The sequence below is a fragment of the Oncorhynchus gorbuscha genome, linkage group LG03 (assembly GCF_021184085.1).
Source record: "Oncorhynchus gorbuscha isolate QuinsamMale2020 ecotype Even-year linkage group LG03, OgorEven_v1.0, whole genome shotgun sequence".
NCBI classification, from domain to species: domain Eukaryota; kingdom Metazoa; phylum Chordata; class Actinopteri; order Salmoniformes; family Salmonidae; genus Oncorhynchus; species Oncorhynchus gorbuscha.
Window position 1 is genome coordinate 40,348,622 of NC_060175.1, and position 144,179 is coordinate 40,492,800.

At 41.5% G+C, this 144,179-nt stretch overlaps 8 protein-coding genes and 1 pseudogene across 11 annotated transcripts; 4 read left to right on the plus strand and 5 right to left on the minus strand.

Annotated features, from left to right (window-relative positions):
- Positions 1–2,991: 2,991 nt before the first annotated feature.
- Positions 2,992–5,087, minus strand: LOC124020187 (mRNA turnover protein 4 homolog). Its single transcript, XM_046335524.1, has 8 exons — positions 4,991–5,087; positions 4,682–4,740; positions 4,457–4,560; positions 4,257–4,338; positions 4,068–4,135; positions 3,770–3,921; positions 3,448–3,524; positions 2,992–3,348 (listed from the first exon to the last, which is right to left on the minus strand). The coding sequence occupies exons 1-8, from the start codon at positions 5,016–5,018 to the stop codon at positions 3,196–3,198; spliced, it is 723 nt and encodes a 240-aa protein (XP_046191480.1). The 5' UTR covers positions 5,019–5,087; the 3' UTR covers positions 2,992–3,195.
- Positions 5,088–11,567: 6,480 nt separating this feature from the next.
- On the plus strand, positions 11,568–80,818 carry LOC124020198 (intermediate filament family orphan 2-like). 2 transcript variants are annotated; one of them, XM_046335531.1, is made up of 8 exons: positions 11,568–12,522; positions 60,020–60,080; positions 72,458–72,553; positions 74,861–75,031; positions 75,417–75,565; positions 76,196–76,394; positions 76,687–76,785; positions 77,337–80,818. In XM_046335531.1, the coding sequence occupies exons 1-8, from the start codon at positions 12,020–12,022 to the stop codon at positions 77,568–77,570; spliced, it is 1,512 nt and encodes a 503-aa protein (XP_046191487.1). In that variant the 5' UTR covers positions 11,568–12,019; the 3' UTR covers positions 77,571–80,818. The 2 variants fall into 2 exon arrangements, with proteins under 2 accessions (XP_046191487.1, XP_046191494.1); XM_046335538.1 differs by having other exon boundaries at positions 76,226–76,394.
- A 4,044-nt stretch (positions 80,819–84,862) lies between these two features.
- On the plus strand, positions 84,863–94,096 carry LOC124031374 (delta-1-pyrroline-5-carboxylate dehydrogenase, mitochondrial-like). The gene is made up of 15 exons (XM_046342521.1): positions 84,863–85,203; positions 87,036–87,129; positions 87,271–87,363; positions 87,882–87,929; positions 88,029–88,184; positions 88,417–88,566; positions 88,719–88,793; positions 88,925–89,118; positions 89,245–89,318; positions 90,525–90,721; positions 90,916–90,963; positions 91,100–91,252; positions 92,798–92,919; positions 93,084–93,202; positions 93,394–94,096. Exons 1-15 carry the CDS (start codon positions 85,163–85,165, stop codon positions 93,504–93,506), a joined length of 1,677 nt encoding a protein of 558 aa, XP_046198477.1. The 5' UTR covers positions 84,863–85,162; the 3' UTR covers positions 93,507–94,096.
- Positions 94,097–98,625: 4,529 nt separating this feature from the next.
- LOC124020215 (transcription factor HES-5-like) lies at positions 98,626–99,692 on the minus strand. The gene is made up of 2 exons (XM_046335551.1): positions 99,572–99,692; positions 98,626–99,462 (listed from the first exon to the last, which is right to left on the minus strand). The coding sequence occupies exons 1-2, from the start codon at positions 99,623–99,625 to the stop codon at positions 99,031–99,033; spliced, it is 486 nt and encodes a 161-aa protein (XP_046191507.1). The 5' UTR covers positions 99,626–99,692; the 3' UTR covers positions 98,626–99,030.
- Positions 99,693–103,322: 3,630 nt separating this feature from the next.
- On the plus strand, positions 103,323–104,901 carry LOC124020216 (transcription factor HES-5-like). 2 transcript variants are annotated; one of them, XM_046335577.1, is made up of 3 exons: positions 103,323–103,482; positions 103,735–103,822; positions 103,934–104,901. In XM_046335577.1, exons 2-3 carry the CDS (start codon positions 103,760–103,762, stop codon positions 104,333–104,335), a joined length of 465 nt encoding a protein of 154 aa, XP_046191533.1. In that variant the 5' UTR covers positions 103,323–103,482; positions 103,735–103,759; the 3' UTR covers positions 104,336–104,901. The 2 variants fall into 2 exon arrangements, with proteins under 2 accessions (XP_046191533.1, XP_046191523.1); XM_046335567.1 differs by having other exon boundaries at positions 103,323–103,822; positions 103,934–104,900.
- Positions 104,902–108,322: 3,421 nt separating this feature from the next.
- Positions 108,323–109,771, minus strand: LOC124020224 (transcription factor HES-5-like). Its single transcript, XM_046335588.1, has 2 exons — positions 109,602–109,771; positions 108,323–109,490 (listed from the first exon to the last, which is right to left on the minus strand). The coding sequence occupies exons 1-2, from the start codon at positions 109,662–109,664 to the stop codon at positions 109,089–109,091; spliced, it is 465 nt and encodes a 154-aa protein (XP_046191544.1). The 5' UTR covers positions 109,665–109,771; the 3' UTR covers positions 108,323–109,088.
- Positions 109,772–110,743: 972 nt separating this feature from the next.
- LOC124020228 (transcription factor HES-5-like) lies at positions 110,744–112,400 on the plus strand. Of its 2 annotated transcripts, none has more exons than XM_046335599.1 (2): positions 110,744–111,387; positions 111,511–112,400. In XM_046335599.1, the coding sequence occupies exons 1-2, from the start codon at positions 111,322–111,324 to the stop codon at positions 111,922–111,924; spliced, it is 480 nt and encodes a 159-aa protein (XP_046191555.1). In that variant the 5' UTR covers positions 110,744–111,321; the 3' UTR covers positions 111,925–112,400. The 2 variants fall into 2 exon arrangements, with proteins under 2 accessions (XP_046191555.1, XP_046191552.1); XM_046335596.1 differs by having other exon boundaries at positions 110,744–110,904.
- Positions 112,401–119,117: 6,717 nt separating this feature from the next.
- LOC124020247 lies at positions 119,118–119,728 on the minus strand (annotated as a pseudogene).
- Positions 119,729–135,874: 16,146 nt separating this feature from the next.
- On the minus strand, positions 135,875–137,175 carry LOC124020261 (transcription factor HES-5-like). The gene is made up of 2 exons (XM_046335612.1): positions 137,051–137,175; positions 135,875–136,930 (listed from the first exon to the last, which is right to left on the minus strand). The coding sequence occupies exons 1-2, from the start codon at positions 137,111–137,113 to the stop codon at positions 136,493–136,495; spliced, it is 501 nt and encodes a 166-aa protein (XP_046191568.1). The 5' UTR covers positions 137,114–137,175; the 3' UTR covers positions 135,875–136,492.
- Between the last annotated feature and the right edge of the window lie 7,004 nt (positions 137,176–144,179).

Genomic DNA, 144,179 nt, shown 5'->3' on the forward strand with positions numbered 1-144,179 from the left:
ACCATTATTCCGACCAGCGAAATAAAGTTCTGAACCAGTTCAACCCCCCCCCACCAAAAAATATGAACGGTTTATATGGTTGCTTTCGGTTCCTTTCGAAACCTCTGAAATATATTTTTTTACATTTAGCTCAACATGACAATTCTTCAACAATCAGTGTGCATAGAGCAGCTTGCTATGGAGTGAGCAAGCTATAGTAGGTTATCTGCATTGGACAGACAAATGTAGGGTGTTAAATGTGACTGCACTTTTGCAGGTGTGCAAATGGATGGATAGAGAGAGAAAGGGTGGGGGAGGAGGCTTGACTTGAAGCACTGGGCATCTTCTTATGACATACATTACCTGAATTAGGCCCACATAATTATACCTACGGAGGAGCGGCTTCTATGAAGGAACTTTGAACTTAATTTTGGACCAGAGCTAGCTAGAAAGCAAGCTTGTGTGTGACGTGCTGCACAAGAATATTTAAAAAATATTTTAAAATGTACAAATCCAATGTGAAACGTGATAACTATAGTATCCAAAACTAGCATAGAAAATGTAATCCATTCTTCTATAATTAAAAATCTCTCCCTAATTTCTGAATCGCGCTTGTAACGTCTGTGATACTGTGATACAGTAGCCTATGCTTCAGAGTGGAGGGGCAGGCATCCTACACATGTGCACACACTGGCAAAGATTTTCAGCTGGCAGGTTGACAGTGGAATACATTTCTGAGTGACAGGGGAGGGGGGGGGCTTTGCATAGGCACTTTGTTGTGTTTTTTTTGTGAGACTGGAAAAAAATGTCCATAATGTAATGAATATTATTAACCCATTCCCATGCTTTTAAAATAACAGCTCTACTCCTGAACAGTATAGATCCCTTCTGTTCCCGGCTCTGAATCTGTTCCTTGATAAAAGTTGTTTTCCGTTCTGTTCCTTGAGCCGGTTCTAAAACCTGCTTCTGATATCTGAGTAAGAAAAAAATTGTGGTGACCATACCAACCATTAAAATATGGCAATATTTTGCTAATGCAGGGATATGACTACTGAACATCTAATCAAATGGCTACCCAGACTACTTGCATTGCCGCCGCCACCCCCCCTCTTCTTTTACACTGCTTCTACTCTATCTATGCATAAGTCACTTTAATAACTCTACACACATGTATATTACCTTGACTAACGGGTGCCCCAGCACATTGACTCCGTACCGGTACCCCCTGTATATAGCCTCGCTATTGTTATTTTACAGCTGCTCTTTAATTACTTGTTACTTTATTTCAATTTTTTTTAAACTACATTGTTGGTTAGGGGCTTGTAAGTAAGCACTTCACTCTTAAGATCTACAACTGTTGTATTCTGCGCATTTGACAAATAACGTTTGATAATGCTCTTTGGGCATGGTCTTTATTTCTATGTTGGTTTTCAGGGGAAATACAAGGAGCTTGGCTTACCAAACTATATAGCATCAGAAGTTGCTGAAATCGCTACTATCTGCAAACTTCCCACTGTTTATCAGGTAACACACACTGAAAGCCTGCATCTGTCACTCACCACATTGCCTTCATTCAAATTACAGAACAATGTTATGTTTTTAAACTATTACAATAGATTAAACAGTAATAATAGGATAAACATTGTTATTCACAATGAAAACATTATTTGACGAGATTACCTTTACTCTAGATACAATAAATCATTACCTTTGGATGATTCATGTGTTCCATCTCAGGTACTGGAAAATGTCACTTCCAGGATAGTGAGCTTGTTCAGAAGACCCTGGAGACAGTGTATGGCTCAGACAAGCAGACTATGACATATGCTGCTTTACACTGGATGTACCACCACTCCCATCTCAATGTAACAAGCCACATGCAACAAGAACAGGGACAACCCACTATCAGCTAGTCACTTTGATTTTAAAGCTACAATATGTACCTTTTTGGGCAAACCAACCAAATTCACATAGAAATGTAGGCTATAGATCTGTCAGTCCCATTGAAAGCAAGTCTAAGTAGTAAATCTGTTTCATGCGCACCATTTCTATGCTTCCCGTTAAGTTGAGTTTTTGCGTGTTTTACTTTCGGTTTTGTACACCAGCTTCAAACAGCTGAAAATACAATATGTTTGGTTACGGAAGATATATTACACAGCCGTTTAGATGGTAAAATGATTCTCTACACAATGACTGCTTATTTTGTCACAAACTGAAATTAGGTGAACTATTAGAATTTCAGCAAACAGGAAATGGAAGGATTTTTACATATTCCACCTTTATATGAAAGAAAATTAAATCAATTTAACAATAGGTTGAACATGACAATTGCCACTCAATGTCAGCAGTACCAGCTACAATTACCACCATACATTTTTAGTTAGTTAGACGTATGTAGTGAAAATGGTTGGGTCCTCTTGCACCTGGGTTTTGTCGCCACTGTTCCAGAGGGATTTGGGATACAGTGTCATCATTGGAATGCCCTGCATCGAGCAGCTGCAGCAGAACCCATTTGCCTCGGAGGGCCCTCTAGATGAGCGGGTGGTGGAGGCCTTCCAACAGGTCTGGGACCTGGTAGCCCCATTTACCTCTGCTAGAGGTTTCAAAAACCCATGGTCATCTGATTGACTATATCGACATTATCCACAAACCATATAACAATTGGCTAATTGTACAGTGAGATTTTTCGTTATCAGATTGATGCGAGTATTCATTAAAACAAACTACGAAAGGCACAGATTACTTTGATCTTGTATATTCTAATGGTGAGCAATTCATGTAAATTCAATGAATTAGGGAAAAACATTTTCTGGAGGCTGTGTCTAATCAACTGGAGAACAATGGGAGTATTTTATCGTCACTGATCTGCCATGGCCGGTGCGTTTGTAAGGATCAAAATGTGGCTAACAATTTTACATAGCTGGCAATTTTAAAGCTATACTATGCATAAACAATTCCAACTAAACATTGTTTTTTTGTGGGATGTTTTATAAGACACAACCAAGCAAACTATTTTAGTTTGTACTGTTGTATTTGAGTGGACGACAAAAGATGTATAAAGCACAAAATGTATGTTCACAAGATTCAATGGGTAACATACCAGAAATCTAGCATTTCATAGGCAAAAGGAAACACTTGAAGGTTGAGACATTAAAACATACAGGTCACACAGTATTAAAATCCTAAGGTCTGAGAAGTCCATTAGTCTATCCAGATTCATTTCCCACCCCCTTCTTCCTCCTCTGTGTCATTATCCTGCATGGCCTCTTCCTCTTCTTCCTCAGCCAGCTTCTCAAAGTCGTTCGTTTCAGAGTTCCACATGCACTTGATCTGCACTCTGAATTCTGCCATCTCAATCCCAAAGAGTTTCTATATGGGAAAAATAATGGAACCATCTAGCAACTGTGGACTTGCAGAATGTCTCATAGGCCAATCAGGTGTAGACTGGGGGAAAGGTTTAGAACTCACCAGAATACGGGCCTGTTCAGGGGTTAGTGTGTCTCCCTCTTTGCACACGTAATGGTCTTTCAGTAGTGTCACCACTCCTACAACAAAACAATGGGGTATAAGCCAACAATTGCAACATTTACTCTTTCCCCTTTGGAAGTAATCCTACGTAAACTTGACTAGTTATCGATGAGCTTCGGTTGTTAGATACGAGTTTGAAGTCTGTAGCAGAAGCAGAAAAAGTTCATTTAAATTAAACAAAGTGGGTCACTCGAGAGGTTACAGCCATCCTTTCATTGCAGACTTATGAAAGGTTTCTCTGAACATCAGAGACAGGTCTCACCTTTCTTGAGTGCTGTGGGGAGTCCCAACTGTCTCAGCTGTGGCTCCATGGAGTGAGGGAACTGTTCCAGGGGTCCTTCATCAAGTGTTATGGCCATCCCTGCCCTGTTTCCCGCTCGTGCAAAATCCATCTCTTTGAACTGGCTGAAATACCTGAAAAACATTTATCAAGAGAAAAACAGCTTATATGAAACTACCATTGAGGGCAAGGAATCAGTCGAAGCACCAGATGAAAAAAATAAAACTACATTTAATGACGGTACATCTTTAATGGAAATGCAAGACATAGGTTTACTTACTCTTGTACCTCTTCCTTGGTTTTATTTGTGAATAACACACCCACTTCTCCCCTCAGAAACCGGCTGACCTACAAAATAAGCAGAGACCAACATTAATTCAACTCCTTGAAATGTGTCTTTGTGCAAGCCAAATGTACAAGACCTTAACTCACGAGTCTACATAACTTCATCACAACAAATATAGCATACCTTGTGCAAATTGTCTTTGTACTCGCTTGTTGGTCCTTTACCTATAGCGATCATCATGACTTTGTTTTTGCCAAAAAAGAATCTGAAGAAGAAAAACATCTCATTGTCAAACCAGCTGCACCTACCTATACGCATAACACATCATGGGTAATGAGTAATGAGAACCAGGCTGCTTAGACCTGTGTTGTGTGTGTTCTTACCGACTGTGTTTCCAGGCTGTCCTGATGTCTTTCAGTTTGTTGTTCCTCATGTTTGCCACAGAGAAGATGAACAGATGCTTGTAAATGTCCACACATTTCCGCAACTATAAAGACATGGACATACAGATACAGACCATTAGTCAAGCGTTTATTAGCTGGGTACCGATGTCAGACAGAAAACAACTTAGCTAGGAAGGATTGATGGGTATCAGTATACGTAGTTACCTCTTCTATTAAGTTCTGTTTAGTTTCCAGTCCCTTCTTGGCTGTTTTTGTTAGTGAAACTGAAGAGGTGAAAAACACAAAACAATCAGGTTGGATGCATACAGGACAACAAAGTATGTTCAGCATTAGCCATCTTAATAAACATAATTAGCTAGTTAGCTAACGTTAGCTTCGTAGCTAGCTGGCTCGTCTTTCACCTCTTGATGCAAGACATACCCTGGAAATGATATATTCGTGAACTATTACACGAAGCAATACACTAGACTATATATACGCTTAATCTAATGGACGAATGACATAAAAACATACCTTTCTTGTCTCTCTTTGACTTCGGCATGGTCCTCACGTTGTGTAGACCTATGGAGGAAAAGGACCCCACGTGTTTCTGTCTGTTGAATATAGCGGTCCAAAATATGCCTACAAAAAAAATGAATTGTTGCGTTTCCCGAGCTTATTTTCTGCTACATAATTGACTTGAAATAAAATATTGACTTTGATAATATAAATACATGATTTAATCATCTGGATTAACAATGCAAAATAAATGTGCTTTATGGACATGGTCTCTTTTTCCCCAGTAGATGGAACCCTGCAAACATGAGAGGGCGCACCTCATAATAAGTGCTATAACAAGCACACAGAAATCATGATAAAGCCATTAAAAGTTATTATGGTGTGACAGAAATGATGATTTATTTTTATTCTGTTGTTTTCTATTGAATATAAATATTGTACCTCTTTTGCTCCATAAAGCACATAATGCGCTGCAATGACAAAAAAATATTGACAGGTTGGAGAGGCCAGCAGTCTCACTTGAATGAGGTGTCTGTGGTGTGCACTTGCAAGTAAAGGGTGTTTTTCACACTAAAATATGATTCAATGTAGACTAATTAATTAATGCTTTAAACAGACATGGATACAGTGGCTGTTGCCTGCTGTGTTTATTTTTTTATTTTTTTATTTCACCTTTATTTAACCAGGTAGGCTAGTTGAGAACAAGTTCTCATTTGCAACTGCGCCCTGGCCAAGATAAAGCATAGCAGTGTGAACAGACAACACAGAGTTACACATGGAGTAAACAATTAACAAGTCAATAACACAGTAGAAAAAAAGAGAGTCTATATACATTGTATGCAAAAGACATGAGGAGGTAGGCGAATAATTACAATTTTGCATATTAACACTGAAGTGATAAATGATCAGATGGTCATGTACAGGTAGAGATATTGGTGTGCAAAAGAGCAGAAAATTAAATAAATATAAACAGTATGGGGATGAGGTAGGTAAAATTGGGTGGGCTATTTACCGATAGACTATGTACAGCTGCAGCGATCGGTTAGCTGCTCAGATAGCAGATGTTTGAAGTTGGTGAGGGAGATAAAAGTCTCCAACTTCAACGATTTTTGCAATTCGTTCCAGTCACAGGCAGCAGAGAACTGGAACGAAAGGCGGCCAAATGAGGAGTTGGCTTTAGGGATCATCAGTGAGATACACCTGCTGAAGCGCGTGCTATGGGTAGGTGTTGCCATCGTGACCACTGAACTGAGATAAGGCGGAGCTTTACCTAGCATGGACTTGTAGATGACCTGGAGCCAGTGGGTCTGGCGACGAATATGTAGCGAGGGCCAGCCGACTAGAGCATACAGGTCGCAGTGGTGGGTGGTATAAGGTGCTTTAGTAACAAAGCGGATGGCACTGTGATAAACTGCATCCAGTTTGCTTAGTAGAGTATTGGAAGCTATTTTGTAGATGACATCGCCGAAGTCAAGGATCGGTAGGATAGTCAGTTTTACTAGGGTAAGTTTGGTGGCGTGAGTGAATAGAAAGCCGATTCTAGATTTGATTTTATGTTGGAGATGTTTGATATGAGTCTGGAAGGAGAGTTTACAGTCTAGCCAGACACCTAGGTACTTATAGATGTCCAAATATTCTAGGTTGGAACCATCCAGGGTGGTGATGCTAGTCGGGCGTGCGGGTGCAGGCAGCGAACGGTTGAAAAGCATTTGGTTTTACTAGCGTTTAAGAGCAGTTGGAGGCCACGGAAGGAGTGTTGTATGGCATTGAAGCTCGTTTGGAGGTTAGATAGCACAGTGTCCAAGGACGGGCCGGAAGTATACAGAATGGTGTTGTCTGCGTAGAGGTGGATCAGGGAATCGCCCGCAGCAAGAGCGACATCATTGATATATACAGAGAAAAGAGTCGGCCCGAGAATTGAACCCTGTGGCACCCCCATAGAGACTGCCAGAGAACCGGACAGCATGCCCTCCGATTTGACACACTGAACTCTGTCTGCAAAGTAGTTGGTGAACCAGGCAAGGCAGTCACTAGAAAAACCGAGGCTACTGAGTCTGCCGATAAGAATATGGTGATTGACAGAGTCGAAAGGCTTGGCAAGGTCGATGAAGACGGCTGCACAGTACTGTCTTTTATCAATGGTGGTTATGATATCATTTAGTACCTTGAGCGTGGCTGAGGTGCACCCGTGACCGGCTCGGAAACCAGATTGCACAGCAGAGAAGGTACGGTGGGATTCGAGATGGTCAGTGACCTGTTTGTTGACTTGGCTTTCGAAGACCTTAGATAGGCAGGGCAGGATGGATATAGGTCTGTAACAGTTTGGGTCCAGGGTGTCTCCCCCTTTGAAGAGGGGAATGACTGTGGCAGCTTTCCAAACCTTGGGGATCTCAGACGATATGAAAGAGAGGTTGAACAGGCTGGTAATAGGGGTTGCGATAATGGCGGCGGATAGTTTCAGAAATAGAGGGTCCAGATTGTCAAGCCCAGCTGATTTGTACGGGTCCAGGTTTTGCAGCTCTTTCAGAACATCTGCTATCTAGATTTGGGTAAAGGAGAACCTGGAGAGGCTTGGGCGAGTAGCTGCGGGAGGGGGGGGGGGAAGCTGTTGGCCGAGGTTGGAGTAGCCAGGAGGAAGGGATGGCCAGCCGTTGAGAAAAGCTTGTTGAAGTTTTCGATAATCATGGATTTATCATGGATTTAACATACTATTTATCTTATGCTCTGCACAGAGCCATGTATTCTGTCAAGGGAGCAACCTTGCAGCGAGATATAGGGATCTGGTTTGAGGCGTTGCATGGATCAACAGACACAACAGCTGCAGTAGTGCATTTATTGAGCATTATTCAGCAGGGAGTGGGGTGGGTGCTTGACTTGTCAAATCTGGGTCACAGTGGTATGTTACATCATATCAGCCATTTCCCATTCTCATTCCATCTCTCTTTCCTTCCCATCCGCTAGGCTATGTAAGTGATCATGTGGTGATGAAGTTGAGAATTACTGTGGTGATTTATACAAGGCTTAAAATGATGAATCTCCATCACCCATAGTTGTATCTGTGAACCTGAAGTGAGAAATGCAGTGGCAAGAGGTGAAATCCCAGATAGACAAGCTATTAGGCCTATCTGGCTCCTACACACACAAGCACCTAGTGATGGTGTACCAAACATAAACAAATGAAATGGAGCTGTGAGTGTGCATGTGTTATTTATATTCTTTGTAGACATCACTGATTCTCTTTAGCTTGTATGACTGAATATTTTCACCATATTTTCTCAATGATGCGACTGGATATAAATGTTCAAATTGAATCTAAAATCTCTGATGAAGTGTTGTCAAGTCTCCATCAACTCAGCTGATCCCAATGTATCGAATGAATTCAGTGCCAACAAAAATTGTATTTGAATCCCATCATTTTGAATTTATATTCAGATATTGAATTTGAATGTGTAATGCTCAAATTGAATCATTCATTTCATAAATTGAACTTGTATTTCATGATTTCAAACTGAATTGGATGAATTCAAATACAATTTATTTTGGCACTGACTTTTTTTGTGGGGGGACACTGAAATCACTCCATACCGATAACGGACACTACGTCAAAGCTAAAACAAAGATTTGATTGGTTAAAATGAGATCAGGTCATATTTGCAGGACTATTTGAAGCAGAAGGAAAATATAGTTTTGAATAGAGTACAGCTTATGTCAGAATTTACTTTTCGTAGCAGGCTAGGAGAACTTACGCAGCAAGTTATGAGAATTAGGTTGAGGTTAGGAAAAGAGTAAGGGTTAGCTAAAATGCCAAAATGTTCTACTTTTGACGTCAATTTGACATAAGCTGTATTCTAACCAGACATGATCGGAAAATATTTCAACAAAGCACATTTGAAATGTTCAGCTGAAGATGAAACAACTGGATGAAGAACATGAAGGAGCATTGGAAGTTTATTTTCAACAGGTTCAAAACACTTTCGCTAACAGTTAGCTTCAGCTAGCTAACGTTTTCATTTCTACTGCGTGCTGTTGTCTCTTGTCTGTTTACTTTATTGCGACCTTTATTGCGAACTGGTGGTTTCTGTTTTTTCCAGATGTGATGGTGTGAGGCACTCTACCGCAAATGATGAAACTAGGAAAGTTATTGATATATATAGTACTCTGCCCCCCCCCCCCTCTGTGTTGGCATTTCAGAGTCTCTCTTATCACTGGTATGCTGAAGGCACTCACTTTTTCTGCCTATCCCCTGACATATTATCTCTGTGTTTCTGGAAGATGTCTCCGCTTCAAAATCAAATTTTATTAGTCACATGCGCCGAATACAACAGGTGTAGGTAGACCTTACAGTGAAATGCTTACTTAGGAGTCCCTAACCAAACAATGCACTTTAATCAAATCTGGATAAGAGTAATTAAAGAGCAGCAGTAAAATAGAACCTTTTGAGGATCTGAGGACCCATGCCAAATCTTTTCAGTCTCCTGAGGGGGAATAGGTTTTGTTGTGCCCTCTTCACAACTGTCTTGGTATGTTTGGACCATGTTAGTTTGTTGGTGATGTGGACACCAAGAAACTTAAAGCTCTCAACCTGCTCCACTGCAGCCCCGTTGATGAGAAGGGGGCAATGCTCGGTCCTCTTATTCCTGTAGTCAGGATCAGGCCTACCACTGTTGTGTCGTCGGCAAACTTAATGATGGTGTTGGAGTCGTGCCTGGCCGTGCAGTCATGAGTGAACAGGGAGTACAGGAGGGGTCTGAGCATGCACCCCTGAGGGGCCCCTGTGTTGAGGATCAGTGTGGTGGATGTGTTATTACACACGCTTGGATGTTGGTCCACACCCTCAGGTTCAAACTCTACAAGACAGCACTGCTATTCATTCCTTGGGAGACCTGCCAGCTCCAAGACCTCTCCATCACTGTTGACAACTGCGTTGTGTCAACCTCCCGACTGTGAAGAACGTCAGACTGAGGTAGGCCGTCTTGGTGGATGTGCAATGAGGAGCCAGACAAGTATGCTAAGATGCAATCTGCTATTAACACAGGACAGGAGACAATATAGAGGACATGACAAGATGGAAATATCTCTCCTGTGTGTGCTGTTGCCTTGAGGAGGCATGGACAGAAGGTGGTAAAGCAGAAATAGTTTGTGGTTGTTTTAGTGTGGTAGTTGTGGTTGTGCTTTAGTAATCCACCGGGTGCGCTGTTGTGTTTGTTTATTTTCATTGTTGAAGTGTAACTGTTGAAAACTTTTGAAGTGTTAACACAGCCTCAGTTTGTGAAGATGAGATTTGATTTGATTTATTAGGATCCCCATTGGAAGATGCCAATGGCGACAGCTAGTCTTACTGGGGTCCGACACAATGAAAGACATTACAGACAAAAACAACTTTACCAATGACATTAACATGTATCGTGTGTGTGCATCTATCAGTTACATATACACTACTGGTCAAAAGTTTTAGAACACCTACTCATTCAAGAGTTTTTCTTTATTTTCTTCAACGACAAACTACTTCCCTTTACCACCTTCTACATTGTAGAATAATAGTGAAGACAACAAAACTATGAAATTACACATAAACAAAAAAAGTGCTAAACAAAAAAAAAAAAAATTATATTTGAAATTCTTCAAATAGCCACCCTTTGCCTTGATGACAGCTTTACACACTCTTGGCATTCTCTCAACCAGCTTCAGCTGGAATGCTTTTCTAACAGTCTTGAAGGAGCTCCCACAATGCTGACCACTTGTTGGCTGCTTTTCCTTCACTCTGCGGTCCTACTCATCCCACACTCATCCCATCTCAATTTGGTTGAGGTCAGGGGATTGTGGAGGCCAGGTCATCTGATGCAGCACTCCATCATTCTCATTCTGGGTCAAATAGCCCTTACACAGCCTGGAGGTGTGTTGGGTCATTGTCCTGTTGACAAACAAATGATAGTCCCACTAAACCCAAACCAGATGGGATGGCGTACCGCTGCAGAGAATGCTATGGTAGCCAACATTGAATTGATGTCTGTGTCCAGTGGGATCTATCACACATCTTTTTTTAGGACAACATTATACAGGCAGGTAGCTTAGTGTTTAGAGCATTGGGACAGTAATGAAAGGTTGCTAGATCGAATCCCTGCCTGGAGCTGACAAGGTAAAATTCTGTCATCCTTCCCCTGAGGCAGTTTAAATCACTGTTCCTTGGCTGTCATTGTAAATAAAAATGTGTTCTTAACTGACTTGCCAAGTAAAAAATAAATAATACTAATGATATTTTATTGCTTAATTTTAAACTTTAAAGATGTGTTTTCTGCACAGGGTGACTGGGAGCTCTGAAGCCCAAAGCACAGAATTATGAGAGAAAATACAGTTCCTAAAATTGATATATTAGCCCGCGAATTAGACAAGCCTACCTTGAAATAACAAATTGTGTCCACTTAAGGACATTATTTGAAAGGCCTATGCATTTTGGGAGTACTGTGTGTGCGCGCGTGCTTGTGTTTTTGCACGTGAGGGTACGTGACAGAGAATGGGAGGGTTGATGCATACAGTGCCCAGTTTAGCAGTTTGCTTGAATGACCCAGCGGCGCCACAAAGAGGCAGGGGTAGGGCTGTAGACTAGTCTGTCATCACACCGCGGTACCAGAGTCCGGAGAAAGAAACGCGAATAGGAGCAAAGACAGTGAGTGTGTCTAGAGAGAATGGGAAAGGGAGAAACTGAGCGCATAGGCCTACAGCATCAGCAGCATCTGAAAAAGCAGAGGCAAACGCACGGTGTGTCATATTCCTGCGTATAACAGAGGAGGATGGAGACTTTCCCGTTGCGCCAGAGATCTGGACTGATAAGATTATATGTTTGTGGATAGCCTACCAATAGGAAAAAGGTGTTTTCTGGAGGTTTGAGGACAGCGAAGGTCCATCACCTTCAACTGCCCCGTCAATCTAATTTCAAGGAGCCACATCGTAAGAAACTACCTAGAGAACTGGCATTTTGGAGGATATGATCGGTTTTATTGTTCAATTCATGCAGCAAAACAAAAAACAAAAGGTTTTATCATTTGTATGTTTACCAGTATGATGAACTCTTTTTTTGATTCTTCGTCTGCTGCTATGATTGATACAATTCCTGTCAGCGGTATGTCCACTGCTGGGACGGGCGCTGTAACCAGTGCGCTTCGAAATGACTTGGGGTCCAATATTCATGTCCTGAAGACTCTGAACCTGCGGTTTCGCTGTTTTCTTGCCAAAGTTCACGAATTAGAGCGGAGAAACAAATTATTAGAGAACCAACTGCAGCAAGCCTTGGATCAACAACGATACCAAGTATACACTCGTGAAGTAGCTGTCCAAACCGACTCTTCTGAATCCCGACTACCTGGTACCATTTGGAGTTTCACGCACGTGAGAAGACACGGAGAGCGCTATGAGACTCTCCAGGGCCCTGGTGTATCCTGGAATCATCCGGACGGTGTTGGGGTCCAAATCGATACCATCACCCCAGAAATACGAGCTCTGTATAATGTGTTGGCTAAAGTCAAACGAGAGAGAGATGAATACAAGAGAAAGTAAGTAGCCTACCAACAAACTACTGCACTCTGACAGTGACATCAGTGCGCATTTTGAATTGCAGCAGTTATAGGCCTGACGGATGATTTTTTTATTCAGGTAGGAATGAATGAAATACGCCATGGGTAGAGAAACTGCAACTCTCAATACCTCCCATTTGCCTATATTTTTTTAAAGAGGCAGTCAGCAGTTGAAACAATAACAAAGCTTTCTTATAGCCCCTGTTTCTGTCAAATGCAGAGGGATGGGGCTGGAGAAATGTAACCAAATTCATAGACAGAGCTATGGATGCAAGGACTGAACATACATTATATACGAACAATAGAGGCTATAAAGTGTTTAACATTGACTTTGTTTAGAAACATTGGAGTAAAACAAGCTGATATTTTGGGTTCTGATGGAGTACAACATTTGAACTGAGCTCAAATCAAATGTTATTTGTCAGATATACATGGTTAGCAGATGTTAATGTGAGTGCAGAGAAATGCTTGTGCTTCTAGTTCCGACCATGCAGTAATATCTAACAAGTAATCTAACCTAACAATTTCACAACAACTACCTTATACACACAAGTGTAAAGGAATGAATAAGAATATATACATACAAATATATGAATGAGCGATGGCCCAAACGGCTTAGGCAAGATGCAGTAGATGGTATAGAGTACAGTACATACATATGAGATGAGTCATGTAGGGTATTGAAACATTATATGAAGTGGCATTGTTTAAAGTGGCTAGTGATTTATTACATCAATTTTTTCATTATTAAAGTGGCTAGAGATGAGTCAGTATGTTGGCAGCAGCCACTCAATGTTAGTGGTGGCTGTTTAACAGTTTGATGGCCTTGAGATAGAAGCTGTTTTTCAGTCTCTCGGTCCCCGCCTATACTGACATCGCTGTCGGGATGATAGCTGGGTGAACAGACAGTGGCTCGGGTGGTTGTTGTCCTTGATGAACTTTTTGGCCTTCCTGTGACATCGGGTGGTGTAGGTGTCCTTGAGGGCAGGTAGTTTGCCCCCGGTGATGCGTTGTGCAGACCTCACTACCCTCTGGAGAGCCTTGCGGTTGTGGGCGGAGCAGTTGCCGTACCAGGTGGTGATACAGCCCGACAGGATGCTCTCACTTGTGCATCTGTAATGGTTTGTGAGTGTTTTTGGTGACAAGCCAAATTTCTTCAGCCTCCTGAGGTTGAAGAGGCGCTGTTGCACCTTCTTCACCATGCTGTCTGTGTGGGTGGACCATTTCAGTTTGTCCATGATGTGTACACCGAGGAACTTAAAAAACTTTCCAACTTCACTACTCTTCCGTCGATGTGGATAGGGGACTGCTCCCTCAAGTCCACGATCATCTCCTTTGTTTTGTTGACATTGAGTGTGAGGTTATTTTCCTGACACCACACTCCGAGGGCCCTCACCTCCTCCCTGTAGGCCGTCTCGTTGTTGTTGGTAATCAAGCCTACCACTGTAGTGTCGTCTGCAAACTTGATGATTGAGTTGGAGGCGTGCATGGCCACGCAGTCATGGGTGAACAGGGAGTACAGGAGAGGGCTCAGAACGCACCCTTGTGGGGCCCCAGTGTTGAGGATCAGCGGGGTGGAGATGTTGTTACCTACCCTCACCACCTGGGGGCGGCCCGTCAGGAAGTCCAGGACCCAGTTGCACAGGGCGGGGTCGAGACCCAGGGTCTCGAGCTTAATGACGAGTTTGGAGGGTACTATGGTGTTAAATGCTGAGCTGTAGTCGATGAACAGCATTCTTACATAGGTATTCCTCTTGTCCAGATGGGTTAGGGCAGTGTGCAGTGGGATTGCGATTGCGTCTTCTGTGGACCTATTGGAGCGGTAAGCAAATTGGAGTGGGTCTAGGGTGTCAGGTAGGGTGGAGGTGATATGGTCCTTGACTAGTCTCTCAAAGTACTTCATGATGATGGAAGTGAGTGCTACAGGGCGATAGTCATTTAGCTCAGTTACCTTAGCTTTCTTGGGAACAGGAACAATGGTGGCCTTCTTGAAGCATGTGGGAACAGCAGACTGGGATAAGGATTGATTGATTATGTACGTAAACACACCAGGCAGCTGGTCTGCGCATGCTCTTGAGGATGAAGACATCGTGTTCCGCGACAGGGCTGGTTTTCCTTTTGTAGTCTGTGATTGACTGTAGACCCTGGCACACACCTCTCGTGTCTGAGCCGTTGAATTGCGACTCTACTTTGTCTCTATACTGACGCGTAGCTTGTTTGATTGCCTTGCGGAGGGAATAGCTACACTGTTTGTATTCGGTCATGTTTCCGGTCACCTTGCCCTGATTAAAAGCAGTGGTTGGCACCTTCAGTTTTGCGTGAATGCTGCCATCAATCCACGGTTTCTGGTTGGAGAATGTTTTAATAGACGCTGTGGGTACGACATCACCGATGCACTTGCTAATAAACTCGCTCACCGAATCAGCGTATTCATCAATGTTATTGTCCGACGCTATGTAGAACATATCCCAGTCCACGATGCATTTATAAGTTATAATCTTCAAGAATCAATGGGTACATATCATCAATTTATAAATCAGAAAATGTATGTAGCAACTTCAGTTTGCCCCTTTAAAGGGGGGATGGATTCATTGCTTACCTGAAATCTTTGGCAGCCAAACAGCAAGCAACAAGGGTATTGTACCTCTTGCCAAAACCATGCAATTGCATTGCACAATCTACCTCCATGAAGTTTGAATTCAGGACAGATTTGTTGAAACCAGTTTCAAATATTTAATTGTCATCATGTTTAGTATGAACCATGATTGGTTGACCCATGAGCAGTTATGTGGCCTGTAGGCTAGAAGGTGCTGTTATCATGGTGAGATGATAGAAATGATAAAGAATATAGCTCAACGAAGCCAGAGGTCATACAGTATTGGTTTGAAGTGTTACTGGTACAGTAATAGATACGGCGTGAATGTTGAAACTAGAGGGTCTGAGGGAAAATAGTGGGTGCACTTCATTTAAATTTAACACTCATTTTAAACCTGATTACACTGTCTTAATGGAGTTCACCATGGTAGAATGGTTCATGGTGTGGATGTCCCATCCAACCCCCACTTCCTCTTTGCTCACACTAATGTAATTTCCCAAAGGATTCACTGCAGCCTCCCTGGCCCACGTCACAACTGGCCGGCATGGCTGGCTACTGCAGGAATCCCTGCCAATCGCCTCTGTATCCCCATGATTTAACCAGGGAAGGATTAAATAACTGAACTAAGAGTTTGGCTTTGGAATAGACTCACTTCCATGTCCCCATAATGACTCACTGACACAGGATGATGAAGTCATGAACTGTGTTTAGTAATTTTTTATTTAAACTTTATTTAACAATGCAAGTCAGGTAAGAACAAATTGTTATTTACAATGACGGCCGCAGGTAGCCTAGTGGCGGGTGATCTTATTGGTAAAGTAGACAATTTGTAACTCTGCTACAAATGACCGACAAGGCATGGGACAATCTTGCAAAGATCAGCTGACATTATGTTTGGGAGATACCAGCTCCATGTACTTTAGACATTTCTGCAGTTAAGATTAAAAAAAACGTCCTATGCCCAATGTTTCCATTGCTAAATTAGGGAGTCAGTAGCTGTCAGTTGAGGGCCCAGATATACCCCTGTCAGAACCACACGTGGAGTCATACATTTAACTGTTAGGCTTCAGACACTATTCATGTTCTTTAGATGCATCTCAGAAAATAGAATAGCAATTCATTATGGAACAATGAAGAATGCATGATGACAAGTCAACTGAGTAGAATATGCTGTCAATAGACTGGCCTAATAGCCCACTAACTGTAGCCACCCTTTTCTCCACCCCTCCCTGTCTCATGCAGACTGCTTTGTAAAGCTTATTCCATCCTACTGGAGAGGCCCTGTACCTTCGGCCTAGTGTGCTGATTTAATTCAGCTTTTTGAGTGTGGACACACCATGAGATGGATTCCCAAAGTATTCATATGTTTATGATCTGCTTCTTTACAATGCAACCTTCCCAAATCCGGCGTCCATTTTGTAAGCTTCAGGAAAAAAACAGAATGATTTGTCACCAGCCATCACGTTACACAATATTGATATACTGTGTCTATGGAATTAGTGTGGACAGGATTTATTAGATTTTTTTCATACCAGATTTGGGAAACTAAGTATCTGTAGAGACAAGAAGGCAAGAAGTAATCAATTTACTTATGTTAAACATGTCATAACAGAATTTGTTATCACATGTTATCACATGCTTTAAATATTGCCTGTTTCCCCCCTAGGGAACAATAAAGATAAACTTATTTCTAAATTGCTTAGAACTCAGTTGCATAACGTTCATTGTTTTGCAGTTGTGCAACAGTCTCTATTATTTCTCGGTCGAAAAGTTTAATGCCAGATTTGAGAAAGAGCCTTACCTCTTATCTGATTTTATAACAGACTTTTGCCACACTGTCTGAGCACACGCAGTACATAGTCCCATGGATGGATGATAGGCTCAGTTAATCAGTGAGACATATTTTATTTATTTATTTAACCTTTATTTGATCACGGAAGACATATGGAAACCTAGGTCTCTTTTACAAATGTGCCCTGTATATACACCATAAATATATACATTATAACTAAACTATATATTACACACATATACAGTTGAAGTCGGAAGTTCACATACACCTTAGCGAAATACATTTAAACTCAGTTTTCCACAATTCCTAATGTCCCTGTCTTGGGTCAGCTGGATCACAACTTTATTTTAAGAATTTGAAATGAATAAAAGGCACAGTCAACTTAGTGTATGTAAACTTCTGACCCACTGGAATTGTGATACACTGAATTATAAGTGAAAATATCTGTCTTTAAACAATTGTTGGAAAGATTACTTGTGTCATGCACAAAGTAGTGTTCTAACCGACTTGCCAAACTATAGTTTGTTAACAAGACATTTGTGGAGTGGTTGAAAAACAAGTTTTAATGACTCGAACCTAAGTGTATGTAAACTGCCGACTTCAACTGTATATATATATATATATATATATATATATATATATATATATATATATATATATATATATATATATATATATATATATATATTGTATCACAATTCCAGTACGTCAAAAGTTTTACATTACATACACTAAGTTGACTGTGCCTTTAAACAGCTTGACAAATTCCAGAAAATGATGTCATGGCTTTAGAAGCTTCTGATAGGCTAATTGACATAATTTGAGACAATTGGAGGTGTACCTGTGGATGTATTTCGAGACATACCTTCAAACTCAGTGCCTCTTGCTTGACATCATGGGAAAATCAAAAGGAAACAGCCAAGACCTCAGAAAAAACATTGTGGACCTCCACAAGTCTGGTTCATCCTTGGGAGCAATTTCCAAACTCCTGAAGGAACCATGTTCATCTTTACAAACAATAGTACGCAAGTATAAACACCATGAGACCACGCAGCTGTCATGCCGCTCAGGAACGAGACGCGTTCTGTCTCCTAGAGATGAACGTTCTTTGATGCGAAAAGTGCAAATCAATCTCAGAACAACAGCAAAGGACCTTGTGAAGATTCTGGAGGAAACAGGTACAAAATTATCTATATCCACAGTAAAACGAGTCCTATATCAACATAACCTTAAAGGCCACTCAGCAAGGAAGAACTTATTGCTCCAAAACCGCCATAAAAAAGCCAGACTATGTTTTGCAACTGCATATGGGGACAAAGATCATACTTTTTGGAGAAATGTCCTCTGGTCTGATGAAACAAAAATAGAACTGTTTGGCCATAATGACCATTGTTATGTTTGGAGGAAAAAGGGGGAGGCTTGCAAGCCGGAGACCACCATCCCAACCGTGAAGCCCGGGGGTGGCCGCATCATGTTGTGGGGGTGCTTTGCTGCAGGAGGGACTGGTGCACTTCACCAAATAGATGGGATCATGAGGAAGGGAAATTATGTGGATATATTGAAGCAACATCTCAAGACATCAGTCAGGAAGTTAAAGCTTGGTTGCAAATGAAACTTCCAAATGGAAAATGACCCCAAGCATACTTCCAATGTTATGGCAAAATGTCTTAAGGACAACAGCGTCAAGGTATTGGAGTGGCCATCAATCACAAAGCCCTAACCTCAATCCCATAGAACATTTTTGGGCAGAACTGAAAATGTGTTTGCGAGCAAGGAGGCCTACAAAATTGACTCAGTTACACCAGCTCTGTCAGGAGGAATGGGCCAAAATTCACCCAAATTATTGTGGGAAGCTTGTGGAAGGCTCCCTGAAACGTTTCACAGAAGTTAAACAATTTAAAGGCAATGCTACCAAGTACTAACTGAGTGTATGTAAACTTCTGACCCACTAGGAAAGTGATGAAAGAAATAAAAGCTGAAATAAATAATTCTCTCTACTATTATTCTGACATTTCATATTCTTAAAATATAGTGGTGATCCTAACTGACGTAAGACAGGGAAATTTTACTAGGATTAAATGTCAGGAATTGTGAAAATCTAAGTTCAAATGTATTTGGCTAAGGTGTATGTAAACTTCCGACTTCAACTGTATATACTACCGGTCAAAAGTTTTCGAACACTTACTCATTCAAGGGTTTTTCTATATTTTACTATTTTCTACATTGTATAATAATAGTGAAGACATCAAAACTACTAAATAACACATATGGAATCATGTAGTAACCAAAAAAGTGTTCAACAAAACAAAATATAGGTTATATTTGAGATTCTTCACATAGCTACCCTTTGCCTTGATGACAGTTAACCACATTTTTGGCATTCTCTCAACCAGCTTCATGAGGTAGTCACTTGGAAAGCATTTCAATGAACAGGTGTGCCTTCTTAAAAATGTATTTCTGGAATTTCTTTCCTTAATGCGTTTGAGCCAATCAGTTGTGTTTGACAAGGTAGGTAAATTTCTTCAACAAATGATCAGGTCTATATAATTATCAAACATGCATTAGTAATGGAAAGGAAACAGACTATTTTTTTTAAGTATTAAAAAATGCTTCTTTAGCAATACAATTTGGAGGCAGAAGTTGGTACAGAGTTCAGTATAACAGTATATAATACTTTCTTCCCAAGTTCTGCAAAATGTCTAAGACATCCTGTAACTCATATAGCCTCCCCAATCACCCTTACGTAACTTTCCCTGGCAACAACATTTTAATAAATCTGACCTCCCCTTGACAGCAGGAACCATCTTATCAGCAAGTAAAAACTCAGAAGTGGGTTTGACCAAAGCTTGACCTTTCATCACAAGTATAGGGCCATGACAAGGTGAACGAGTGTAAGCATCTTCTGACAGGGGGCTGGTTTCATCAGGTCTGTGGCAACCTTGGGTTCTCAGAAAACCAGATAACCATGGTGGGATCCAGAAAGGAGAAGTCTGAATGTAGATGCCTTCTGATAGTGTCTGAAGGTCACACCACTCAACAACAGGTTTTAACACACACACACACACACACACACACACACACACACACACACACACACACACACACACACACACACACACACACACACACACACACACACACACACACACACACACACACACACACACACACACACACACACACACACACACACACACACACACACACACAGAGGTCTCTTTAAAAGGAGACCTCACGTTTTATCATAACTTCATTTATTAACCCCTTAAAAGGTATAAGGCCTTGGTTTAACCCTCTTCATTCCCCCCTTTGAGGCTACCAGGCCTCAACAAAAGCAAAGCAACTCAAGCATAGTAATTATAAGAATCATACATAAACGGTGTATTAGATTGCAAGCGATCTTCAGGAGATTGAGGATAGAAATAAGGGTCTGGGGGATGAGAATCATGAAGCATAAACATGCCTGGCATGGCCTTATGAAAACAACTTAAATCCAAAATGTCCTAGTTTATCTTTCAACCACCCAAAAAGGAACCAGGAGTCTTCTCTTGTGGGGGTGTAGGTGTCAGCCAACTGTTAATTTTTTCAAAATCTCAGTCATATTATCAGAGGAGTCAGGGAGAAGTATAACACAGTCAGTGGGGGAAATATAATTTAGGGCCCTGCAATATCCCCCCTCCTTATCCAGGATGTAGTCTAATGCATAGCCTGGCTGTAACAGCTTTAAGATTCGGAACATCAGTAGAAAGAAGGGTAATAGTCAAATAGTCAAATAGTCAAATTCATATGGGCCTGCATGGAGTAGGTGATGTTGTTAATCCAATCACCTAACACTTTAATTCCAACCCCTGGGAAGAGTGCCAATTCGAACGGTTCACCATTGCTAAGAGAAAATCTACTAGCCAAGCCATTATCTGCCATTGCTCATTTCACATGGAAACTACGGTGCGCTGTGGAGTTAGGCTTAGTCTTCAATAGGGTCAGCAGGGGTATGGTTGCGACTTGAATTTTAGTTTGGCCTAAATAACAGCAACCATCCCACACATTAGGCAATTCTAAGAAGCCATTGTCACCGCAAACCCACATAAACCCATTAGGAGCTCTCAATCCAGACCCTATAACGGATATGGGTATTCCAGTTTTAGAGTCAGAGAAGGTTAATGCATAATTCATATTAAGGGAGGGTTCGGTAGGTGGTGGCACACCCGCGTAACACCTACAGCTGTCTGAAAGGTCCATGGTAATACTACCTCTACCACAAAGACAAAGCTAGGGTTCGGTTACAGGTCTCAAATTATTCAAGACAGGTTCTCTCTTGTTATTTCCAATTGCTAAAGGCAGTGGATGAATGGGATATTTAGGACATTCAATAGCAGAGGAGACATTATATAACTTAGAGGCATACTTTTTACCCCTAAACATAAGGGTGGGTCCTAGACTAAGGCTCTGGATGGACCCATTACTGGGGAGTATATTTATCATTCTGGCACATGGATTGGTAAACTGACCAGAAACCTTATGAGAGCCAATAGTATGGTTAATCGTGGTGGAATACTATTTGGAGACATATAATTGGATGCATCTGGGTTGATTCCTAGCTGTCTTAAGATGTCGGAGGATGTATGAGAGGACACTGCATGTGATAGACATACTTAGCAATGTGACTACAAGTGATCCAAACAATTCATTCTGACTGAGATTTTGAAGAATGACTACATACGAACCACTAGGCGTGGCTTGTCGGCTCAGGTTCTGAACCATTTTTACCCATTGGTTACTGGTTTTCAATTGATTCCTTTGGATCTCTATTCCCCCCAACAGAGGCTGCTAGTGGATGAAAAGAAGTATCAAAAACATGTACCTCAATGGTTTAGCCCAAGTTTTATTTTTGACAATGTAACCATAGTGGTCATGTGTAACAACATCTGGGTCTGGGTGTGCACTCTTATCTGTTATGATGGTTGGGGCGTCTTTTGGCAGCGTGATAGGTGGTGCCACTCCTGGCGCTCCTGAACATTCACTGCTGTGAGCGTTGCTGCGATGACCTGGTACGGACCCATCCATCTGGGGTGGTTCCATTTTAGTTTGTGGACCTTTTAGCTTGATCCATTCTCCAACGTCAACAGGTAGGCTGTCTGGGTCACCCTGTTATGTAACTTCCTGTGCCTTCCTGTATTGGGAATACAAAGACCTAACAGCATGGGTTAGTTCCTTCATATATCTACCCAAATCATCATCCAGTGCAGTCAGGTCAGTCAGTTTTGAAGTCATTGGTCTGTGTAAAGGAACGTTCATTGAACGGCCAGTTAAGAGCCCATGTGCGATAAGCCCTGTTCTGCGGTTTATACTATTGCTCATTTTCACCAAGACTAAGGGGAGACACTCTACCCACTCCTGTGGAGTGGCATGCTTTGGTAAGCCCCCCTTTTATGCTTTGATTAGCCCTCTCAGTAATCACATTACTTTGTGGGTGGTAGATAAAAAAACTAACTTCTAATCTATTCCCAATTGGGCAGCCACCTGTGCAACCACATCTCGTGTGAAATGGGTGTCATTGTCTGCAGAAAGAACTTCCGGAATACCAAATCTAGGGATAATTTCCTTTAATGGACGTTTTGCTATCGTTTTAGCATCACATTGAACAGTTGGAAAAGCTTCAACCCACCTGGTAAATCAAGAAAGGTTGAATAATCTGATTACCAATGCTTAGAGAAAGGCACAATCAGGTTTTTTATTTAAAACAAGCCATCTGTAAATCTTAGCTTCTTAATTAACCAGCTTATCTATATGTTTTTAAACGTTAAATCCATATCAATCCAAATGCCAAAGTATTTATATGCGGGAACACGTTCGATCGGAGAACCACCTAATGAGTGAACATGTAGTTCATCTGAAACAATGTATTTATTTTGAAGTTTTAAATCAGCAAGGGATTCCTGCATTGCTATAAAATCTGACTGTAGTTTTGACACAGTTGGGGCAATAGCATACATAAAAGTATCATCCGCATATAGATGAAATTGACATTTTTTAACAGATTGATGGTGTCAATGGTGTTTATATAAATATTGACGAAAACCCCTGTGGGACACCTTTATATACTTCAATAAATTCAGATGGCCTGAGTTCTGTCACTAAGATAATCATGAAACCATAAACAGGCGTCAGAGCTCAGACCTATCGAGGACAGTTTATTTAATAAAATAGCATGATCAGCATTACCAAAAGCATTTGACAGATCCACAAACAAAGCAGCACATTTAATTTGAGTGTCTAAAGCATTGGCTCATCTGAGCTATCTTTGTTGCAGGTGCATGGTAACAGTTGAATAAGAAGAGAAAACATAAGAAACCCGCACACTGCTCTGTCGAGTATCACTGCTCTTTATTAAAGCTCTACATATCGGCCTCAAGGCCTTCGTCTTCGCTTTTGTGTCTAAAGCATTGACAAGATCATGAACAACTAAAGTGTTTGCTGTAATAGTGCTATGCCCAGGCCTAAACCCCGATTGGTTTATATTAGAAATACATTTCTCAGATATAAAAAAAGCTAAGTTGTGCATTTACCAAGGATTCAAGAATCTTAGCTAGAAAAGGAAGCCTTGAAATGGGACGATAATTATTAGGATCTCTACTATCCCGCCCTTTTGGAGTGGCAGCACAAGAGATGATTTTGGAATATTTCCTGATAATGGTAAATACAAAATGTGGGTTATTGAGCCAACAATGATGGTCGCTACACAGTTAAGCAGACTGGGAACCAATTGTTCGTTCCCTGTGGATTTATTGTTATTATTTATTGTCTATGGCTAGCAAAGCATCCAGGACATATTTTTCTGTAAATAGCCTAAAAGAAAAGCTTTGACTATAATTTCTCTAATCATTCAGCAAGTTTCTTCTATCAGTATCCAGCCCAATATCATTGTGAATAGACTTAGAAGTTATTTAAAAGAGAGAGCCCGCTTAAATAAAATTGTGATTTACACTGCCTTGCAAAAGTATTCATCCCCCTTGGCGTTTTTCCTATTTTGTTGCATTACAACCTGTAATTTAAATGGATTTTTATTTGGATTCCATGTATTGGACATACACAAAATAGTCCAAAGTGGTGAAGTGAAATGAAAAAAATAACTTTCAAAAAAAAGAAATGGAAAATGTAAAAGTGGTGTGTGCATATGCATTCACCCCCTTTGGTATGTAGCCCCTAAGTAAGATCTGGTGCAACCAAATAAAGTCCACCTGTGTGCAATTTAAGTGTCACATGATCTGTCACATGGTCTCACTATATATACACCTGTTCTGAAAGGCCCCAGAGTCTGCAACACCACTAAGCAAGGGGTATCACCAAGTTAGCGGCACCATGTAGACCAATAAGCTCCCCAAACAGGGCAGTGACAAAGTTGTGGAGAAGTACAGATCAGGGTTGGGCTATAAAAAAATATCCGAAACTTTGAACATCCCACGGAGCACCATTAAAGCAATTGTTAAAAAACTGAAATAATATGGCACCACAACAAACCTGCCAAGAGAGGGCCGCCCATCAAAACTCACAGACCAGGCAAGGGGGGCATTAATCAGAGAGGCAACAAAGAGACAAAAGATAACCCTGAAGGAGCTACAAAGCTCCACAGCAGAAATTGGAGTATCTGTCCATCTGACAACTTTAAGATGTACATTCCACAGAGCTGGGCAAGAGTGGAATAGTGGACAGATAAAAGCCATTGCTTAAAGAAAAAAATAAGAAAACACATCTGGTCTTCACCAAAAGGCATGTGAGAGACTCCCGAAACACTTTGAAAAAAGTACTCTGGTCAGATGAGACTAAAATTGAGCTTTTTGGCCATCAAGGAAAACGCTATGTCTGGCGCAAACCCAACACCTCTCATCACCCTGAGAACACCACCCCCACAATGAAGCATGGTGGTGGCAGCATCATGCTGTGGGGATGTTTTTACATCGGCAGGGACTGTGAAACTGGTCAAAATTGAAGGAATGATGGATGGCGCTAAATACAGGTACATTCTTGAGGGAAACCTGTTTCAGTCTTCCAGAGATTTGAGACTGAGACGGAGGTTCACCTTCCAATAGGACAATGACCGTAAGCATACTACTAAAGCAACACTCGAGTGGTTTAAGAGGAAACAATTAAATGTATTGGAATGGCCTAGTCAAGGCCCAGATATCAATCCAATTGAGAATCTGAATCCAGTGGAACCCATCCAACTTGAAGGAGCTGGAGAAGATTTGCCTTGAAGAATGGGCAAAAATCCCAGTGGCTAGATGTGCCAAGCTTATAGAGACATACCCAAAGAGACTTGCAGCTATAATTTCTGCAAAAGGTGGCTCTACAAAAAGAAAATCCATTTTAATTCCAGGTTGTAAGGCATTAAAATAGGAAAAATGCCAAGGGGGTGAATACTTTCACAAGCCACTGTAATTCATCAATGATGGCCTTTTTGAGGCCAGTGTCTGAATTCATTTGTTGTGGCAGAGAGGAGGTAGTAGAACCCTTCAGGGATTTGACAGTTTTCCAGAATTTGGCTGCTATTAGAATCCAAAAGAGTGATTACATAATAATCAGATTGAGCCTTTCTGATTGGATCACTTACACAGGGATTCATCAGTTGCTTAAAATCTTGCCAGTCCGGGCCTAAGCCTGTGTTCCTGGCCTTGACCCGAGCAGAATGAGTTCTGATAATTCCGGAGTGTACCAGGCATTTCATCATTTCATGATTATCCACAAAAGTATTGAAGACATTTGCAAAAAGGCACAAAGCTAAATCAGGTTCAGGGATACCTGAAATACAATCAAGGTCACTAAAATAACGATCATGTAAAAAAGCCTGTTCAATTAAGTTTTTGAACTTCCTCTTTGCGGTGACACAAGGCTTATGGTCACTAATGTCTTGGGTGAAGACACCAATAGAAACATATTTCTCTGGTGTATTCATTAAAATAAGATCAATCAGAGTTTACTTTGGGCTGTGTAGGCAAGTCACAAACTGGGTTAAGTTTTGATCATTACATGTCTTTTAGGTTGTCTGAAGCCTGCAATTTCCAATAATAATAATAATAATAATACATTCTGATTCAATAAAAGAAGATAAACTAGTTAACTCCTCGAGTGCACAAAGGTTTTCCCGAGGGAGGATGGTAAGTTCCCTATAACAGTTACGGATACATTCTTCCCCAGACAAAAGCTTAAAGATATTGGCTACATTATTTTGGCAAGGGAAATGGATTTCAGTAAAGAGACAGTGAAATAATGTTTTATAAGAATGGCCACTCCACCACCTCTACCCTGTCTGTCATCACTGAACACATTATAACCCTCAATATTAATATCAGTGTCCAGAATGTCCCCAGAGAGCCAAGTTTCACTCAACACCAGAATGTCTGGATTTGTCTGCATAGCCTAAATCTTAATTTAATCCAGTTGAGAAAGTCAGCTTTTCAGATGCATCAACCCAGGTCCTTTAAGATTTTTAAAGACACATGTGGTCTCCATCTCAAACAAGCTATGTTCAATAGGTGGTTACAGGCCCTGTCTGATATTGATATAGTTGGTATGGCTATAAGATGGCATAGAACTGCACAATTTGGTCTGTCCCTATTAATAACAGAGGATGGAGTAGAAATTAAAATAACTTTTCCAAAGTTAGGCCCATTGGGCCTGAGGCCACAGCCAATTTCAATATGAGGAACTCTCTGAGTAACCAGTGATGGAATGTTATATACTGACTTACATGGGCCTTAGTTGCTATAGTGCAACAGCCCAAGCCCTCTAGGTGATGTGAAAACCGAGGGGGTATTCAAGTTTATGGAATTCACATTTGAACTTAAAGCATTGGGTGAGCAGACCACAGTGGGCTTCTATTTTGAGATAACAATAGCATGTTGGAATATGTGGACAGGAAGGATACAAGTCTTTCATGTTGACAAATGAGAATAGAAAGATAGGTGACCAGGATTATTGCCAGTGCCCCAGTTCAGATGCTGAATGTCATCCATAATACCAAAGCAATGGTTGAGGATAAGAACCATAAAAATAGAAACCTATTTTTTAATTTTTTACTAGGCAAGTCAGTTAAGAACAAATTCTTACTTTCAATGACAGCCTAGGAACAGTGGGTTAACTGCCTGTTCAGGGGCAGAATTACAGATTTGTACCTTGTCAACTCTGGGAATTGAACTTGCAACCTTCAGGCTACTAGTCCAACAATCTAACTACTAGGCTACCCTGCTGCCTATAATGAAAATGGCATTTGAACTCCATCCCAATCACTGACACGGGAGAGACAGAGAGAGAGAGAGAGAGAGAGAGAGAGAGAGAGAGAGAGAGAGAGAGAAAAGCAATGTCCTTGTCCAATGTCCCTTTTTATTGGCAATAAAGTGTGTGTGTGTGTATGAGTGTGTGTGTTGCCTGTTGTGGAAGTTTGGTGTTTTTATTGTAATGTAGTATCTCTTTAGTGTATTTTTTTATTGAATTGCGAGCAGGGTTCACACAGGCTGTGTGTTTGTGTGGGTTAACTTCAAAATGTGAAAGAGAGAATGAAATTAGATTTGTAAATGGGCAATAAGCTGCCTACTAGAGTCTGATGTACTGTAGTTAGATGGATGTTTTATTTCAATGCATCTTGTAGTGGGATGTTACACAATTTCTATGTACAGTTGTGACCACCCAGGTTTTGATCCTGTAACAATTGCACAACTCAATACCCTGTTATGCTTGAGAGCTAATCCTTACAGTAGGCATAAACTCTGCAAGCTAACATGAGTCTTCAGGACTAAGGCAAGGTTGCTCGTCATGTGACCATTGTTCACCGAACCACCTCCGCTACACAATGTTTACTGCAGCAGTTCAGACACAGTGTAGCCCTCAACGACAAAAAGGGACCTGTTCCCAACCCCATACAGTGCAGGCAGGCAGCACAGCTCTTCGCGACAGTCAGTTTCTTCCTGCATTAATAATTGAAGGCAGCTGAATTTAGCTGCATCACTGTGTGTAGATCAATGAGATGAGAATCCTGAGGAGACACTTTCTCTCTGCTTTGATCTCTCTGCTGCTGCTCAGGAGATGAAAGGGCTAATTGTGCCTGTTGGGTTCAGCAAAGGGAGGACAAAGACCTGCCTACATGGAAAAACCTAATATGGCTAATTACAGAGCACAATAATCTCAGGTTTTAAGTTGTAACTTTATTCCATACATAATTCTGCATTATGTATGCAAACCTTTTTGCACTGTTGTGGTCTGCTATGTGTAATTCACATCTGCTGTTCAGGTGGCCTGTTCCACCCAGTAGTCAGTCAGTCCTACACTACAAATTAGGGGTTCAACAAGGGTTCTTCTAAGATTCTCAAAGTTCTTTGAAGAACCTTCTGGGGGTACTGAAAATTGTCCCCAGAAGGTTCTTCCAAGAACCCCATAGGGGGTGGGGTTCATCGTGGAACCCCATTCATTTTAATGAATACATACAATACTAAAATGGTAACTATACCAACTTCAGATCAGCTCATTGAACCCATAAAACTATCAGTGTTCAGCCTTAATATGGGATGACAATTCAACAGAACAGATGCACAGGAATGACATTTACTCTTAACAGGTGGGCAAAAGAAAATATGAAAGCCACGCCCCCAGAAAAACACACCTCCACTCCAGGGTTCCTCCAGGAACCCATTGAAACATTAAAGGTTCCTTCAAGAACCCCTCAAATAATAGAAGGTGTAAATATGAACTATTGACTAGCAATGGTTCCTTGAGGAACTCCAGGGGTTCTTTGAGGATTTCTAGGATTCCTAGTCACCACTACTTCTAAGAGTGTAGCCTACATTGCATCCTGGCACTTAGTCCGCTGCCTGTGCTGAGCACATGGGCTGAGGCCTCCTCTCTCCAACCCCTGCTGATCCACAGGCAGAGTGAAATCATTTCTCAGGGCACACAGTTTCTCTCTCTCGTCTGTATTTTCATTTCTAATTTTCTAATACGATTGCAGGCTCAACCAGTCATTACCTCCTTAGCCTGTGGAGGTCAACCCACTGATATCAGACTGTCATTAAGGTCAGGACGTGTCCACAGATATCTGTATCATTAGAAGTGCTTTCAATTTTCCACTGTAGAGGTGATGATAAGCTGCTTCATTTAATGAGAGGCTGCATGCTGTCATTAGGGTCAATGATAAGGCTAGGTATTTTGGTGTAAAGATGACAAGAAGCTATGGTTTATTTCCCTATTGATTCTGGGTGAACATGGGCGGGTACTCGGTTGCTGGAATCGTTTTTCCACCTTTGTGTGTCTGCTTTCTTAGTGAGTGCACCATGTTTCTGAAGTAGCACTGGTGCAAGTGGAGGCGATTATTCATGGGCATTCATGTAGCTGAGCGCAGTGGCACACTGCCATGTATAAACGTGCAATAATGCACCTGTCTCATTTCACCACTGAATACACTATTAGAAAAAAACAGGTTTCTTCAGTTTGTTCCCATTGGGAAACCCTTTTTGGTGCTGGTTAGAACTCTTTGCAGAGGGTTCTATCTAGGAACCTCTAAGTAGGGTTCTTCAAAGAACCCCCTGTATAGGGTTCTTCATCGAACCGTCTATGTAGGGTTCTGCTTAGGACCTTATATGAATGGTCCTACCCAGAACCCTTTTATCCTTGGAGGGTTCTTCCTAGAACCGTCTATGTAGGGTTCTGCTTAGGACCTTATATGAATGGTCCTACCCAGAACCCCTTTATCCTTGGAGGGTTCTTCCTAGAACCGTCTATGTAGGGTTCTGCTTAGGACCTTATATGAAGGGTCCTACCGAGAACCCTTTTGGAGGGTTCTTTCTATGTAGGGTTCTGCCTATGAACCCAGAACCCCTTTATCCTTGGAGGGTTCTTCCTAGAACCGTCTATGTAGGGTTCTGCTTAGGACCTTATATGAATGGTCCTACCCAGAACCCTTTATTTGGAGGGTTCTTCCTTGTCTATGTAGGGTTCTGCTTAGGTTCTGAAGGGTCCCCAGAACCCGTCTGGAGGGTTCTTCCCAGAACCGTCTATGTACAGCTCCAGCAGCCGTATCATCCTTTACATTTGTATTATTTACGACAATACATATGTCATTAGGCCTTTCTTTGAGGACCTAGTTATATTCTAACACAGTTGTGTTAGAAATCTCTTGGTTTACAGGCCACATCAGGCCTGCAATTCACATTATGTTGGCTTACAAAGTGATGTGTAATTCTTCTTGGAATCCAGCTAGAGTTAAGATTAGTCAACAAGTGGAATTGTTAATTACTCGCCATCTGCATTCAGACTGACTGCTAGGGTAGGTTTAAAAAAACTCCCGAGAGTACCTCAATCATTTAAACTTGAACCACCATCTCAGTAACAGGTGCAATAAATCCAATTACTAACATATTGGACTAGTTTAGAAAACTGTATGCTATGTATCTTTGTGTAGCATAAATTTAATCAACCAATCAATGTACATGCAAAAAACACAGATATTACAGTAAAACAAACCATTCTTAAAATTTCCCTGCAACAGACCATGCTGGGAAATAATATATATGGTTCTACGTAGAACCCTTTTTGCCTTCCAAAGAATCATCAAAGAACCTTTGACTTTCAAAAAAGTTTATTCTGATCAAAAGGGTTCTTGGTAGAACCATCTCCATCTCCAAAGAACCCCTTTTCTAAGAGTGCAGCGCTATAGGAGGAGGCTATGGTCTGGTATAGTGGATACGGACATTCAGTGTTAAATGTAGATTTAGTGAAACATACATAGAAATCTTTGTAATTTAGCAGATGCCCTTATCCAGACAGAATACATATTTCTCTCGTGCTGGTCCCCCTGTGCAAGCTGAACCCACAACCCTGACGTCAAACAAGCCATGCTCTACCAGCTGAGCCACACGGGACCATGCACATATTGACTGGCATTCTACTGCTCTATGTAGGATAAGGAGGATGTGGACTCCTTAATGAAACAGATTCATATACTGACACTGCATTGTGCCTTTATCACTGCTTTATCTCAAGATCTTAATAACGCAGGAGAAACATTCTCTTGGTTGACCGCTAAGAAGCTCCAAGGCGAAGTACACAAAGATACAGCCTTAATCACTTACCAAGCTCAGGCTTGGGGTAGAATGCATTTATTATGATGGTGTGTTAGTGATTAGGGAAGGATATGGGTCAACGTATTTGATGTCGTTATGGGTGAGTGACCTCAGACATGGATATTCCGTTGCATTAGACCAGACTAAACATGTCCATCTTAGAGACACACTAACACTTAAGATACACTTAATGCAGTTGGATGGAGAGCACATTAACCTTCTGTGACAGTGTTTTCATTATGTCTGTTTAAGTGGCCCACTGTGGAAAGGCTAATCGTCATGGTGATGTAGACGCGATTGTTGTAGCTCCCTCCCATCAAACAGAGCAAGATAGCTGGATGAAAACAGAGAGCCCACACATGTACTGTATACAATGGATATCTATTATATGCTAGTATTGGTGCCTTGCTCTTTAATAATCATTCATATATAGTTTGCTGTAAGTTATAATTTTGTGGGAACTGCTGTGCTGTCAGCCTCTCTTGTGATCCATTCCAAACTACACTTCAAATTATTTGAACCTTTGTTTAACCTATATTGAATTCGGGACATGTTGGCTTTGACATACCTTTAAGCCAGGGGATAAACAATGACGATGGACCATGATGAGAGTGAGGGGAAATTTAACAGGGATGATAATGATGGAAAGCTGACTTTCTGTCAATACAGCTGTCATGCTTTCCTGGGAGTTCTGATTTATTTGACACAATCTACTTAGATGATAATAGGGATGTACAATGGAGAACATTTCTAGTGAAAATGGAAAGCAGAAACATGGATTTCCCATAGTTTAAACTGTACACATCCCGATTAGGGAGGATTTGTGTCAAAAGGGTAGAACTTCTCTAATGGGACTATCCACCCACGGCTCCACCCAAACCAGGCCTGAGCTTGCCCATGGGTGTGTGTCTTGGTGGGGACAAAACATATTTCATTATACTCTCCAAATCCCCCATAATTTGTTAACCGGGAAAACCTATTGAAATGCACCCTTATTAGCGTAAGAAGACGTGCTACTTTTCCACCATGAACTGTGTTTTATCTTTTCAGCTCTTTTCTTGCATTGATACATTTTAATGTCCCTCTGTATCTCGAGTCAATAGCCTGGAGCGGACAGCCAATGTACTGGGTTCTAATAATGCCTGCAGGTAGTTAGATCTCTATAGTGGAAAGAGCAGGCGTGTTCTCAATTGAGGATGGGTGGGTGGGCTGTTGGCTTTGCAGACCTCAGTGAAAAACAGATTTTCTGTCATTACCCTCAAGCCCCTCTTAATTAACAAATTGCATCAATGTGCCAGAACTGTTGACGCCCTTCCCTGGGATGAAAGTACGATTCTATCGTAATTAATGCCATTTACATTGGATAAATTAAATGACACAGAATGTCGTTGGTGTACAGTGCAATGGCATTACAAAAAACTGCACAACCAGTAGTAGACATTTAACCATACATTTTAGAAGAGAGAAACAATAATCTATTCTTTGTGCCTTTTAGAAATCCCTATTGTCAGGCATTTTTCAATACTGTCAGGTCATCTCTCTGTGAGTGAGCTTTACAGCTGTGGGGCTAAGCCTTGTGGTCCAGCCTTGGAATCCGCAGACTCAGGAGAAACACAAAGCAATAGGTTTGGGCGTTTTTATCACACCGTCTCCTTCATCTTGCATCGGTTTATGGTGTTTAAAAAAAAATGGAAGCCAGTGCCAATGTGACAAGTCCATACACACCCACATTTATTATCTTTGCCTTTCTAGATAAAATGTTAGCAGTCTGAAACTGTTACTGTTAAAACAATTACCTGTGCCCTATTGAAAATGATGTGTTTTTCCTCCCAGGCTGTTCTTTGATCACAGTGCCATGTGTTAACAAAACGTGAGATTACCTGTCTGGCTGACACGTAAGGCGGTGAACCAGAGCTCTGCCAGTCTTCTCACTGGGTGTGCCTCTGTAGAAGAGCTAATGGACGGACAGTATACCCCATTGGGGGAAATGGAGGGCCATCATGGCTGGCTGTGGGGCTTAGTGATTAAATAATGTGTTAGCAAAGTGCAGAAACTGGAGACAAGCCTAGCACACACTCCTATTGTTGGGATAGTCGAGTGGTGTGTGGCTCTGCATGGAGTAGGACCAGGAAAGGCCTTGGGTTTCGCACTGTTACACCGATGGCTTCAACCCATCCAGCACTCCACCCCTGACCGTGGTGTGTCCTCTAATACCTATACAACTCCTTCTATTGAGCTAGACTTTGATTCATTGCGGGTTCATCAGCAAATAGCTTACGGAATCGTGAATTATGTGAATTATGTGAAATGGCTATTTACTACAGACTACATAGGCCTGTCTCTGTATCATTATTGCACCCAGAGCCTGTTGTGTGTTGTCAGAGCCTGCCCCTCCATGGTTTCTTAGTGCTGGGATGCTTGGAAAAGGAAGTTCCATTGCTCTAAGATTTGGAATAAATGCTGTATATAAGTCTCCCTTAACCCTGTGAGACCATCGGTTGCAAAAATGCAACAGGTCCTAAACTAATTTCAAACACTACATAGTTCATCTCTTTAGACCCAGATGTACTATATACATCTATGTGTCCTGTTTTCCCTATGATGTAGTGATTATGAGGAAAAATAAAAAGAGAAACAAACATTCTGAGCTAGAGCTATGTTTCTAAGTTTGGCAAAAATGGGGTCTCACAGGGGTAATAATGTATGTTCCCCTGACATTGTTGTGGTTGAACTGTTTTCAAGTTGATAACTAAAAGTAACAGACTCCTCACACAAACAAACAAACAAACAAACAAACAAACAAACAAACAAACAAACAAACAAACAAACAAACAAACAAACAGTGCTTGGAAACAGTACCCAATTGCCATACTTTTTACTAAAAGTAAAAATAGCTTGATAGAAATTACTCAAGTAAAAGTAAAATACCATCCAGTAAACTACCACCTGAATACACGTATTTGGTTTTAAATATACTTAAGTTAAATTGCCAAACTATACTTAAGTATTAAGCAAACCAGACAGCACGATTTTCTTGTTTTAAAATTTACAGATAGCCACGGGTACACTCCAACACTCAGACATAATTTACAAATTAAGCATTTGTATTTAGTAAGTTCGCCAAATCAGAGTCAGTAGGGATGACCAGGGATGTTATCTTGATAAATGTGTGAATTGGAACATTTTTGTGTCCTGCTAAGCATTCAAAATGTAATTTGAGGTATTTTGGGTGTCAGGGAAAATGTATAGAGTAAAAAGTACATTATTTTCTGTAGGAATGTAGTAGAGTAAAACTAAAAGTTGTCAAAAAATATAAATAGTAAAGTACAGATACCTCTAAAAAATACTTAAGTAGTACATTGAAGTATTTTTACTTAAGTACTTTACACCACTGCACACACATACACACAACATTAGCCTGGGGCTTAACATACAATGTCTAAGACAGGCACGTTGCACGCATACGCGCACACACACACACACACACACACACACACACACACACACACACACACACACACACACACACACACACACACACACACACACACACACACACACACACACACACACACACACACACACACACACACACACACACACACACACACACACACACACACACACACGTCATGCTGCTCTATAGTTTGTAGCGCCTTAGAAAGACAGAACATTTGCCAGGCTTCATCCTCCCAGCTGCTTGTCCTTTTCATTGTCATTGATACGTGTAGTGAACGTTGTAAGTTTAAGCTGGTTCAGGGTGGTCTATTTGAAGTGTAGTATTTATGGCTGTGGTCTTCCTCCCCAGTAAGGGTAGGCATCAGAGGAATCTTCTGAGTCATATAATGCTTACTGTTCCATTCAAAACTCAATCACTTCTCACTCGGATCAGTATTGAACTAGGTACATATCTAACCCAGTTATCCAATGGGGATCAATATTGTAATGGTGGTGCCGGCGAGGATGGCTGCTGTTTTATTGGCTCTTATCCAACCGTGCTTTTTTGTTAGTTTTTTTGCATTGTGTGTAATTTATTTTGAACATAACGTGGTTGCTACCGTATCGTATGACCGAAAAGAGCTTCTGAACATCACAACAATGATTACTCACCTCGAATTGGACTATTAATTTTTCTTTATTGAGTCGGACAGGAAGGATATACTCCAAACGCCCTCATCCCCATCATTCGCAGGAGAAAGAAACTGAGATTTTGCGGAAACAGATCGGGGTGCCTTGTGAGGATCAGGCGACGAGGGGCTAATCTGTCTTTGCCATCCGTAATGTTAGCCAACATTTAATCACTGGAAAATAAATGTGATGAACTGAAAACACATATATCCTACCAACAGGACATTAAAAACTGCAATATCTTATGTTTCACCGAGTCATGGCTGAACGACGACATTAATAACTTACAGCTGGCGGGTTATACACTCTATCGGCAGGATAGAACAGCAGCCTCTGGTAAGACAAGAGTGGCGGCCTATGCATATTTGTAAACAACAGCTGGTGCACAAATTCTAAGGAAGTCTCAAGATTTTGCTCACCTGAGGTAGAGTATCTCATGATAAGCTGTAGACCACACTATATGCCGAGGGAGTTTTTATCTGTATTTTCGTTGCTGTCAACATACCACCACAGACCATTGCTGGCAATAAAAACGCACTCAATGAGTTGTATATTCCGCCATAAGCAAACAGGAAAACACTCATCCAGAGGCGGCGCTCCTAGTGGCCGGGAACTTTAATTGCGGGAAACTAAAATCAGTTTTATTTAATTTCTATCAGCATGTTAATGTGCAACCAGTAGGGAAAAAAACTCTAGACCACCTTTACTCCACACACAGATACGTGTACAAAGCTCTCCCTCGCCCTCCATTTGGCAAATCTGATCATAATTCTATCCTCCCGATTCCTGCTTACAAGCAAAAATTAAAGCAGGAAGCACCAGTGACTCGGTCTAAAAAAAAGTGGTCAGTTGAAGCAGATGCTAAACTACAGGACTGTTTTGCTAGCACAGACCGGAATATGTTCCGAGATTCTTCCAATGGCATTGAGGAGTACACCACATCAGTCACTGGCTTCATCAATAAGTGAAGTGCATCAATGACATCGTCCCAACAGTGACTGTACGTACATATCCCAAACAGAAGCTATGGATTACAGGCAACATTCACACTGAGCTAAAGGGTAGAGCTACCGCTTTCAAGGAGCGGGAATCTAACCCGGAAGCTTATAAGAAACCCTGCTATAACCTCTGGCGAACCATCAAACAGGCAAAGCATCAATACAGGACTAAGATGGAATCGTCCTACACTGGCTCCGACACTCATTGGATGTGGCAGGGATTGCAAACTATTACAGACTACAAAGGGAAGCACAGACAAGAGCTGTCCAGTGATACAAGCCTACCAGACGAGTTAAATTACTTCTATGCTCGCTTTGAAAAAAGCAAAACTGGAACATGCATGAGAGCACCAGCTGTTCCAGACAACTGTGTGATCACACTCTCTTGCAGCCGATGTGAGTAAGACCTGTAAACAGGTCAACATTCACAAGGCCGCAGGGCCAGACGGATTACCTGGACATGTACTCCGAGCATGCGCTGACCAACTGTCAAGTGTCTTCACTGACATTTTCAACTTCTCCCTTTCTGGGTCTGTAATACCAAAATGTTTCAAGCAGACCACCATAGTCCCTGTGCCCAAGAACACTAAGGTAACCTGCCTAAATGACTACTGACCCATCGCACTCACGTCTGTAGCCATGAAATGCTTTGAAAGGCTGGTCATGGCTCATATCAACGCCATTATCCCAGAAACCCTAGACCCACTCCAATTTGCATACCACCCCAACAGATCCACAGATATGAAATCTCTACTGCACTCCACACTACCCTTTCCCACATGGACAAAAGGAACACCTATGTGAGAATGCGGTTCATTGACTACAGCTCAGCGTTCAACACCATAGTACCCTCAAGGCTCATCACTAAGCTAAGGACCCTGGGACTAAACACCTCCCTCTGCAACTGGATCCTGGACTTCCTGACAGGCCGCCCCCAGGCGGTTAGGGTAGGGAACAACGCATACAACACGCTGATCCTCAACATGGGGGCCCCTCAGGGGTGCGTGCTCAATCCCCTCCTGTACTCACAGTTCACTTAAGCCTGCACGGCCAGGCACGACTCCAACACCATCATTAAGTTTGCCGATGACACAGTGGTAGGTAACAACACAGTGGTAGGCCTGATCATGACAACAATGAGACAGCCTATAGGGAGGTCAGAGACCTGACCATGTGGTGCAAGGACAACCACCTCTCCCTTAACGTGATCAAGACTAAGGAGATGATTGTGGACTACGGGAAAAGGAAGACCGAGCACACCCCCATTCTCATCAATGGGGCTGTAGTGGAGCAGGTTGACAGCTTCAAGTTCCTTTGCGTCTACATCACCAACAAACTAACATGGTCCAAGCTCACCAAGACAGTCATGAAGTGGGGACAACAAAACCTATTCCCCCTCAGGAGACTGAAAAGATTTGGCATGGGTCCTCAGATCCTCAAAAGGTTCTCCAGCTGCATCATTGAGAGAATTTGCATCACAGCCAGGTATGGCAACTGCTTGGCCTCCGACCACAAGGCACTACAGAGGATAGTGCGTACAGCCCAGTACATCACTGGAGCCAAGCTTTCTGCCATCCAGGGCCTCTTTACCAGGCGTTGTCAGAGGAAGGCCCTAAAAATTGTCAAAGATTCCAGCCACCCTTGTCATAGACTGCTCTCTCTGCTACCGCACGGCAAGCGGTACCGGAGCGCCAAGTCTAGATCCAGGAGGCTTCTAAACAGCTTCTACCCCCCCAAGTAATAAGACTCCTGAACATCTAATCAAATGGCTACCCAGACTATTTGCATTGCCCCTCCCCCTTCTGCACTGCTGCTACTCTCTTATTATCTATGCATAGTCACTTTAATAACTCTACCTACATGTACATATTACCTCAATTACCTCGACGGCGGTGCCCCGACACTTTGACTCTACCAGTACCCCATGTATATAGACCCGCTCTAGTTTTTTTTACTGCTACTCTTTAATTTGTTGTTTTTATCTTTTTCTTAAAACTGCATTGCTGGTTAAGGGCTTGTAAGTAAGCATTTCACTGTAAGGTCTACAACTGTTGTATTCGGCATGTGTCAAACACAAATGTATTTTATTTTATTGGAATATTAATTCATTAAATTCCATTCCACTGCAGCACATCCTAATCAGAATTAATAAATAAAAATAATAATAATATAAATAATAATATATAATATAATATATAATAATAATATATAATAATAATATAAAAATATATATTTTATTACAATGTTTTGTATTATTGTATTATTGTGTTGTTTTGCATGTCTGAGGTGATACTCTCTATTATTAGGGAGTAGTTTATTAATTGGAGATGTCAGGTTGTATAAAACAGTTTAGGCAGTGACTGTTGCCTGTCTGGGAGAGGACAGAGGAGTGCTATTTAAAGACTAAATTGTGGAACAGGTCAACTGCATTTATTGAGTGATGACTCCATCAGCTGTCTATATGTTGACTACAGTGTACACTACATGCTGGAGTAAGGTGTGAATGTACAGTAGCTCTGTATGTATTAGATGTATGCAGGCAGTGGTATGTTATCTATGGACACGAGATAGCTACACCGGGACGGGTGATGGGAGAGGAAGGGGGTGGGAGGGGAGGAGGGAGATGGAGTCAGTCAGGGAGCAGGGAATGAGGTCAAGGCAAATCAAATTAGATCTGACCTTGAGGTGTTATTCATTCAGCAAATGCAGACCCCCACCCTCCGCCCGGCCTACAGCCTCTAGGGGGAGACTCCACGTATGCCTGCTGCTCTACCCACACCCCCACTGCTCATTAGCAGGGCCGTGCACAGGCATTTGGAGGGGCAGGTGCTCAAAGTGACCCCACCCCCTCCCACAAACACACACACGCAAAACATATATGTAGTTGAAGTTGGAAGTTTACATACACCTTAGCCAAATATATTTGAACTCAGTTTTTCACAATTCCTGACATTTAATCCTAGTAAGAATTCCCTGTCTTAGGTCAGTTAGGATCACTACTTTATTTTAAGAATGTGAAATGTCAGAATTAGAGGTCGACCGATTAATCGGAATGGCCGATTAATTAGCGCCGATTTCAAGTTTTCATAACAAATCAAATCAAATCCAATGTATTTATATAGCCCTTCGTACATCAGCTGATATCTCAAAGTGCTGTACAGAAACCCAGCCTAAAACCTCAAACAGCAAGCAATGCAGGTGTAGAAGCACGGTGGCTAGGAAAAACTCCCTAGAAATGCCAAAACATAGGAAGAAACCTAGAGAGGAAACAGGCTATGTGGGGTGGCCAGTCCTCTTCTGGCTGTGCCGGGTGGAGATTATAACAGAACATGGCCAAGATGTTCAAATGTTCATAAATGACCAGCATGGTCGAATAATAATAAGGCAGAACAGTTGAAACTGGTAATCGGCATTGGTAATCTGCATTTTTGGACACCGATCATGGCCGATTACATTGCACTCCACGAAGAGACTGCGTGACAGGCTGACTACTTGTTATGCGAGTGCAGCAAGGAGCCACGGTAAGTTGCTAGCTAGCATTAAACGTATCTTATAAAAAACAATCAATCTTAACATAATCACTAGTTAACTACACATGGTTGATGATATTACTAGTTTATCTAGCTTGTCCTGTGTTGCATATAATCGATGCGGTGCCTGTTAATTTATCATTGAATCAGAGCCTACTTCGCCAAACGGGTGATTTAACAAGTGCATTCGCGAAAAAAGCACTGTCGTTGCACCAATGTGTACCTAACCATAAACATCAGTGCCTTTCTTAAAATCAATACACAAGTATATATTTTTAAACCTGCATATTTAGTTAATATTGCCTGCTAACGTGAATTTATTTTAACTAGGAAAATTGTGTCACTTATCTTGCGTTATGTGCAACAGAGTCAGGGTATATGCAGCAGTTTGGGCCACCTGGCTCGTTGTGAACTGTGTGAAGACTATTTGTTCCTAACAAAGACAGCCAACTTCACCAAACAGGGGATGATTTAAGAAAAGCACATTTGTGAAAAAGCACAATCGTTGCACGAATGTACCTAACCATAAACATCAATGACTTTCTTAAAATCAATACACGGAAGTATTTTAAACCTGCATGTTTAGTTCAAAGAAATTAATGTTAGTAGGCAATATTAACTAGGCAAATTGTGTCACTTCTCTTGCGTTATGTGCAACAGAGTCAGGGTATATGCAACAGTTTGGGCCGCCTGGCTCGTTGCGAACTCATTTGCCAGAATTTAACGTAATTATGACATAACATTGAAGGTTGTGCAATGTAACAGGAATATTTAGACTTATGTATGTCACCCGTTAAGTAAAATACGTAACGGTTCCGTATTTCACTGAAAGAATACAAGTTTTGTTTTCAAAATGATAATTTCCGGATTTGACCCAAGGTTCGTATTTCTGTGTGTTATTATGTTAGAATTAAGTCTATGATTTGATATTGCATTCTAACTGAGCGGTGGTAGGCAGCAGCAGGCTCGTAATCATTCATTCAAACAGCACTTTCGTGCATTTGCCAGCAGCTTTTCGCTGTGCTTCAAGCATTGAGCTGTTTATGACTTCAAGCCTATCAACACCCGAGATTAGGCTGGTGTAACCGATGTGAAATGGCTAGCTAGTTAGCGGGGTGCGCGCTAATAGTGTTTAAATCGGTGACGTCACTCGCTCTGAGACCCTGAAGTAGTTATTCCCCTTGCTCTGCAAGGCCCGCTGCTTTTGTGGAGCGATGGTAATGATGCTTCGAGGGTGGCTGTTGTCGATGTGTTGCTGGTTCGAGCCCAGGTAGGGGCGAAAGGGACGGAAGCTATACTGTTACACTGGGAATACTAAAGTGCCCATAAGAATATCCAATAATCAATGGTATATGAAATACAAATGGTATAGAGAGAAATAGTCCTATAATTCCTATAATAACTACAACCTAAAACTTCTTACCTGGGAATATTGAAGACTCATGTTAAAAGGAACCACCAGCTTTCATATGTTCTCATGTTCTGAGCAAGGAACTTAAACGTTAGCTTTTTTTACATGGCACATATTGCACTTTTACTTTCTTCTCCAACATGTTTCATTATTTGAGGCTAAATTGATTTTATTGATGTGTTGATGTATTATATTAAGTTAAAATAAGTGTTCATTCAGTATTGTTGTAATTGTCATTATTACAAATACACAAATTGAAGAAAATGTAAAAAAAAATCAAAATCGGACTATTAATCGGTATCGGCCTTTTTGGGTCCTCCAATAATCGGTGAAAAATCATAATCGGTCGATCTCTAGTCAGAACAACAGAAGAGAGAATTATTTATTTCAACCTTTATTTCTTTCATCACATTCCCAGTGGGTCAGACGTTTACATACACTCAATGAGTATTTGATAGTATTGCCTTTAAATAGTTTAACTTGAGTCAAACGTTTTGGGTTTCACAAGCTTCCCACAATAAGTTGGGTGAATTTTGGCCCATTCCTCCTGACAGAGCTGGTGCAACTGAGTCAAGTTTGTAGGCCTCCTCGCTCGCACACGCTTTTTCAGTTCTGCCCACACATTTTCTATAAGATTGAGGTCAGGGCTTTGTGATGGCCACTCCAATACCTTGACGTTGTTGTCCTTAAGCCATTGTGCCACAACTTTGGAAGTATGCTTGGCGTATTTGTCCACTTGGAAGACCAATTTGCGACCAAGCTTTAACTTCCTGACTGATGTCTTGGGATAGCCAAACAGTTAAATTTTTTGTTTCATCAGACCAGAGGACATTTCTCCAAAAAGTACGATATTTGTGCCCATGTGCAGTTGCAAACCGTAGTCTGGCTTTTTTTATGACGGTTTTGTGGCCTTTCAGGTTATGTTGATATAGGACTCGTTTTTTCATTAGTACCCCACACATGTCCCATAATGTGGACATCATAGATCACAGAGCCAGCCTGATAACATACAATCAATGATCCCTCTCCAGATGAAATCCTGTGACGAGTGAGGTCCATCCGCACTACAACCTGCCCGCTCGACTTTCTCTCTCCTTTCTCCCTCCTTTCTTCCCCAAACCATCTCTGGAGACCTTCTCCTGTTCCTCATCAACTCATCCTTGACCACTGGCTGCATCCTGTCTGACTTAAAAATGGCCTGAGTCGCTCCCCTCCTCAAGGAACCAACAATCAACTCATCTGACTTCAAAAACTATAGACCTGTATCACTTATTTATTTTCTTTCTAAAACACTTGAGTGTGCCATCTTTGATCAACTCTCTCATTATCTCTCTCAGAACGATCTTCTTGACACTAACCAGTCAGACTTCAAGACGGGTCACTCAACCGAGGTCTGCTTGCTCAAAGACTTCTCCATCACGGTTGACACAGTGTCGCCCTCCCAGAGTGCAAAGAACCTTGGCGTGACCCTGTACAACACCCTGTAGTTCTCTGCAAACATCAAAGCAGTGACCCACTCCTGCAGGTTCATGCTCTACAACTTCTGTAGAGTATAACCCTAACTCACACAGGAAGCGGCGCAGGTCCTAGTCCAGGCACTTGTCCGCTGCCATCTGGACTACTGCAATTTCTCCAGAACGCTGAAGCCCGCCTAGTTTTCAACCTTCCCAAATTCTCCCATGTCACCCGCTCCTCCACACACTCCACTGGCTTCCATTCGAAGCTCGTATCCACTGTAACAACATGGTGCTTGCCTATGGAACAGCAAGAAAAGCTGCCCCTCTCTACCTCCAGGCTATGCTCAAACCCTACACCCCAACCCGAGCACTCCTTTCTGCCACCTCTGGTCTCTTAGCCCTCCCACCCTAAGGGAGGGCAGCTCCTGCTCAGCCCAGTTCAAGCTCTTCTCTGTCCTGGCACCTCAATGGTGGAACCAGCTTCCCACACAGCTAAGAGTCCCTGCCTATCTTCCGAAAGCACCTGAAAGCCTACCTCTTCAAAGAGTTCTTAAATTATCCTCTACTTTGCTGATAGCTATCACTCTGGATAAGAGCGTCTGCTAAATTACTCAAATGTAAAAAACTGAAATGTACCTCCATCTCCCAACAGACAGCCTCTGACTCAAACAACCAACACCTTTTTTCATATTTTCCCATCTTAACCCCTGTGTCAGATCCCTCCACACCCCACCTTCTGCCCTCCCTGCGAAGACAGAAGGTGGGGCTGAAGCCCCTTCCATGCAATAGATATAATTGCATGATATAATTGCATGGAGAGGATGTGGGATGCTGTCATGGACCTGGAGATATATAGTGTCATGAATGGCGCTCCATAGGATGAATCATGTACAGTAGGTGTGTGTTCTAGCCTCAGTGCCTGGTGTGATTTATCTGTGTTGTCACTGGGTTCATCCTGGTCTTGTCTGTGAGGGAGGGTGATGAAAGGGCCGTTTCCTCCTGCATGGAGCAGACATATTGATCCTTAAATCCCGTAACACCAACACTTCTGGGTTTTCGATCACCGCTTCTCATATACATTAGGCGTTATTGATGACAATTATGGTGATCTTCCAGTGGTCAGTAATTTAAATAATGAAATAATGCTCAGTCCTTTCTTATCAACTGTTTACAATATTATCATCTATATAGTAACATAATTTCGTTTTTTAAAATATTTTAATTGATTCTCTAGAAGGCATTGTCCCCCAGCCAAATGTCCGTTGAGAACCCTGGGTTAAGGGCAGCCAACAAAAAACTACTGTGTTTGACATGACATTTATGATAGAGTCACTTGGAATGTACTGTAATTCAGAACTTTATGTAAATGAGAATAGAGAGTCCTTGTCGATATGGAAAAGTGCTGTAAGAAAAAAAATATGTTGATTCAATGTACAATTGTAAGGCAAGTAGGATTGTGAATTTGCTCAACATTTGGCCATAAAGCTGAACAGTACATTCTCAAGTTTAATTGTATGTTCATTGAACTTTGAATTTTTGTTTGAGTGAACTTACAATTTCACTTAAAAATTTATCCTACCTTATTTGCATATTTCCCAGTGTGCCTTGCCTTTCGGGTAAATTGTAGTTGCCACCCATGACTGTACTTGTTAGTGACAGAGACATCATTGTTGTATTCAATAGCTTTCAGTAAAATCAAATCTTGTTGGTTACACACAGATGTTTGCAGATGTTATTGTGAGTGGAGCAACGTGGTTATGTTCCTAGTCCAACAGTGCAGTTGTTTGTATTGTTAGATACAAGCAAATCCCCAAAATAAGAAGTATGAAATGTAGAAACATAAGAATGAGCAATGTATATATGTACATCATGATGTGTATAGACATTATGAAAGTGTATGAATAAAAAAAGGTGTGTACAGCAGTAGTTATATATGAGCCTTGATTAGAATACAGTATATACATATGAAGTGGGGGAAACAGCATGTTAACATTATCAAAGTGAATAGTGTTCAATGACTATGTACAATAACTATGTTCAATGACTATGGTGCAGGGTTGAGTACCGGGTGGTAGCTGGCTAGTAACAGAGACAAATGTTCAGGGCAGGGTACTCGGCAGAGGTTGGCTATTGGTTACTATTTAACAGTCTGATGGCCTGAAGATAGAAGCTGCTTTTCATTCTCTCTGTCCCTGCTTTGATGCACATGTACTGCCTCCACCTACTAGACTGTAACAGGGTGAACAGGCCGTGGCTCGGGTGGCTGAGGTCCTTGATGATTTTCTTGGCCTTCCTGTGACACCGGGTGCTGTAGATGTCCTGGAGGGCAGGCAGTGTGCCCCTGGTGATGCGTTGGGCTGACCGCCCCACCCTCTGGAGGGCCTTGCTCTTACGGTCAGTGCAGTTGTCGTATCATGCTGTGATACAGCCCGACAGGATGCTCTCAATGGCGCATCAGTAGAAGTTTCTGTCTTAGGGTCCAAAACGCATTTCTTCAACCTCACTGTCTGTGTGTGGACCATTTCAGGATGTCAGTGATGTGCACGCCAAGGACGTTGATGCTTTTTACCCTCTCCGCTGTTTCCCTGTCAATGTGGATGGGGGCTGCTTCCTGAAGTCCACGATCAGCTCCTTTGTTTTAGTTGATGTTGAGGTTATTTCCCTGGCACCACTCATCCAGAACCCTCACATCCTCCCTGTAGGCTGTCTCTTTGTTGTTGGTAATCAGATCTACCGCTGTTGTGTTGTCTGCAACTTGCTGATTCAGTTGGAGACGTGCGTGGCCACGCAGCCATGGGTGAACAGGGAGTACAGGAGGGGGCTGAGCATGCACGCTTGTGGGGCCCCCATGTTGAGGGTCAGTGTAGCGGAGGTGTTGTTGCCTAACTTCATCACCTGGGGTCAGCCTATCAGGAAGTACAGGATCCAGTTGCACAGGGCCAGGTTCAGACCCAGGGCCCTAAGCTTATTGAGGAGCTTGGAGGGCACTATGGTGTTAAAGGCTGAGCTGGAGTTGATGAACATTATTCTTACACAGGTATTCCTCTTGTCCAGATGGGAAAGGTCAGTGTGCAGTGCAATGGCGATTGCGTCTTCCATGGATCTGTTGGGGAGGTATGCAAATTGTAGTGGGTCTAGGGTGTCAGATAAGGTGGAGGTGAGATCATCCTTAACTAGCCTCTTAAAGCCCTCTATGATGACGGAAAGGAGTTCTACGGAGCGATAGTCATTTAGTTCAGTTACAGGAACAATGGTGGACATCTTGAAGCAAGTGGGGACAGCAGACTTGGATAGGGAGAGATTGAATATGCCAGCTGGTCTGTACATGCTCTTAGGATGTGGCTAGGAATGCCATCTGGGCCGGTAGCCTTGGAAGGGTTAAATCGCTTAATGTCTTACTCACATCGGCCACTGAGAACGAAAGCTCACAGTCCTCGTGAGCGTCGGCGGCCCACGTCGGCAGCTCTATATTCTCCTCAAAGCGAGCATTGTCCTGTAGCCTTTACCAAGTGAGTGTCTAAGTACAGATGTCGGATCTTATTTGTGCCCTTTCGTCGCAGAAGGAAAATAATTCTGCAGAAGTAGGATTTGAATATCTGAAGAAATATTTAGAATCGCCGCCACAGGGCAGATGGAAGCGGTGAAAATAGAGCAAATGATTTGGGTGAGGCACATTGAACGCCATTTAGGTCTTTGCACATAAAAAAAGATACACATCATATACAGTGCCTTGCGAAAGTATTCGGCCCCCTTGAACTTTGCAACCTTTTGCCACATTTCAGGCTTCAAACATAAAGATATAAAACTGTATTTTTTATGAAGAATCAACAACAAGTGGGACACAATCATGAAGTGGAAAGACATTTATTTGATATTTCAAACTTTTTTAACAAATCAAAAACTGAAAAATTGGGCGTGCAAAATTATTCAGCCCCTTTACTTTCAGTGCAACAAACTCTCTCCAGAAGTTCAGTGAGGATCTCTGAATGATCCAATGTTGACCTAAATGACGAATTGTCACGCCCTGGTCGAAGTATTTTGTGTTTTTCTTTATGTATTTGGTCAGGCCAGGGTGTGACATGGGTTTTTGTATGTGGTGTGTAGCTTAGTGGGATTGTAGCTTAGTGGGGTGTTCTAGGAGAGTCTATGGCTGTCTGAAGTGGTTCTCAATCAGAGGCAGGTGTTTATCGTTGTCTCTGATTGGGAGCCATATTTAGGCAGCCATATTCTTTGGTTGTATTGTGGGTGATTGTCCTGAGTGTCTTGATGTCCTTAGTCTGTGTTAGTTTGCACCAGTTAAGGCTGTTTCGGTTTTCACTACGTTTATTGTTTTATAGAGTTTGTGTTTTGGATTCGTGTTACGTTGTGTAAATAAACATGGATCACAATATATGCGCTGCAGTTTGGTCCGACTCTCCTTCACCATTAGAAAACTGTGACACTAATGATGATAACTACAATCCACCTGTGTGTAATCAAGTCTCCGTATAAATGCACCTGCACTGTGATAGTCTCAGAGGTCCGTTAAAAGCGCAGAGAGCATCATGAAGAACAAGGAACACACCAGGCAGGTCTGAGATACTGTTGTGAAGAAGTTTAAAGCCGGATTTGGATACAAAAAGATTTCCCAAGCTTTAAACATCCCAAGGAGCACTGTGCAAGCGATAATATTGAAATGGAAGGAGTATCAGACCACTGCAAATCTACCAAGACCTGGCCGTCCCTCTAAACTTTCAGCTCATCAAATCAAATCAAATCAAATCATGAGGTAGTCACCTGGAATGCATTTCAAATCAAATCTAATTTTATTTGTCACATACACATGGTTAGCAGATGTTAATGCGAGTTTAGCGAAATGCTTGTGCTTCTAGTTCCGACAATGCAGTGATAACCAAGAAGTAATCTAACTAACAATTCCAAAACTACTGTCTTATACACAGTGTAAGGGGATAAGGAATATGTACATAAGGATATATGAATGAGTGATGGTACAGAGCAGCATACAGTAGATGGTATCGAGTACAGTATATACATATGAGATGAGTGTGTAGACAAAGTAAACAAAGTGGCATAGTTAAAGTGGCTAGTGATACATGTATTACATAAGGATGCAGTCGATGATGTAGAGTACAGTATATACATATGCGATGAATAATGTAGGGTAAGTAACATTATATAAGGTAGCATTGTCTAAAGTGGCTAGTGATATATTTACATCATTTCCCATCAATTCCCATTATTAAAATGGCTGGAGTTGGGTCAGTGTCAATGACAGTGTGTTGGCAGCAGCCACTCAATGTTAGTGGTGGCTGTTTAACAGTCTGATGGCCTTGAGATAGAAGCTGTTTTTCAGTCTCTCGGTCCCAGCTTTGATGCACCTGTACTGACCTCACCTTCTGGATGATAGCGGGGTGAACAGGCAGTGGTTCGGGTGGTTGATGTCCTTGATGATCTTTATGGCCTTCCTGTAACATCGGGTGGTGTAGGTGTCCTGGAGGGCAGGTAGTTTGCCCCCGGTGATGCGTTGTGCAGTCCTCACTACCCTCTGGAGAGCCTTACGGTTGAGGGCGGAGCAGTTGCCGTACCAGGCGGTGATACAGCCTCCAGGATGCTCTCGATTATGCATCTGTAGAAGTTTGTGAGTGCTTTTGGTGACAAGCCGAATTTCTTCAGCCTGCTGAGGTTGAAGAGGCGCTGCTGCGCCTTCTTCACGACGCTGTCAGTGTGAGTGGACCAATTCAGTTTGTCTGTGATGTGTATGCCGAGGAACTTAAAACTAGCTACCCTCTCCACTACTGTTCCATCGATGTGGATAGGGGGGTGTTCCCTCTGCTGTTTCCTGAAGTCCACAATCATCTCCTTAGTTTTGTTGACGTTGAGTGTGAGGTTATTTTCCTGACACCACACTCCGAGGGCCCTCACCTCCTCCCTGTAGGCCGTCTCGTCGTTGTTGGTAATCAAGCCTACCACTGTTGTGTCGTCCGCAAACTTGATGATTGAGTTGGAGGCGTGCGTGGCCACACAGTCGTGGGTGAACAGGGAATACAGGAGAGGGCTCAGAACGCACCCTTGTGGGGCCCCCGTGTTGAGGATCAGCGGGGAGGAGATGTTGTTGCCTACCCTCACCACCTGGGGGCGGCCCGTCAGGAAGTCCAGTACCCAGTTGCACAGGGCGGGGTCGAGACCCAGGGTCTCGAGCTTGATGACGAGCTTGGAGGGTACCATGGTGTTGAATGCCAAGCTCATACAAGGAGAAGACTGATCAGAGATGCAGCTCTGGATGAACTGCAGAGATCTACAGCTGAGGTGGGAGACTCTGTCCATAGGACAACAATCAGTCGTATATTGCACAATTCTGGCCTTTATGGAAGAGTGGCAAGAAGAAAGCCATTTCTTAAAGATATCCATAAAAAGTGTTGTTTAAAATTTGCCACAAGCCACCTGGGAGACACACCAAACATGTGGAAGAAGGTGCTCTGATCAGATGAAACCAAAATTGAACTTTTTGAAAAACAATGCAAAACGTTATGTTTGGCGTAAAAGCAACACAGCTCATCACCCTGAACACAACATCCCCACTGTCAAACATGGTATATATATATATGCCATTTAGCAGACGCTTTTATCCAAAGCGACTTACAGTCATGTGTGCATACATTCTAAGTATGGGTGGTCCCGGGGATCGAACCCACTACCCTGGCGTTACAAGCGCCATGCTCTACCAACTGAGCTACACAGGACCATGGTGGTGGCAGCATCATGGTTTGGGCCTGCTTTTCTTCAGCAGGGACAGGGAAGATGGTTAAAACTGATGGGAAGATGGATGGAGCCAAATACAGGACCATTCTGGAAGAAAACCTGATGGAGTCTGCAAAAGACCTGAGACTGGGACGGAGATTTGTCTTCCAACAACACAATGATCCAAAACATAAAGCAAAATCTACAATGGAATGGTTCAAAAGAACTGAAAACTGCTGTTCACAAATGCTCTCCATCCAACCTCACTGAGCTCGAGCTGTTTTGCAAGGAGGAATGGGAAAAAATGTCAGTCTCTCGATGTGCAAAACTGATAGAGACATGCCCCAAGCGAAAAGGTGGCGCTACAAAGTATTAACTTAAGGGGGTTGAATAATTTTGCACGCCCAATTTTTCAGTTTTTGATTTGTTAAAAAGGTTTGAAATATCCAATAAATGTCGTTCCACTTCATGATTGTGTCCCACTTGTTGTTGATTCTTCACAAAAAAATACAGTTTTATTTACATTTACATTTACATTTAAGTCATTTAGCAGACGCTCTTATCCAGAGCGACTTACAAATTGGTGCATTCACCTTATGACATCCAGTGGAACAGTCACTTTACAATAGTGCATCTAAAACTTAAGGGGGGGGGGGGTGAGAGGGATACTTATCCTATCCTAGGTATTCCTTAAAGAGGTGGGGTTTCAGGTGTCTCCGGAAGGTGGTGATTGACTCCGCTGTCCTGGCGTCGTGAGGGAGTTTGTTCCACCATTGGGGGGCCAGGGCAGCGAACAGTTTTGACTGGGCTGAGCGGGACCTGTACTTCCTCAGTGGTAGGGAGGCGAGCAGGCCAGAGGTGGATGAACGCAGTGCCCTTGTATCTTTATGTTTGAAGCCTGAAATGTGGCAAAAGGTCGCAAAGTTCAAGGGGGCCGAATACTTTCGCAAGGCACTGTAACACTATTTGACGCGTTAAGTAAGCTGTTAATTTGACACGTCAAATAACACAATTCTGTTATAGAATGTTGTGTGTGTTGAATTTGCACGTGCAAGCCAAGCACCACAACTACTAACATTATATGTTTACAATATCGCGTTACTGAAAATAGACCCAATTATTAGGTTGAGGCACATGGGCTACTAACAGCTTACTACACAACATACAGTTAGTATTAATTTCTTAGCTACAGTTTACATTTCTCCCTTGCATATTACATCATTTATGCAGCAGCTTACTAGACATTTTTGGACTTACCTTGTGAAGGTGACACAGCGGTCCTTTGTAGGCTAATTTTGTCATCAAACTTTGTCATCAAAGTCTGGGATTATCTGGATTTATCGTGGGAACTCGAAAAAAAAACACAGCCACTCCATTGAAATAGCATTAGTGATTTCTTTGCAACTCTTGCAGTTAGCCACTACTTCCTTCCAAACGACTCATTGTTGAATTTGCGATTACCAACTTGTTGTGTGATCTTTATGTACAATGGCCGATGAGCACCAATACGTTTTATCTATAATTATATCTGTGGCCAATGACCTTGAGCCTTCTTGGATGGGCACTTCTAATATAACTCTATGGCAGAACCCAAGGGGCAATTTTTTTCTCGAGCTCTAACCTTAGAATTGGGGATGAAAACTAAGCCAATCATGTCAGAAAACTGAGCCAATCAGGCTCAATGCTCTATATTTTCTGCTGGCTAGCCTCACCACCACAGAACGCACTGAGCTAGGTTTATACACCTGCAAGGCTGGTGCTCAAAACAGGTGCCCCCCCCTGAATGAATGATCGCCATTGATCGGGGGATTGAGTTATTTGTGCCAGAAGGGCGCGGGCCAGAATCCAACCCACGCTGACGCGGTAGGCCTATATGTGCACTCTGAAAGCAGCGGCCCCAACCACTAGACCACTCCAGGCCATGAGTGAACAACATTTTGACCTGAGGATACACTTGACACTTAAATATCGTAGTTTAATGGAAACTAATATCTATCATATGTTATTAGGCTATATGAAACTACGGTTGTTGATGTGTATGGCAGCATTTCAGATATATTTTTGATTAAGTGAATGTTTCATTAGTAAGACCTGGGCCTAGCGTTTGAGCAAGCAAGAGAGAGAATTATTTTGATAGTGAGCCCTGATCTCAATGATTCAAATGCAACCGCATGGAGTGAAAGAGAACTGCTATTTCTCAGAGACTCACGAGGCTCATTTGAATTTCCTGATGCAGCAGGAACATTTTCTGTGACAAAAGAGTGATCAAGTTAAGATCTAACATCTATAAATACACTGAGTATACCAAACATCATTAGGAATACCTTTCTAATATTGAGTTGCACCCCCATCCTTTTGCCCTCAGAACAGCCTCAATTAGTTGTGTCATGGAATCTACTCGGTGTTGAAAGCTTTCCACAGGGATACTGGCCCATGTTGGCTACAATTCTTCTCACAGTTGTGTAAAGTTGGCTGGATGTCCTTTGGGTCATGGACCATTCTTGATATGCATGGCAAACGTTTAAGCGTGACAAACCCAGCAGCGTTGCAGTTCTTGACACAAACCGATGCGCCTGGCAGCTACTACCATACCCCGTTCAAAGATTCTTAATTGTTTTGCTTTGTCTATTCACTCTCTGAATGGCACACATACACAATCCATGTCTCAAGGCTTAAAAATCCCTCTTTAACCTGTCTCCTACCCTACACCGATTGAAGTGAACTTAACAAGTTACATCTGTAAGGGATCAAACTTTCACCTGGATTCACCTGGTCAGTCAATGTCTTGGAAAGAGCAGGTGTTCCTAATGTTTTGTATACTCAGTGTGTAATTTGTTTCCAAAATACTTTTTGGACCAATCACAAGTGGGTCACCACCCCTAATGCCCTAATGGACGAGCTGCCACTGGACCCCACTTTGAAAAGCTGAAACTCTCACAAACATGTACATGCGTCACGGGACTCTTCTGAAGTTGGTACCGCCGATGTGTCTGTAGCGCCCGAATGGTTGGGGCTAATATGACCCCACCATCGAAAGCTGAGACTCTCACGAACATGTGCATGTTGGCTGCCCACAAGCCTGACAAGACTAAATCTGAAGGTAACCCAGTACCGGGCTGAAAAAGTTATGGAAGTGAATAGGGTATTTCTACGTCATTATGTGGTTTTAAAAAATTATACATTCCTGAGCTTTCTAATTTATCTAATATGTAGGACAGATACTTCAAAACAAAAATATGTCACTTTCTCTTTGGAAGAGTGGGGATAGAGTGCCGTTTGAAACTGTTAAGTGCACCTCATCTGACTTTAGATGATAGTTCGGCAGCCTCTGCCACTCTTTCGGTGCAGTGCGGGTGAAGCACGCCACCGTTTCATGTAGCTTGCCAGAGAGCAGTTCTTCCACTTTCGGGAGAAATGGTAATGTATATCAATATACACTGTATGTTAATTGCATGCAAATGAAGGTTGCATAGCTACCACACCCACAACAGAAGCTCAATCATGGTCTCGAATTTGCAGGTGGATGACTTCTGTGAGAGGTCGCTGCTATGCCTGAATTCGACCCAAAAACCAATGAGGAAGTCTTCTGCAGTGTTGAAATCGGTTGTATGAAACCGATCGATATGTCAATAAAAGCTCTTAACCATGCCAGCCTGTTTTCAATTCCTATTCAGTTCAACTTCCCATAAGTTAATTGACTGAACTGTGCCTTAGACTCCAAAGGACACATTAGCTTCAATTCTTGTCCTTTTGAAGTCCACTCAACTCACAGATTAACGTTGATTAAGCAATTGGTTAAATTGGCTTTTTTACAGTGAATTATTTCTCAGAGTTAGGAAAGGTTGGCCAGAGCTTTACAGGGAAAAGGTTGACTAGTTACTTGGATCTGGCCTTACTCTGGGAATGAATGGGTTGACACAAGCAGAAATCGCCCTATCCGTTGGGCATTTTCCGTTCATCAATGCAGAGCAGTCATAATAGATCAGACCATTTCACATTCTAATACCTGAAAATTTAAAAAAGCTTATTTGCACCCTAAAAATGTAATTCTAACAACAACAAAAAACACAAAAAAACAAAGAATTGATCATCAGATGGAGGAACCATGCTTCCTACAGATGTAGGATCTTAATGTGATCAATCTTTTGTTGCTGAAAATTTTCCCTAATTAATCATTCCTAATTATTTGCCCTAATGATACATTTATCAAACCTTATAATTACTGAACTTTTTTGTAATCCTCATAAGAACTCACATTTACTGTTTCTGCATGATTATTTTCCTGCTGTAGCAAACTGGCTCAAATTAAGATCCTACATCTGCAGGTAATAGTGATAATCTCTGTGTCCTGGGGCAGAGTGATAAATAAAGGATTAAAACGGCTCGCGTGCAAATGAAACTCCCTAGGCATACCATACTGTGAGGGAGTGTACGTTGGCAGGCCCTGCCTTATAATTAAATTGTTCAGCAGGGGAAAATCATATGAGAATCTCTGGCTAGGTCTGCCCAGAACTGCATTATTTTATCCTTGTTTAGAACCATTTTCCTGCATCAGCCATTTTTTATTTAAGTAATTGCATTGATTGTTTACTCAAATCAAATAATGTATGTATACATTGTTTATGTAACCTATATTGGATATGAATATGAATCCAGAGTGTACTCTAGTTGTGTTACAGCAGCCTGACTAGATAACGGGCATCTGGTCTCACACAAACAGATGTCTAAGGAATGACACAGTCGGGCTAATAGTCTCCTGCTGTCTTTGTCCTTGTAAGGAGACTCCAGGTTGGTTCACAGACTCCAGCTAAAAGGTCAAACTCATTCAACAATCCTTTGGGAGCAGGGTTATGGCAGAAGACAGAATACCTCTCCGATGTGGAATGTTTATTTGGATGCCTTGGTTTCCAGGGACAGGTCTCATGACTGCTATCACTACACAGAACCTTTCTATAACCTAGAAGTGATGGAGCAACTTTGTCACATGACCATTTCCTCTGTTGTAATTCGTTTGAGACTCCAGTTATACCACAAATCAATTTGTATGTGTCACTCGCTTTGTAAACAACAAGTGTAGGCTAAGAGTGAAATGCTTACTTATGGGTCCTTTCCCATCAATGCACAACGTGTAAAGGAAATGGCCTAGTGCCCATCTGGGAAGTGACATACTACTGTACTTACAGTGCCTTCAGAAAGTATTCACATCCCTTTTCCACATGTTGTTGTGTCACAGCCTAAGTTTAAAATGGATTACATTTAGATTTATGTCACTGGCCTACACACAATACCGCATAATGTCAAATTGGAATTATGTTAAGACATTTTTACAAATGAATAAAAAATGAAAAGCTGGAATGTCTTGAGTCAATAAGTATTCAACCTCTTTGCTATGGGAGGCCTAAATAAGTTCAGGAATAGAAATGTGCTTAACAGGTCGCAAAATAAGTTGCATGGATTCACTCTGTTTAATAATAGTGTTTCACATGATTATTATTATTATAAAAAAAAATTTGAATATTTTATTTTTGCATTTTCCAATTAAGAGCATTCAGAACAAACGTGAAAAGATATTAGACAACGATAGGACAAAGTGACAGTAACAGTAATCATGTTCTTCATGATGCTCTCTGCGCTTTTAACGGACCTCTGAGACTATCACAGTGCAGGTGCATTTATACGGAGACTTAATTACACACAGGTGGATTATATTTATCATCATTAGTCATTTAGGTCAACATTGGATCATTCAGAGATCCTCACTGAACTTCTGGAGAGAGTTTGCTGCACTGAAAGTAAAGGGGCTGAATAATTTTGCACGCCCAATTTTTCTGTTTTTGATTTGTTAAATTTTTTTGAAATATCCAATCTATGTCGTTCCATTTCATGATGGTGTCCCACTTGTTGTTGATTCTTCACAAAAAATACAGTTTTATAACTTTATGTTTGAAACCTGAAATGTGGCAAAACGTCGCAAAGTTCAAGGGGGCCGAATACTTTCGCACGGCACTGTATATACTGTACTCGATACCATCTACTGCATATTGCCTATGCCGTTCTGTACCATCACTCATTCATATATCTTTATGTGCATATTCTTTATCCCTTTACACTTGTGTGTATAAGGTAGTTGTTGTGAATTGTTAGGTTAGATTACTTGTTGGTTATTACTGCCTTGTTGGAACTAGAAGCACAAGCATTTCGCTACACTCGCATTAACATCTGCTAACCATGTGTATGTGACAAATAAAATTTGATTTGATTTGAAATGCATTCCAGGTGACTACCTCATGAAGCTGGTTGAGATAATGCCAAAATTGTGCAAAGCTGTCATTAAAGCAAAGGGTGACTACTTTGAAGAATCTCAAATATAAAATAGATTTATATATTAAAATATATAATTTGTTCAACACTTTTTTGGTTACTATATGATTCCATATGTGTTATTTCATAGTTTGGTGTCTTCACTATTATTCTACAACATAGAAATAGTAAAAAATAAAGATAAACCGTGGAATGAGTAGGTGTGTCCAAACTTTTGACTGGTACTGTATATTAATGACAAATTGGTTTCTCGGTAGGTCCAGGTCCAAACGCCAACAAGTAAGTCCAATCAGTCCAGGTCATACACGGTAAATCCAGCCAATATATATATTGTCACTTTCTATATGCTTCACAAATCCCCCAGCCCCTTCCTCTCTCTCTTCCTAGTTTGTCTTGACCCCTTATTTGTGGGTCGGCCCCGCTTTCTGGACGTTCCTCTTGCTTCTGGGAGTTGTGGTTTTGGCGGTCGGCCATTTTGTGATCTGTAGTTCTGGTTGTGGTGGCCAGTTTGGTGAGAGGGCAGAGCCCTTTTATTAGTTCTGCCCTCACATATCTGCCATTTATCACTCGGCCCCCTTCTTTGCCACACATCTCCCCCCTAGATTCATTTACATTTACATTTAAGTCATTTAGCAGACGCTCTTATCCAGAGCGACTTACAAATTGGTGCATTCACCTAATGACATCCAGTGGAACAGTCACTTTACAATAGTGCATCTAAATCTTAAAGGGGGGGGGGGTGAGAGGGAATACTTATCCTATCCTAGGTATTCGACATCCATTGATGTCTTCCCCCTAGGTATTCGACCCCTAGGTCGGGCTACCGCAGCAAAATGGGTGTGTATACGGGATAACCCATCCACATTTCACATTTCCTTCCCTGCTCTGTGTTTTAAGTCAATGTGAAACGGTCGGAGACTCAAAAACCACTGCATCACCCGAGCGTTCTTCTCTGTAGCCCTATGCATCCAGGTGAGTGGGGCATGGTCACTGATGAGGGTGAAGTGGTGTCCTAACAGGTAGTATTTCAGTCTTTCTAGAGCCCACTTTACTGCCAGCGACTCTTTCTCAACGACTGAGTAGTTGGCCTCCCATGGTTCCAGCTTCCTGCTTAAAAACAGGATGGGGTGTTCAACCCCTTCTCCCTCTTGTGAGAGCACGGCTCCAAAGCCGACCTCTGAGGCATCCGTCTAAATTACAAACTCTCGTTTATTAGTTCTGACCTCAGATATCTGCCATTTATCACTCGGCCCCCTTCTTTGCCCCACATCTCCCCCCACACATCTCAGCCATTTTGTGATCTGTAGTTCTGGTCGGGGTGGCCATTTTAGTGAGAGGGCAGAGATCGTTTATTAGTTCTGCCCTTTATCACTCGGCCCCCTTCTTTGCCACAGTAGATGTTTGAGATTTGTTGTATTTATTTAATCCATTTTGAATTCAGGCTGTAACACAACAACATGTGGAATAAGTGGGACGAATACTCTCTGAAGGCACTGTAGATTGTAAGTGATGCGGAGCACATGCAGATGCTGTGACAGACTGGGTTCCTCTGTCTACAGAGGGTGGATGTGATGTAGTTCTGAACTCCAATGACCTTTGTGTTACTTGGGAAACATCCTGCTCTTGGACACAGTAAAGCAGCAGTGCCAGCATTTTATTTGAACCAACGCTTCAATCAAATGTGAGCTGGAGACCACCCAGCCAGGGATACTTCTCTCTAGCTAATAAGACGGTGTCGCCTACATTTAGTGGATTCCGAAAGCAACAAAGGGAGGTTGGTCAGACAGGATGTACTAGTGATGTACTTACTCTATGTTGTTTACTCTACATTCAATGGTGAATTCTGGAAAATTGCTTTTAGATCAAGAGAGGAGATCTGAAAAAAGTATTTAACTCTGTGTGGAATGATCTTTACTTGAGTATTTCTGTCTCTGGTCCTGTTGCTATAGTGAAGGCATAGCCAGACAAAATGTGCCAGCATTCATTGGTGTTTTGGTCACATCCCCCACCCCCTGTCTCGCATTGGTGGAGCAAGGCATGAGAGTTAGCTGGGGGACGGGGGAAATTACCATTATTTTGTTTGATAGCCCATAAAGTCATTTAGTCACGTTTGCTGTCTGACACTGACTTACCTCATACTGATGAATGACTTTATTGTCTATTCCTTCACTTTCCACTTTGTTTAGGGAATCATGCTGTGCCTCGGTATGTCCTCTTTTTCTATCCTTAGACAATGTAGCAGTCAGAGTCTAGTTTGGATATACTGACCAGGCCTGTGCTATAACTACCTGTTATTGTCATGTTTTGTCTTATATTGTCTTGTCATTTTGCTTTTCCTTCTGTTCGTTTTCCCCCTGCTGGTCTTTTTAGGTTAGTTCCCCTTTTTCTCTCTCCCTTCCTCTCTCTCTTCTCTCTATCGTTCCGTTCCTGCTCCCAGCTGTTCCTATTCCCCTAATCAATCATTTAGTCTTCCCACACCTGTTCCCTATCTTTTCCCCTGATTAGAGTCCCTATTTCTCCCCTTGTTTTCCGTTTCTGCCCTGTCGGATCCTTGTCTATTGTTCACCGTGCTGTGTCTGTGTATCGCCCTGTCGTGTCGTGTTTCCCTCAGATGCTGCGTGGTGAGCAGGTGTCTGAGTCTGCTACGTTCAAGTGCCTTCCCGAGGCAACCTGCAGTTCATGATCGAGTCTCCAGTCTGTTCTCGTCATTACGAGTGGAATTGTGCTTTATGATTGTATATTTACTTTACTGGATTAAAGACTCTGTTTTCGCCAAGTCGCTTTTGGGTCCTCATTCACCTGCATAACAGTTATGTCATGTGAATGTAATAGAGGGTAAAAGTGGCTTATAACTCATTGTGGCACTATTTCTATTTCTACACAAGTCTACTGGCATGCTATGGTAATCAAGAAGATATGACCTGTCAACTGAGAGAACGATTCCCTGCTAACCATAGGCTATGAGTAACGGTTGTGACTCTGAGAGAGTCAGGCAGTTCATATACTCTCACATTTATCATGGTCTCTTCTGACTATTCCTGTAAGGAGTTGGTTTATACAAACAATAACTCTGAAGATTTTCTTGAGTAACCATATTCATATTTCTCACTAGTTAAATATTTAAACATCTTTAATACATTAATCTCGTTAGAGTTCATATATACTGACATTAATTTTCAAGTTCTTGCCCAAGCTTTAGCAACAATAGATACAACACATGCTCAGTTATTACCCCTTCTGTGACTAGGATGGAAGGAATGTTTCTACCCCTTCTGTGACTAAGATGGAAGGAATGTTTCTTCCCCTTCTGTGACTATGATGGAAGGAATGATTCTTCCCCTTCTGTGACTAGGATGGAAGGAATGATTCTTCCCCTTCTGTGACTAGGATGGAAGGAATGATTCTTCCCCTTCTGTGACTAGGATGGAAGGAATGTTTCTTCCCCTTCTGTGACTAGGATGGAAGGAATGATTCTTCCCCTTCTGTGACTAGGATGGAAGGAATGATTCTTCCCCTTCTGTGACTAGGATGGAAGGAATGTTTCTTCCCCTTCTGTGACTAGGATGGAAGGAATGATACTTCCCCTTCTGTGACTAGGATGGAAGGAATGTTTCTTCCCCTTCTGTGACTAGGATGGAAGGAATGATTATTTCCCTTCTGTGACAAGGATGGAAGGAATGTTTCTTCCCCTTCTGTGACTAGGATGGAAGGAATGTTTCGTCCCCTTCTGTGACTAGGATGGAAGAATGATTCTTCCCCTTCTGTGACTAGGATGGAAGGAATGTTTTTTTCCATTGATGTTAGCCACTGAATTCCATGTAATGATGAGACCCTGGTAGATAGTTGCCTGTTTAAGCAGCTAAGACATGATATAAATTGAGACATGCTGTCAACTTCATGGAATCTCTTTTGTAAACATAAAACAGAGGTCCAATCTGGAGGAACCTCAAGCAATTTGTAGTGAAGACTTAGTGATCCTTTGTTTTTCGAGGTGATATACACACAGTATATTGTACGGAACCTCCTGTCCTTTGTTGTATTCAAAGACCCAGTGGGAAGTGTATAGGGCAGTAGTGGGAGACAGAGTTCAGGTTACAGTCAAAGTAAAGGTTAAGGCTGGGACGGGGAGACTCTGACCAGATAGTGTCTTTACTAACTGACATTCTGTTCACACTGATATACCACAAAGGGCTATATGGCATATTAAACAATACTAAGGCTCGTTGAGAGCTCCATGAGCATGGTTATTCCTAACATTTTTAGAAGCATTAGGCCAGAACCTTGACACTGTTTGACGTCTATGTTTGAACATTAGTCTTGGAGATTAGGCTATTTTCTATTTCAAATGTAAGTATAATGTAAGTGCAGGTAACTGACCCTCCATGTGTTCTGTGTTGTAGATGGGAAGAGGAGCTGAACAGACGAGAGCAGCTCGAGTCCTTGGTGGAATCCATGCAGGAGGTGAGTAGACATAAACCATCAATTCACCTTCAACATAAAATAAATGTACCTTCACCATAACATAATTCCACCTTCATCTCAAGATCCAATTGTACTTTATTCACTACCGTATAATGCCTTTCAGATGGTTATTGTCATAAAGACAAAGAAAATGGAAGTCCCACAGCTGCTGAAAAAATATACATCCTTTGAATCAGGGCAATTCCACCGTGACGGAATTGCGCTGAAACTCACTTGTGCTGAGATGTTTCACTTAAAATGTATGCCAAACAAAAAACATTGATTTCAAAGATTAACAAACCATACAACTCTATGCAAAATTACAACCTTTAACAATTTACATAGAATATTTTACAAAAACACATTTACTCGAGGAACTGTGCAGATGTAAAGTTTGGTAACCGAATTCAGATTCAACGATGTCTGCAGAAAGAATGGTGTGTCAGCTATGACATGACACATTGCCTTTGAAAAAATCTATTTTGGTTATTGAACTACGGTAAGTTAAGTGGATTTACACCCGGTAACAGAATTGTGGTAACAGAATTTCATCATGTGTCCCTGATCTGTACTACACAGAAATAGATAATTATGGAAAAACATGTCATCCTCTTCATGGTGATGTATCCTAAATAGGTACACTAAGATATAAACATGCAATATCCTCCTTTGCATATTTGGGTATTATTCTACACACTGGCAATTATTTTAATGGGCTCTGGACCGGACCAAATCTGAACCAATCATGGTGTATGTTTCACAAGTTTGGACATCAAATTACAGGAAGCACAGTAGAGCTCAGGGGCCTCATTTGTCAATGGTTTATGGACACAAAACAATACTCTAAAGCTTGCATGCTTTAGTTTTACCGCAAAGGTTGGTATTTATCAATTTTGAACTTGAAGGGAAAGTGCACATATCTCCACTCAAATCTCAAACCATGCGTGTGCACAACTTCTACAAGGTTGAGCAACTCTATTGCAAGCAAATAGACATATTGTTTGTTTGTGGGAAATAGGAGGTGTCTGATGCACATGAATTACAATAGTGGTAAGTTAATAAAAACATTAAAATGGAGGCCTAATGATAAAACACATGCATTTGCTGATGGTAAAAAGATTGCATAGCAGCATGTCGTCTAATACAGTATATTTATTTTGTTTTTATTATATAGGCCTAAATCATAATCATATTGCAGGACATGTCTCTCCTTTGCTGACATAATTGGTTTAAATTATTCTGTCTACACAACAAATGTTAATTCGCTCATTCAATAGTGAAGCATGCTCTGAAGTAAATAGACCGGTAGCCTTGACAGTAGCCTACAGTATGTGACAGTATGGGTACGCTCCAGTGTTAATGTGCGATAGGATTAGGAGTGCGAAAATCATAGCCTAGCTGTCACGTTCTGACCTTAGTTCCTTTATTATGTCTTTGTGTTAGTTTGGTCAGGGCGTGAGTTGGGATGGGTTGTCTATGTTCTTTTTTCTGTGTAGTAGTTATGTGTTTGGCCTGGTATGGTTCTCAATCAGAGGCAGGTGTCGTTCGTTGTCTCTGATTGAGAATCATACTTAGGTACTCTGTTTTCCCCATTTTAGTGGTGGGTGCTTGTTTTCTGTCTCTGTGTCTTCACCAGACAGAACTGTTTCGTTTTAGTTCGTTTTCCTTGTTATTTTGTTTTTTGTGTTCAGTGTTAATAAATCTCAACATGGACACGTACCACGCTGCATATTGGTCCGATCCTTCATACTCCTCGTCAGAGGAAGACGAATCCCGTTATATTAGCCTATCTAATTTGAGCCTACACTAAGGCAGGAGATAGAAACACAATCATTTTTTGATAAACAAAATATTGAACAACAATTAGTATTTTACATAGAAGTGTGGGCTGCAGCATTTACTTTAAAATTGTTAGAGAGGACAATCAATCTTGCAGAATGCATGGACAGTGTTTGGCATTCACTAGGCTGCATGCATCTACAGAAATGTGATCAAATTTGTCATTGCACTTTCTTTCAAGAACTATCATGGCACAGTTCCAACATCTCCAAATTATACACAAATTAGGTCATTTTTGTAACCATAAAAGGTGAATGGAGGGCATTTTCTAGGTGGGGTTGTAGTGGTCATTCACGACCGCATAAATATAATATAAGGAGACTGTGTGAATCAAATATAATATAATATAGCTCTGATATATCAAAGAAATCATGCCGTTTGATGAATCCAAATCATTTGTGAGGCAATGCAAATCCTAGAATCTCCATTTACGGCAGAATTTAGTAAGACATTTACACATGGTTGATAAATGAGGCCCCAGTAAAGTAGAGTACAGCACAAAATAGTAGAGTAGTGTCAGTGTTTCCCCGATAACTCATTGCCGCCACTCCCAAAAATGTTATATATACAGTACCAGTCAAAAGTTTGGACACACCTACTCATTCCACGGTTTTTCTTTATTTTTACTCATTTCTATATTGTAGAATAATAGTGAAGACATCAAAACTATGAAATAACACATACAGTTGAAGCCGGAAGTTTACATACACCTTAGCCAAATACATTTAAACTCAGTTTAACAATTCCTGACATTTAATCCAAGTAAAAATTCCCTGTTTTAGGTCATTTAGGATCACCACTTTATTTTAAGAATGTGAACTGTCAGAATAATAGTAGAGAGAATGATTTATTTCAGCTTTTATTTCTTTCATCACATTCAGAAGATTACATACACTCAAATAGTACTTGGTAGCATTGCCTTTAAATTGTTAAACTTGGGTCAAATGTTTCAGTTAGCCTTCTACTAGCTTCACCCCTAAATTGGGTGAATTTTGGCCCATTCCTCCTGACAGAGCTGGTGTTTGTTGGCCTCCTTGCTCGCACACTTTTTCAGTTCTGCCCACAAATTATCTATGGGATTGAGCTCATTGCTTTATGATGGCCACTCCAATACCTTGACTTTGTTGTCCTTAAGTCATTTTGCCATAACCTTGGAAGTATGCTTGGGGTCATTGTCTATTTAGAAGACCCATTTGCGACCAAGCTTTAACTTCCTGACTTATGTCTTGAGATGTTGCTTCAATATATCCACATAATTTCCCTTCCTCATGACGCCATCTATTTGGTGAAGTGCACCAGTCCCTCCTCCAGCAAAGCACCCCCACAACATGATGCTGCCACCCCCGTGCTTCAAGGTTGGGATGGTGTTGGCTTGCAAGCCTCCCCCTTTTTCCTCCAAAAGTAATGATGGTCACAATGGCCAAACAGTTATATTTTTGTTTAATCAGACCAGAGGACATTTCTCCAAAAAGTATGATCTTTATCCCCATGTGCAGTTGCAAACCATAGTCTGGCTTTTTTATGGTGGTTTTGGACCAGTGGCTTCTTCCTTGCTGAGCGGCCTTTCAGGTTATATCGATATAGGACTCGTTTTACTGTTGATATAGATACCTTTGTACTTGTTTCCTCCAGCATCTTCACAAGGTCCTTTGCTGTTGTTCTGGGATTGATTTGCACTTCTCGCACCAAAGTACGTTCATCTCTAGGAGACAGAATGCGTCTTCTTCCTGAGCGGCATACGGCTGCGTGGTCCCATGGTGTTTATACTTGCGTACTATTGTTTGTACAGATGAACGTGGCATCTTCAGGTGTTTAGAAATTGCTCCCAAGGATGAACCAGACTTGTGGAGGTCTACAATTATTTCTCTGAGGTCTTGGCTGATTATTTTGATGTTCCCATGATGTCAAGCAAAAAGGCACTGAGTTTGAAGGTAGACATTGAAATACATCCACAGGTACACCTCCAAATGATTCAAATTATGTCAATTAGCCTATCAGAAGCTTCTAAAGCCAGGACATAATTTTCTGGAATTTTCCAAGCTGTTTAAAGGCACAGTCAAGTTAGTGTATGTAAACTTCTGACCCACTGGGTTTGTGCTACAGTGAATTATAAGTAAAATAATCTGTCGGTAAACAATTGTCCTCATGAGAGACCGTTTCATCATAGCGCTTGATGGTTTTTGTGACTGCACTTGAAACTTTCAAAGTTCTTGAAATTTTACATATTGACTGACCTTCATGTCTTAAACTAATGTTGAACTGTCGTTTCTCTTTGCTTATTTGAACTGTTCTTGCCATAATATGGATTTGGTATTTTACCAAATAGGGCTATCTTCTGCATATCACCATACCTTGTCACAACACAAATGATTGACTCAAATGCATTAAGAAGGAAAGAAATTACATGTCATTTTTAACAAGGCACACCTGTTAATTGAAATGCATTCCAGGAGGCTACCTCATGAAGCTGGTTGAGAGAATGCCAAGAGTGTGCAAAGTTGTCATCAAATCAAAGGGTGGCTACTCAAATATAACCCTTTTTTGGTTACTACATGATTCCATATGTGTTCTTTCATAGTTTTGATGTCTTCACTATTATTGTTTAAAAAAAACGTGGAATGAGTAGGTGTGCCAAACTTGTGATTGGTACTGTATATAAAGTGAGGGAAAAAGGTATTTGATCCCCTGCTGATTTTGTATATTTGCCCACTGACAAAGAAATGATCAGTCTAGAATTTTAACGGTAGGTTTATTTGAACAGAATAACAAAAAAACACAAGTCAAAAATATTATAAATTTATTTGCATTTTAATGAGGGAAATAAGTATTTGACCCCCTGGTCGAAACATGACTTAGTACTTGGTGGCAAAACCCTTGTTGGCAATCACAGAGGTCAGACGTTTCTTGTTGTTGGCCACCAGGTTTGCACACATCTCAGGAGGGAATTTGTCCCACTCCTCTTTGCAGATCTTCTCCAAGTCATTCAGGTTTTGAGGCTGACGTTTGGCAACTCGAACCTTCAGCTCCCTCCACAGATGGGATTCTATGGGATTAAGGTCTTGGAGACTGGCTAGGCCACTCCAGGACCTTAATGTGCTTCTTCTTGAGCCACTCTTTGTTGCCTTGGCCGTGTGTTTTGGGTCATTGACATGCTGGAATAACAATCCACAACCCATTTTCAATGCCCTGGCTGAGGGAAGGAGGTTCTCACCCAAGATTTGACAGTACATGGCCCCGTCCATCATCCCTTTGATGCGGTGAAGTTGTCCTGTCCCCTTAGCAGAAAAACACCCCCAAAGCATAATGTTTCCACCTCCATGTTTGACGGTGGGGATGGTGTTCTTGGGGTCATAGGCAGCATTTCTCCTCCTCCAAACATAGCGAGTTGAGTTGATGCCAAAGAGCTCCATTTTGGTCTCATCTGACCACAACACTTTCACCCAATTTTCCTCTGAATCATTCAGATGTTCATTTGCAAACTTCAGACGGGCATGTATATGTGCTTTCTTGAATAGGGGACCTTGCGGGTGCTGCAGGATTTCAGTCCTTCACGGCGTAGTGTGTTACCAATTGTTTTCTTGGTGACTATGGTCCGAGCTGCCTTGAGATCATTTACAAGATCCTCCCGTGTAGTTCTGGACTGATTACTCACCGTTCTCATGATCATTGCAACTCCACGAGGTGAGATCTTGCATGGAGCCCCAGGCAGAGGGAGATTGACAGTTATTTTGTGTTTCTTCCATTTGCGAATAATCACACCAACTGTTGTCACCTTCTCACCAAGCTGCTTGGCGATGGTCTTGTAGCCCATTCCAACCTTGTGTAGGTCTAAAATCTTGTCCCTGACATCCTTGGAGAGCTCTTTGGTCTTGGCAATATGAGATGGAACGGAGTTCCATGCAATAATGGCTCTATATAATACCGTACTCTTTCTTGAATTTGTTCTGGATTTAATGACTGTGAAAAGACCCCTGGTGGCATGTCTGGTGGGGTAAGTGTGTGTGTCAGAGCTGTGTGTAAGTTGACTATGCAAACAATTTGGGATTTTCAACACATTAATGTTTCTTGTGAAAAGAAGAAGTGATGCAGTCAGTCTCTCTTCAACTCTTAGCCAAGAGAGACTGACATGCATACTATTTTTATCATCCCTCTGATTGCAATGAAGAGCAAGACGTGCTGCTCTGTTTTGGGCCAGCTGCAGCTTAACTAGGTCTTTCCTTGCAGCACTGGACCACACGACTGGACAATAATCAAGATTAGACTTAACTATAGCCTGCAGAATTTTCTTTTTTGGAGTGTGGAGTCAAAAAGCAGAGCATCTCTTTATTACGGACAGACCTCTCCCCATCTTTACAACCATTGAATCAATATGTTTTGACCTTGACAGTTTGCAATGTAAGGTAACGCCAAATAATTTAGTCTCCTCAACTTGTTCAACAGCCACACCATACATTACCAGATTCAGATGAGGTCTAGAACTTAGGGAATGATTTATACCAAATACAATGTTCTTAGTTTTAGAGATGTTTAGGACCAGTTTATTACTGGCCACTCATTCTAAAACAGACTGTGACTCTTTGTTAACTGTTTCAGTGACTTCATTAGCTGTGGTTGCTGATGTGCATACAGTATGGTTGAAACATCAGCATACATAGACACATGCTTTGTTAATGCCAGTAACAGGTCATTGGTAAAAATAGAAAAGAGTAGAGGGCCTAGAGAGCTGCCCTGTGGCACACCACACATTACATGTTTGACATTGGAGAAGCTTCCATTAAAGAAAATCCTATGAGTTATATTAAATACACAGCTCTATGGCAGAGGTTGTAAAGCCATAACACATACACTACCGGTCAAAAGTTTTTTGTGTGTCACGGTCGTCCTCCTCTTCATCTGAAGAGGAGAGGCGAGAAGGATCGGAGGACCAAAAGGCAGCGTGATATGTGTTCATGTTGAATGTTTAATTAAAGAAAGAACTGAACACTGAAACACTATACAAAAACAGTAAACAAAATAACAACCGTGAAGCTAATGCGAGCTGCGCTGAAACAAGCCATCAACATAGACAATCACCCACAAACAAACAGTGCAACCCAGGCTACCTAAGTATGATTCTCAATCAGAGACAACTAATGACACCTGCCTCTGATTGAGAACCATACTAGGCCGAAACATAGAAATACCCAAATCATAGAAAAACAAACATAGACTGCCCACCCAACTCACGCCCTGACCATACTAAATAAATACAAAACAAAGGAAATAAAGGTCAGAACGTGACAATGTGATTAATTAGGCCCAGCTGTTGGAACTTTGACTTTCCTGGATATAGCCACTATATTGTGATCACTGCATCCAATGGGTACGGATACAGGTTTAGAATAAAGTTCTACAGTATTAGTAAAAATGTGATCGATACATGTGGATGATCTTGTTTCTGTAGTGTTTGTAAACACCCTGGTAGGTTGGTTAACTTCTTGCGTCGAGCAATCCCGTATCCGGGAGCGTAATCATAGCCTCAAGCTCATTAGCATAAAGCAACGTTAACTACTCATGAAAACCGCAAATGAAATGAAATAAATATATTGGCTCACAAGCTTAGCCTTTTGTTAACACCACTGTCATCTCAGATTTTCAAAATATACTTTTCAACCATAGCTACACAAACATTTGTGTAAGAGTATTGATAGCTAGCATAGCATTACGCCTAGCATTCAGCAGGCAACATTTTCACAAAAACAAGAAAAGCATTCAAATAAAAATAATTGATCTTTGAAGAACTTCGGATGTTTTCAATGAGGAGTCTCTCAGTTAGCCTGTTGACGGGTTAGGGTTCCCATTTGGGAACGAACCCTCCCACGTTCAGCTGGAACGTGGCGCATGGAACGCAAAAATATTCTTAGAAATATTTAACCTCCACACATTAACAAGTCCAATAGCTCAAATGAAAGATAAATATATTGTTCATCTACCCAGCAAGTCAGATTTCTAAAATATTTTATGGCGAAAACATAGCACATATTTATGTCAAACCACCACCAAAGACACAGCTCATTTGAATAGCCATTTTGAACAAAATATGCAATCAACCAACGCAGGATTAAAAGAAAAATAATTCACTAACGTTTTGAAAATCTTCATCAGATGACAGTAATAGGGACATGTTACACAGTACATTTATGTTTTTTTCAATAATATGCTATTTATATCCATAAATCTCTGTTTACAATGACGCAATGTTCAAAAAATGCTACTCAAATGTCCGGAGAAATGACGATAGCTCTGGCAGATAACGTCAGATAATAAGCAATACACATCATAAACTTTAACTAAATATACATGTTCTACATATATATAGAAAGATACACTTCTTCTTAATGCAACCGCTGTGTTACATTTATTTTTAACGTTACAGAATTCGTTCACTAGGCTATAATATGAGACGGCGCTCAGAAATTAGCATTATGTCTCCTCTATCTTGGAGTCCACAGAAACCCAAATTTACCACATAAATGTTCACTTACCTTTGATGTTCTTCCATCAGAAGACCTGGAAGGAGTCATACTTACCAAAAACAGCGTTTGGTTTTGAAGTCTGTGTCTTTAGGTTATCACGCGACAAATTCCGGTTGAAATGCAGCCAAAATTCTAGTGGATGCGCACCAAAACTTCAAAATGACATATTATATGTCAACTAAACTGGTCAAACTAAGTGCAGAATCAAGCTTTAGCATGTAATAAACGTGGAAAACAATCCTTAGCACGAACAGAAACACCGGCATCGTTTGGTCAATCCTGGAAGAAAGAGAGCTCTGGAGCCGACGCGCGCATGAAAGTACATGTATTTTCGCGTGACTGGAAGGTTTCAGCCCGCCAAAAGTCACGTGGGCACGGGATTCTCACAATGACAAGCCCCATTGAAAGCAGACATCGCAATGAAGACATAGAAACTGTTCCCCGGTCTGTAGCTGCTTGGGAAGGGTGGGGGCGATGACCTCAAAGTTGGGCCAACTTTTCTGATGACAAGAGAGAGTTTGGGAGAATGGCTGCCCTGAGAGTTCTGCTTTACATACAGACATAATTTAAACGGTTTTCTATTCAATAATAATTATTATATGCATATATTAGCAATTATGGACAGATTTCATTTCTGTTTACTATGGGCACGCAATTCCTCCAAAGGGGGCAGTAGTCAGCCATATAGCAAATGTTCAGTTTTTCCAAAAAGATTATTTGTGTAGGAGAAATCGCTCCGTTTTGTTCATCATGTTTGGCTAAGAAAACCCCCCGGAAATTCAGTCATTACAACGCCAAACTTTTTTCCAAATTAACTCCATAATATCGACAGAAACATGGCAAACGTTGTTTAGAATCAATCCTCAAGGTGTTTTTCACATATCTATTCGATGATAAGTCATTCGTGGCAGTTGGGTTTCTCCTCTGAAGCAAATGGAAAAATGCACGCAGCTGGAGATTACGCAATAATTGCAGCGGAGGACACCAAGCGAGCACCTGGTAAATGTAGTCTCTTATGGTCAATCTTCCAATGATATGCCTACAAATACGTCACAATGCTGCAGACACCTTGGGGAAACGACAGAAAGTGTAGGCTCATTCCTTGCGCATTCACAGCCATATAAGGAGACATTGGAACACAGCGCCTTCAAAATCTGGGGCATTTCCTGTTTGAAATTTCATCTTGGTTTCGCCTGTAGCATCAGTTCTGTGGCACTCACAGATAATATCTTTGCAGTTTTGGAAACGTCAGAGTGTTTTCTTTGCAAAGCTGTCAATTATATGCATAGTCAAGCATCTTTTCGTGACAAAATATCTTGTTTAAAACGGGAACGTTTTTTTATCCAAAAATTAAAAGAGCGCCCCCTATATCGAAGAAGTTAATAAACTGATCCAGATTACAGGCACTGGTTACAGTGAGACGCTTCCTCTTGAGTAGACAGATTGATGAAAACCAGCCAATATTCAGGTCCCCAAGAAAGTAGACCTCTCTGTTTACATCACATACACTATCAAGCATTTCACACATATTATTTAGATACTGACTGTTCTCACTTGGTGGCTTATAACAACACCCCAAAAGAAAAGGCTTTAAATGTGCCAAGTGAACCTGCAACAACAACACTTCAATAACACTCCAGGTCTCGTGGAGATTCTAAAATTTCGTCCACAAGTATGTTGTTCCGCCTTGATTGTCCCTCCAGAAAGTCTGATTTATCCGTTGTTGTTATTATGGATTCACACACAGAACTGATGTCCTCTCTCAATGACTTATAGATTGCTGTCATATTGCCGTTCTCCTGTTTCAACTCATCGAGCTGACCCTGGGAGAACTGCAAACTGTTCTTCAGGTGCTGGACCTCTCTGGTCAAGTCACCATTATTTTATTAGTTGAATTCACCAGTATTTGGACAAAGCACTTGAAGCTATTTTCTTATTGTTGCAGCAACTGCTTGTACAACTAGTTTTGTTCATTTAAAAGATCCTATACGTGTGATAGAGAGACACCACTTGCACTGTCCTCAACGGTACTTTGGTCTCTGCCGGTTTTGGTCTTTGTCATGGTAGCTAGCGACATAGGTTATGCTGTTATTCCTCACAGTTCCAGACAGGGCAGGTCACGGGGAAGATTGAAAACAATAAACAGCAGGGTTCTAGACAGCCACAAACCTGGGACAATCCGCAGTCCCAGCCACAATGGCTAACTGCGTCACGGGCTGCCTTCAAGCCTTCAAGAAAACCCAGCTGGCTTGATAATGCCAAAAGGCTCCTCAGATCCATCCTTGTTTGACAGGATCACTGGACAGAGACCAGCAGTCCCAACAACTGATGCCAACTGCGTCACGGGATCAAACAAAAAAGTTAGCTAGCTACTTCCCATACACTTTCAAAACAACAAACTTTTCAAAACAACAAATCCGAGCTCTTCCTCCTTCCGCGTTCAAAGGGAAGTGACGCATTACAACCTCACAAGGTAGGGGTGGTGTATCAATTCATCAGTAGAGTTCAGTACAGTACAATAGAGTGCAGTAGATTACAGTAGGATATAGTAAAGTACAGTAAAGTAGAGTAGACTATAGTTCGTAAAAGTTCAGTACAGTAGAGTTCAGTAAAGTACAATACAGTAGAGTACAGTAAAGTACAGTATAGTTCAGTATAGAGTGGCCAGACGGAAACCACTCCTCAGTAAAAGACACATGACAGCCTGCCTTTTGGAGTTTTGCCAAAAGGCAAAGATTCTCTGGTCTGATGAAACCAAGATTGAACTCTTTGGCCTGAATGCCAAGCGTCACGTCACGTCTGGAGGAAACCTGGCACCAACCCTACAGTGAAGCATGGTGGTGGCAAAATCTAGTCCATTTTAGAATAACGCTGTAATGTAACAAAATGTGGAAAAAGTCAAGGGGTCTGAATACTTTCCGAGTGCACTATATTTCTAATAAGGGGTCTTTGCTTATTCAACATTTTTAGGATGGAAAATTTGTGCGTAAAAAAATAAATATGCCTTAATATCAAAAATAATATAGACTCTTATCTTTCATTTGACACCCGATTTGATATGAACTTCACATGTTGGTGGTCATGGTTCCTTTTACGTGGAAATTGCCATTACTTATTTTGTACATGCCCCATCCTTCATTTCTTATGGTCTGTTCATATCCATAATTTCTTGAGCGGGTGTGTGTCAACAGAATTTTGCCCGAGATCAGGTAGTAGGGCTGGGAATGTCTAGGGACTTCACGATACGATATTATGTGATTCTTATGATTTTCACTATTCTATATGTATTGCGATTTGATACTGTGATACTGTCTAAATTAATATCTTGATATGTAACTGTATAGATTTTTCCCCCATCACTATCTGGTAGATGTATGTCAGAAAACCTACATAGACCCTGGTGACCTGGATGGCCCCCATAGCAAACCTGGAAATCCGTGTCTCACCACTATGCCCCGTGCCTCATCGTTACACCAGTTTGCAGTATCATGGCCCAAGGCAGGCACCATGCTTCCTATGCAACACCAAAAGCCTCAGCAGGTGCTCATACAGTAGCAATCGCCCCTCTCTCTGCACCACCGTCAACAGACAAATCGATCAATGGTAGCGTATGTGTTTGTGTTGGATTATGGGTCAGCAGAACGCTGGAAGAGAGCAGACTTCCCTGGGGTGCTCTAACCTCGCTGAGGTGACACAGGTAGATATTGTTTAGCATGAAAGTGAAACAGGAGGTCTGCATTATAATAGTCATTTGACAAATAATATCAGTTGATTATGTAATGCGATTTACTCTGTATGTGGTCCCCCTGGGCATCTACTGTAATGTCCATAATCCATCTTTACTACTTATCACACTGCATACTAGTACAAATATAGATTGGGGCCATATTCAATAACATGCTTTCTCTAATATGGTAAATAAGAAAGTGTGTTGGTATTTTGCTGCATGTCTTTGAGTGTATGTGGTTGGGGCATGTGTTTGAATTGTGCATATCTGTGCATGTGTGTGTGGTGTGTGTTCAGAGTGCCCAGGAGTCAGAGAAGATCCAGGATGAACTGAATGAGAAGGTGGAGAGGCTGAAGGCTGAGCTGGTGGTCTTTAAGAGCCTTATGAGCAATGTGAGTAGTATATACACCCTCACACTCCACAGCACACTCACTCTTTCCATGACATAGACTAACCAAGTGAGTCTAGGTGAAAGCTTGATCCCTTGTTGATGTCACTTAAAATCCACTTCAATCAGTATAGATGTAGAGAATAATAATGGCACTGAAGGAGATGGCTGTCGTTTTACAATCCCGTAACCAATTGTGCTATTGTGTATGTTTTTCGCGTTATTTGATACTTATTTTGCACATAATGTTTCTACCACCGTGTCTTATGACCGGAAAAGAGCTTCTTGATATCAGGACAGCATTTTACTCACCCCATACTGGAGGAATTCTTCTTCTTCAACGAGTTGGACGGGAAGGATTTACTCCAGACACCCAACAAGGCCATCATCCTCGTCACTCGCAGGAGGAAAAGACAGAGACATTGTGGATCCGTGAGGGTAATCTACCTTTAGCATCGGTCCAATTAGCCAACTTACAATCAATCGGTAATAAAATAGACAAACTACGAGCACATTATGTTTCACCGAGTCGTAGCTGAACGATGACATGATTAACATACAGCTGGCGGGTTTTAAGCTTTTTCGGCAGGATAGAACAGCGGCCTCTGGTAAGACAAGTGGCGGCGGCCTATGCATATTTGTAAACAACAGCTGGTGCACAAAATCTAAGGTAGGCTCAAGGTTTTGCTCACCTGAGGTAGAGTATCTCATGATAAGCTGTAGACCACACTATCAACCTAGAGAGTTTTCATCTGTATTTTTTGTAGCTGTCAACATACCACCACAGACCGATGCCGGCACTAAAACCGCATTCAAAGAGCTGTACAGTATACGGCCATAAGCAAACAGGAAAATGCTCATTCAGAGGCTGCGCTCCTAGTGGCCGGGGACTTTAATGCAGGGAAACTAAAATCAGTTTTACCTCATTTCTATCAGCATGTTAAATGTGCAACCAGAAGGAAAAAAACTCTAGACCACCTTTACTCCACACACAGAGACACGTACAAAGCTCTCCCTCGCCCTCCATTTGGAAATATGACCATAATTCTATCCTCCAGATTCCTGCTTACAAGCAAAATCTAAAGCAGGAAGCAGCAGTGACTCGGTCAATAAGAAAGTGGTCAGATGAAGCAGATGCTAAGCTACAGGACTGTTTTGCTAGCACAGACCGGAATATGTTCCAGTATTCTTCCGATGGCATTGAGGAGTACACCACATCAGTCACTGGCTTCATCAATAAGTGCATCGATGACTTCATCCCCACATATCCCAACCAGAAGCCATGGATTACAGGCAACATTCGCACTGAGCTAAAGGGTAGAGCTGCCGCTTTCAAGGAGCGGGACTCTAACCCGGAAGCTTATAATAAATCCTTCTATGCGCTCTGACGAACCATCAAACAGGCAAAGCGTCAATACAGGACTAAGATTGAACCATGCTGCTCCGGCGCTCGTCGAATGTGGCAGGGCTTGCAAACTATTACAGACTACAAAAGGAAGCACAGCCACAAGCTGCCCAGTGACACAAACCTATCAGATGAGCTAAATTACTTCTATGCTCGCTTCGAAGCAAGTAACACTGAAACATGCATGAGAGCACCAGCTGTTCCAGATGACTGTGATCGCGCTCTCCGTAGCCGATGTGAGTAAGACCTTTAAACAGGTCTACATTCAGCAGTGATCAAATTCATTTTGGAGTTTCCTTTGGACCTTCACGGAAATGTTGCATGATGTGTTATTGACCCAGACTGACTGGATGTGGGTTTCTGCCGGGTCTGCAATTAACAAGTGTATTCAATTGACTTTAATACTGCTGCATATGCTGGGCTGGCTCTAGCCTTTTGGGGGCCCTAAGTGAGATTTGGTTGGGGGGCACACAATTCTCCAGATTTTGCCATGGGACGAAGAGACAAAGCTACATCATAAGCAATTTTATAACAAATGTCATGCAATTCTACAAATTTTGCCACAGGATAAAGTTTTGCAGTTTTATAACACATCTCATACAGTTCTACTCATTTTGCGGTGGGGCAGAGAGAAATTTCAGCAGTTTTAAAGCTAATTTCCTGCAATTCTACACATTTTGCCATGACTTATGCCATGTTAATGATATCTGAGTGAGAGTGACTAACAAAATCAATTGGGACCTCCAGGAGGTCAGGGCCCGTGGGCATGTGACTTATGTTATTCTTATCTTGTCATGTAGCTTTAAAAAGCGTTTAGAGATTTGTTGAGTATAGTAAGGAGAGGTTTTGGTGGGGTGATTCTCTGCTTCACAGCCAGCAACACCGACCCCTCTCCTTCCTCTCCAGAAAATGTCCGACATGGACACTAAGATCCAGGAGAAAGCCACGCTGGTGGACATGGACATCTGCCGGCGCATTGACATCACCACCAAACTGTGTGACGTGGCTCAGCAGTGCAACTCAGAGGACATGTCAACGATGTTCAACGTGAGCCCGGCCAGGTCGCTCCCAGAGAGGGTGTGTATCTATCTGTATGTTAGGCCTCAGTCTGGAACAGCTAACTACCGGTATACTGCTGCTACACTCTCTTCTACATAGGCAGACACACACCACTAACACAATACTCATTGACCCCTCCTCCATACACACACAAACACAGTCATTGCTCAGTAGTGAACTGCTGATGCTGTGACTCTCTGCACTGCACACAAGGTTATCACATTGTGCAGACAGTGCTGGCTACAGCCCAACTATGAATCCAGACAGAAACAGACCAGAGGCTTTTTAGGTGGTGCATTGTACTGCTTAAATTACTAATGTCGGATTAGACAAACTGCCTCAAATTCTGCATTGATGCCGCCAGTAAGTAATCTGCGTGTGTGTGCGCGTGTGTGTGTTCCAGGGTGCCATGGCGTGCTGCAGGAAGAAGGAGTGCAAGCCTATGTCTGACGAGGACAGCTCTGAGATGGATGCAGACCCCAGCACAAGTACCTCAGAGGAGGAGGTCCCGCTCAACGTTACTGACGAAATGAAACGCATGCTCAACCAGCTGTGAGTCAGCACACACACACACACACACACACACACACACACACACACACACACACACACACACACACACACACACACACACACACACACACACACACACACACACACACACACACACACACACACACACACACACACACACACACACACACACACACACACACGGTGCATTGTGTTGTACTTTGCTGTACTTTGCTCCCATCTAGTGTTAATTCAGAGTCCTGCATTAATTATTTTTTCAGTAGTTATTTTCATGTGCTACAATTAGAGACACCAAATGATAGATGAGAACATTATATCAAAGAGTATGTATTCATTGTGTATATGAATTCCTCAGTGTAATATTGGATATTGGTTATAAGTCTAATTTGTATTATACTACATCTGTCACTGTCTCGAGCATGTCGTCTGTATTCCTGCATGCCTTCTCTAGGTATCTTTCTTCCTCCTCTGTGTTTGGACCTCTTGTAAGGTGGTGCCTGTTGTGTTTGTCCTCTCTTCCTTCCTCTCTCTCTCGCTCTTCCTTCCTCTCTCTCTCGCTCTTCCTTTCTCGCTCTTCCTTCCTCTCTCTCTCGCTCTTCCTTCCTCTCTCTCGCTCTTCCTTCCTCTCGCTGTCTCTGTCCCCCATAGAAATTGTTCAGATGATAATTTTGTTGCCAGGAGGGAGACATTTGACATTGATGATGACTGTGACAGCCTGACGTGGGAAGAGAATGACGAGACCCTGTTGCTATGGGAGGACTTCAACAACTACAACATACAACCCGGTGCCATCACCGCGGCAAACTGCACAGTCACCAGCGCAGCCAACAGCAACACAGAGGAGCCTGTGAGTCGGAATAGACACCATACAGTAAATGTCAAGGATACATATGTAGAGGATAATGAATAAACATTTCAATTACCACTACCTACTGATAAACTAATGGACAAGGGTACAGGAGGGAATTGAGGAGTTGTTCACCTCCCAAACTTCCCATCCATTCATATTCAGCAAAGTGAAATGTTTGCGGTAAAATAACTTGTTTTCATTTTGAAATCCTGCCCATTGTTCTGCTCTCAGTTGAGAAATGCAACATCCTAACAGAATGTATTAGCTAATCTTCTTTGCTTCCTCACAGGTCTCTCAGGATGGAAGCCTGGGCAGCCTCATAGATGAGACAGAATCACTATTCAAGACCAGAGAGCAGGAGTACCAGGAGACCATTGGCGCGATTGAGGTGAACAGGCAGTGTCTGTGGGTGTGTGCATGCGTTCCTGCCTGCCTACGAGCCTGTGTGTGTATATGTGTGTATGAGAGAGACAATGTGACAGAAAGAGAGGTAGGGGCCTACAGGAACAAAAATATAGGGAGATTGAAATCCCCTGAGATTTATCTACCTCTTAGAGATTGTCCCTGGGAATTTTTTCCTCTCATTGTATCTAATAGAAACACCTGTCAAGTGAAAGTACAGAGGAGGGCGGCTGCCTTTAATTTGTTGGTTCTTTTGTCCCTCTCTTTGTTTGGTTTTGATTTGTGACTCGGTTGACGATTCGGCCAGAGTGATTCAGTTCCTGGCAGGGCTGGCACCTGTCCCTGATCAACATCACTGATGTCTCTCTCTCTTCTCTTCCTTACTTTTTTTCCTCTGGCTCCCTTTGACCTCTCCCCTCCTCTTCTCTCATCTCCTCTCTCTGTCCATCTATATCTCTCATCCTCTCCCTCACTCTAACTCTCTCTCTCTCTCTCCCTCCCTCCATCTCCTCCTGCCCCTTTCTCTCTCCCTCTCAGATGGAGCTAGCCACAGCGAAGAGTGACATGAACAGACACCTGCATGAGTACATGGATATGTGTAGCATGAAGCGTGGTCTGGACGTGCAGATGGAGACGTGCAGGAGGATGATTAAAGGGGGCAGGAACTCTCCCTCTGTCAGTTCGGTGGCTAGCAGCGACTCAGGGAACACTGACGAGATCCAGGACAAACTACTAGACAAGGATGGAGAGGCTGAGGTGCCAATCAGTTGATAGCCTGACTCCACCCCCTTCCTCCCCTGTTCACTGACAGCTGCTCACAGAGCTCCACTCTGCTTGGGGGCTGACCCCAGTGTTCTGCCCTGCGTGGCATCTTTAGCCAAGGGGTACTGGTGGTCCTGATGGTCCCAATTGTCCTATGGATCTGGCCCACTGTCCCAGGCCCAGAACTGGCGCTTATTGTCTCTGTTCTCACAGGAATGAAGGGGGACGGGGTTCATTTGCTTCACAAGTGTTTTAAGGCAGAGGTGGCACGTACAATATATGTGTCTGAGCTGTGCTCTCTTCCACAGTGCTGCACAGGAACATCCAGCAAAACAATCAACATGATCAAACAAGTCATTCTGGCTCACTCTTAGCATAGTCTAAGCAGTTCCACTGTCACCACTGTCATTCTATTGGCCTGAGGCTGAACAGTCCATTTGGTGAACAGGGAACAACATGCACAACATTATTCACCAGTGAGAATATCTATCCTTTTGAGTTTTTTAATAATCACACAAAAAATCACAGATCAAGAGCAGTCATACTATTTTGTACTTGCATGTTCCCCATAGATGCAGATTGATCATTCACATATACTGTACATGCAAATGTTCAAATGGGGATTGAAATGTTCTCACCAAAGAGTCAAAGCTAAAAAATCAGTTTGACTGGACTCTCCACAGTTACCAGTGTTGACTGGGGAACGGAGCACAGCCCTTTGCTGCTATAATGCATTGTTCACATTCTATGCAATTTAGCTAGCCTTATTTTAATTTTTTTAATTGTACCTTTATTTAACCAGGCAAGTCAGTTAAGAACACATTCTTTGACCTTCATTACCCCTCTTTTCCCTCATGATTTGCCTTTTTAAGCTGGGCAGGTGTTTTCAATCTGTTATTCAGAGTGCTCCTGTGTGTTCTCCAAAGTAGAAGAGCAATGAGAGGTGCAGAATTATCTCATAAAAGGAAAACTCCCTAGTGTCCTTTGTCAAAGGCATACATTCTCCCCCTATCCATGTTAATTTAGAGGCTGTAAACATTTGAAAGGTTATCCAAAACAATATGGAACAAGGTGCCAGCAAACATGCTGTCTTTGATTTGTATTGCCTTATGCTTATTACTATCATAGTAAGCTTCAGCTAACTTTAATAATTTCCCCTTAAATGTATCTAATTGGTAGAACTAACTAAGTTATTGATGATTCCTTGGGCTACTCTTTGGTAAGTCCAAAGCAGTGGAGGCTGCTGAGGGGAGGATGGCTCGTGATAATGGCTGGAACGGAGTGAATGGAATGGCATCAATGGAAACCATGTGTTTGATGTATTTGATACTACTCCACCTATTCAGCTCCAGCCATTACCACGAGCCCGTTCTCTCCAATTGAGGTGCCACCAACTTCTTGTGGTCCAAAGAGCTTTTGAAAGTTATTGGTCACCTGCTTGTTCTCTCAGAGATAGGGTACTGAAATGATATATTACATAAAACAATCACGTAAACAGGCAATACTATGAACATTGGTTATTGATACATTCCCTAGATTATACACTGAAAAATGTGGTATTTGGTATTTTATTTTGCCAATCTTGGATAATAAACTCAGATGGCCTTTCATAACAACTCCCACCTGTCTGTCCAGCAGGGTGCACTGTTCCTATCATATTCCGTTGTCTAATTGTCATGAGCCCTGGATTGGGTTTATAATTGTTTGTACGTAGATAAGAGGGCTGTTGGCATGTGATCGTATACCCCAGATGCCTTTCTGTTCATATTGCCCGATGTATAAATCATTTTTTTTGTATTACATCATGTCTAATGATTTGAATTAAATGAATCAATTAAGAAAAATGTATCAATGCATGTGGATTGGGAGAGGTTTTCTGGAAGTTATTTTTCAATTGGTTTATGGAGTGTTGTTAGTTTGCAGAATCAAGGACAAAAGTGCTATTTGTATGATGAGGGTTTTAAGATGGAAAAATAATGACATTTGTCATTGCATTGTTTTATGAAGGAAGAAGGGCTATTGCATTTGGTTGTTTCTTTGAATTATTTTACATTGAACTAGAGGCACATAGTTGTAGTATTGCAATTCCCTATAATTTCTTAAATCAAAATATGCATTATGTTCCTGTAATTTTACATGGGCCCATGAATTTGCGTTGTACAGATTGAATTGTGAGTGTTGAGGCATAAATGAAATATTATCTTCTTGTTGAACAATCGTGAATGGTAAAAATGGTATGGAAACTTAACTATTTCATAATTTCATCAGACACAAAGATTCTGGCCCAACCAGTCTATTGTATATTATTTCCTAAACCATGGTAAAGTGTCAAAACTCATACACACTATAAAGACAGATAACATTTAGGGAGAGGCCTTATTCCCAGCTAACTATAAAAATCATTTGTGTTAGATTTAAAATCAGCCTGACGAGTGCAGTAAGCCATGCTTTTTCCCATCCTTTTTTGCACCATACAGTATAGGCTGGAAAACACCTTGTATGTTGTACAGTAGACCTATGTGCCTTTAGTTCTCATGTCTCATGGTGACTGTAATATTGTTGCATATTTTCAATTGAACAGATTGTAGACACCTTCTTTGCTGAATGTATGGTCAATATGTAGGAGCAGTCTTCTGACTAGACCTACAGTCCCAACCTTACAATCAGAACTGGTGCATATCTCAGACTATGGGTCAGAACACAGAAACCTGATGTGTACATGGCACATTGTTCTTTATTGTCTAAGCAAACACAAATTGTACATGTATAGTTGAACTACTACATGATGTACCCTTGCAGGACGTAAGTTTGGCTTATTGAGCCTATATGGGAATTTGAAATTGTTGGGTTTAATTGTTTCATAGGTATTTTATATGGTTGGTTTTATCAATGTAGTGCTAGGGTCTAAAGTGTTACATTAGCCATTACTGAAATGTACACTGTATGACCCAAAGTATGTGGACACCTGCTCGTCGATCATCTCATTCCAAAATCATGGGCATTAATATGGAGTTGGTCCCCCATTTGCTGCTACAGCCTCCACTCTTCATGGAAAGCTTTCCACTAGATGTTGGAACATTGCTGCGGGGACATGCTTCCCTTCAGTCACAAGAGAATAAGTAAGGTTGGGCATCGATGTTGGGTGATTAGGCCTGACTCGCAGTCAGTGTTCCAATTCATCCCAAAGGTGTTCGATGTGGTTGAGGTCAGGGCTATGTGCAGGTCAGTCAAGTTCTTCCACACTGAGTTCGACAAACCATTTCTGTATGGACCTCGCTTTGTGCACGGGGGCATTGTCAAGCTGAAACAGGAAAGGGCCTTCTCCAAACTGTTGCCACAAAATTGGAAGCACAGAATCATCTAGAATGTCATTGTATGCTGTAGCATTAAGATTTCCCTTCACTGGGACTAAGGGGCCTAGCCCAAACCATTGTTCCTCCTCCACCAAACTTTACATTTGTCCCTATGCATTCGGGCAGGTAGCGTTCTCTTGGCATCCGCCAAACCCAGATTTGTCCGCAGGACTGCTAGATGGTGAAGAGTGATTCATTACTCCAGAGAACGTGTTTCCACTGCTCCAGAGTCCAATAGCGGCGAGCTTTACACCACTCCAGCCGACGCTCGGCATTGCGTATGGTGACCTCAGGCTTGTGTGCGGCTGCTTGGCCATGGAAACCCCGACGAACAGTTCTTATGCCGTTGCTTCCAGAGGCAGTTTGGAACTTGGTAGTGAGTGTTGCATCCAAGGACAGGCAATCTTTACATGCTTCAATACTCGGCAGGCCCGTTCTGTGAGCTTGTGTGACTTTCCACTTCGTGGCTGAGCCATTGTTGCTCCTAGATGTTTCCACTTCACAATAGTAGCACTTACAGTTGACGGTGCAGCTCTAGCAGGGCAGAAATTTTACGAACTGACTTGTTGGAAAGGTGGCATCCTATGACGGTGCTACATTGAAAGTCACTAAGCTCTTCAGTAAGGCCATTCTACAAATTTGAAGGGGTGTTCACATACTTTTGTATATATTGTGTATCTTCCATTGCTTTGTCACCCTAACGTTCAGAGCTTGTCTGTAGTGGGTGGGTTTCCTGTGTTCTAGAGAGGCAGAGGTAGGTCATCATCCCCAGTCAAGGTGGCCATGGAGGAAAGTACTGTCTGATGACCATTATTGACCTCAATGTATTTTCATACACATTACATAATAATGATGCTATTTCAAGCCTGTTGTTTTTAATTTAAATGATTTATTTCCCTGCATCTTTATTTTTTCAATGCATACCTCTGCACATTGTAAAATATGATGTTATTTGTATGTAAACTATTAGTAAACCATTGCATTCATGGGGATTCGGGGTATACTGTTGTTTGAAAATAATGAAATAATGAATGTACACTGTAATTGGTGTTGGGGGAAAGTTAAATAAAATGGTGGATTGTCTTTAGCTTGAGTCTTTGTTGTCCTCTAGAGATGTATCATGTTTAATTATACATATTACAAAATGTTTGATCTGTATGTAACTGTACCCACCTCATACAGTCTACTCTACATTATCCTGTGCTTAAGTAACAAGTTGAAGATTGATTCATATCGCCTAATAACAATGTCTAAATAATCTGATAGACAGATAGATTGATAGATAGAAAACATACCATGCCTTCAGAAACTATTCACACCCCCTGACATTTTCCACATTTTGTTGTGTTACAGCCTGAATTAAAAATGTATTAAATGTAAAAAAAAATTGTCACTGGCCTACACACAATACACCACAATGTCAAAATGGAATCATGTTTTTCAAAATGTTTACAAAATAATTAAAAATGAAAAGCTGAAATTTCTTGAGTCAACAAGTATTCAACCCCTTTGTTATGGCAAGCCTAAATAATTTCAGGAGAAGAAAAAAATCAGGCACTGAATATCCCTTTGAGAATGGTGAAGTTATTAATTACATTTTGGATGGTGTATCAATACACCCTGTAACTACAAAAATATAGGTGTTCTTCCTTACTCAGTTGCCGGAGAGGAAGGAAAACACTCAGGGATTTCACCATGAGGCCAATTAAAACAGTTACAGAGTTTAATGGCTGTGATAGGAGAAAACTGAGGATGGATCAACAACATTGTAGTTACTCCACAAAAGTAACTTAATTGACAGAGTGAAAATAAGGAAGTCTGTACAAAATATTCCAAAACATGCATCCTGTTTGCAACAAGGCACTAAAGTAAAACTGCAAAAAATGTGGCAAAGCAATTAACTTTTTGTCCTGAATACAAAGTGTTATGCTTCGGGCAAATCCAATACAACAGATGACTGAGTACCACTCACCAAAATGTCAAGCATAGTGGTGGCTGCCTCATGTTATGGGTATACTTGTAATTGTTAAAGGACTGTGGAGTTTTTCAGAAGACACGGAATGGAGCTAAGCACAGGAAACATCCTAGAGGAAAACCTGGTTCAGTCTGCTTTTCACCAGACACTGAGAGAGGAATTCACCTTTCAGCAGGACAATAGCATAAAACACAAGGCCAAGTCTACATTGGAGTTGCTTACCAAGAAGACAGTGATTTTCCTGAGTGGCTGGGTTACAGTTTTGCCTTAAATCTACTTGAAAATCTATGGCAAGCCCTGAAAATGGTTGTGTAGCAATGATCAACTACTAATTTGACAGAGTTTTGAAGAATTTTGAAAAGAATAAGGGGAAAATGTTGCACATTCCGTGTGTGGAAAGCTCTTAGAGACCTACCCAGAAAGACTCACATCTGTAAACCCTGCTAAAGGTGCTTCTACAAAGTATTTACTCAGGGGTGTGAATACTTATGTCAGTTGTAAAATAATATTTTCCCTTGTCATTATACGGTATTGTGTGTAAATGGGTGAGAAAAAATCTATTTAATCCGTTTAGAATTCAGGCTGTAACACAACAAAATGTGGATTAATTCAAGGGGTATGAATATTTTTTTATTTGCACTGTAGATATACTGAAAAAAATATATAAACACAACATGGAATAGTTTCAAATACTTTTTTTGTATTTTTTTTTTTTTTTACCTTTATTTAACCAGGCAAGTCAATTAAGAACATATTCTTATTTTCAATGACGGTCTGGGAACAGTGGGTTAACTGCCTGTTCAGGGGCAGAACGACAGATTTGTACCTTGTCAGCTAGTCCAACGCTAGTCCAACGCTCTAACCACTAGGTTACGCTGCCGCCCATTTGCTGAGTTCCAGTTCATATAAGGAAATCAGTCAATTTAAACAAATTAATTAGGCCCTAATCTATACAGATATCCATCTGTTGGTCACAGATACCGTTAAGGGAATACAGATATCCATCTGTTGGTCACAGATACCGTTAAAAAGGGGCGTGGATAAAACAACCAGTCTGTAGCTGGTTTGCCTCATGCAGCGCGACGCAGCTCCTTTGCATATAGTTGATCAGAGGCGGTTGATTGTGGCCTGTGGAATGGTGTCCCACTCCTCTTCAATGGTTGTGCGAAATTGCTGGATATTGGTGGGAACTGGAACACGCTGTTGTACACGTCAATCCAGAGCAGGCTCAAAGGGATCCCAAGCAGGCTCAAAGGGTGACATGTCTGGTGAGTGGGCAGGCCATGGAAGAACGGGGACATTTTCAGCTTCCAGGAATTGTCTACCGATCCTTGCGGTATTGGGCCGTGCATTATCTTGCTGAAACATGAGATGATGGTGGCGGATGAATAGCACGACAATGGGCCTCAGGATCTGGTCACAGTATCTCTGTGCATTCAAATTGCCATCGATAAAATGCAGTTGTGTTAGCTATTAGTAGTTTATGCCTGACCTTACCATAACCCCACCGCCACCATGGGACTCTCTGTTCACAACGTTGACACCATACACCAGGTCTGCAGTTGTGAGGCCGGTTGGAACATTTCTGGAATCCCTTATTTCAGCTCATGGAACCAACACTTATCTGTTGCGTTTATACTTTTGTTCCGTGTAGATAGAAAAGTGAGGCAGCAACAGTAGGCGATACATTCTCTGACAGTTACATTCGTCACAATGAAAGTAATTTAGGTTACATGGGAAAATCAGTAATTGTGCAAAAGATAAGCGGGACATTACATCAAAGAGAAACATATGCTCCGTCGAAAATATAATTGACAGCCCTATACTGTGATTGGCTGGAGATGTCTTCTTAGTGCTGATTGGCCACTCGCAGACTCGCCCTCTTTGACTCCAGTAAGTTTCATTATGAAAATGTGAGGTGTTTTAGCAATACTTCTTTCTTTGAAAATATTAACAAGTACAATTTCAAAAGTTTCACAGTGTAAATATTAAGATTAAATTATGTAATTTCTGTTTAGATAAAATACTGTAAATTACTGTGGCAATTTAGACGCAAGTCTGGTAATAAAATGAATGTGGCCTCCCTATGGAATATTGGTACGGGCCGAATCCTCTGAACTCGTTATACGTGCAACCAGTAGGCTACTCAAGATATCAAACAGCTTCAATGTATCTTATCAGTTTTGATACATTGTATCGGTTGCCTGAAGTGGTCTTATAAGGGTGTTTTTATTAGATAGTCCTTTTTCTCTCTACATATTTTCCATTGGAACATGCTGCGTGTGAGATCAGCATTCTACCAGTCTTGGAGGGGGTACGTATTTTCACATTAACATACACGAGACTAACTTGTGGTTACTCTTCGTAACCAAGCTAATGTCATTTGCATTATTTTGGTAGCTAATAGTACATTTTCAATGTCAAGGCCAAGCAAAATATGTTTAAATAAGTTATTTAAGATTTTGTGTCTTCTGATTACCATGATTCCATGCCGCATGAGTAAAGTTAACAGTTCACAGAAAGTGAATGATACACCATGGGCACATAGAGCTAGAAAGAGAGCTCCTCTTTTTATCTGTTCTATTATAGCGTCTGTGACAGCATGGGCAGCGCCATTGAGGCTACATCTATTTTAAAGGGGTCAATTTCCCTCTTCATTGGATGATTGCTGCACACCCATAGCAAACCCGCCCTATAGCAAACCCCACCCATAGGAAAAGCCCATCCATAGGAAACTCCACCCAGTTGACTTCTTAAAAAAGGTGGAAGTCCTCCATGGCGATGTCCATGGCAATGTTCCTGCTAAAATGGTTATATCCATGATTAATCCTCTATCTATTTCTATGACTGCAGACTTGGGCTAAAAACCTGAAGGGGCACTGGCAACTGGTGTTATGCTAGAAATCAAATGGACAGAAGGAACCTGGGCAAGCCAGCTGCATGAATGTTTATTTATGCAGTTAAAACATTATAGCCATATTTAGAATCTCTTTAGAGGTCTGACTTTTCTGTTGGGTGAGGAAGATCAATAAACTGTATGAAGGCTGTGTTGTTGTACACCAGGTCACCCATTGACAGATAAGCATCTGTGTAGATGTGGGAAGGCAGTTGACTAATCATATTTCATCGATTCCATGTGTCAGGGGAGTTGAGGGTGTTTTTTAATATTTGAATACGAGCCCGTCTACCCAGTTAGACACTCTGACCTTCACTGACTATTTAAACTAGAGCAGTTAATCATTTTTTGAGGCAGTGCATGCACGATCACCAGACGTTTGGCAGTTTTCTAACTTTTCCACAAAGAAATTCGACACAGACAGCCGTGTTCACCCCGGCACACAGAGAATAGTGAAATATCAAATAAGTATGAATTGCTTATTGCAATTGCTTGCTGCTGTTAGATGTGTCTGGCTTTTTATAGTTTTTACTGATGCAAGATGGTCCCATCTTTTATGCACGACTTGCATTTTTTAAGCCTTTATGCTATAACAACTGGTCATAACAGAATAACTGATTGTGAGATTACTTCAAGTTACTTATTCCAGCTGACAGAAGACTGCAGCCTGCCAAAATCTATCAGGAAAGAGGCAGGACAGAACTAACTCTGAGGTGCACCTGTATAAAAAGACGGTTCAATATTGTGGCAGGGTAGCCAAGTAGTTAGAGCGTTGGACTAGTAACCGGAAGTAACCCGAGCTGACAAGGTACAAATCTGTCTTTCTGCCCCTGAACAGGAAGTTAACCCACTGTTCCTAGGCTGTCATTGAAAATAAGAATTTGTTCTTAACTCACTTGCCTAGTTAAATAAAAGTTAAAAAATTATTATGATTATTTTTTTAATCGCACCAAGACCACAATCTACATGGCCAGTAAAGTCTTATTCAGGTCAACAGAATTTGGACTTGCCTCAAAATGAACTGAATGGCATTCATTATTTTCCATAACCACATTGTTAAGTTTCATATTATTCAAAACAAAGATGTAAAAGAGCTGTAATACATTGATGAACAAATGCTTCACTTTGCACCATGAGGATGAGTCTCAGATTGTGGGATATAATGTGTGTGGGGGATGTCTGCTGCTGCATATATACGTCCGTCTTCACTTGGTGTGCATCTGTCTATCCTAATGTGTCTCTCTGTGCAGCTTCAGGACCTTCCCCTGTGCAGCTGTTAAGGTGAAGAATGAGCCCATCCTGGGATTCAACGAGGGCAGTCCAGAGAGGGCCAAGCTGCAGAAGGTGCGTGCACACATACAATCACACACAGCACACACTCTCAAGCAAATAACCACCGCATGCACCATTCCATATGCACCTTTATGACCTGCATTGTCATCTCTATAAAATATGAGACTCAATAAGGTTGTGTGTGTGTGACAGGCCCTGGATGACCTGAAGGGGAAGACAGAGGAGATTCCCTGTGTGGTTGGAGATGAACATGTGTGGACCAAAGACATCAGATACCAGCTATCTGTGAGTGGAGTCAACAGCATGTCCCTAATCTGAGCAAACTATTGCTCCATGCTGCCTGCAAATATGGGAGCCTGGATACTGAAGCTCTCACTTTTACCCTCACACTGCTGCTCAGATACACAGCATACTGCCTAATCCAAATGGAAACTTTCCAGGCCTGTGAAGTTAAACTGGAAATGACTGTAATAATGTTTTGTTATCAGCTGTGTTATTAGTTTTCTATAACATCCATCATAAACCAACATACTACCTGTGCTGGGGGCCTGCATGTGGAGTCTGTAGTCCCATATTGCTCATTTGGTAGTGCATGGTGCTTGCAATGCCAGGTTTGTGGGTTTATTCCCACGGGGGACCAGTATGAAAATGTATGCACTCACTAATGTAAGTTGCTCTGGATAAGGTGTCTGCTAAATTAGTCAAATGTCAATTTTGACCAATACCACACTGTCTTTAAATGTTATTTCCTGAAGCTATTATTACCTATTAATCAATGTAATTCTTTATTTTATTTTTGAAAGCCCTTCAACCACTCTCACAAACTGGCCAAGTTTTGCTATGCTGACAAGGTAAACTAAGATTACAATTCTTCTGTTTTTATTCATCAGACATTCACCTAGATTTACGTAACCTGACTGGATGGTGTTGCCTCGGTATGATTGATACAGGAGCTGCTCAACAAGGCTATCTTGGCCTCTGTGGCGGCAAGGCGAGAATGGGACCTGAAACCCATCCAGGACCGAGCCCAGGTCCTCTTTAAGGCTGCCGACATCATCAGTGGACCTAAGAGAGCTGAGATTCTGGCCAAAACCATGATCGGCCAGGTACAGTGAAATACTATATTTAGTCTACATGTTGTTTTAATAATCTTGTAATTGTATGGCTGAATATCAAGTGGATATTCATCCCCTAAGTGTTTTTTTTTTCATGACTCGGAACACATTCTCATTTACAGCAATGACCTGGGGAATAGTTACATAAAGGTTACAGGGGAGAGGAGGGTGGATGAATGAGCCAATTGAATGAGCACATTTTTTTTCCTGATTTATTTTCTAGGGTAAAACTGTGGTGCAGGCAGAGATTGATGCAGCTGCAGAGCTAATAGACTTCTTCCGGTTCAATGCGAAGCACGCTGTTGAACTGGAGAGCCAGCAGCCCCTGGACAGTGACGGTAGCACCAACACCATGCTCTACCGTGGGCTGGAGGTGAGCACTCTCTGGTCCTAGCATCATCTAAACTTGATAATAGTCACAGATAAAAGCCTTTATACTTGGGGATATGTTAGGATGGATTTTCTAGAACTCATATTTTCCAGGAGTAGTTGTTGTTAACACCTTTTATTTCCCTTTAACTACAGGGTTTCGTAGCTGCTGTTGCCCCCTTTAACTTCACTGCAATTGGTGGAAACCTGGCAGGTACACCTGCTCTCATGGTAAGTGTTCCCCTACAAACAACAATACCCAAATTGTCCTTATAGTTCTAATACATTTCACATTTAGATGCTGATGTATGTTGTTGGTTATAGTCTGAACTGGACTTTCTTTGTTTGCCTGTGTTTTTCAGGGTAATGTAGTTCTGTGGAAGCCTAGTGACACAGCCATGTCAGCTAGCTACGCCGTCTACAATGTCCTCCGGGATTCAGGGTTGCCCCCCAACATCATCCAGTTTGTGCCGGCTGATGGACCAGTATTTGGAGACCCCATCACCTCCTCTGAACACCTTGCTGGCATCAACTTCACTGGCAGTGTCCCATATGCGTTTATCTCTACATGTTAAAGCATACCTAAAACTGATTTCCACTTTTGGTACATAATACCAAATCTATACCACACTGTTTTTAGTTAACAACCCTGGAGTCTCTTAACAACCCATTTCTGTTTCAGTACCTTCAAGCGCCTGTGGAAACAGGTGGCCCAGAACCTGGATGTCTACAAGAATTGTCCTCGGGTGGCAGGAGGTGGGTTGGACCAATCGAGAAACCATAGATATAAATGCTGTACACCACCACACTGTCAAGTTATTAAACATATTCAATATTAAACATGAGAATATTGACTTCATACTCCTCTTATATCTACACTCCCCTCCAAATGTATTTGGACAGTGAAGCTCAAATTTGTACATTTGGCTCTATACTGCAGTATTTTGGATTTGAGATCAAATGTTTCATTAGGTGACAATACAGAAAGTCACATTTTATTTGAAGGTATTTTCATACATATCTGTTTTACCGTTTCTAAATGAAATTACTTTATGTGTCTAGTCCCCCCATTTGAAGTTTTTTTTTTTTCATTAGTATTTTTATAAATTCACTTATAGTGTATTAAAGTAGTCAAAGGTTTTGTCCCATATTACTAGCACGCAATGACTACATCAAGCTTGTGACTCTACAAACTTGTTGGATGCATTTGCAGTTTGTTTTGGTTGTGTTTAAGTTTTTTTTTGCAATAGGAGCTAAATGGTGAATAATGTAGTGTCATTTTGGAGTCACTTTTATTGTAAATAAGAATATAATATATTTCTCAACACTTCTACATTCATGTGGATGCAACCATGGATAATCATGAATGATGAGAGGTTAGCATTTTTGGGGGGAGGGTGAGTTATTATCTTTGTTCCTCTGTCATTTTCTCGTCATTATTAACTATTCATTCATAATTATTTGTAATTTTTATTTACAATAAAAGTTACTCCAAAATGATACTATGTTATTCACCATTGAGTTCCTATTGGGCAAAACATAAATAGAAAAACAACCAAAACAAATTGCAAATGCATCCAAGTTTAAAGAGTCACAAGCTTGATGTAGTCATGGCGTGCTGTGAAATATGGGACCAAATACAAAATATTTGAGTTTAATACACTGATTTTGTCTAAATATTTCTGAAGAAAATAACTTATTCAAATGTGGGGACTAGATGCATGAAGTGCTTTCATTTTTAAATGGTAGGACAGATACTGTATGTTTAAAAAATGTCTTCAAATAAAAGGTGACATTCAGTACTCTTGTCTCATTCAAAACATTTGATCTCAAATCCAAAAAGCTGGAGAATAGAGCCACATGTTCTCATTTTAACTTCACTGTCCAAATAAATACGAAGGGGAGTGTATATCAGTCGTTGGAAACTGCCTCATCGACATCCTCCTCTGCCATACCTTTCAGAATGCGCTGGTAAGAACTTCCATTTTGTGCACAAGTCAGCAGATGTACAGAGTGTGGTGTCAGGGACCATCCGCTCAGCATTTGAGTACGGAGGGCAGAAGTGCTCGGCCTGCTCCAGGATGTATGTACCAGACTCTCTTTGGCCCCAGATCAAACAGGGGCTCCTGGACATCCACAAGCAGCTCAAAGTGGGAGATGTAAGTGTACAACTGACCTTAGCTTCTAGGACTCTTTCATCAGTCACTTTGGCACAATGGTTATTTTGGTGGGAATAGATACAACCAGTTGACGTGTGCTCCAATAGGACATATTTAAAAGTGTTAAAGTTTTTACTGTAGGTGTTAATTTGATATCAGGTTGTTATAATGGTCTCCATGATTCCCCTGTCCAGCCCGTGGAGGACTGGAGTACATTCTTCTCTGCTGTGATTGATGACAAGGTACATTACTGTGAGATTTGCCACTCTGGATGCTTGATCAGAAGCAGCTATATTACTTCTGATCAAGAGTTATTTTATTATCAAGATTATTTTACATTTTAGTGACTCTTTATATATTGTTTATTTTTTGTCTCAGTCCTTTGCTCGTATTAAGATGTGGTTGGACCATGCCAAGTCTTCCCCTAAGTTGAACATTATTGCTGGGGGCCACTGTAATGACAAGAAGGGTTACTTTGTGGAGCCCACCATCATTGAGAGCACAGACCCACAAGAAGCCATCATGGCTGAGGTAAGACTTGATATTCTTGATAAGTAGTTATTGTCGATCACCTCTTTACTCACCACTGTTATTAGCCTATGGAACTTCGTACTGTGATTCTAGTTTTTACCATGTATGTTCTCACTACTTTAAACCAACCTTCAAGTGGTATACCAGACATGCATACATGTCATAATCACATGAGAGACAGTCAGTTGAGTCTGAATTGCTGAAACGGACTTTATTCTAGCCTGTTAGATATGGTTGTTTTATGAAGAAAAGAAGCAGGATTATTTTTTTCAGTTTTAACTGAGATGCCTGCGATCAGGCTCGGGGCCAAGTGCTTGGATTACTCACAAACATGTGTACAGGGATGTAATGGACACCATGTTTGTTTAACCAAAGCCATGCTTCACACACTAAACTCCAAGGCATTTTTAACTCAAACTTCTAGTAAGTTGAACTCCAAGTCAATGAAAAGTCATTATTAATTAAAATGTTTGTGGTACTCAACTAAATGAGTTATCAAATCAACATAAAAAATAATAATAATGATAACAAATTAACTTTTTTCCCAGCATGCTCTGTCAGGTTGATTTTATTTTTAGATCTGTGTTTTTGCATGTACATTGAGTGGTTGATTTAATCTTATTCTACACAAAGATAAATAACTAAACCAATCAAATGATTTAGTTAGATTTCTTGCACCTGTTACTGAAATGGTTGTTCCAGATTAAATGGTTTATGTAGTCTCCTCAAACTGCTTCTAACCCTGGCAGTCACTATGAATGCAGGATGCGGGAGAATAAACATTTCAACTGTTGGATATCCTAACTCTGGCTGGATTCCAATAGGAATTACACATCACCTTGGATGCCAACATAATGTGAATTGTGGTTAGGGTTGCAAAATTCTGGTACATTTCCCAGGTTTTCCAGAAATCCGGTTTGGAAGACTCCTGGATATCCTTCAACCAGGATTTTTTTTTAAATCTGTGAATTTGGGAAAGTTACTGGAATTTTGCACCACGCTTTCAGGCCCGATGTGGCCTGTAAACCATTAATTTTAGGCCACTGCATTAGGGTAAAGCTAGGCCTCAAAATGAGGCCTTATGAGATATGTATTGTCATAAAGAGTTAATTATAATGATGATATTTGCCTAGGAACTCACTTGGAGAAAGACACAGGACAGAAAATGAACGAATTCAGCTATCAACAACAAATAGTGTCATGGGTGGTAAACACTACAATTCACTCAAAGGCAAGGCACACTGGGAAATTATATTGGAGGCGTGTTCAAGCTGATAACTCAGTTCTGGACCCCCTACAGGGTCATAGTGACTCTTTCGGTATGAGTAATGACTACAAAATCACTATAGGTAACTGTACTCAAATATATTAAGTGCAATCGGTTTCCTCAAGTTTTTAGTAATGACAGCACTTTGGGGTTTAAAGTGCACTTTGCTTCACAAATGGGGGGCTAGTCCTCCTTGCTTCCTTTCATTGTGATTGCTCAGTTAATATGGAACTTTATAACAACTCTGTTATAACTCGGTTCTGGCTTAACTCCTGTAGGAAATCTTTGGGCCAGTTCTCTCTGTCTATGTTTACCCTGAGAACGACTACCTGGAAGTTCTGCACCTGATAGACAACACATCACCATATGCCCTGACAGGGGCTGTCTTTGCTCTCGATAAGTATGTTCCATTACTTCAGCTGGTTTGCAATGGAGTGTCAGTATTGATGAAATAAAGAACATAATATAGTTTTATATACAAATATGATGAATGCAAAGCCAACTTTGATCAGCTTATTGATAATAATGTTGCTTCCTTACCCTTTAGTAATGTTTTTGTTCCAGGAATGTTGTGAATGAGGCAGCCAAAGCCTTGCGGAACGCTGCAGGAAATTACTATGTTAATGACAAGTCCACTGGCTCTATTGTCGCCCAGCAACCATTTGGTGGCGCCAGAGCTTCAGGTACCAATCCACAGCCCGCACTCCAATCCACAGCTCATTGATATCCATGTAACTGCTAACAGTTCTATAAATCAGGACTTCTCATTACTCCTGGTTAGCTCTCTATGTCTGACATGGATACTTCTGTCAAATGGGTACATCATCTTTATTGATATCAATAATACCTAAAACATGAACTTTTGTCTGCAAAGGTACTAATGACAAACCTGGTGGTCCTCACTACGTACTGAGATGGACGTCCCCACAGGTGGTCAAGGCCACCCACGTCCTGCTCCGAGAATGGAAGTACCCCTATATGGGTTAAAAAGACAGTACTCTACCCCTTCCTCCCCGACCTAGGCCTCCCTCATCCAATCCTAGTTCTGTAGAGGAATCTGTAGTCAACACGGACAATGAAATGAAGAGAACAATCCTCTCCTTACTCATCCAAGTTTTGTCCCTTTTTGCCCTTATAAGTATGCACTGAATCTGTACACAAGTACGACTGTAATAATTAGCTGTTCTAAATTGAAAGGGGGAGCAACAGTGCCCCTCTCTGGCACTTCATGAGATCATCAGGAGCTGCAGCTGACCCAGCCAGGCTGCCTGCTAGCTGTACAGAAGAATGACAATATGACAATACGTCCCGTGGATCCACAGACATAGTAAAACTGTGTGGTCTACCATGGATTCCACAGACTTGTAATAATCAATCATCTGTTTTTTTAATCAAATGGCTGCTATGTGCTTCTGAGCCTCTGTTTTACCATCTCAGTACTGACTGGTCCTGAGATGTAGGCTACTCACTGTTAGGTTGTCTCTGCCTGTTCTGTCCTGAGGAAAGTATTCAAAGAGTTGTTAAGCATCAAATACTTTACGAAACTGACTCTATATTATAAAAATTAACTGACCGTCTATCATCTTAACATCCTTTGACAAAAACAATAACACTGAGTTCCGACCATGAATATTTCATTACAGCTAAAGTTCAAGTATCAAAATGTTTAGAATTTTAAGTGTTTTTGATGCCAAAAAGAGGGAAAAATAGTTATCTTCCTTTTTGGTGCTAAGAAAGTCTTTACTAACAGTCCTTAACCTTAACTCAGTTCCTCGCTGTGTTATGATTGATTTGCTGTATTGTCACACTAATACTCAACCTCCTGACTGTCTCTGATAGGAAAGGTGATGTACTTGGCTTGTTACACTTGAGCTATGGCTGGTCTGACAGGATGTGGCTATGATCACATGTATTTATAAAGCTCTCAGCATATGTCACAAAGTGCTTATACAGAAACCCAGCCTAAAACCCCAAAGAGCAAGCAATACAGATATAAAGTACAGTAGCTAGGAAAAACTCCCTAGGAAGAAACCTAGAGAGGACCAAGGCTCTGAGGGTGGCCACTCTTCTGGCTGTTCTGGGTGGAGATTTATAATAGTACATGGCCAGATCGTTCTTGAATATGTTCAAACGAGAGGGTCGAAAACAGCATGTCCTGGACAAGGTAGCACGTCCGGTGAACAGGTGCAAACAGCAGAAAGTGGATCAGCAGCACGAGCAGTTGGACCAGGACAGCCAGGAGTCGTCATGCCAGGTAGTCCTGAGGCATGGGCCTCTGGGAGGGGGGAGAGAAAGAGAGACATTGAGACTGCGCATGACAGCCTGGTCTCATAGACTAAACGTAACTTACTAAAAGTACATCCAGGACACTCAAATTAGTATGATATTTTATGTTTGGTATGGTTACGTGAGGAAAATACCAAAAGTAGGGTGGTTGGTCAGGCATATAACGTAAATGTCTAACAATCCAAAGGTTGTGAGTTCGAATCTCATCACAGACAACTTTCGCATTTTACTTTTCAACTACTTACAACTTTTCATAACTTTTGCAACTACTAGCATGTTATGTAACCCTTGACCCTTTTTAGTAAACCCTAACCCTTTAACAGAACTCCTAAACTTAACCCTAACCCCTATCCTAGCTAACATTTGAAAATTCATAACATATTGTACGTTTTGAAAATTCGTTACATAATCATACAAAATGGGTGATGGACATCCACAAATTAATACATACCATACGAAACGTAACATACTAACTGGAGTATCTTGGATTTCCGTTAAGGATATTACAAAATGCTCTGAGACCTGGTTGAGCATGAGGGTGCTGTTACCTTTTTACTTAAACCCCACTTTGCCATCTAATCATGTTTACCTCAGCAACCGCACACATTTACTGTTCTTTTCATTTACATTTAAGTCATTTAGCAGACGCTCTTATCCAGAGCGACTTACAAATTGGTGCATTCACCTTATGACATCCAGTGGAACAGTCACTTTACAATAGTGCATCTAAATCTTAAAGGGGGGGGGTGAGCGGGATTACTTATCCTATCCTAAGTATTCCTTAAAGAGGTGGGGTTTCAGGTGTCTCCGGAAGGTGGTGATTGACTCCGCTGTCCTGGCGTCGTGAGGGAGTTTGTTCCACCATTGGGGGGCCAGAGCAGCGAACAGTTTTGACTGGGCTGAGCGGGAGCTGTACTTCCTCAGTGGTAGGGAGGCGAGCAGGCCAGAGGTGGATGGACGCAGTGCCCTTGTTTGGGTGTAGGGCCTGATCAGAGCCTGGAGGTACTGAGGTGCGGTTCCCCCTCAGCTCCGTTTCCAATTGTGGAATATTTTACTGAGCGTTTGCAAAAATATATGTAAGTGCTAATTGCTTCATGTGATTGCTCAATTTGAATTTCATGCCATCTTTATCGGTTTGAAAACAATTTCAGGGGGATATTTTGATAATGTATTTTTAATATTTTTCTGTTAAATGCTAATAGAAATGATTTGTCTTCGATTGTGCCTGTATTGGTAATAATAGAGATTGACCTTTATTAAATTTGTAAGAATGGTTATTAAATTATTTCAGAAAGTATATTAACCTTTTGTGTTTAATGTCATATTTTTGTTTCTGAATGTGGCTTGCTTTAATCCATACTCTGTTGTTATTGTGACAGCTGATGGTGTTTCTCCAGTTTCTAACCCCTTCTAAATATTGTAAGGTTGAGCGACATACTTCTTGTACAATTGGTTTCTTCTGCATCCATCGATACCAACCATTAATCTGTGTGATTAACGGGGGCTGAGCTAGGGCGGTGTTTGTGAGACTAGGGCGCATCCCGACGGTGGCTGGGACTTTTTTACAAAAATGTCTGTAGAGTCCTAATGGTTTGTGCTACAAAAGCATATAAGGGATCTATGAAAAGTTGGGACTCTAACAAATACACACATGTGACATGTTTTCCTCTATGAAGCTCACAAGCTACACAAGGGTCATAGAAGGTAAGGGGCTCTTCTACATAGATCATTGGAAATCCCAGGACATAGTGTCTATAATACCGTAATAAACTCACATTGTTGCTGTCACAAACACAACTCCACACAGTTGTCACTGACTAGTTCAATAGTAATTTCCCACTGAGAAAACAATTTCTGTACTTACAGCATTCATATAAATTAATTTTTCTGGTTTTGCTTTGGTGGACATAAAAAAAATTTGTCAACTCGTGAATGCAACTAATTTATCAATTTGTTTTGTGTTCAACTTGTAGCCTTGGTTGTCCTGAAAATAAGATGGTCAAACACTTCATTGTGAGGTTAAATATAAGGGCTGGACATGCAGATAAATGAAAAACACATTTTTGCTGGGGTCTCGGGACTGATAGGGTTAACCAATTTGACAAGAGTTAAAATGTGTACCTGCCCAGAGTGAACTGGGAATGCTGTCCTACACTGAGGTGTCAAAGTACAAAGCCAAGGTTTTTACTTCCTCTCAGGACGTTTGAGTATGTGCTAGCATTTCTACCTCATCCCTCACGCTGTGATGTGTTTATAGTGCCACACTCCTGTCACATCAGTCAGATGGGAGGAGACATCCTTACCGTGCCTTTCTCATTGCAACTTTTTCCACTGTTATGAATCCTAATGGAATCAGACAACCAGAGCCAATGTGCAGGCAGGAATAGGCAATGGTGCTCATTAACTAAAGGGAAATTGAAAGAAACATATCTAGACAAACTAAATATTCAAACTGGTCACTGGCAAATTTGTAACTCATTAGTTGAACAATTCTAAAACATCTGTAGGGGGAATACAAATTACGTGTTACTATTCCTATTGAAAGAAGTCTGAATAATAATTGTCATTTTGTCATGTCAAAATATTTAGCACAGGTCCTGGGTACTTTATAGTGTCATTACAAAGCTATGCCAACTATTCTAGGGACTGATGTCGTGGTGATACATAATGCAGTGGAATGCTTTTTTTATGCAGATTTAAGGAAAAGCATTATGTCTGTTATGCAGCACAATTGGGAGAGCTCCATGTGGGATGCTTCAAATAAACCCCCATCATGCTTTGAATGATATGATGTCCATTGTTCCCTTTAATACATAGATTAAATTGTTAATGGCATTGTTGTAGCCTACATTTCTGGCTAATGCCATATTCACATGTAAGATTTAATCTGATTTCTTTTTTTTTGCCATCCAGCTTTATACCAGCAATAAAACGCAATGTGTTGGATTGAGAATGTTGGCGCTTCTAATTGACAGCTCTTGAATGGCATGAGTGTGGGAGAGAAGCTCCGGTTAGCTAGCGTTTTCCGGAGGCGCCAGTGCTAGCTTTTGTGTAACAGCAGCTGGACCATTCAGTTTGAACATGTTTACTCAACAGAATCGAGCCCTTCGTGCCTTCATTCTCCCTCCCAAAATCAAGCTTCTATAACTTCTACAGTGAAAACACTCCACTGGGCACAGAGGTCAGTTCAAAGTCTAGCCTTGATATACATTTGGTTGAGTTGTCAACTAACATGAATTCAACGTGAAATCAACTAAATATTTCACCATGTCATTGGGTTTAGGTTAAAAGTTTGGTTAACAAATGAAGGAAAAAAGACGAAATGCCCTTATTGATGACTTTTGCCAATCCAATTCGTTTTCCACTTTTCACATACATTTCCACTCTTCACATACATTTTTGTGTTTGAAATGACTTGTAAAAGAGCGTTGATTCAACCTGTTTTGCCAATGGGACATTTAGAGCAAGATGTTTTTATGGTGGGAAGCAAAATAAATAGTAACGTTACTCTGTGTGGGAAGGCTGTACATCAATATTTTTCTGTCGGGAAATATGGAGACCACATCAATCCCTCTTGTAGGCTTCGTTTAGGCTAAGTTGTTCGCTGAAATATTTTGGTATAAATCACTGTGTAGTCCTGTTGGTATCATTCTGAATGATGTGAAATTATGTCTTTTTATGCATGAAGTTCAGTCATTCCTGCCATTTAAGTGCAACCTTATTTTAAATAGAGGTGTAGGCCTACTGTCTATAAGTGTTGTGTATAAAAAAAACATAGAAATAGTAGCCCAATTAATAGAGATTCGTCCATAAATTGTAATATACTTTTATTTATTGGGGAATATTTCCATATCAATGTGATAATCAATGTTCCAATCACAGCTTGTTTCAGGACACATTACAATTCAGCAACATATGGCTGAGTTCTTTTCCCAGAAATACACCAAGATTTTACTTGAATATATTTTACAATATGTAAAAAATAGTTTACTTCACAATTGTGAAGTTACAAATATATGCGCAATAGCACAATACAGGATATGGAATTTACATTCTAAACAGAATAATAACAATAATTTCAACTTTTACGAACAAAAGATAAATTGTAAAGGGAATAATTATTTCCTACAAGAGATCATACTTGGTCGTGCAGCTAAACCAACATATTATCTGGTTTTGACATCGAAAGTATCGTTATTTAACGTCTCAAAATAGGCTATGCGCATCACCAGGGTCTCCACAAAGGCCCTCTTCCACCTGCGGTGACACATTTCGGAGTTCTGCTGTGAGGGACCGTCGCGCGGTTTGGACTCAGCGCGACTCTCTCACCAAGTTTCTGTACCCGATGGAAGTGATCGACAAGTTTATGTTGCGAGTCAGTCGGCTGGTTGTGCGCTGAGAGGAAACGCAGCGTCTCCTCCAGGCAGCGGGTGAATCCCTCCGCGTAGCTCTGGACAGGTGACACTACGTTGAATGAAGAAGCAGGGCGCGTGCTATTGTCTTTCAGGTAAAACACAGCTGTCTCGAGAATGTCAGCCTTCTCCAGTTTAGAGTTGGGTTGGTGTGCTTGAAGTTCGGTTTTGAGGAGTGACTTGAGCTGTTCGATGCTGCTGTTGATGCGGTCTCGGCGCATCTTCTCGACCACTGGTTTTCTCAACTGGATAAAACAAATAATCTGATTAGTTAATCGCAGTTTTAAAAAACATGTTCAAATTAAAATGTCAATTATGAATACAGAGGACAGTAGTCAATTGTACTTAGCCTACTTTGATTTTATCTTTCGTGGTCCTCACAATGTTGCACATATTGACAGGAGCCATTGCTGTTGGTCAGTTGGTGTTTGTGCTTAGTAAAGATAGTTGCGGATGTTAGAAGTGGGGTTTGACCACCTCTACAGAGCTTCCGTATTTATACACCCCTCACACTGTAAACCCGTGTGGGTCTCAGTTTGACAGGTTTCCCACACTTGCTGGCCAATCAGGAACGCGGACAGTACAAAGAAAGAGGGTTCCATTACTTCATGCTAAATTGACTGTCTATTGCTTTGGGACAATGATCGTGTCCCACGGGAACAGGTGGACTGTGCAATAGAGTAAATGCTCTGAAATATTTGACTGTGTTCCTTGCGACTGCACACCAAAATGTTGCTCCATTCACGGTCAAACCCAAAAGGCGGGAAACAAATCCTGAGTAAGTAAATGGGTTTCCAGAAGATTATTCATGATCAAGAGGCGTTGCTTCTGTATGCTTTTCCCCGCAATTTGTTTAAATAAATTAGTTAGTTTGATGAATTCATTCAACCTTACACAATGTTTGATTTGGCTATTTTATGTACAAGTTATAGTTATGATTGTTATTCTTATGCGCAAAAGTTATAATAATGATTGTTATAGCCACTCTTACTCATATTGTATTATAATAAGAACCATAACAATAGTATTATAATAAATAGCATATATTTAGACATTAGCCTATATAATACGTTTTTCAAAAACGATTATTATTATTATTATACGAACTCTGTTGTCATTGAAAGGATATTTTAGATATATGCTATACAGCGACAGTCTATTTATATACAGGTAGTTTATGCGAACCTTTGTAAACGACTCTATCCTGTTCGCTTCATCACCAATCGGTCAACAATGTATCAACGTGATATTTTTCCATGTGGCCCCTTGGGAATGGGATGCCTCATTGAGGACCGTGACTAATGCGGTATTGAGCACAGCACACTTACATTGTTGCTCTGTTGAAAGTGTGCTGTGGGAAAGTTGGGACACCACAGCCTACAGGATTAGTCTTTGAATAGAGGAGCAGCTGGCTTCTGTGGCGGGAAACCTCTGTCAGCTGGGGGAGTTCTTCAATACATGTTTCCTCTCTAGTTCTAGTTATCAAATCAAATCAAATCAAATCAAATTTATTTATATAGCCCTTCGTACATCAGCTGATATCTCAAAGTGCTGTACAGAAACCCAGCCTAAAACCCCAAACAGCAAACAATGCAGGTGTAAAAGAGGGCATCAGTCCAGTTGTGAAATGTTAGAATTTCAACCAAATTGTTGTTTGTATTGTATACATATTCAAAATTCCATAGATAATGAAAAGTTGCCCATTTCAATGGGGAAAATGCAGCAATCATTGCTGGCAACATTATGGGCCTATAGGATAATGAAAACAACCTGTTGAATTGAAAGTGTGTCTACTCCAAAATAGGTGGGTTCTGCTGGATCATCTTAGATAATCCATACAAATTAAATGGACAGCACTCCAAAGGATACATTTCAAATTTAAATTCAATTTTGTGTGATGCTTATAACCACATGAGATGCCATATAAACGGTGGTATCTTTTAAATGACCTATTAGCTATAATTAGTGCACCTAGTTTCACTCATGGCCATGGGCACTGTCTTGTGTTACTTGGACCTATAATTATAGAACTGTTTCATTTGTTGGACTATGTTATCTGTAACATCAATTAACATCTTACAGTAAAAACAGCTATTTTGTTCATTCATGCTGTTTCTGTGTATTTTTTAAAACTCCAGATTGTGAGATTGTCTTAACCAACCTTGCATCTCCCACATGTATCCCTCTCTCTCTTCCGCCAAACTCTTCCATGTAAAAGGGCCCAATGCATTCCTGACTGTTGTGCTGAACCAGGCTTCGCCTGAGAGGGGCAGGTGCTTTGGTATCACATGCCTCATCAACTAGGGCATCCTTGAGGCATGAGCCACACAGGGACCTGGGAAATGCCTGACCTCTCTTTAGAGCTGATAAATCCTCCTCGATGTGGACCCCGGGCTATGGCATCCCTTGGACATGTGACCTGAAGTGGGAAATTGTCGAATGTATGACTTCTGTCTTTGTCGACGCCCTGTCAGTACTGTCATGGGTCAGTGTGTTGGTGGTTAGTTTTAATAGGTATTCACACATACAAAAACAACAAGTATCTTATTATTGCTCTGCAATGTACCACTACATGTTTTTTTTTTCAATTAACTTGTTCTGGAGAAGCTTCAATCTTGTTTAGGTATCATTGGATTGTGTATTTACTGTATGTCCATGTCTGTATTCTATTATCCGACAATAACACAAATATAACATGTATTTGTCTTTATATCATAATAGCAGCCTGAAGTCTTTTGATTTGCATTCCAGTATGATCTACCTGTGACTTCCTCTAGGTGCGGAGTGTGTGAGAGGCCTGGCCTCGCCCAGCAGAGTTCCAGATGGCCTATTGAGTTCCAGGCATAATGAGGGGTGATGGATCAGTGGTGGCTGTGGCAGGGTGGGGCGCAGCCGTGAATGGGGGCTAAGTGTGGGAAAGAGGAGCAGGTCGGAGCTCTCACACATTCCTCACTGGAGAGAGGGAGAGGGCCTTTGGCTGCACACAGACACTGGGACATCTGGGCTCAAAGCTATGGAGACTGTTTTGGTGTGTGTGCGTGTGTCCATGCACGTGGGCGAGAGTGTGTGTGTGTGTAGGGGCTTATAATGAGGCCATTGCTTTTCTTCCTGAATAGATGGAATGTCCACATTGGAATGTGTTCATACTCAAATAATGTTTTCATCTGCATAGTCATGACTCACTTATTAGAAATATCTTTAAAGAGAGAAGAAAAGACAGACCAGAAATGATTTCCCTCCAAAAATACCCTTGACATCTGCCTTTTTACATTTTTAGCATTAGCATTTTTGTCCATTTAGTTTAGAGTTAAACATTGTTAAACATTTTAATGCAAGTATGTAGACATTTACCAATTCTATTAACTTATTCACGAGTGATAGGAGAAACATTATTTAATAATAGCCTCTGATGATGAGAGTGAAGTTCACTGTATTGTACTGTCCGAAGGCTTCAGTGGGAGCAGATGCAGGTTTCATTAATGAGAGGCCAGAGGAGATTAGAGGAGGAGAGGTGTAATCAGTGTTAGGTAAGTGTGCACGCACACAGGCCGGCCATGTGAACGAGGGCGAGGTGGGGGGAACACACGTGCCCCCTGGCTCAGCAGTGCCTCTGAACTGGGCAGCAGGTTGAAAGGGTATCTCTAGAGGGGGGCAAGGGGGTGGTGGATGGAGGGGAGATGGGGTGTGGCCTATTGACTGGATCCTCTCCTGCTTTCCCACACTCTCTTTCACAATTACCACATACTTTGTGGGGGGGCTGAGTGAAGGTGTCTCACAATGGAAGTGTGCCTTCCCAGAAGGTGCTGGATAATTGTGTTTAATTGGCATCTACAATGTAAATGTTTCTCTCTCTCTCTCTCTCTCTCTCTCTCTCTCTCTCTCTCTCTCTCTCTCTCTCTCTCTCTCTCTCTCTCTCTCTCTCTCTCTCTCTCTCTCTCTCTCACTCCCACCCCCACCCCTCTCTCTCTCTCTCTCTCTCTCCCAGTGTACCCTTTTCATGCTTTCTGTACACGTGAAAGACAGAGAAGATGTAAATGGTATATAAGTAACGGATGTAAGGGGAGAGAAATTATTTAATTTTACAGCACTCTTTTTACAGCTATCACAGTATTAACATTGTGTCTTCTGACTATATTATTTGTCTCCTTAATAGGTTAGCATTAATATCTGCAATGTGAAGTGTGCAGTATCTATACACCTTTAGGGTTCCTTATCAAGTCTGACTCAGTCCCAATCTGCAGATGCCTGATAAGGAATGTTCCCAGGTAATAAAAGTGTAACGATGTGCTTGTGTTCAGTCTCTGCCTCTGATATCTGCAACACCATTCCCTCTGTTGAGGCCAGTAAACCATGAGATAATGGATGCCTCTCCCATTGTTGTGTCTGCCTCGCCCACTGGCCTCTGAGTGTGGGAAAGCTAATCCAGCCTGGTACACATGGCTTTGTAATGCTAATGGCCTCCTATAAATAGGGGAGTGGGCTCCTCTCTCAGCTCACAACCCTCTCGCCTTCCTCAGAGAAGCACACTCTCTGTCTAACAGAATGGCTCCTACCTACACCAGAGACTCTGACAACACCATGCTCTCTACTAAAGACAAACATAAAGTAAGTATTATTTATAACATGTTTGTGTCATAGTTTACTATTGAATCCTTTTCTTCATGATTTGAACTTAAAGGACAGATAACTAACTGAATGCCCTATTTTCTTCATCAGCTAAGGAAACCAGTTGTGGAGAAGATGCGTAGAGACCGCATCAACACCTGCATAGAGCAGCTCAAGACCCTTCTGGAGAGGGAGTTCCACAAACAGGACCCCAATGCCAAGCTGGAGAAGGCTGACATCCTGGAGATGACGGTGGGGTTCCTGAAGCAGCAGCTGCAGCCTCAGCGCCCAGTCCTTCAGAGGGCCCACAGTGAGGGCTACTCCCAGTGCTGGAGGGAGACACTGCACTTCCTGTCTTCCAGCTCCATGAAGGACATGATGCTCCATAACCTCCAGAGAGCTGAACAGGACATCTGTCTCTCCTCTCCACTCTCCTCCCAACACCAAAACCACAACCAGGGCCCAGTGAAACAGGCCATCACAGGCCACAAATCAGTCTGGAGGCCTTGGTAGAACCACCGCATAGAGAGACTATCTCACAAACTGGATGGATGTTTACCATCTTTCTTGCTGTAGGAAATACATTTCCAAACGTTATACTGAAATTATATTATTTTCTTGTTATATTTGAACGGAATTCTACTGATGTGATTATTTGTTCTCAGAGAAGAAGCTGAAAACATATTTGTATTAATTCATAATGAAGAATATGTTTGATATTTTACGTGTATGTTTATGTGTGTATGCATTTTGTGCTCACTTGATGCACCAATGTGTTCTTTAGTCCTTTCATTTTCTATGAAGATGATTTGTAAAGGTCATATCTTAACATGTATGGTTGCTTAGCTAACTCAAATCTTGCTTTAACTCTATTATATGTACTGTCCTAATGAAGGACATTTACAAATGCTTTGATATGTCTTTTGTAAAGGCTTTTTGGGACATTGTTGTTCCACCATAGGCACTGTTGTGCTGTGAAATGTATTGTTGACACTGTGTGTCTTTCATTCTCACTTGATAAAGTGAACAGACACCTAAAATGGATTCCAATAAATGTTTTGGAAAGTAACCATACTGTGTGTGTGTGTTTCTAAAGGAGCTGTAGTGAAACAGGGGATGATGGGACATGTAGAAAAAAGTCATAATGTACAGGGTAGATGGAAAGTAACAATTTTATAAAAGTAATTGGAGATAAACAGGGAACAACAGATAACGCAAACAGGCAGATGTACTGATAGATACTAAAGGTAGAAGAGCAGGCATCTGGCCATATCATATAAAGTAAATCACAGTCTAATACCTGTAAACCTAAGTTGTAAGGTCACAATTACTGCAATGGAATTCTCTATCTAGCTGTTACATTGAAGTTATTGGATACATTGCATAGTTTATCTTGTGAGATGCATTTCTTTTCAAATATACATTTTGAAAATATCTGCCTGCCCAAATATAGTTGCTTAATTTGGTGAGCTCACATCTCAACACCAACCTGGAAATGTTGTATGGTTTATCTTGACATTTACATTAACATGTTTTTGTTAAGTAAGTAAGATCACATTGAAAGTGATGTACAGTCAATGGAATAATACAAATAATAAAAACATGAAAAAAACACCATCACAACATGTTTATTAGTACATGTTGTGCTGGGACATAGTTGTTGGTATTGGTGGTGGAACTGCATGTCTTGAACAGGGCATATTGATACTTTGTAGAGGTCAATAATCAATTATCAGGGATTGGCTTAGTGTGTATACCACATGGTCTGCATCTGGTAGCATGGGTCTGGAGCTCACTCAGCTTTCCCACACTCCTCAACCAATAACAGCCCTGATTAGAGCAATAGATAACATCAATGACTTTGTGTGTGAGTGTCAATGTGACTGAGTGTATGTGCGTGCGCGCGCGCGTGCATGACAGAGAGTGAGAGAGAGACCTTGCATTGGCTGTGGGTGGAGTAGCAGTCAGTCAGTTTAGAGGAGGATGTGTGTCATGGCTGGTGTCGTGTGTGTGTGTGTGTGTGTGTGTGTGTGTGTGTGTGTGTGTGTGTGTGTGTGTGTGTGTGTGTGTGTGTGTGTGTGTGTGTGTGTGTGTGTGTGTGTGTGTGTGTGTGTGCGTGCGTGCGTGCGTGCGTGCGTGCGTGCGTGCGTGCGTGCGTGCGTGCGTGCGTGCGTGCGTGCGTGCGTGTGTGTGTGTGTATATGTGTGCGTGTGTGTGTGTGTATATGTGTGCGTGTGTGTGAGATGGTGTGTGTGTGTGTGAGATGGTGTGTGTGTTTGCTTAAGGTGTGTTGACTCTAATCTATCACCTGGGAGCAGACTTACCCTCCAGACTGACACCTGCTTGCATCAGGCAGATAAGATAGGTTTCCCACGGCGCTACACAGCGAGGCCTTGCAACAGGCCCAGAACCATCCTGTCATATAGATATTAACACTCACATCTTCAAAACAAAGCTTAACCCTCACAGCACTGTTGTGTCACTAAGTCAATGAATTCTCTAATATAATATATAATATAAGTGCATTCAGACTTTTGTACACACCATTAGATTACAGAACAGATAAATACATGCAATGTCACACAGGGTGGAATATACTTCAACGAGAAAAGTAATTTACATGTAAATCAAAGCTAGTTTAAAAACCATCCAAATTGAAATGCATGCCAATTTCATACATTATTTATGAAACATGTACAACAAATGTTTTTTTTTCTTGCTAAGAAATACAGAGGGACTGTTAACGATAATCACTTGTATTTAATAATGAAGAAGGACATGATGATTAAATGAATAAGCAGTTTTTTTCTCTAGGCTGTGAGTGGGTAGGGGGGGGGGATCAGGATTCTCAGCATCATGCCTAGAGGATCATTTAGAGCGGCACACTTCCTTTGTCCATGCGATGAAAGGGGAGAATGAAACAGGAGTGTGGGAAAGCCGAGGAGAGACACGCCACACAGTCACACAGCCCGACAGGCAGTCAGGCAGTAGCCCGGCTCACCAGCTGTTTGATGAAACCAGAGCTGACAGAGCCGACGGCCCAATGTTAGCCTGGGGCTTTAGGTACAAAGCCCAAGACAGGCACGTTGGACACACACACAACATACACGTGTGTGTGCGCCGATGCTCTTGATCTCATTTGAATCATACCTGTACTATATACAGAAATTATTACATGAGTATGCATTTAATGTTCTCTTATTGGGGTGTCAGTACAAACATATTATCAACACATGCAAATGAATAAATAATAAAACATCTTTAATTAGAGCTACAAACTAAAGACTGCAACTTTAATAAAACTATTATTGACATTTGACCTATGAAGAGAGTAGATTCTGAGATTTAGAGTACATGAATTGTGTGTGACAGAGTGTGACAGACAGAGAGAGAAAGTGAGAGAGAGAGAGAGAGACAGACAGCAACACAATTAGACCCAAACAAATCATGAGAAAAATTAAATATATTTACTTGACACATTGGAAAGAATTAACCAAGTAACAGAGACCTGGAATGCTATTTGGGTCTAAACAGAGAGTAAATACACAGTGGGAGAATACCTGATCACTGTGACTGACCCAAAATTAAGGAGAGCTTTAACTATTTTCAGACTCAGGGAGCATAGCCTTGCTATTGAGAGAAGCCATTGTAGACAGACCTGGCTCTCAAGAGTAGACAAGCTATGTGCACACTGCCCACAAAATAAGGTGGAAAATGAGCTGCACTTCCTAACCTCATGCCAAATGTATGACCATATTAGAGATACAGTACATATTTCCCTCAGATTACACAGACCCACAATAAATTTGAAAACAAATCAAATGTTGATAAACTCCCAAATCTATAAGGTGAAATAGCACTGTGTGCCTTCACAGCAGCAATATGTGTGACCTGTTGCCACAAGAAAAGGCAACCATGTATGCAAATTGGGCCCTTTGAATTGAATTGGGAAAGAGAGAGAGAGAGAGACTTGAGACTTCAGTGGCGATAGAATAATCAATATTACCAATATGCATTGTCAGTATTGTCAGTCTCATTGTTTACATTATGATGTCCACTTGTGGACTCAGTTTAGGTTACATGTCAACAATATGAAAATACAATTTCATCACAACAAAATGTTTCAGTATTTTACTAGGCAAGTAAGTTAAGAACAAATTTTCATTTACAATGACGGCCTAGGAACAGTGGGTTAACTGCTTTGTTCAGGGGCAGAACGACAGATTTTCATATTGTCAGCTCAGGGATTCGATCGAGCAACCTTTCAGTTACTGGCCCAATGCTTTAACCACTAGGCTACCTGCTGCCGCAGTTTGCATGAGGACTCATCATGTGCAATCTGTTCCTTTATAAAAGGATTTCACTTAAACGTGATCATTTTTAATGTTTTATTTAGAATACAATTGATTCTATATTCATCACCAAAATCTGAGTCGACTCCATAAGAGTCATATGTCGCATGGCAGGAAGTTTACATAGCAGAAAAGTATTGTCTACGTCTACTCATAAAGCAGATTCACAGTAGTCTATCTTACAGACAGCTCCAAACAGGGGACAACAAACTATAACGCTTGTCATATGACGTTTGCTGTCCTTCATAAAGGACCTGTTGTTACTTTCCATCTACCCTGTACATTACGACTTTTTCTACATGTCCCATCATCCCCTGTTTCACTACAACATCTTTAGAAACACACACACACAGTATGGTTACTTTCCAAAACATTTATTGGAATCCATTTTAGGTGTCTGTTCACTTTATCAAGTGAGAATGAAAGACACACAGTATCAACAATACATTTCACAGCACAACAGTGCCTATGGTGGAACAACAATGTCCCAAAAAGCCTTTACAAAAGACGTATCAAAGCATTTGTAAATGTCCTTCATTAGGACAGTACATATAATAGAGTTAAAGCAAGATTTGAGTTAGCTAAGCAACCATACACGTTAAGATATGACCTTTACAAATCATCTTCATAGAAAATGAAAGGACTAAAGAACACATTGGTGCATCAAGTGAGCACAAAATGCATACACACATAAACATACACATAAAATATCAAACATATTCTTCATTATGAATTAATACAAATATGTTTTCAGCTTCTTCTCTGAGAACAAATAATCACATCAGTAGAATTCCGTTCAAATATAACAAGAAAATAATATAATTTCAATATAACGTTTGGAAATGTATTTCCTACAGCAAGAAAGATGGTAAACATCCATCCAGTTTGTGAGATAGTCTCTCTATGCGGTGGTTCTACCAAGGCCTCCAGACTGATTTGTGGCCTGTGATGGCCTGTTTCACTGGGCCCTGGTTGTGGTTTTGGTGTTGGGAGGAGAGTGGAGAGGAGAGACAGATGTCCTGTTCAGCTCTCTGGAGGTTATGGAGCATCATGTCCTTCATGGAGCTGGAAGACAGGAAGTGCAGTGTCTCCCTCCAGCACTGGGAGTAGCCCTCACTGTGGGCCCTCTGAAGGACCGGGCGCTGAGGCTGCAGCTGCTGCTTCAGGAACCCCACCGTCATCTCCAGGATGTCAGCCTTCTCCAGCTTGGCATTGGGGTCCTGTTTGTGGAACTCCCTCTCCAGAAGGGTCTTGAGCTGCTCTATGCAGGTGTTGATGCGGTCTCTACGCATCTTCTCCACAACTGGTTTCCTTAGCTGATGAAGAAAATAGGGCATTCAGTTAGTTATCTGTCCTTTAAGTTCAAATCATGAAGAAAAGGATTCAATAGTAAACTATGACACAAACATGTTATAAACAATACTTACTTTATGTTTGTCTTTAGTAGAGAGCATGGTGTTGTCAGAGTCTCTGGTGTAGGTAGGAGCCATTCTGTTAGACAGAGAGTGTGCTTCTCTGAGGAAGGCGAGAGGGTTGTGAGCTGAGAGAGGAGCCCACTCCCCTATTTATAGGAGGCCATTAGCATTACAAAGCCATGTGTACCAGGCTGGGTTAGCTTTCCCACACTCAGAGGCCAGTGGGTGAGGTGGACACAACAATGGGAGAGGCATCCATTATCTTATTTTTTAGTGGCCTCAACAGAGGGAATGGTGCTGCAGATATTAAAGGCACAGACTGAACACGAGCCCATCGTTACACTTTTATTACCTGGGAACATTCCTTATCAGGCAGATGGGGACTCGGTCAGACCGTAGACTTGATAAGAGACCTTAAAAGCATACCAAATGAGACACTGCACACTTCACATGGCAGATAGGCAGAGAATAATCACACTAAAGAGATTATTAACATAAAAAAGTAATTGTATGTAAAAATATATATATATAAATGAAGACATAAGGACATGTGCAAATAATGTTAGATACAGAAAGCCAGATAGATGTCTTGTATTATCTTTCATGATCTTTGTAATGCTTCATCCCAGTTATCCTGACCCCCACATATACAGCAACAGTTAGTATCATTAATATGTAGGACAAATTGATTATTCATCTAAACCATATTGGTCAGATCTCCCAATGGAGAAAGCACACTTCCAATCTGTCCCTCCAGATAACTAAACTGTGTGTGTGTGTGTGTGTGTGTGTGTGTGTGTGTGTGTGTGTGTGTGTGTGTGTGTGTGTGTGTGTGTCGGTGTGTGTGTGTGTGTGTGTGTGTGTGTGTGTGTGTGTGTGTGTGTGTGTGTGTGTGTGTGTGTGTGTGTGTGTGTGTGTGTGTGTGTGTGTGTGTGTGTGTGTGTGTGTGTGTGTGTGTGTGTGTGTGTGTGTGTGTGTGTGTGTGTGTGTGTGTGTGTGTGTGTTCGTTCATTTGAACTTTACATTAAATTCGTTCTAGGGCTAAAGTATGCAACTGTATCTACCGACAGACGTTGCAGTAAACACAGAATGTAGACTACTACCGTAAAGTGTGAAGTGAAAGGCAACCACACATTCGATTTCCTGTGGAGCAGCGCGTGCTCTAGCTTTATGAGTTATTTGTCAAGCACCATGGGTGCAAAATGCATCTTTGATGTTTGTGCTGACGTGTGTCCGGCTACTCCTGTTTCCCCTCTATCTCACCACGTGGTGGACATCAAAGATCCGTCAAAGGAGACAGACTATTTTGCTCAAGGTAAATGGTGGGCTGTTGGGCAGTATATTTAGGCGCCAAGGTAGGTGTGATTAACCGGCACACTTTTGGGTGACAGCATGTCCCATTCACACACTTATGTTCCTTCCAACAATGTTAGTGGGACATGGCAAATGGGGGATGTCATCAAATATATGTCGCTGAAATTTTATTGCAGTCGTCGGCTATATGGTTGGCTGTGGAGTGTGGGAACGTTTCAGGTGTTAAAAAACCACGCAATTAGGTCGGGATGCGCATAGTATAAATACAGACTCCACAGACTCATCACAAACTTATTTAGATTGGGTTGCTGGGCTGCTGTAGCCTACATATAGCTTTGTGTGAGAGCTCGTTGAAGGATATCCACTCTTAACGTCCCAAGTTGGAACGCCTGTTTCTAACGGCCTGTTTCTAACGGCCATGGCTCCTTTTGCTGAAAGCAATAGGCGTACTTCTGTTTACTCGTCCTGTTCATCCAGTAATAAGGTAAGTAGCCGAATGCTCGGTATTTGACAAGCACAACACCATTTTATTTTCATATATTTTTTTAGATTCAGTTGAATTATCACGAACAATAGCCTAATATTGATTTCTTTATCCTTCCTTTAGTTACGGAAGCTCGTTGTGGAGAAAATTCGGAGAGACCGCATCAACAGCAGCATTGAGCTACTGAGAACACTTCTCCACAGAGAACAGATGTGTGGACAGCAGCAGCAGCGCTTATCCAAACTGGAGAAAGCGGATATTTTGGAGTTGGCGGTGAGTTTCTTACAGAAGGAGACCAAAGCGGGCGTTTCGCCCACCTACTCCCAGTGTCTGCAGGGTACCCTCCGCCACCTGTCCCTTCACGCACCCCTGCAGGCTGCAGAACAACAGGATATCAAACGTTTTTACGTGCTCCAGAAAACAGCCCTGTCCAGGAGCATTTCAAGTGAACAGCACGCGCAGTCTGCAGCCAAGTGGTCAACATCAAGGTCATCATCACGGCGGTTCCAAGGCTCTCTGTGGAGGCCATGGCAATAGCTTACTGACAACGATCACTGCATCACAAGACTAGGGAAGCATACCTGAACATTTTGGATCATATTTGCTCCTCTCAACCCAACAACCAATGCTGTCGTTGATTTGTCTTATTTTCAGTATAGGCTTTTTATTGTCAGTTGTTCAACATTTGCACATATCTTGTTTTGATGTACCCAGGAAATTGTCTACAGTGTATGACGAACACTGCTTCAAAGCAGTTGTATTATTATAGGGAGTAAGCTTCTGGAATTATTTTGCCTTTTGTAAAGGCGTTATACTCTGTTTTGTTGTATGGTGTTACTTCTATTTCAAATTCAGCAATGATTATTTTCACATCATGTTGTAATTGATACCACTTCATGTTGTAATTGATACCACTTCATGTTGTAATTGATACCACTTCATGTTGTAATTGATACCACTTCATGTTGTAATTGATACCACTTCATGTTGTAATTGATACCACTTATTAAACATTCCTGATTATTTTCTACTAGCTCTATCGGTTCTGTCTTCTATCTCTTTACCTCTTATCACACTGACTCAAGGTGCATTAAGCCAATCGTGGAATGACTTTCAACATAATTATCTAAGTAAGCTAACATTTATAAATCTTAGCTAGCAATGGCATCAGTAATTTAGTTTAGAAAGGCTTCGCTTCGTGTGCTGCAATGTACAGTGGCGGGCAATTCTAGTTCAGCACCATGGACAATTCCAGAGCTAATCGCACACCAGGGGGCGCCACTAGATAAGTCTTTTCAAAATGTTCTACACTTTTAGCTGTGGGTATTCACTTTTTCGGCTTAATCATCACAATCCAAATGTGAAATTTAGCCCATTCATGTCCTTGAGTGGGGAGATTAGTAAATACTAACGACAGGGAAAAAAGTGAAGAATCAATTATTTTGATTGCTTTTATAGTTTATTAAAATTGACTCAACATGAATAGACAAATAATAGTGATTTGACATCACAACCAGAACTTGGACAATTCTCCAAGACTTATGATACTCTATCAGAGTATAGGAAACATATTTACTGTCTTTATAAAAAGACAACATCCTTGTTTAAAATGAACAATGGGTCTATGTGAGAGAATACACATTTATATGCAATATCTTTAATGCTGAAATTATCTGAATAACATTCACATGAAGCAAATTCTATATTGTTGATCTGACACAGATATATTACCCAGTTTGGGTAAAGTCTAATCACGGATGAAGTTGAACAGACTGGTACATACTCAATAACTTTTCAATATTAATTTATCACTACAAAATGTAGTGGTATCTTATAGACAATCACAAACAGATATAAAACCTATTTTGGGTTAAACATCCTCATGGAGGACAATTCAAGTTATTGTTGATCATTAATTAAAACATAATCAACATAATCAACACGTTTCATAAAACATAAATGGTTATTATTTCAATTAACACTTCTAAAATGGAGTGTTCATCGACTGGATCATTTTCATAGAAAAATAAATAAAAATAAGTTCTCAGTCACAACAAGACTTTTAAAACCTCCTGCATAAGAAGAAGATGAGGAATATATATTCCTATTCTCATTACTGTCCACAACATTAATCTTAGACCAACATGGTCCATCTTGTTTGTTTGAGTGGAGCTCCGGTCTGTAGGACTTTACCAGGGCCTCCAGAGGGCGCTGTTGACTGAACTCTTCTCTTTGCTGATGCTGTGCTGGGGTGGGGGACTCAGCTGAGACAGGTCACTCTCCCTTCTGTTCTTATCAGAGGATGGCTGAAGTGGCTTGGCAGTCTTCTCTGGAATGTCTCTTCACCTCATCCTTGGACAGGAAGTGCACAATTACCTGGACACACATGGAGCAGTGGAGGCTGTTGAGGGGAGGACGGCTCATAATAATGGCTGGAACGGCGCTAATGGAATGGCATCAAACACATAGAAATCAAGAGTTTGATACCATTCCACCTATTCCGCTCCAGCCATTACCACAAGGCCATCCTCCCTAATTAAGGTGCCACCAACTTCCTGTGTCCTGGAGTAATTAACATGAGGAGGAGCTCACTGGCTGGCACTGTCGTTGTTGTCTCAGGAAGCAATCTGTCATCTCCAGGATGTCTGCTCTCTCCAGCTTGGAGTCAGACTGCTGGTTAAGGATCTCTGGACCCAGGAGAGACTTGAGCTGCTCAATGCTGCTGTTGATACGATCTCTGTGTAACTTCTCCACTGTCTTTCAGTCTTTCTTAGCTGCAAGAAGAGGATAATAATGAATAACCTTATTCTGAAATATGACATTATTGAAACAAATAAACCATTAAAATTGATTTAATTTCCTTGAATTTAAATCTTTAATTTACCTTATCGGTCAGAGTCAGGTGCTCCTTAATAGATCATGGCTGAAGTGATTGTAGGTGCCATGGCTTGATCTCTGTGCTGTAGATGCCTCTGTGTAGAAAGTGAATCTGATCTCTACTGGCTTCATCTCTCCTATATATAGTCCCAAATCTGCATATGAATGTGTGTGTCTTGGGCTTGTTGGAGTTTCTCACAGTCTGTAGCCAATGGGTGAACTTGGGAGGACAATAAGAAATGTGGAGCTGCCACATGCTCAGTGTTCTTATTTCTGGGGGACAATGGTCACATCTCAGGGGAACAGGTGGAGGGGTGGTGGGTGATGGAGAGTGACTCACAGAGCGCTGTGTGACTCTGGGAAAGTGGTGACCCCCAGATCTGCTGCCTGATGTTGGGATCAATGACGCTGACAGAGCACACACTCAAACAATTTACACAGATCCTCTACATTAAAACTTTTGGTGCTACACAGGTCCTTTTGATTGTTGGGTTTGTTGTTGAATACCATTATTTTTGATACAGTACAGGTTCAGTCACATTTAAGCACTAGAAGATGGGTTTGACCTCTTTGATTCTGCTGATATGAATATGTTGTGCTCTCCAAGAGTTTAATCTCAAGGTAGGGCTGCTATTAAGATCCTGTTTGGATCACAGTTAACTGGCTGATGATGGTTATTTATTGTACTTTCTTAGGCTCCTTCTCTAAATTGGCTTCATTCCTTTTAGAAATGTGTGTCAAATACAAAACCTCCCAATTAATTGCACTCAGTATGATCAATACGACATGAAATGCATAACAAACTATGAAAAACGTGCACATTTAAGTGGAGTCTAATTGATGAGTATTGCAGGGATTGATTCTTGATGTTCTTCTTGAAGAGAAAGACTTTTGTATCTACACACCTTCACTACTTCTGTATTCAGAGCATGGAGGGAATTCTCCTTCAGTGTTGAGAGTTCAGAGGTAGCAGATGTGTCCTCTGTCTTGGGGCTATTGGTTAGTGTGAGTAGAGAGTGGATCTGAGTTTCCCACACTGAGTCCTGTGTGCTGTGATGAATGTACTACTAAAGCTGCTCAGTGGGCTAGTAGTGACGGCCATTGGCTCTGTGTTGTCTATAGAAAGATCCTGACATCACCGACCATCTGGATTCTGGAGGGAAAAACCAGGACTGGCTGATTCAGGTCCTGAACTCACAAGATGCTGATACACTGTTATAGAAACATCATTACAATAATTATACAGACAATAGGAATATAATGCATAATACAAATGGCATTGAAAGTTATCATAATAAAGTCATCAAAAGTAATAAATAATCCCAAATACACCCTCCCACCCATTCTATCCACTGAACAATACAAGTGTGCCTATTCCCCATTGAGACTAACAGGTGGTACTGATGAGGCTAAACAGCTTTCCCACACTCTGCCCATTGGGAGAGCTTTTCCTAAACAATTGAAGTGTGTCTTGTTATATGCTAATTCATCTCTACACAGGCAGTTCCCATAAAGCCACTGCAGGTAAAGCCCATTACTGAAATATTTTTCTTTTAAAAACTGATAAAGATACACTGTTACAGATAATCAATGCAAACCTGTGTGCTTGTGTACACAAACAAATAGTGTGTTTTAACTATACCCAACATACAAACAGTACACAGTGCATTCAGAAAAGTATTCAGACCTCTTGACTTTTTTCACATTTGATTTCGTTACAGCCTTATTCTAAAATGGATTAAATTGTTTATTTTCCTCATCAATACACACACGATACCCCATAATGACAAACAAAAACACATTTTTATCATTTGTGCAAATGTCAACAACAACAAAAAAATTGCGGAAATATCACATTTGCATAAGTGTTCAGACCATTTACTCAGTACTTTTTTGAAGCACCTTTGACAGCGATTACAGCAATGAGTCTTCTTGGGTGTGACGCTGCAAGCTTGGCACACCAGTATTTGGGGAATTTCTCCCATTCTTCTCTGCAGATCCTCTCAAGCTCTGTCAGGTTGGATGGGGAGCGTTGCTGCAAAACTATTTTCAGGTCTCTCCAGAGATGTTCGATCGGGTTCAAGTCCGGGCTCTGGCTGGGCCACTCAAGGACATTCAGCGACTTGTGCCGAAGCCACTCCTGTGTTGTCTTGGCTGTGTGCTAATGTTTGTTGTCATGTTGGAAGGGGAACCTTTGCCCCAGTTTGAGCGGTCTGGAGCAAGTTTTCATCAAGAATCTCCCTGTACTTTGCTCCATTCATTTTAGCCTCGATCCTGACTAGTCTCCTTGTCCCTGCCGCTGAAAAATATCCCCACAGCATGATGCTGCCACCACCATGCTTCACAGTAGGAATGGTGCCCGGAATCCTCCAGACGTGACACATTGGCATTCGGGCCAAAGTGTTCAATCTTGGTTTCATCAGACCAGAGAATCTTGTTTCTCATGGTCTGAGAGTCTTTCGGTGCCTCTTGGCAAACTCCAAGTTGGCTATCATGTGCCTTTTACTGAGGAGTGGCTTCCGTCTGGTCACTTTACCATAAAGGCCTGATTGGTGGAGTGCTGGAGAAATTGTTGTCCTTCTGGAAGGTTCTTCCATCTCCACAGAGCTCTGTCTGGAGCTCTGTCTGAGTGACCATTGGGTTCTTGGTCACTTCCCTGACCAAGGCCCTTCTTCCCCGATTGCTCAGTTGGGCCGGGTGGCTAGCTCTAGGACGAGTCTTCTTCCAAACTTCTTCTATTTAAGAATGATGGAGGCTACTGTGCTCTTAAGGACCTTCAATGCTGCAGCCATTTTTTGGTACCCTTTCTCAGATCTGTGCCTCAAAATAATTATGTCCCGGAGCTGACTTGGTTTTTGACATGACTTGGCTTTTGCTCTGACATGCACTGTCAACTGTGGGAACTTATAAAAACAGGGGTGTGCCTTTCCAAATCATGTCCAATCTATTGAATTTACCACAGGTGGACTCCAATCAAGTTGTGGAGACATCTCAAGGATGATCATGGAAACAGGATGCACCTGAGCTCAATTTCAAGTCTCATTGCAAAGAGTCTGAATACTTATTTAAATAAGGTATTTCTGTTTTTAAGGTTTTATAAATTAGCAAGCATTTCTGAAAACCTGTTTTGACTTTGTCATTATGGGGTATTGTGTGTAGATTGATGAGCAAAAAAATAATTTAATCAATTTTAGAATAAGGCTGTAACGTAACAAAATGTGGAAAAGGGGAAGGGGTCTGAATACTTTCAGAATGCACTGTAAACACTGGACTAATTGCATTGATCTTGAAGAATAAGAAGTACTGCCCAAATGTGGCGCAACAAAGCTAATTATCAAAATATGATGTCTTCAACCTTTATTTTGATCATGTTTATATTTTATCAGTTTTCTTCCTGCAAGACACAAAATGCAGAACATTTATAGGCTCATAGATCCCTAGATTTCCCCATTGAGACCCAGACCCTCCCTCTAACCTCTGACAGTCCAGGGTAGAGGGCTGAGTCTGTTGTCCCTAAGGGGCTCTGTGAGTGAGTCTTCCTCAGTTTCCCACACTCTCTCCATTCACTACTTTCAATGGAGGAACAATAGAAGTGTGTCTTATTGCACATCACATTATGCAGCCCCGCAGCCGTACATTTTTAAACCACTAAGATGACAGCAGAAGTTTTCTTCCAACACCCGGAGTCACTGATGAACAAACTAAATTCAATTGCAATATATTCTGATATACTAAAAATACATTTATGTAAAACAGGTGAGGTCAGTAAAAACAACACAGCCATGCTTCTGGGAACTCATAGGATCAATTATCTCTTTCAAACTACATCACACTTTAGTGATATTATATGTCAAATAAACAGCCTGAATGTTTTATTCGTATTTTTTGGACTATATCAAACCACTTCATGTGAAGTTACAATGTGTGACTAAAAAAATATTTATCGTACTCTGTTGAAAATGTTGAACAAAGCACAAAGAGGTGAATGATATATATTTAGTGTGTTATTCTTTCAAGATAATTCTGTAGAATCTAAACTCATAGTAGGCTTTGTTTGATTCAGCTCCATATGGTGTAGCTCGTAGCTCTGTGTGGAATTTGATAAATCAGTAATATAACTGTGATGGAAGGTTGTCAAGAGAAGAATAGAGTAACAAACAACAAGATTTCATTTCATGATTTGTGTATTTATTGAGTAGCTCAATGAGTCTCGTCGTTGAAAACCTTAATTTAAGGTAAATATTTCAATAGAAATAAAGTGATTTAAACATCACAACAATAAATCTCCAGACATAAGATACTTTAACAGAGTATAGGATACACAGTTAATGTCTTTTGAAAATAAACAAGAGGTCTTACAATGAGAGGGAACCGTTTTCTCAGTGATGCTCTAGCTTAGGTTGATCAATATCAAACAGATAAGTGCTTCACAGAAGATGCTCAATATAACTTCAACATGACCATATCACTACACAAATGTAGCGGTAACAAAAAAACTAACAGTTGTTTTCTCTTATACGTTTTGACCTTTAAACAGATGAGTCATAGACAATCACAAAAAAAAAGGTATGATAAACTACACATTGTGGGTCAAAAGTCCTTATGAAAGATCATTCAGGTTATTGTTGATCTTGAATGAACACACGATCAACATAACTAACACGCTTCACAAAACATAAAGGTTATGATTTCAGAAATGCGGTTGAACTGAAAGAAAAAGTCTCAATCACGGAAAAAGACTTGTAAAAACTCCTACATAAACAGAAGGTAAAGAAGATCTATTCTCATCCATGACATTAACTTCAGACCAACATGGTCCATCAAGTTTGTCTGAGTGCAGCTTCTTCAGGACTCTACCAGGGCCTCCAGAGGGCGCTGTTGACGGGACTCTTCTCTTTACCGATGCTGTGCTGGACTGGTGAGCTCAGCTGAGGCAGGTCACTCTCCCTCCTGTTCTTATCAAAGGATGGCCGGAGGCTCTGGAAGTGGCTCAGCTGTCTTCTCTGAGATGGTGTCTTCACCTCATCCTTGGACAGGAAGTGCACAATCTCTTGGACACACCTGGAGTAACCCTGATTGACAGGTGCTTAGCATTAGGATGAGCTCACTGACTGGTACTGTTTCTGTCATCTCAGGAAGCAAACTGTCATCGCCAAGATGCCTGCTTTCTCCATCTTGGAGTCAGACTGATGGTTGAGGATCTCTGGACCCAGGAGAGACTTGAGCTGCTCAAGGCTGTTGTTGATACGATCTCTGAATAACTTCTCCACCACTGGCTTTCTTAGCTGAAAGAAGAGAAGAGGAGAGTGATTAATAACCTTATTCTGATATGGCATTATTGAAACAAATAAACCATCCATCAAAGTAAACAAATGTCCTTGAAGTTGAATCTTCAATTTACCTTGTTGGTCAGACTCAGGTGCTCCTTAGAGTGGATCATTTCTGAAGTGATTGTAGGTGCCATGGCTGGATCTCTGTGCTGTAGAGGTCTCTGTGTAGAAAGTGATCTGATTTCTACTGGCTTCACCTCTCCTATATATAGTCCCAAATCTGCATATGGAAGTGTGTGTCTTGGGCTTGTTGGAGTTTCTCACAGTCTGTAGCCAATGGGTGAGCTTGGGAGGACAATAAGGAACGTGGAGCTGCCACATGCTCAGTGTTCTTATTGCTGGGGGACAATGGTCATGTCTCAGTGGAACAGGTGGAGGGGTGGTGGGTGATGGAGAGTGACTAACAGAGCGCTGTGTGACTCTGGGAAAGTGGTGACCCCCAGATCTGCTGCCTGATGTTGGGATCAATGACACTGACAGAGCACACACTCATCATCACAATTTACATGTGAGATCGACGCAGATCCTCTACATTAAAACTCTTGGTGTTACCCAAATCCTTTAGATTGTTGCATTTTGAAGGACAGTCTGCTATTTCCTTGATACCGTGCAGCTTGGTCACATTTAAGCACTTTTAAACTCTGTTTTAAGCTCTGTTAATCTGATATGATGAATGACTTGAATTGTTTCACTTTATTTACAAACAGTATATCCATTTGGTAATTCCTTGTGATTTCAGCATGTAACTTTTTTAAATCCAGAAAAATAGAATAATTAGACAATAATCGGGCAAAGTAGGATGTCATGTGTTTTGCATGGAATGCTCTCTCTGTTTTGGGAGTCCAAATGCAACAGATTGTGTCCTCTGTCTTGAGAGAGCTAGTCGTTTCTCCCACACTGAGTCCTGTGATCAATGCACTACAAAAGCCGCTCAGTGAACCATTTGTGACGGCAATGGTAAACCTGAGATTACCTTTATTTAATCTTTCTTTTATTACTCTCATAAAGTGTGCCTTTTCCCCGTTGAGACTCACAGGTGCTGGTGAGACTGACAAAACTAAACTATGACTCTGCTTTCCAGAGCTTTCCCACACACTGCCCATTGAGAGAGCTTCTATTAAACAACAGAAGTGTGCCTTGTTAAATGTTAATGAATCTCTAAACAAGCAGTTCATTAAAAGCCCCCTTTTTTATTTTTACAATTTTCGCCTAAATGACATACCCAAATCAAACTGCCTGTAGCTCAGGACCTGAAACAAAGATATGTATATTCTTATACCATACCGTATATACCATTTGAAAGGAAACACTTTGAAGTTTGTGGAAATGTGAATTCTGTAGGAGAATGTAAAAGAGTATAACACAATAGATCTGGTAGAAGAAAATACAAAGAAAAAACCAAGCAGTCTTTTCTACCACCTTCTTTGAAATGCAAGAGAAAGGCCATAGTTATTGCCGTCACTCTGGTTGTAATTCCGATAGTGACCACAAGATGGAAGCAGTGTATGTGCAAAGTTTCAGATGGATAACACAAAAAATTAGTGAACAACAAGACTTTAAGTCCCCAGGTACATTTGGGCAAATCATGAAGGAGACATTCACATTTATATTCCATTTTTCCTCAAGAATATCGTCAAATCTGTATACTTGGACTTTGATTTAGCTTTCCAAGTATTAGTAGCCATACGTTCAAAATTTGCAAAACAACCATTATTGATAACTTCATAACTCTGAATATCCTGTCGTACAAAGGCATACTGTCGTACAAGGTTAGTAGCTACATTTTACGACATATACATGGTTTCCGGATACTCCCATAAAGCCCAGCTCATTGGCTATCTAACTAGCTTTGTTTGACCACGATTGGTGCTTATGTGACAAAGATACAGTCGTTCAAGTGATGGCCGCCCGGCATGCCATTAAGGCGTCGCTCTCTGACCAAATATGGTGTCCAATAGGATATACTACACCCCTAATGAAATAGTGAAATCTTGTTACTTTCTAGGATCTCTGAGGAATACATACGAATGTGATTTGACTCGCTGAATTACACCGGAAGAAATGGCAGCAGTTATTACGGGCGCCCAACCAATTGTGCTATTATGTGGCGGTTTTTTTGCGTTATTTGTAACTTATTTTGTACATAATGTTTCTACAACCGTATCTTATGGCAAAAAATTGCTTCTGGATATCAGGACAGGGATCACTCATCTCGGATTAGACAAGATTTTTTCTACAACAAGAAGGACGCAGAGGAAATTCTCCAAACACCCCACAGAGCCGACATCCCCGTTATTTGAAAGAGGAAGCGACGCAGGTACAGAAGACAAAGAGCCGGATGCCTTGCCAGGACCCAGAGAAGGTGAGTGGGAAAGCTGCCGTTACCGTCAATACTACTCGCCAATGTGCAATCATTGGACAATAAATTAGACGAGGTACGATCACGAATATCCTACCAATGGCACATCAAAAACTGTAATATCCCATGTTTCACGGAATCGTGGCTGAATGACGACATGGATATTCAGCTAGCGGGATACACGCTGCACCGGCAAGATAGAACAGCACATTCTGGTAAGACTCGGGGGTGGGGCGGTCTGTGCATATTTGTAAACAACAGTGGGTGCATGAAATCTAAGGAAGTCTCTAGATAGATTTTGCTCGCCTGAAGTAGAGTGTATTGTGATAAATTTCAGACCACACTACTTGCCTAGAGAGTTTTCAGCTATACTTTTCGTGGCTGTTTATTTACCACCACAGACAGATGTTGGCACTAAGACCGCACTCAGTCAGCTGTATAAGGAAATATGCAAACAGGAAACCACTCACCCAGAGGCGGCGCTCCTAGTGGCCAGATACTTCAATGCAGGGAAACTTCTATCAACATGGGCAAATTTATATCAACATGTTAAATGTGCAACCAGAGGGAAAAAAATTCTAGATCACCTGCACTCCACACACAGAGACGCGTACAAAGCTCTCCCTCACCCTCCATTTGGTAAATACGACCACAACTCTATCCTCCTGATTCCTGCTTAAAAGCTCAAATTAAAGCAGGAAGCATGAGTGACTCAGTCTATAAAAAAGTGGCCAGATCAAGCAGATGCTAAACTACAGGACTGTTTTGCTATCACAAACTGGAACATGTTCCGGGACTCTTCCGATGGCATTGAGGGCTAAACCACATCAGTCACTGGCTTTATCAATAAGTGCATCGATGATGTTGTCCCCACAGTGACTGTACGTACATACCCCAACCAGAAGCCATGGATTACTGGCAACATCCGCACTGAGCTAAATGGTAGAGCCGCTTTCAAGATGCGGAACTCTAACCCGGAAGCTTACAAGAAATCTTGCTATGCCCTGCGACGAACCATCAAACAGGCAAATACAGGGCTAAGACAGGGCTAAGATTGAATCATACTACACCGGCTCTGACGCTCATCTTATGTGGCAGGGCTTGCAAACTATTACAGATTACAAAAGGAAAAACAGCCGCGAGCTGCCCAGTGACACGAGCCTACCAGATGAGCTAAATCACTTCTATGCTTGCTTCGAGGCAAGCAACACTGAGGCATGCATGAGAGCATCAGTTGTTCCAGACGACTGTGTGATCACGCTCTCCGTAGACAACGAGAGTAAGACCTTAAAACAGATCAACATACACAAGGTTGCAGGGCCAGACGGTTTACCAGGACGTGTGCTCCGGGCATGTGCTGACCAACTGGCAGGTGTCTTCACTGACATTTTCAACATGTCCCTGATTGATTCTCTAATACCAACATGTTTCAAGCAGACCACCATAGTCCCTGTGCCCAAGAACACAAAGACAACCTGCCTAAATCACTATAGAACCGTAGCACTCATGTCCGTAGCCATGAAGTGCTTTGAAAGGTTGGTCATGGCTCACGTCAACACCATTATCCCAGAAACCCTAGACCCACTCCAATTCGCATACCGCCCAAACAGATCCACAGATGATGCAATCTCCATTGCACTCCACACTGCCCTTTCCCACCTGGACAAAAGGAACACTTATGTGAGAATGCTATTCATTGACTACAGCTCAGGGTTCAACACCATAGTACCCTCAAAGCTCATCACTAAGCTAAGGATCCTGTGACTAAACACATCCCTCTGCAGCTGGAACCTGGACTCCCTGACGGGCCGCCCCAGGTGGTGAGGGTAGGTAGCAATACATCTGCCACGCTGATCCTCAACACTGGAACTCCCCAGGGGTGCGGGCTCAGTCCCCTCCTGTACTCCCTGTTCACCCACGACTGCATAGCCAGGCACGACTCCAACACCATCATTAAGTTTGCTGATGACACAACAGTGGTAGGTCTGATCACCGACAATGACTAGACAGCCCATAGGGAGGAGGTCAGAGACCTGGCCGGGTGGTGTCAGAATAACAACCAATCCCTCAACATTACCAAGACAAAGGAGATGATTGTGGACTACAGGAAAAGGAGGACCGAGCACACCCCCATTCTCATCGACCGGGCTGTAGTGAAGCAGGTTGAGAGCTTCAAGTTCTTTGGTGTCCACTTCAACAACAAACTAGAACAGTCCAAACACACCAAGACAGTCATGAAGAGGGCACAACAAAGCCTATTCCCCCTCAGGAAACTAAAAAGATTTGGCATGGGTCCTGAGATCCTCAAAAGGTTCTACAGCTGCAACATCGAGAGCCACTTGACTGGTTGCATCACTGCCTGGTACAGCAATTGCTCGGCCTCTGACGACAAGGTACTACAGAGGGTAGTGCGTATGGCCCAGTACATCACTGGGGCTAAGCTGCCTGTCATCCAGGACCTCTACACCCAGTTGGTGTCAGAGGAAGGCCGTAATAATTGTCAAAGACCCCAGCCACCCCAGTCATAGAATGTTCTCTCTACTACCGCATGGCAAGCAGTACCAGAGTGCCAAGTCTAGGACAAAAAACTTCTCAAAAGTTTTAACCCCCAAGCTATAAGACTCCTAAACAGGTAATCAAATGGCTACCTGCACTATTTGCATTGTGTGCCACCCCCAACACCTCTTTTTACGCTGCTGCTACTCTCTGTTTATCATATATGCATAGTCACTTTAACTATACATTCATGTACATACTACCTCAATTGGGCCGACCAACCAGTGCTCCCGCACATTGGCTAACCAGGCTATCTGCATTGTGTCCCACCACCCACCACCTGCCAACCCCTCTTTTACGATACTGCTACTCCCTGTTTATCATATATGCATAGTCACTTTAATCATATCTTCATCGTAACCGGCCTACTAGCTGCCACTGATCCTTTTCCCCCTTTCTGTTGACTGGTTTCACCTGTGTTGTGTTTAGGCTGATTAGTCGGGTTATAATTACCAGGAGGCCCGTCTGCTCTTTGTGCGGGATTGTTTTGTGAGACTTGTGTGCACGAATGAGGTTTGCGTGTTTCCCATTTTGTGGGGTTTTGCTGGACTGTTTAAGTCCCCATGTTTGGGGCATTTGGTTTGTGTGCGCCCTGTGTTTCGTGGGGTGGCTTATGTTTGCCTTTAGTGCATTAAATAGCACTCCCCTGAACTCTCTGCTTCCTGCGCCTGACTTCGCACCCACTACACACATATCATTACACTGGCGACAAGAATTTAAGCTTCAGCCGACATAAGACACTTATATGTACCGACATTTGTTTTTTCTCTAAAATCTGCGGTCTTGACACAATGCGCTGCATGATTCACAACTGTCCCGTTGACAGATTGCCGATCTTTAAGAAGTTTTAAGTCCCTGGTGGCAAAGCTCATTAGTGAAATATTGTTCTTAAGAAATAGATAAAGACTCACTGTTACAGAGTATCAATTAAAGTGTCACGACTTCCGCCGAGGTTGGCTCTCCTGCCCGTTCGGGCTGTGCTCGGTGGCCGTCGTCACCGTCCTATTAGCCACTACCGATCCCTTTTCGGTTATCTGTTGGTTTTGTCTGATTGTTTTCACCTGTGTGTTAGTTAATTAGTATCTGTATATAATGTAGGTTGTCCCGCCCTTGTTTTGTGCGGGATTGTTTGTTTTTGACATTTCGTTTCGGCTGTCGGTGTTTTTGTGTTTTATTTCTCCGGTTTGTCTGTTTATTCCTGTTTGGATATTTTTCACCCTGTTTTGTATTTTTGGATTGTCCGTGTTTATTGTTGTTCACCGGAGAATAAACCTTTATTCATTATTTGCTCTCTGCGCCTGATTCCACCCACCTTGACTAGTCGTGACATAAAGTTAGATGTGTGTTTGTGTACACAAACAAATTCCATATTTTCAACCATGCCCCACATATAAACCATTTAGAAAATGTGTTTAAATGCATTATGCCACTGGTTATGTAGATAGGCCTTATTGACCACAAGGCACTACAGAGGGTAGTACATATGGCCCAGTACATCACTGGGGCCAAGCTTCTTGCAATCCAGGACCTCTATACCAAGCGGTGTCAGAGGAAGGCCCTAAAAATGGTCATGGACTCCAGCCACCCTTGTCATAGACTGTTCTCTATGCTACCGCAGAGCGGTACCGGTAGGGCAAGTCTAGGTCCAAGAGGCTTCTAAACAGCTTCTACCCCTAAGCCATAAGACTCCTAAACATCTAATCTAATGGTTAACCAGACTATTTGCATTGCCCCCCTTTTACGCTGCTGCTACTCTCTGTTATTATCTTTGGATAGTCACTTTAATAACTCTACATACATGTACATATTACCTCAATTACCTCCAATAACCGGTGCCCCGCACATTGACTCTGTACCGGTACCACCTTTATATAGCCTCGCTATTGTTATTTTACTGCTGCTCTTTAATTATTTGTTACTTTGGTTTCTTTTTTTGTGTGTATTTTTCTTGAAACTGCATTGTTGGTTAAGGGCTTGTAAGTAACCATTTCACTGTAAGGTTGTATTTGTATTTAGCGTATATGACAAATACAATTTGATTTGATTTGTAAGTGGGTTCTTGGAGAAGGGCACATTTCTGCTGCAAAAATACATAATGGATGCCTTCAAATGTTTCAAATATGATGTTTTTATTTTTATTTTCAAAACATTTGCAAAGTCCTACCTCCATGAACCAAGTGCTCAACAACATTGATTTCCCCAATAGAGAGCCAGACCCCCCTCTAACCTCTGACAGTCCAGGGTAGAGGGCTGAGTCTGTTGTCCCTAAGGGGCTCTGTGAGTGAGTCTTCCTCAGTTTCCCACACTCTCTCCATTCACTGCTTTCAATGGAGGAACAATAGAAGTGTGTCTTATTGCGCATCTCATTAGCTATTGAGTTTTGAGGGCACAGCTGCCCTAAACTTTTAGAGCACTAAAGATGACAGTAGCAGTTTTGGTCCAACACCTGAAATTACTGCTGACCAAACTAAACTCACTGAAATGGAATTGTTATACATTCTGATACACTGAAAATACATTTATGTAATATATGCGTGTCAGTAAAAAGAAATCACATTCATGCCTCCTGGGGAATATTTATGATTAATTATCTCTTTATAGTCACTTTCACATGCCAACTAAAACAATTAACGCAATGTTTTGTCATGTCTTTCCTGGTAATTATGTGTGGATAGAAATGTCTAACTTTTATCTTACGTGGTAGACTTAGAATGAAGCACCCAGAGAGGCACACATTAATATGGATTCAGTGTTGCATTCTAATGAATTAAATATCCTTGTTTACAGTAACGGGTAATAGTAGGCTTTATTGTTTCTACAGGTGGAATATCATGAATCAGTAATGTAACTGCGATGGAAGGTTGCCATCAAACCAAACAAGATTTAATCTAATGATTTGTGTATTTATTCAGATTGACCCAATGATTCATATCATTAAAGACCTTAATATAAGGTAAATATTTCAATAGAAATAAAGTGATTAAACAACAAGAACTTGGACAACTCTCCAAGACATAGGATATACAGTTACAGTCTTTATAAAATACAACATATTGTTAAAAAAAAAAACTGGTTTTACAATGAGCGTGAAGTTTTCACCATTTGCAATGTGCACATTATTCAAATCATGTGAGACACTTTTTCACACAAAAAGTGTTCACACAAAGTCTGATCTTAAATCAGATCAAATATCGATAATCACAAGTTGATGATAACAGTTGATGATAACAGGTACTGTATAACACCCAGTCTGGGTAAAAATGTGTCATGGAGGAACAGAGATGCTGTAGCTCAAGTTGATCAATATCAAATAAATAACTGATGCAGATAGCTGTTTGAAGGGTGGGCGCTGATTTATTTGTTTTCCCCGCGCTACAGACGACTTTATTGGTCCGGTAATACAGGACTAGTATACATGGTTTTTTCTTTAACAGAAGATGTGCAATATAACGTCAATATGACCATTTCACTACACAAATGTATTGGTAACAAAGCAAATATGTCATTTTTTCATCTCATACGTTCCCCTTAAAAAAATATAAGGCATAAACATTCACAAGCAGATTGGTGATGAAACACCCATTTTGGGATAAAAGTCCTCATGGAGGGCCAGTTATTGTTGATCATTGTAATCAACACGTTTAAAAAATACTACAAAAATGTAGTGCTCATCAATTTGATAATTTCTTTTGAAAAAACATTTAAACTTGTTCAGTACAACTGTGTACAATTGTGTAGTCTAGAGCGATTTTCTAGGTTCGCTAGCCATCTATTGTCGTTCTTTTAACGCAACGTAACGTAAACAACACTGCTAGCTAGCCTGCTAGCCCCCGAATAGCAACACTGCAGAAACTATTACACTCAACGGAACGACTTGATTAGTGTAGTGTCAACAACGCACCCACTGCCAGCTGGCCTACTTCAGCAGTACTGTATCATTTTAATCATTTTAGTCAATAAGATTCTTGCTACGTAGCTTAACTTTCTGAACATTCGAGACGTGTAGTCCACTTGTCATTCCAATCTCCTTTGCATTAGCGTAGCCTCTTCTGTAGCCTGTCAACTATGTGTCTGTTTATCCCTGTTCTCTCCTCTCTGCACAGACCATACAAACGCTCCTCACCGCGTGGCCGCGGCCACCCTACTCTGGTGGTCCCAGCGCACGACCCACGTGGAGTTCCAGGTCTCCGGTAGCCTCTGGAACTGCCAATCTGCGGTCAACAAGGCAGAGTTCATCTCAGCCTATGCCTCCCTCCAGTCCCTCGACTTCTTGGCACTGACGGAAACATGGATCACCACAGACAACACTGCTACTCCTACTGCTCTCTCTTCGTCCGCCCACGTGTTCTCGCACACCCCGAGAGCGTCTGGTCAGCGGGGTGGTGGCACCGGGATCCTCATCTCTCCCAAGTGGTCATTCTCTCTTTCTCCCCTTACCCATCTGTCTATCGCCTCCTTTGAATTCCATGCTGTCACAGTTACTAGCCCTTTCAAGCTTAACATCCTTATCATTTATCGCCCTCCAGGTTCCCTCTGAGAGTTCATCAATGAGCTTGATGCCTTGATAAGTTCCTTTCTTGAGGACGGCTCACCTCTCACAGTTCTGGGCGACTTTAACCTCCCCACGTCTACCTTTGACTCTTTCCACTCTGCCTCCTTCTTTCCACTCCTCTCCTCTTTTGACCTCACCCTCTCACCTTCCCCCCCTACTCACAAGGCAGGCAATACGCTCGACCTCATCTTTACTAGATGCTGTTCTTCCACTAACCTCATTGCAACTCCCCTCCAAGTCTCCGACCACTGCCTTGTATCCTTTTCCCTCTCGCTCTCATCCAACACCTCCCACACTGCCCCTACTCGGATGGTATCGCGCCGTCCCAACCTTCGCTCTCTCTCCCCGCTAGTCTCTCCTCTTCCATCCTATCATCTCTTCCCTCCGCTCAAACCTTCTCCCACCTATCTCCTGATTCTGCCTCCTCAACCCTCCTCTCTTCCCTCTCTGCATCCCTTGACTCTCTATGTCCCCTATCCTCCAGGCCGGCTCGGTCCTCCCCTCCCGCTCCGTGGCTCGATGACTCATTGCGAGCTCACAGAACAGGGCTCCGGGCAGCCGAGCGGAAATGGAGGAAAACTCGCCTCCCTGCGGACCTGGCATCCTTTCACTCCCTCCTCTCTACATTTTCCTCCTCTGTCTCTGCTGCTAAAGCCACTTTCTACCACGCTAAATTCCAAGCATCTGCCTCTAACCCTAGGAAGCTCTTTGCCACCTTCTCCTCCCTCCTGAATCCTCCGCCCCCTCCCCCCTCCTCCCTCTCTGCAGATGACTTCGTCAACCATTTTGAAAAGAAGGTCGACGACATCCGATCCTCGTTTGCTAAGTCAAACGACACCGCTGGTTCTGCTCACACTGCCCTACCCTGTGCTCTGACCTCTTTCTCCCCTCTCTCTCCAGATGAAATCTCGCGTCTTGTGACGGCCGGCCGCCCAACAACCTGCCCGCTTGACCCTATCCCCTCCTCTCTTCTCCAGACCATTTCCGGAGACCTTCTCCCTTACCTCACCTCGCTCATCAACTCATCCCTGACCGTTGGCTACGTCCCTTCCGTCTTCAAGAGAGCGAGAGTTGCACCCCTTCTGAAAAAACCTACACTCGATCCCTCCGATGTCAACAATTACAGACCAGTATCCCTTCTTTCTTTTCTCTCCAAAACTCTTGAACGTGCCGTCCTTGGCCAGCTCTCCCGCTATCTCTCTCTGAATGACCTTCTTGATCCAAATCAGTCAGGTTTCAAGACTAGTCATTCAACTGAGACTGCTCTCCTCTGTATCACGGAGGCGCTCCGCACTGCTAAAGCTAACTCTCTCTCCTCTGCTCTCATCCTTCTAGATCTATCGGCTGCCTTCGATACTGTGAACCATCAGATCCTCCTCTCCACCCTCTCCGAGTTGGGCATCTCCGGCGCGGCCCACGCTTGGATTGCGTCCTACCTGACAGGTCGCTCCTACCAGGTGGCGTGGCGAGAATCTGTCTCCTCACCACGCGCTCTCACCACTGGTGTCCCCAGGGCTCTGTTCTTGGCCCTCTCCTATTCTCGCTATACACCAAGTCACTTGGCTCTGTCATAACCTCACATGGTCTCTCTTATCATTGCTATGCAGACGACACACAATTAATCTTCTCCTTTCCCCCTTCTGATGACCAGGTGGCGAATCGCATCTCTGCATGTCTGGCAGACATATCAGTGTGGATGACGGATCACCACCTCAAGCTGAACCTCGGCAAGACGGAGCTGCTCTTCCTCCCGGGGAAGGACTGCTCGTTCCATGATCTCGCCATCACGGTTGACAACTCCATTGTGTCCTCCTCCCAGAGCGCCAAGAACCTTGGCGTGATCCTGGACAACAAACTGGACTGGAGGGAGGCATAGGCTGAGATGAACTCTGCCTTGTTGGCTGCAGATCGGCAGTTCCAGAGGCTACCGGAGACCTGGAACTCCAAGTGGGTCGTGCGCGCTGGGACCACCAGATTAGGGTGGCAGCGGCCACGCGGTGTGGAGCGTTTGTATGGTCTGTGCAGAGAGGAGAGAACAGGGATAGACAGACACATAGTTGACAGGCTACAGAAGAGGCTACGCTAATGCAAGGAGATTGGAATGACAAGTGGACTACACGTCTCAAATGTTCAGAAAGTTAAGCTTACGTAGCAAGAATCTTATTGACTAAAATGATACAGTACTGCTGAAGTAGGCTAGCTGGCAATGGCTGCGTTGTTGACTTTGTAGGCTAGCTGGCAGTGGCTGCGTTGTTGACACTACACTAATCAAGTCGTTCCGTTGAGTGTAATAGTTTCTACAGTGCTGCTATTCGGGGGCTAGCTGGCTAGCTAGCAGTGTTGATTACGTTACGTTGCGTTAAAAGAACGACAACAATTATCTTTGATACACAGACGGCTATGTAGCTAGCTATGTAGCTAGCTACGATCAAACAAATCAAACCGTTGTGCTGTAATGAAATGAAATGAAAAATGTGATACTACCTGCGGAGCGAAGCGGAATGCGACCGGGTTGTTGAGTGCGGAAGTTCTATTCAGTAGACGTTGGCTAGCTGTTGGCTAGCTAGCAGTGTCTCCTACGTTAAGGACGACAAATAGCTGGCTAGCTAACCTCAGTAAATTAAGATAATCACTCTAAGACTACACGCTCTAAACTACACAATTATCTTGGATACGAAGACAGCAAAGACAACTATGTAGCTAGCTAACACTACACTAATCAAGTCGTTCAGTTGAGTGTAATAGTTTCTACAGTGCTGCTATTCGGTAGACGGTGGACGTATGCTAGCTGGCTAGCTGCTGGGCAGATAGCAGTGTAGACTACGTTAGGACGACGAAATACAAGTTGCAATAGAAGTGCTGACTGTTTCACTATGTTGTCCTCTTTCTTTTCCTTTTTCTTCTGTCCTTCTTTTGTCCTTATTTTGTCTTCCTTTCTTCTGTTAACTAGATATTTTTTGTTGTTATTCTTTGTAAGCTAGCTAGCTTCTTCCAGGAGAGTCCCTAGCAACTGCTTAGCAACAAGTAAACAATTCTGCTAGCAATTCAGCTAGCTAAGATAACTGTACAATTTTATGAAAAATAGTTCATTTTTCAAAAGCCTGTCTTTTGGTTTGTTCCTTGTTTTGTCTTCTATTGAGTCTTGCAGTTTTCTCTTGATTTTTTTGATGTACTTCACTCTAAAAAAAAACATTTAAATCTCAATATATACAGGAGCTCATTTTTCAGCAGCTGCTCAATTTAGAACTCCGGAACATCACTATTTCTGAGCCTGCTTGACATAGGATGTGAAATCTTATAGGTAGTCATTTTATAATTTGATTAGACTAAATTTAGAAAGTGTATAAGTCATTTCAAGACTTGTTCATTCATTTGTGTTGAATAGGAAATGCGTCATATAAAATATTTCATATTTTCATACTTTGATCATATTTGTACTGTGTACTTGAGCTTGTATCCTCAAAAGTGAATACACTTCAGCAATATATAAAAAATGTTTTAACAGAAAGGTAAGATTGGAACCTTTCTTGGAGTGTGCAGCAATACTATTGTTATTGTTTATTGCCCTCTCACAGTGGCGCCCCCTCATTCAAGGCAGGTGGGGCCAATTATTATTATTATTATTTTATTTATTTTTTGTATAGGGGTTAGTAATGTGGCTGGTAATGTCCTCTAGTTGCACCGTGATTGGCTCAGTGTTCTGTCACTCATGGGGACACTGTAAAATCTACAGAGAGAGCTTGAAAATTCAAGCCCATTGGGTGCTGCCATAGAGTTACATTAGAAGTGCCCATCCAAGTAGGCTCAAGGACATTGGCCACAGATAATATGACGTAAAATCTACCATAGCTTTGATTGGACTGATCAGGTCAATGTCATACTTTCAAAATCTTAGCTAGCAATTTAGACAAGCAGTCTTCATCGTGAATCACGTCAACAATCTCCTGACAAATCCTTTCCATCCTTGTAATATGAAGAGAAATTATAGATAAAATGTATCGGTGTTCATCAACCATTAGACATAAACACAACAAGTTGAAAATCGCAAATTCACTAATAAGTGCGTTGGAAGGAATCAGTGGTTAACCGCAAGCGTTGCAAAGCAATCATTTGTCTCCTATTCAGTGGAGTGGGTGTGTGGTCCAAATCTGGGTTTTAGGGTCTCTTTTCCAAGCTTAAAAGGATAAACATTCAACACCATGGGCCAGAAAAGGTTGAATACATTGGCCATGCTGTCAATCCAGCATGACTTCTGCTGCATTCAAAACAACTGGAAACTCGGTACTGGGAAATCTCAGACTTCAGTGAGTTCAAGACAACTGGGAACTCCAAGTCAGTAACTGGGGCCCCTTTCTAGAGCTCTAAGCTTAAGATCACTGACGTCATGATTTTACCTTGTTTGTTTTCGGAGTTCCTGTTTGTCTTGGAAGCACCATAAATCCAGAGAATGCCTGACTTTAATGAAAAAGTTTGATGACAAACTTTTCCCACAAGGACCGCCGTGTCACCTTCCTGTTCAAGTGATTACAGCACAACAAATCAAAATTAAATTAAATCAAATTTATTTATATAGCCCTTCAGCTGATACCTTAAAGTGCTGTACAGAAACCCAGCCTAAAACCCCAAACAGCAAGCAATGCAGGTGTAGAAGCATGGTGGCTAGGAAAAACTCCCTAGAAAGGCCAAAACCTAGGAAGAAACCTAGAGAGGAACCAGGCTATGAAGGGTGGCCAGTCCTCTTCTGGCTGTGCCGGGTGGAGATTATAACAGAACATGGCCAAGATGTTCAAATGTTCATAAATGACCAGCATGGTAAAATAATAATAATCACAGTAGTTGTCGAGGGTGCAGCAAGTCAGCACATCAGGAGTAAATGTCAGTTGGCTTTTCATAGCCGATCATTAAGAGTATCTCTACCACTCCTGCTGCCTCTAGAGATTTGAAAACAGCAGGTCTGGTACAGGTAGCACGTCGGGTGAACACGTCAGGATTCCCCAGGCAGAACAGTTGAAACTGGAGCAGCAGCACAGCCAGGTGGACTGGGGACAGCAAGGAGTCATCATGCCAGGTAGTCCTGAGGCATGGTCCTAGGGCTCAGGTCCTCTGAGAGAGAGAAAGAAAGAGAGAAAGAGAGAATTAGAGAGAACATACTTAAATTCACACAGGACACCGGATAAGACAGGTGAAGTACTCCAGATATAACAAACTGACCCTATCCCCCCGACACATAAACTACTGCAGCATAAATACTGGAGGCTGAGACAGTAGGGGTCAGGAGACACTGTGGCCCCATCCGATGATATCCCCGGACAGGGCCAAAAAGGAAGGATATAACCCCACCCACTTTGCCAAAGCACAGCCCCCACACAACTAGAGGGGTATCTTCAACCACCAATTTACCATCCTGAGACAAGGCCGAGTATAGCCCACAAAGATCTCCGCCACGGCAAAACCCAAGGGGGGGGGGGGGCGCCAACCCAGACAAGGTGAGTCCGAATATGTATTGTATCCTGCAGCATAAATTATGTAATATGCCAGGGAGATATGTATACTGTAACAAAAAAGTGACCATGTTTGTATGCGGCTTTATTAACTCAATGATTATTTGTATTTTTTTACGTTGTTTGCAAATTGATATGTGACGTGCCAAAAATGTGGGACTCAAAACTCTGCCCCACCAGCCCTGAATGACGGGTCACCACTGGTTGTGTAGTAAACTGTTAATAGCACATGTGCCTCACACCTAATAATTTGGTCCCTTTCCCCCTCATAACTTAGCCTACTGTTCTGACTTGGTGGTGACATGTAGCCTATAGCCTGTTTTAGAGAAATGTAATCAGCAAATATTGTAAGAGCTTTCATTGTCTGTTTATATGACCCCTTTATGGTTCTGACTTGGTGTACAGGGATAATTTTGTAAGAACGGCCCATATTCTGAATTCTGTTTCTGTATATTTCAAAAGTGTTGAACAAATAGTTATGTTGACTACGTCCTTCCTAGCTGCTCATTAATGTCTTAATCAAAATGACAGATTGCCTCTTATCCTCTCATAGTCCCGTTATGCCATAGTTTGTACATCTCAATTGTCATTAGAAATCACATTTGATTAAGCAAGTCAGCCATATCAGCTAAGGCAGTAAATGAGGCTGAATGAACTGTTTCACAGACAAGGCTCTGCTTGATAGCCAGGTGTAGCAGTTGTAAGGATTCACTCCATGGTGCTGAAAAGAAAGCTCTACTTTTGGGACAGCTTCATGTGGGCCCCTTTATAGTGCAATTTATTTATTGTTTAGTGTTGTGTAGTGACTTTGTTGGCATGCATACAAAAAACTTATTAGAGTTTGCCCCAACAAGATTTACGTTCTAAAATCCCCACTGGTCACGATAAAAGTTCAATGAATGTATTGTTTACTGTTGTATTGTGTTGTGTAGTGGCTTTGCTGGCACGCATCTAAAAAAAGTGGGGAGTTTGCCCCACCAAGATTTACATGCTAAAATCACCACTGCCCTCTCATGATAAATCATTTGTTTTCAGAATAATTTATATTACTGCATATTTTTGCTTGTAGTCACAAGAAATAGGCAGCATACGAATTTGTGTATTTCCTGCACTACTAATGTGCAGGTAAGTACGTACTGTACATCAGGGGGGGACATTTAAAAAAATATAAAAAAGGATTTAGACATTTGAAATTTCAATGGAGTGTAATTAATCAAATAAACATAAGAATTGTTTTCGATGATTGTTTTTATTCGCATCAACTTGATTTGAAGATTTACATTCATTTTGAAAACATGTTTTCAAGCTTGACAATAACTTCTCGGAATGCGAGTGATACTGATAAACACACATAGTGACACAAACCATTACATATGTTTTAGCTCCTCTCACAATCGAGAGGAAGTAACTTATTCTGACTTAAATGCAGATATCATTTTTTTGAATTATGACATACGATGCTGTTTGCATGTTTTAATATCAATATCAAAACAGGGCAAATAAGAATGACATTTTTTCACTAGTCTTTCCACTAGGAAGACAGTGAACACGATATGATAAATTATTATTTTTCCACAGGAAAAAATACAAAATATATTCACTTTATAAAAATGAAATAGAATCTTATTAGTGAAACTAAAATAAAAACAGAAGATTCAATTGATGCTCTTGTAATCAAGAGAGGATAATTAAAATACTGACATTGTTAAATGTCCTTTTCATTAAAACTAAAACTTATAGTATAAACTCCTGCAAATGCAGAAAATGAGGATGAAATCGTCAGTAATGTGGAGTAGGAAATGTCCTGCTTCAGCAGATGAGGAAGAAGATCTCTTCCTATTCTCATTACTGTCTAACATCCATAACATTATTCTTAGACCAACATGGTCCATTGTGCTTGTCTGAGAGTGGAGCTCCAGTCTGTAGGACTCTACCAGGGCCTCCAGAGGGCGCTGTTAACTGGACCCTTCTCTTTGCTGATGCTGTGCTGGGCTGGGGAGCTCAGCTGAGGCAGGTCACTCCTGTTCTTATCAGAGAATGGTTGCAGGCTCTGAAAGTCCAGCAGCAAGTGGCTCAGCAATTTTCTCTGAGATGGTGTCTTCACCTCATCTGTGGACAGGAAGTGTACAATCTCTTGGACACATCTGGAGTAACCCTGATTAACAGGTGCTGAGCATGAGGATGAGCTCACTGGCTGGTACTGTTTCTGTCGTCTCAGCAAGCAAACTGTCATCTCCAGGATGTCTGCTTTCTCCAGCTTGGAGTCAGACTGCTGGTTGAGGATCTCTGGACCCAGGAGAGACTTGAGCTGCTCAATACTGCTGTTGATACGATCTCTGCGTAACTTCTCCACCACTGGCTTTCTTATCTGCAAAAAAATAAGGAGAGTCATTTATAACATTGTTCTAAAATATATCAGAGGTCTGATAAAAAGATGACAACTATTATCAAGAACCGAATCATAAAGCAAGATGTCATTTCAATGTACCTTGTTTGTCAGAGTCAGGTGGTCCTTAGAGTAGATCATGGCTGAAGTGATTGTAGGCGCCATGGCTTGATCTCTGTGCTGTAGAGGTCTCTGTGTAGAAAGTGAATCTGATCTCTACTGGTTTCATCTCTCCTATATATAGTCCCAAATCTGCATATGAATGTGTGGGTCTTGGGTTTGTTGGAGTTTCTCACAGTCTGTAGTCAATGGGGGAGCTTGGGTTCTTAATGCTGGGGACAATGGTCACGTCTCAGGGGAACAGGTGGAGGGGTGGGGGGTGATGGAGAGTGACTCGGAGCGCTGTGTGAATCTGGGAAAGTGGTGACCCCCAGATTTCCTGCCTAATGGATCAATGACACAGACAGTACACACGCTCATCATCAAAACTTACACGTGTGGGACTGACACATACCTTCTGCATTAAAACTTACACTCCTTTCTTATACATTTTATTGGAAGATTCGTAGCCTTCTGTATTGTATTTGGTGACTGCATTATGAATATGACCTCTTTATTTGTAATCCTGAACAGAAAAATGGATTCCTGCCAATTCTGTGCAAATTCAGTATTTTAGCTTGTTTGCGTGTTTGCTTTATCCGTAAAAGGTTCGTACACGTCTGACATGCATTCATAATTATTCATGCTAAATGTTTTTTTCATTGTAATGAAGTAGCATAATTAGGATAATGGGATGAATTCTTATAGAAGACAGAGAAAATAGCAATATGATCTAAATGTAGATCGATATTGGAATGACTCCATCATTTCCCATTCATCATTTCTCATAACTTTTTGAGAGAAATGTTGTAATACTGTTCCTATTATTCAGAGTGGAGGGAATACACTTCGGGTTTTGGAAGTCCAGAGGTAGCAGATGTGTTCTCTGGCATAAGCCTGGTGGTCAGTGTGAGTAGAGAGCTGATCTGAGTTTCCCACACTAAGTTCTGTGTGCTGTGATCAATGCACTACAAAAGGTGCTCAGTGGACCATTAGTGATGGCTATTGGATCTGTGTTATATGATAGACAGATTCTGACATCACAGACCATCTGGATTCTGGAGGGAAACTCCTGCACTGGCTGATTCAACATATACTCTTAGAGGGACAGACCGTGTATCCAAGTTAGTCCAAGTCAATGTCTGCAATTCAATCGGTTTTCTAAATGGTATTTAAGCTGATATCGATTCTCTTTTTTTCCTAGACAATAGCTATATTTTAAAGGAAACATTTCATGTATTATTACAAATGACATAAAATAATAAGATTTCCTTCCAGAAAGATAGGAATAGTGTAAAAAAAATATGATGTAACCAAATAGGCAAATCTCCGTTCAGTATGCCTTGTTAAATGGCATTGTCTCTACACAAGCAGTTCCCATCAAGCCCCTGGGGTTAAATTTGTTTCTTAGATATTTGTCCATTTAGATGATGGTAAATACAAATATTTTCACTAATTGATATAGTCTCGGTAGCCTATACAATAAGCAACAAGTTGAATAAAAAATCCCTGAAGGGTTAACCATACAGCAAGATATTATTGGCCTTATTTCATCAGCCTTAGTATAAGGACTGTGACAATACATTTCAAAATAAGACTATGAAAATTATGATTTTCACCAGACACAACAGATACTTTTTGGTTTTGGATATTATGTGAACATTTACTAAACATAGGTCTAGGATTCTGAAATATAACAATCAAAATTCCTCTCCCTATCCCTTGACCCCCCCTCCCCGTAGGGGTCTGAGTCTATTGTCCCAAAAAGGCTCTGTGAATGAGTTTTCCTGGGTTTCCCACACTCTCTCCATTGACTGCTTTGCTTTCAATGGATGAACAGAAGTGTGTCTTATTACTCATCACATTAGCTATGCAGTTGAGTCAAGTCCCAGACAAAGAAGGATACTTACTCTGCCTGCCCACATGACTAGGATGAGGGTATCAATAAGCTTTATTTTTTAGAAAACACTTAGAAACTCTACCATGCATCAACATATTAGCTAAATCAAGATATAGAACACCTGTAATCTACGGAACAATGCAGAAAAGATACATTTTACCAATGTAAAAATAGTTTAATTGCCTTTTGTAATGACATTGCACAAGTAAGCATTTCTGCGAAGACTAACAGTTTTGGAAAAAGTATCCAATTGTCATACTTGAGTAAAAATAAAGATACCTTAATAGAAAATAACTAATGTAAAAGTGAAAGTCCCCCAGTTAAATACTACTTGCGTAAAAGTCTAAAAGTATTTGGTTTTAAATATAGTTAAGTATCAAAAGTAAATGTAATTGCTCAAATATACTTAAGTATCAAAAGTAAAAGCATGAATAATTTCAAATTCCTTACGTTAATCTGCCACGTTGTATAATGATAGGAGACAGGCGCAGGATTTAAAAAAATGTCCCTAACCAAAATAGAGTACGTCATGGGGACGAAGCCCAAAACAAACACGTATATACATAACACGGATGTAACCCAAACAAAAGACAGAGGTGTAAACCTCTAATAAATACATGGGATGAGACCCGTAATAACAATACACAGGACAAGACCCGTAAAACAATACACAGGACGAGACCCGTAATAACAATACACAGGACAAGACCCGTAAAACAATACACAGGACGAGACCCGTAATAACAATACACAGGACGAGACCCGTAATAACAATACACAGGACGAGACCCGTAATAACAATACACAGGACGAGACCCGTAATAACAATACACAGGACGAGACCCGTAATAACAATACACAGGACGAACCCCGTAATAACAATACACAGGACGAGACCCGTAATAACAATACACAGGACGAGACCCGTAATAACAATACACAGGACGAGACCCGTAATAACAATACACAGGACGAGGCACATAATAACAATACACAGGACGAACCCCATAATAACAATACACAGGACGAGGCACGTAATAACAATACACAGGACGAGAGCCGTAATAACAATACACAGGACGAGGCACGTAATAACAATACACAGGACGAGACCCGTAATAACAATACACAGGACGAGACCCGTAATAACAATACACAGGACGAGACCCGTAATAACAATACACAGGACGAACCCCGTAATAACAATACACAGGACGAGGCACGTAATAACAATACACAGGACGAGAGCCGTAATAACAATACACAGGACGAGGCACGTAATAATAATACACAGGACGAGACCCGTAATAACAATACACAGGACGAGACCCGTAATAACAATACACAGGACGAGACCCGTAATAACAATACACAGGACGAACCCCGTAATAACAATACACAGGACGAGACCCGTAATAACAAGTGCACACTAACACGGTATGTAAACCGTAATACAATGTACAGTAAATGTAGTACAAAAGCCGATACCACAGAGCACAGGTACTTAACAAGACCAACAGACATTGAGCAATAATCGACAAGGACAATGGGGAACAGAGGGCACAATTATACACATACTAGTCAGGGGTTATAGGATCCAGGTGTGCATAATGAGACAAGACAGTCCAGGGTTGGTGGTGATGATCCAGTTCAGTGACGCCTAGAAGGGTGGAGACGTAGACCTCTGGAGCTGGTGAACGGAATGAGCAGCAGTACCGGGGGGATCCGTGACATAATCAAACCAGACAGCACAATTTTCTAGTTTTTAAGGGTCTGAATACTTATGAAAAGTGATATTTCAGTTTTAAACTTTTTATAAATTAGCAAAAATGTCTACAAACCAGTTTTTGCTTTGTCATTATGAGTTAAAACAATTTAATACATTTTAGAATAAGACCTAACAAAATATGGAAAAGGTCAAGGGGTCTGAATACTTTCCAAAAGCACTGTTTTTGAATATACTCAAATACACAGAGTATTGTGAAAATACTCAAATACAGAGTATATTCAAATACAAATAAATGCATACATGCATTTGACCCCAGGTCCTAAAAATATTTGAAATAATGCATTAGTAAGCTATTATTTGAAAATAATTGTCATACTTCCAGTAGTAGGTGATTTCGGCCACATTATTTGAAACTATTCAAATACACAGAAAGTACGTATTTAAATAACAAATAATCAAATACACATATATTTTAAGTTGGAACCTAGATTTGCTAGTGATACATATCTCATACCTCTAAACCCTCAACTAAATGAATTAACACAGAATATTACATACAGTGCCTTCAGTATTCACACCCCTTGACTTGTTCCAAATGTTGCTGTGTTACAGCCTGAGATTTGTGTCACTGGCCTACACACAATACCCCATAATGTCAAAGTTGAATTAAAAGCTGAAATGTCTTGATTCAATAATTATTCAACACATTTGTTACGGCAAGACTAATAAATTCAGGAGTAAAAATGTGCTTAACAAGTCCTATCTTAAGTTGCATTGACTCACTTTGTGCAATACTAGTGTGTAATGTGATTTTTGAAAGACTACCTCATCTCTGTACCCCACATATACAATTATCTGTAAGATCTAGTCGAGCAGTTCATTTCAAACACATATTAATCCACAAAGACCAGGGACGTTTTCCCAATGCCTTGCAAAGAAGGGAACCTATTGGTAGATGGGTTAAAAAAAGACAAGGAATATCCCTTTGAGCATGGTGAAGTTATTAATTACACTTTGGATGGTGTATCAATAAACCCAGTCACTACAAGGATACAGGCGTCCTTCATAACTCAGGTGCCAGAGAAACCGCACGAAACCACACGAGATTTCATCATGAGGGCAATGGTGACTTTAAAACAGTTTCAGAGTTTAATGACTGTGATAGTAGAAAACTGAGGATGGATCAATAACATTGTAGTTACTTAACAATACTAACCAAAATGACAGGGTGAAAAGAAAGAAGCCTGTATAGAATTCAAATATTTCAAAACATGCATCCTGTTAGCAATAAGGCACTAACGTAAAATTGCAAAAAGTGCGGCAAAGAAATTATCTTGACGTCCTGAATACAAAGCGTTATGTTTGGGGGCAAACACAACACGTCTTCATATTTTAAAGCATGGCGTTGGCTTCATCATGTTATGGGTATGCTTGTCATCGGTGTGACGACCCTCCCACTCTGTCTGCCGTATTCTGTCGTTGTTCTTGTTTCCTTATTAGGATGCCGGTGGGCGGAGTTGAGAGGGTCGTCAGCTACATGGGAAACACCTGGGCCAGGTGTCTCCCAGGATAAATAGACCTCTTCCACATTCATGGAGGAGACTCTCTCCATGCAGACACCCGTTGTAGATTGTGTTGTGGTTCTTGGTGGCTGTTTGTTTGTTTGCTTTGGCACCTTTCATCACCCTGCATTATCACATTCATGCATGCAAAACACTCACTTACACTACTGATTACTGATTACACACACCATTGTATATTACACTTAGTTACTTATTTAATAAATATAGATTTTGCTACTCCTTATCTCCACGTTGTCTCCCTTTGTTACGGGCTTTGAGCCGGTTCGTGACAAGTGGGGGCTCATCCGGGATCTTTGAACTATTGGTTTGGGAGACCGTGGAGGTACGTGTTTGGATTGAATATTGTGTTTGAGTGTGATCGGCCCAGTATTGGTTGCCTTTGTTGTTTGGTTTGTGTGCTGTGTTGGAGAGAGTATAATGGTTAGTTTCCAGGCCCTGCCTAGCCTGAACTCTTGTTTTACTTTCTGTTGGGACGTCAGTCTGAAGTGAGTAATCTGCTGTGTACCTCGGTGGGAGATTTGGGTAGGGTAGTGGAACTTGCTACCCGGAGCTATAGCCTTTTTCCCCTGATAGGTTTAGCGACGTGTTTCATTTTTTGGAATATGTTGGGCATGGTTAATGTTTGTTATTTTTGTGTGGTGTCTGTGGACTGAGCAGTTGTCTCGGGGCACATCCGTGGCTTGGTGGAATTTGCCAGCATGCTGGGGAGTTCTATTTCCTTGCCAGCGGGCTACAGTGCGTAAATTCCCACCGCAAATCTGCACGAAGACTAGGGTTGAGTTATTGTAGGTTTTGGGGAAGCTCCATATCTCATCTCTCTTCTGTGGTGCTCAGGGTGATTGTCAATTCTCGGGTTGTGTTCTGGTGTGCTCAGCAGAAGGGAAAAGCGATAAAAAAAAATTTGTGTGATTATGGCGTCTTATGTAGATAAGTTCATTCGCTCTCCATCAGAGGAATTGTTAGATTTAGGTACTAAAGAACAGCTGTTGAAGGTCGCGGAACACTACAAGGTTGAGATTAGTGATAAACGTCTAAAGAATTCTATTAGGTTGATATTGAAAGCCAATCTGATGGAGAGTGGTATTCTTGAAGTTACCACCGGGCCAGCCTCTGCTGAGGATTTGTTGTCTCCCCATAACGTTACAATGGCCATTCCATCGGTTAGTCCTAGTAGCCTTCTTTTTGAACAGCAGAAAGAACTGCTTTTGTTACAGCTAGAGCATGATCGTGAGAAGCTAGAGCATGATCGTGAGAAGCTAGAGCATGATCGTGTGAAATATGAAAAGGAATTGGCATTTAAACAAGATATGGAGCGTGCTAAAATCAAGTTGCAACAAGAACGTATAGAGTTGGTTAGGGAAGGAAAGATCTCAGGGGAGAGTTTGTTTTGGGAAGGTGACCCAGATTTACCTAGGGGTAGTTCCGCTTTTGGTCATGCCCCAGAGACATTTGATATTGTTGGGAACTTGCGGTTATTGCCTCGGTTTAATGAAAGGGACCCCGAGACATTCTTTTCGTTGTTTGAGCGGGTTGCTGACGCTAGGAGTTGGCCTGATTCTGACCGCACTTTAATGTTGCAGTGTGTGCTGACTGGTAAAGCGCAGGAAGCATATTCAGCTCTTAGTGTACACGACAGTGCCAGTTATGATAAAGTTAAAACAGCTGTGTTACAGATTTATGAATTGGTCCCTGAGGCTTACCGCCAACGATTTAGAACTTTAAAAGGGACGATAACCAGACTCATGTTGAGTTTGCGCGACAGTTATCTTTACAGTTTAATCGCTGGTGTTCCGCCTCTGCAGTTGTGACTTTCCAAGGGCTGTGTGATCTGATTATGTTAGAGCAATTTAAGGACACAATTCCTGATCGTATTGCCACTTATATTAATGAACAGAAAGTAAAGAATGTTGCTGAAGCTGC

What these genes read in the sequence shown, in the direction of transcription:
- LOC124020187 (XM_046335524.1), bottom strand. Translation starts at nt 5,018, where the DNA reads ATGCCGAAGTCAAAGAGAGACAAGAAAG. An exon ending in AACAGAACTTAATAGAAGAG is followed by an intron (nt 4,561 to 4,681) that starts GTAACTACGTAT and finishes ATGTCTTTATAG; the next exon opens with TTGCGGAAATGTGTGGACAT. An exon ending in CCCCACAGCACTCAAGAAAG is followed by an intron (nt 3,525 to 3,769) that starts GTGAGACCTGTC and finishes GTTTTGTTGTAG; the next exon opens with GAGTGGTGACACTACTGAAA.
- LOC124020215 (XM_046335551.1), bottom strand. Translation starts at nt 99,625, where the DNA reads ATGGCTCCTGTCAATATGTGCAACATTGTGAGGACCACGAAAGATAAA. An exon ending in CCACGAAAGATAAAATCAAA is followed by an intron (nt 99,463 to 99,571) that starts GTAGGCTAAGTA and finishes TGTTTTATCCAG; the next exon opens with TTGAGAAAACCAGTGGTCGA.
- LOC124020228 (XM_046335596.1), top strand. Translation starts at nt 110,803, where the DNA reads ATGTTTGTGCTGACGTGTGTCCGGCTACTCCTGTTTCCCCTCTATCTC. An exon ending in GACAGACTATTTTGCTCAAG is followed by an intron (nt 110,905 to 111,510) that starts GTAAATGGTGGG and finishes TCCTTCCTTTAG; the next exon opens with TTACGGAAGCTCGTTGTGGA.
- LOC124031374 (XM_046342521.1), top strand. Translation starts at nt 85,163, where the DNA reads ATGCTGCGTGTGAGATCAGCATTCTACCAGTCTTGGAGGGG. An exon ending in AGAGGGCCAAGCTGCAGAAG is followed by an intron (nt 87,130 to 87,270) that starts GTGCGTGCACAC and finishes TGTGTGTGACAG; the next exon opens with GCCCTGGATGACCTGAAGGG. An exon ending in ACATCAGATACCAGCTATCT is followed by an intron (nt 87,364 to 87,881) that starts GTGAGTGGAGTC and finishes TATTTTTGAAAG; the next exon opens with CCCTTCAACCACTCTCACAA.
- LOC124020261 (XM_046335612.1), bottom strand. Translation starts at nt 137,113, where the DNA reads ATGGCGCCTACAATCACTTCAGCCATGATCTACTCTAAGGACCACCTG. An exon ending in ACCTGACTCTGACAAACAAG is followed by an intron (nt 136,931 to 137,050) that starts GTACATTGAAAT and finishes ATTTTTTTGCAG; the next exon opens with ATAAGAAAGCCAGTGGTGGA.
- LOC124020198 (XM_046335531.1), top strand. Translation starts at nt 12,020, where the DNA reads ATGTTTACCAGTATGATGAACTCTTTTTTTGATTCTTCGTCTGCTGCT. An exon ending in TTAAGAGCCTTATGAGCAAT is followed by an intron (nt 72,554 to 74,860) that starts GTGAGTAGTATA and finishes CTTCCTCTCCAG; the next exon opens with AAAATGTCCGACATGGACAC. An exon ending in AGACCATTGGCGCGATTGAG is followed by an intron (nt 76,786 to 77,336) that starts GTGAACAGGCAG and finishes TCTCCCTCTCAG; the next exon opens with ATGGAGCTAGCCACAGCGAA.
- LOC124020216 (XM_046335577.1), top strand. Translation starts at nt 103,760, where the DNA reads ATGGCTCCTACCTACACCAGAGACTCTGACAACACCATGCTCTCTACT. An exon ending in CTACTAAAGACAAACATAAA is followed by an intron (nt 103,823 to 103,933) that starts GTAAGTATTATT and finishes TTTCTTCATCAG; the next exon opens with CTAAGGAAACCAGTTGTGGA.
- LOC124020224 (XM_046335588.1), bottom strand. Translation starts at nt 109,664, where the DNA reads ATGGCTCCTACCTACACCAGAGACTCTGACAACACCATGCTCTCTACT. An exon ending in CTACTAAAGACAAACATAAA is followed by an intron (nt 109,491 to 109,601) that starts GTAAGTATTGTT and finishes TTTCTTCATCAG; the next exon opens with CTAAGGAAACCAGTTGTGGA.